Source organism: Ursus americanus, chromosome 8 (genome assembly GCF_024610735.1).
Source record: "Ursus americanus isolate L20-20 chromosome 8, mUrsAme1.1.p, whole genome shotgun sequence".
Classification (NCBI taxonomy): Eukaryota; Metazoa; Chordata; class Mammalia; order Carnivora; family Ursidae; genus Ursus; species Ursus americanus.
The window spans coordinates 70,639,459-70,783,100 of record NC_142134.1 but is presented as its reverse complement, the minus strand read 5'-3'; the positions used below and the strand labels follow the sequence as shown (position 1 = coordinate 70,783,100).

At 44.5% G+C, this 143,642-nt stretch overlaps 4 protein-coding genes and 1 long non-coding RNA gene across 5 annotated transcripts; 3 read left to right on the top strand and 2 right to left on the bottom strand.

Moving 5' to 3' along the window:
- Positions 1 to 46,364: 46,364 nt before the first annotated feature.
- On the bottom strand, positions 46,365 to 63,303 carry QDPR (quinoid dihydropteridine reductase). The gene is made up of 7 exons (XM_045771407.2): positions 63,144 to 63,303; positions 60,942 to 61,034; positions 56,556 to 56,652; positions 54,115 to 54,255; positions 50,430 to 50,538; positions 49,247 to 49,330; positions 46,365 to 46,701 (listed from the first exon to the last, which is right to left on the bottom strand). Exons 1-7 carry the CDS (start codon positions 63,240 to 63,242, stop codon positions 46,596 to 46,598), a joined length of 729 nt encoding a protein of 242 aa, XP_045627363.2. The 5' UTR covers positions 63,243 to 63,303; the 3' UTR covers positions 46,365 to 46,595.
- A 2,971-nt stretch (positions 63,304 to 66,274) lies between these two features.
- On the top strand, positions 66,275 to 75,614 carry CLRN2 (clarin 2). The gene is made up of 3 exons (XM_045771341.2): positions 66,275 to 66,527; positions 71,805 to 71,984; positions 75,130 to 75,614. The coding sequence occupies exons 1-3, from the start codon at positions 66,275 to 66,277 to the stop codon at positions 75,393 to 75,395; spliced, it is 699 nt and encodes a 232-aa protein (XP_045627297.2). The 3' UTR covers positions 75,396 to 75,614.
- Positions 75,615 to 77,868: 2,254 nt separating this feature from the next.
- Positions 77,869 to 101,130, bottom strand: LOC148109604 (uncharacterized). Its single transcript, XR_015725582.1, has 3 exons — positions 100,693 to 101,130; positions 89,768 to 89,828; positions 77,869 to 79,575 (listed from the first exon to the last, which is right to left on the bottom strand). It is a non-coding gene; the product is annotated as an uncharacterized LOC148109604 (long non-coding RNA).
- A 5,523-nt stretch (positions 101,131 to 106,653) lies between these two features.
- LAP3 (leucine aminopeptidase 3) lies at positions 106,654 to 131,330 on the top strand. Its single transcript, XM_045771387.2, has 13 exons — positions 106,654 to 106,810; positions 109,152 to 109,267; positions 110,578 to 110,632; positions 111,089 to 111,194; positions 112,300 to 112,459; positions 113,769 to 113,933; positions 116,778 to 116,936; positions 120,410 to 120,534; positions 121,763 to 121,851; positions 122,814 to 122,916; positions 127,812 to 127,891; positions 129,970 to 130,079; positions 130,764 to 131,330. The coding sequence occupies exons 1-13, from the start codon at positions 106,709 to 106,711 to the stop codon at positions 130,951 to 130,953; spliced, it is 1,560 nt and encodes a 519-aa protein (XP_045627343.2). The 5' UTR covers positions 106,654 to 106,708; the 3' UTR covers positions 130,954 to 131,330.
- A 3,710-nt stretch (positions 131,331 to 135,040) lies between these two features.
- Positions 135,041 to 143,151, top strand: MED28 (mediator complex subunit 28). Its single transcript, XM_045771317.2, has 4 exons — positions 135,041 to 135,223; positions 138,746 to 138,812; positions 139,495 to 139,607; positions 140,877 to 143,151. Exons 1-4 carry the CDS (start codon positions 135,074 to 135,076, stop codon positions 141,072 to 141,074), a joined length of 528 nt encoding a protein of 175 aa, XP_045627273.1. The 5' UTR covers positions 135,041 to 135,073; the 3' UTR covers positions 141,075 to 143,151.
- Positions 143,152 to 143,642: the final 491 nt, after the last annotated feature.

Here is a 143,642-nt window from a genome sequence, read left to right as displayed (position 1 = left end):
AATGGTGCAGCCACTTCGGAAGACAGCTTGGCATACTCTTACCTATGATCCAGCAGTCACACTCCATGATATTTACCCAAGCGTGTTGAAAACATGTCTACACAAAAACCTGCACACAAATGTTCATAGAAGTTTTATTCATAATTGCCAAAGCTTGGAAATAACCAAGATATCCTTCAACAGGTGAATGGATAGATACACTGCAGGACATCCAGACAATGGGATATTATCCAGCACTTAAAAGAAATAAGCTATTTAGCCATGACAAGACATGGAGGATCTTAAATGCATATTATTAAGCAAAAGAAGCCGATCTGAGAGGGCTGCATCCTGTTTGGATCCAACTATATGACATGCTGGGCAAGGCTCAACTATGGAAACAATAAAAAAGATCAGTGGTTGCTGGGGGCCGAAGGAGATAAACAGGCCGAGCACAGAGGATTTTCAGGGCAGTGAAAATACTCTTTACGATATTGTAATCATGCATACATATCATTATACATTTGTCCAGACCCATAGAATATAGAAAATAAGGCGTGAACTCTACGCTAAACCATGGACTTCCCCATAGACTACCATACTCTATGCCATCAAATGCATTGATGATATAGCAGTTGTTTTTTAAGAGTGCTGTGCTTTTGTCTCTGGGGGTATTCTTCCAAACCACTAGCACCCATTCTGCAAGCTTTGGTGTTTAGTCTTTTACCAAAAAGTTGATGGAAGATTTTCAAATAGCAACCAGAACTTCTGTTGAACTCTTTGAATGCTCCTAGAGTAACAACCAAGTCCACAGCTTTATGGGCAATGACAACTACATCTCAGCATCCGTAAGGCTGAGATCCACTGTGATATTCCATTGACTGTGGGACGTGTCCTAACTTTGAAAAAGTTAAAATATGAAAAAGTGTTCTCAGAGCCAGTAAAATATAATATGTTTCAAGCACTTTTATTCCTCAATCAATATTTATTAAACTCCTGTGAGGTAAGAGACACTAGGTTAGGTGCTGAATTACAGCAAAAATTAAATTATAGAACATCCCCGGAGTCAAGAAGCTACAGTCTCTATTAACTCCCACAACAACCCTGCAAAGTTGGCATGGATCTACTTATGTTACTGGTAAGGAAACTAGTGGTGGAGTTTCAATAACAAGCGAGGTCTTTCTTACTCCTAAATCTATATGCATTCCACTAAAAAATTAAAATAACATAATCTAAAACTGACCTGAGCAGAGATTTAGGCATTTCTGCATAAAGGTTTTACCAATTCTTTTAAAAAGAGACTGAAATAAATATCAAAGCTCACTGTATCATACTTTGAAAGCATATAAATTTATGCCTACACTGGCTGTATTCAGTTCTTGTTCTAGAGCGTGGAAATAGACATTCTGAACTAAACCATTTTACAGTCACTAAAGGACATCTTAGATGCTACTATAGATAGAAAAGATATTTGTAATAGCTACAGCAAGGCATAAAAATTAAGAGTGCAGATTCTAATGCTAGCTTGCCTGGGTCCAAATTATCACTATACCACTTACCAGGTGTGTGACCTTCGGCAGGTTTTTATCTTCATACCTCAGTTTTTTCTTCCATAAAGCGGAGTGATGATGATTTTCCCCCCACCAAGTTGTAGTGAAAGTTAAATGAGTTAATATGTATAAAGCATTCAGAACAATATATTGCATATAGTCAGCATTGTATAAGCATTAGCCAAAATTATTCTACTTAGGGTAGTGCATTATTATACCTAGGTTGGTATATCATACCTGGATCGGTATAATGTTACACCTAAATTGGTACTACCCAAATCCTGGTGTTCAGAAAGAGTGATTGGATAAATCAGTAAGTGAATGAAGGGATGTGGCTTTCCCCAGGGGCAGCACATCACCCCAGCCCCTGTTAGACATAGACTCCGTCCACCCCCGAGCATGCACATCAGAAGGCGAGTTCTTGAACCATCCCTGAGCTCTAAAGAGAATTCAGAAATCATCCTGTCCCACACATAAGATCCAGTTCAGACTTTAAGGTAGTGTTTATAGAAGTTCACCTCTGAGCTCACCTAACCTTGAGTGAATATTTTAAACATTATTTTCTATCGTGCTTCAGAAGATTTCTTTAAATAGTATCAGAGGAATAACTTTCAATTAATACTGAACAAGTAGAATGGAATTGCTTCAGATCAATACCCATTTTTTTCCTCCTTACTTCATAATTAATGGAGTGACGACTTTGCTTTGGCCACTATAGCTTACTATGGCAGGGGGTGGGGGGCCCCTGGGGGTGGGAGTGGGAGAAGCTGGTGAAATCTACTACTTGTATAGTAAGTACTTTAGTCTCTTCTCCTCTTTCCTGAGGGCTTGTTTGCAAGCTTCTGCCTCTGCTCCAATTTTTACTCATGCTGCTGAGAACAATGATTTAAGCATTTTGAGGTTGTTTTACAGTGAACTGACATGTGTGCTTTTTGCAGCTTTTAGAAATGTTGAAAGAAGAAACCTCTTGGCTACTGTCAGGGACCTCAAGGAAACTATGCTCGTTGGCACTGCCCTGAGCAGCTGGCAAACAGGGGGCCACGAGGATGGAATGTTATGCCTTGAAAGAGGAGAGGAGAATGGAAAATGAACGTCAGTACTGGCGCATGAGAAATACAGCCAGAAAGCCTGAGTCCTGATCTGGTACTTGGGTATAGAGTAGTCCCCACTTTATCCCCCGGGGGATGCCCGAAACTTCATGTAGTATCAACCCCTACATAGATTCTGTTGTTTTCCTGTACATACAGGCTTATGATAAAGTTGTATTTATAAATTAGGCACAGTTAGAGATTAACAATAATAATAAAATAAAAACAATTTTAACAACATAAGAAAAGTCATGTGAATGTTGCCCCTCTCTCTCAAAATATTGTATTGTACTGAACTCACCCATCTTCTCGTGATGATGTGAGATGACAAAATGCCCAAGTGATGAGATGAGGTGAATGACGTAGGCATGTGACATACCATTAGGCTACTATTGACCTTCTGACAAGATGTCAGGAGGGTCATCTACTTCTGGACTGTGGTTGAAACAGAAACCAGGGAAAGTAAAACCTCAGATAAGGGGAGGCTATGGACACAGTCAGACTGGTCTACTACCATTCATTCCCTGTTTATTCCCTTTGGAGAATCCCTCATCTCTGACACTCAGCTTGGAGATTTCCACTGGGGCTGACCACTCCCATCCCTAGAATGACCACATAATTTATCCTTCAAACTGTGGCACTTCTTAAAGTAAAAGGGTTTTTTTTAATTGCAATTATATAATTTTGGAAATATGTATTTACTGACCTACAAGTTGGTTTTATTAGATTGGTGGACACCTATAAAATAATTCTATTCAAAAATGTTTTCAAAAGAAAATTCTTTTGCGTACTTAGGTGGCTCAGTCATTTAAGCACCTGCCTTCAGCTCTGGTTATGATCCCAGGGTCCCGGGATCAAGTCCTGCGTGGGACTGAGCAGGGAGCCTGCTTCTCCCTCTGCCTGACACTCCCCCTGCTTGTACTCGTGCATGCACCCTCTCTCTCTCTCTGTCAAATAAATAAATAAACTCTTTAAAAAACAGTAAATTTTTTCTTAAAAAAAAATTCCTGACCATTACAGCAAAATGGAAGAAAATTTCTTTATATTGATTTCTGAACATTAAAAATAACAAGCAGAATAATTTTTCTTCATACATCAAGTACTTCAATTTCTTAACCATACCTGTCTCTAGTACAATGTCAAAGGTATTTTCTAAAGAACTAATGGTCTTACAATTTAAATGTTCTCATAAAGTTCTGCTGTTTTTCCAAATTGCATTTTATATTCAATAAATTTGAAATTGTTGAAAGCTTCTATCAACTCTTATCTATAGGTTCAAACATTTCTAATATCTGATTATTAGTAGGCAGCTAAAAAAAAGCAAGCAGGATTTTTTTTTAAATCCAACTTAACTTAATCACAAGAAATGTTTAGAAAATGTGTTCGTATAAAAATTGTATAAAATTTGACAGGAAAAGCTCTACTTTATTTTTTTAAAGATTTTTTTATTTATTTAACAGAGAGAGAGAGCACAAGCAGGAGGAGAGGCAGGCAGAGGGAGAGGGAGAAGCAGGTTCCCCTCGGAGCAGGGGGCCCCATGCCGGTGGAGGGGTGCTCCAGCCCAGGAGTCTGGGATCATGTCTTGAGCTGAATGCAGATGCTTAACCAACTGAGCCATCCAGGTGCCCCAAATTAATTAGTAGAATAGCACAGCTTATTTGGATGCAACCAATTCTAAGCACAATTTAGCTCCATACATTTCACAGTTCAGTAAAACTTTTGTTTTACTTTGACATTGTGTTGCACCAAAAATTGTATTTGTATTATGTTAAAAGCAATTTCATCTTCAATAGTAAACTTTTTAACTCAATTTACAGCAATATTCATAATACTATATTATTATTATTATTATTATTATTATTATTATTATTATTATTATTACAATGTTTCACCTTCAATAGAATGAATTTCCAGATTTATTTTGTTTCAATAGTTCGGTGAAGAATTCAAACCATTACAGAAATTAACTCATTTTCTTTCTTTTTTTTTTTTAAAGATATATTTATTGGAGCGCCTGCTTAGCTCAGTCAGTTAAGCCACCGACTCTTGATTTCCGCTCGGGTGGTGATCTCCTGGTCGTTGGATTAAGCCTGGGTCGGACTGGTGCTCGGTGAGGAGTCTGCTCAAGATTCTCTTTCCCTCTCCCTCTCTCTCCCCCTCTGCCCCTCCCCCTGCGTGCACTCTCTCTTTCTAAAATAAATACACAGAATCTAAGATTCTAAAATAAATGTAAGGTATAAAAAGCAGGTCTTTTCTAAAAATTTCAGCAAAATATCTGGAGTTGACTCTCATTGGTTCAGCAAAGGTCTTGGATTCAACTTTGAACCAATCACTGTTGCCAGGAGGTTGCTCTGCTCTGATAGGCAGGCTGGAAGATCTGCCCACTGCTATGGTAACCATATGTTCTGAATTGTATGAGGCAGCCCAAGTTTGTGCCTGCTGTCTTTGCTAAGTGGCTTAGCATTTACCCTGGTTTCTTCATTTTTAATAAAATATTATTAATAATGAATTAAAATAAACAGAAATGGGTTTTGTAGACCTGCACTTTGTACTCCAATTTTTACCATGGACTCATATGGTTACCATAGCAGTGGGCAGATCTTCTAGCCTGCCTATCAGAGCAGAGCAACCTCCTGGCAACAGTGATTGGTTCAAAGTTGAATCCAAGACCTTTGCTGAACCAATGAGAGTCAACACCAGATATTTTGCTGAAATTTTTAGAAAAGACCTGCTTGCTTTCCACTAGGGGTTGCTAAGTCAGACCTGTTAGTAGTCATCTTGTCACCACATAGGAAGAACCTGAGAATGAAACCAACATGGAGAGAGGCAGAGCCGATTGATTCCTAGGACATCAGTTGAGCATCAGGATCTAGCTATGCCCTAAATGGATCATACTTGGACCCTGCTTTCATAAAGATCATTATATACTTAGGGAAAAAGTCAAACCAAGAAGCCATTCACAATTTGAGTAAGTTGATAATTTTGAACTAAAGGTAATCAGCTATTTTATTATAAACTACTAATGCAGAGGCACCTAGGTGACTCAGTTAAGTGTCCAACTCTTGATTTTGGCTCAGGTCTTGATCACAGTGTTGTGAGATGGAGCCCCATGTCGGGCTTCTCACTGGGAGGTGGAGCCTGCTTAAGATTCTCTTTTTTCCGGGGCGCCTGGGTGGCACAGCGGTTAAGCGTCTGCCTTCGGCTCAGGGCGTGATCCCGGCGTTATGGGATCGAGCCCCACATCAGGCTCCTCTGCTATGAGCCTGCTTCCTCTCCCACTCCCCCTGCTTGTGTTCCCTCTCTCACTGGCTGTCTCTATCTCTGTCGAATAAATAAATAAAATCTTTAAAAAAAAAAAAAAAAGATTCTCTTTCTTCCTCTCCCTCTGACCTCCCCCCTCTAAAAAAAAAAAAAATACTAATGCAGATAATGTGTTTAGCAGCATGAGAGATCACCATGGATGGCAGCAATCAGAAAAGGCTGCATGGAGAAGATAAAACCTGAACCAGACTTTGAAAAGTGAGAAACCAGAGGAGGGAAGAGGAGAGAGCAGCATGAGCAAGGTTCAAGGCAAGAATGAAAACAGCATTTGGTAAGTCACCTGACAATTCACACGGTGCCTTTCATAGAGCAGTTACAACTCAAGGCCCATCTTAAAAGCTTGAACAGTTCAAAGGGCCAAAGAGATCAGTTGGTCAACAAATATCAAATATTTATCTAGCACCAAGTAAGCTCAGGCAACTATCCTGGATGCTGTGCAGAAAAGCAAAACAGAATGAGACAGTATCCTTAGATTTCAAGGCAGTTAAAGGATAATCAGTAGGATTTGTAGATGTGAAAAATTCATACAAGATCACATAATGCCTTTCTACATCCAAACATAAACAGGGCACTTCTGTAAGGAGTGCAGCTTACTCATTCTGCCCACTTGAAATCTTGAATACAAATGACAGGTCAACACAATTCCCATCCTTTTCTTTAAACGTCCTGGCATGGCTCTTTTTCAATATATACATTTTGAAGAACAGTGGAGTAGTTGAGCAAAATTAAACTCAACTATGAAATTTTAACTACATGTAACCTACTATATAGTTTTCTTGAGTTTATTTCATGGAGAGCCAAATGACCAAAATACAAAGATTTAACTATGGTACAATTCTGATTTTAACTACAATTCTCATTAGGGAACTACTAAATCTAAAAGAAAGAAATGTTCCTGTCCTGGTCCAACTCTTTGTGTTTCTTGTTCAACATTTTTCAAGAACCCTCCTTTAATCCCCATGTTTATTCATATGTAAGGCTACATTGGAAGGATGGCTTCCATGTACTACATTTTCACTGGCTAATTGAGAGGAGTTTTCTGCTTCCCCATCTGCCATTGCTCACAGGTTTTATCATCTATATTTCTAGGCTGGAGCTATTCTTACCCCTACTTTATACCAGGTAGATTCATACAGTGGTGAAACTAAAGGAAGTTCATATTTGTCCAATTATACTCTGCAAAATTTCCTGATGCAGCAGCCTCTTTCTCCGAGATGTGATATCAAAGAGTTGGTCAATAATGGGTTTTGGTTTAAAAAACTTGTTTTCTAAACTGTTATCAAAAGTCTTCCACCATTTTGGAGGTAAAAAAACAAATCTATTATTGCTTACTGGGTTATGCTATCAAACATTCCCCACCATCTTCAAGTGTGAGAGTTTTGCTTTCTAGCAATTTATTTTTCACTTATCAAGGTGATATTGGCACTTCCAATAATAAGCACTACTTAAATAGTACAAACAATAAATGACATGGAAGTCTACCCAAAAGAATCTTATTTCCAAGATAGCCTGCCATTTATTTACTCATTTATCCACTCAGAGAATATTTATTGATAATCCATCACATGCCACACATCAAGTTAGGCAGGGTGATGAGCAAGATAGACACAATTTCTACCATCATAGAGCTTGTAGTTTAGGTGAAAACACATATAGGAAATACACAAACAGAGAGGTCATTACAAAGTGCGGTAAGTTCTGTGCAGAAAAGGTACAAAGTGCTATGAAAAAGAACGACTGGCATAGGGACTAGGATTTAATGTAGATTTAGAGGGAAGGGAGGATTTGAGGGCTATAGGCAATAATCAAGATTTATCATGATCAAAGGAGTCTGAACTAAAATAATGGGTTATCTGAATATTGGGGCCTTACAAGAGGGACACAAATAACCAAAGATAATTATGATGACTTTTGGCGCCAGCAGGTGGTGACCTTTAGCAAGTCATGAAACTATGGTGTCATGGATAGAGCCCTCCCAGAACCTAACGGCTCATCCAACTTTCTGACACAAGTTTGTTATTCACCTCCTGTTCAGATTCACTCTACCAGTGGAGTACTCCAAACTGTGGTGGTGGCAAATCTCATTTGTTGTTTCAGTAACTGCCTTTGGCTAAACAAATAGTCCCATCCAGGGTCCCTGTCAACTAGCACAGTTGTGAACGATAATAAGGGAAGTCTTACAACACAAAGAAATGGAAAGACATTTCATGATCATCTATTGGAAGAACAAATATTGTTAAATGTCTATACTACCTGAAGCAATCTACACATTTAATGCAATCCCTCCAAAAATACCAACAGCGTTTTTCACAGAGCAAAAACAAACAATCCTAAAATGTGTATGTAACCACAAAGACCCCGAATATCCAAAGCAGTCTTGAAAAAGAAATACAAAGCTGGAGGTATCACAAGTCTAGATTTCAAATCATATTACAAAGCTGTAGTAATCAAAACAGTATGACACTGGCCCAAAAATTGACACATAGGTCAATGGAACAGAATAGAAAGCCCAGAAATAAACCCACAATTATATGGCCAATTAACCTCCAACACAGGAGGAAAAAATATACAGTGGGAAAAAGACAATCTCTTCAATAAATGGTGTTGGGAAAACTGGACAGCTACATGCAAAAGAATGAAACTGGACCACTTTCTTACACTATACACAAAAATAAACTTGAAATAGATTAAGACCTCAGTGTGAGAAATGAAACCATTAAAATCCTAGAAGAGAGCACAGGCAGTAGTTTCTCTGACATTGGCCACAGCAACATTTTTCTAGATATGTCCCCTGAGGCAAGGGAAATAAAAGCAAACATAAACTATTGGGACTACATCAAAATAAAAAGCCTCTTCACAGCAAAGGAAACAATCAACAAAACTAAAAGACAACCTATAGAACAGGAGAAGATACTTGCAGATGACATATCTGATAAAGGGTTAGTATCAAAATATATTAAAAAAACTTATACACCTCAATATCCAAAAAGCAAATAATCCAATTAAAAATGGGCAGAAGACATGAAAAAACATTTCTCCAAAGAAGACACACAGATGGCCAACAGACACATGAAAAGATGCTCAAGATTACTCATCATCTCAGGGTGACACAAATCAAAACTATAACCTCACATCTGTCAGAATGGCTAAAATCAAAAAACACAAGAAAAAAACAAGTGTTGGCAAGGATATGGAGAAAAAGGAACCCTCATGCACTGTTGCTGGGGATGCAAACTAGTACAGCCACTGTGGAAAACAGTATGGAGTTTCCCCAAAAAGTTAAAAATAAACCACCCTATGATCCAGTAATCTCACTACTGGTATTTCTCCAAAAAACACAAAAACAGTAATTCAAAGGGATACATGTACCCCCTATATTTATTGAAGCATTATTTACAACAGCCACATTATGGAAGCAGCCCAAGTGTCTATCAATACATGAATGGATAAAGAAGATATATATATAATATTCCATTATAATATATAATATAATTATAATTCCATTGTAATATAATATTCCATTATATAATATAATTATAATTCCATTGTAATATAATATTCCATTATATAATATAATTGTAATTCCATTATAATATTCCATTGTATATATATAATTTCATTATATATAATATATATTATATATTGTTTTTATTATCCATATATGCAATGGAATATTACTCAGCCATAAAAGAATGAAATCTTGCCATTTGCAACAATAGGGATGGAGCTACAGAGTATAATGCTAAGTGGAATAAGCCAGTCAGAGAAAGAGAAATACCACATGATTTCACTCATATGTGAAATTTAAGAAACAAAACAAACAAAGGGAAAAAAGAGAGAGAGAGAGAGAGACAAACCAAGAAACAGACTCTTAACTACAGAGAACAGACTGATGGTGACCACAGGGGAGGTGGGTGGGTGGGGTGGGGTGAAATAGATGAAGGGGATTAACAGTACATTTTTCATGTTGAGCACTGAGTAATGTATACAATTGTTGAGTCACTATATTGTACACCTGAAACTAATGGAACACTGTATGTTAGCTATACCAGAATTAAAATTAAAAACTTAATGAAAAGAAAAAAATCAGGGAAGTCTTAGAGTGAGCCTCAGTTGGTCAGTTACTGAATAATGACCCCAGTATTCTTTCACCTGTTGTTGAGCCTGGGGGAAAGAACTGGTCCCAGCTGGCATTTTCTCAGCCCAGGACCAGCAAAATGTGAAGCAGTGAGGGGGAAATGAGCAACCAAGCCATAATTCTAAAATATCCTCTCTGTAGCCTGACTCTCAATTACACCAAATGCAGTATTTCTTCACTGCAGAATTTCTCCATGTCTTTATTATGCCTTTATTTATTGTGAATCTCCAGGAAAGGAGCATATTATGAAATATCTTCTACTTTTCTATGACTACTGTGATAAATTGTACAACTGTTTGCCACAGAGCCAGGTCCCCTAGCTGAAGGAAGAATATACGTCTCCATGCTGATGAACTCAAGTGTGGCCATATGGCTTGCCATGGCCAATGAAATGAGGGTGGAAGTGATACGTATCACTTCCTGTAGCCACGTCTGGATGAATTCCTTAACAGCCAGCTCATGGCTCCTCCTGTGTCTTCCCTCTACCATAATAATCATCAATATTCCAGAAGCAGGCTGCTCCCATCCTGGGTCCTGGAGTGAAGATGACATAAAACAAACCTTTAATCATTCTATCTGGACATGAAATATGAGCAAGAAATAATAAGCCCTTATGGTTTATCTTCCCGAAGATCTGTAGTCATTTGTTATCACAGTATAACTATCCTAGTGGTCCTCGAAGTGTGGTCTTCCATTCCTGTAGATCCTCAGAGCCTTTCAGGGCATCCAGGAAGTCAAAATTATCTTCATAATGATACTAATTGCTTGCCTTTTCAGCATGCTGACATTTACATTAATGCTGGAAAAGTAATGGTGGGTAAAACTGCTGGTCCTTACCACAATTCGAAGCAGTAACACCAAACTGTATTAGAAGTCATTATATTCTTCAACCCATGCACTAGTCATTTTTTAAAAATGCAAGTTTCATTTCATCACCTAATAGAAGAGAAACAAAGGACTAATTTCATTAAATCTCCGCCTTGAACACATCTTTTTTTTTAAGATTCTTATTTATTTATTTGAGAGAGAGAGAGAGCACAAGCAGACAGAGGGTCAGAGGAAGAGGGAAAAACAGACTCACTGCTGAGCGGAGAGCCCGACATGAGGCTCCATCCCAGGACCCTGGAATCATGACCTGAGCTGAAAGCAGATGCTTAACCAACTGAGCCACCCAGGCACACCGAACACACATCTTAATATTCTTTGTAACGAAATGGAAAGTAGGCACTAATGCAGCATCCCCAAATACTGTGGTTTGTCTCTAGGAAACACACTTGTAATTGTCTGAGTTGCAAGCTGAATTCGCCCCTTTTTCATTTAAAAAAAAATTTTAATTGGAAAGGATGACTGACAAACAAATTATGGTTATTTAGACTTTGTTATTTGGCAAACATCTTCTTGCTGATGATCAACTTTGGTTTTCAGTCGAATATTAGAATTGTATTAAACTTTACCTATCACTATGAGCCTGGCAGATTCTAATACTTAGAGATATTTTTCTGATGACATCACTGGTGATATTGATGAATATGGTTTTTTGATATTGTATAGACTCTTAGATCAATGGATTTTAGTCTATAGCCATACCACCCTGAACGTGCCCAATCTCATCTGATCTCGGAAGCTAAGCAGGGTCGGGCCTGGTTAGTACTTGGATGGGAGATCAATGGATTTTAATTTCAGATTCTACATTGCAACTAACCTCTTGAAAACTACCATTTGTTGGGTTCAGGTGTGGCATCAAAGAAGACCGTCCACGATCATCTATAAAGGCTGCTTAACTACTCCTCCCTTTCCAACTCTATACCTGTGAGAAGCCAGGTTTTCTTCATAAATTTCAAGCTAAACAATAAATCACAACAGATTGCAGAAGCAGATATAACAATCCAGCTGTCTTCATTAAGGCAGACATGAAAGACTTTGCAGAAATGGAAAACAACACTACTCCTCTCACCAATACTTTTCTTTTCAGAGAGAGGTTTTTTTTCAATGTGATTTAACAATTAATGGGTTTATCATTCTAAAGGAATTAATAAATAAATGTGTTTAAATTTTGTCAGATTTATTTGTAATATGGTGATATCATTAGATATAACCTACATGAACAGAAGCTCTTTTTTTTTTTTCTTAAAGATTTTATTTACTTATTCGACAGAGATAGAGACAGCCAGTGAGAGGGGGAACACAAGCAGGGGGAGTGGGAGAGGAAGAAGCAGGCTCATAGCAGAGGAGCCTGATGTGGGGCTCGATCCCAGAACGCTGGGATCACGCCCTGAGCCGAAGGCAGACGCTTAACCGCTGTGCCACCCAGGCGCCCCTGAACAGAAGCTCTTTGGGGTCTTCAATAATGTTAAGAATATAAAGGGGTCCTGAAAATATGTGTTTGAGGACCAATGCTATCCTGTCACAGCCATGAACACAGAAGCCACGCGGAAACTTGAACAGGGCTAACGCTCTAACTGTAAAGAATGTGTCAGTGTAACAACAGAATAACTATAAAGATGTAATAAAGAGAATTCGAAACAACGCCCTAGAGCCAAGGAATAGTTTCCAGGGAAGGATAAAATCCTGCAAGAGAGGGCCCTACTCCGTCCCCAAGGTTGGAATTCAGAGGAAAAGTTTGGCTGCAGCCCACTGGATGGCCAAGAAGTCTGTTGAGCTAGAGGTGGTCTGCAGTCTGCAGGTAAGCAGGAAACATCTGTCCAGAACACAGAGGGCTGGGCAGCAAAGTTGACCAGGCAGCACAAAGCCTGAGGGCACAGTGTCCACATCAGGGGGGCTGCGTGAGGTGGTCACCAGGCTGGGCAGGGCCTGTGAGCTTGCTGAGGAACTGTGCACTCTGGGCATGTAGCTAGAGCTGACTGCAGTTGACAAAGATGCTTTTAGAAGCAAAAAGAGGGGCGCCTGGATGGCTCGGTTGGTTAAGCATCTGCCTTCAGCTCAGGTCATGATCCCAGGGTCCTGGGATAGAGCCCCACACTGGGCTCCCTGCAGGGAGCCTTTTCCCTCTGCCTCTGCCTCTCCCCCTGCTTGTGCTTACTCTCTCCTTCTCGCTCTCTCTATTTATTTATAAATAAATAAAATCTTAAAAAAAAAGAAGAAGAAGAAGAAGAAGCAAGAGAGGAACACAGGAGTCTGGAACCTGAAGAGCTCCCCCTTCTTCCTGCAGGGTCTCTCCAGTGCCCTCTACTGACAAAGTTCAATACCATGTTCTCTATAAAGAAGAAATGCTTAGCGCTCCAGGACGGAGCTGGTAATGAAAGGTGAATTTGGGGCTGGGAGGTAATAAATTGGTAGCTAGCACACTGACTGAAAACACACCACATATGCCTTTTTAAAAAAAATATGACTTCTATTTAAATTTCAAAAATGATGTTCTGTAAACCACAGGTTAAGAAACACTGGTCTTTTTATATGATGGAAGATTTGTTCTGAGTCTCCTACCCTCCTCTTCTGTATTCTTTGTTGTCACATTCCAAAATCTGCATGTCAACAACCACATCTGGAATACAGGCTCTGCTTAGGAAGGTTGCCAAGGCCCAAGAACTGGGTGTATGTATGTGTGGGTTAATTTCTGTAACAAGATTTTTTTAGAGCAGGAAGCAAAAAAGATTTGATGAATCATTAATAAGGGCAATTTAGCAAAATATATCAACAAGTTCTTGCATTCAGTGACAATATTATGACTATTTTCCCATTAGCCCAGATCTCTGGTTGTCTGGGCTTTGAAAATGCCCAAGTTACACATCTCCTGAACTACAGTTTCCACAGTTTTAGAAATAAAATCCTGAAGGGTAGAGATACGACCACTGGCTGTTTTTCACAAGAAACCGTTTCACAGGAAACCGTCAAGGTCTTTCTTATCCTTCAGATACAAGCTCAAACACATAGTCTTCCCAGGCTCCCCAAGTCAGAGCGAACCTCTCTGAAGCCTGCCTTTTGTTGTTCTGTTTATGCCTCTACTGAAACACTTCCCCAGGCTAACTTTTTCTGGACTGAGTTATGTCTGCCTCTTTCTCTCCCACTAGACTGGGAGCTCCTAGAGGGGAGGGAGAATGTCTCATCATCTTTGCATCCCAGAGCCAAACACACGGTTTGATGTGTAAGCCCCCTATCCCTACATGTTGACCCAAATTTGTTCACTACAAGTGAAGGAAGAATGAGAGCTTGTAGTCTCACGATTTCCATCCCCAGCTTGCAAAGGAGCTCAACCACAGACAGGCACTTAGCTGCTCTCTGCTGCGAGCAATCTTCAAGGCATTTTGAAAACAACTAGTCTTCAGAGGGATTCTTTTGAGATAGGCAGAGAATATGGAATTTATTTGAGAATTTCAGAATGCAGAAAGTTTACAGGCTATTTCAACCCCCCCCCAAAAAATAATCAGGTGTTGTTTTATACAGTAATTCTGTTGCAACTTATCTTGATTCATCACTTCCCTTCCTCTCACCTCCCACCTCAAGCCTTGTTCCTCCATCATGTAAGACAGGAGTATTTTTCTGGTGGAATCTTAAGATATTTTGTTGGTAGCATGGAATGCTCCCCATTTCAAAGCTCCTTAAAGAGACTCTATTGGTCAGAATCAACTAGATTATGAGACAGTGACAAATAGTCCGTGAATTTCGGTGTCTTAATGCCATAATAGTTTATTTCCCACTTTTGCAAAGCTCACTGTGGGGCAGTGGACTCCAGGGCAACTGTGACCAGTGCAGTAACTCAGTGATGTAGGTGCGAGACGCCTCACTTGGTGCCTCTGACATCTCAAGACAAAGTGAAGAAGAGAGCATGTGGAGATCTCATATCTGCATGCCCTATGCTTTGGCTCAGAAGTGACCCATATTGCATTAGCCACAACCCTCTGGCTAAAGCCAGACATGCAGGCCCCGCAACAGGCAAGGGGGCTGGGAAGTGTAGTCTTCTGTGGACCCAGGAAGAAGAGGAAAACCAGATATCAGGGAGCTTTGGTGATGTCTACTTCCAAGGTCTTCCTAAGGACTTTGTAAGTTAAAAATAGGCAAATGTCCTTCCCATCAAGCCCATTCCCCTCATAAAGCAGTACCGAGACCCTCTGCGTGCGTCTGACAGAGGGAAGGCAGATGAGAAGAGGCAGCTCGCTTCTCCCGCCCCTGCTTCCTGTCCTAAAAAGACTCACCAAGGAAGACTAAGCCAGGAAAGGTCTTCTCGGCATCCCATGAAGCAGAACATTCACCTGCAGAGAGTGGAAGGAAGAAATACATACTCCCTACTTTCTCATCTACAATCTTATTTGCCTGAGGGCATGTTTATGTCATAGGGCTGTTCTGCCAGGGTTAACTAGGAAAGAAACAAAACAGTTAAGCAAATCATTGGCCATTCCATGGCATCCAGCCTTAAAGAGTTCCATATGAGGAAAGTAAGCATGAGTAAAGTTTGAAAGGTTTTAACCTTCTTTCCAACTTCAACAACTAATTTTATTTTAATGTTATACCCCATTTTGATTATTAATAACATACCTCAACACCTCCAACAAATATTCATTGAATACTTACAATATACCCGACTGCAGAAAATGGGGACCCAAGTATTTTTTGGACAATTATGATCCAAGTTTCAAGCTATATGCACTTTACAAATAAATTATTTTATCCTTTTCATTACCTTTTGAGGTTATCATGATGGCCCCCATTTACAGCCAAATAAACTGAAGTTCAAAGAGTTAGGTACAATGTCCAAGGTCATGGCTAGTAATAGGGAGAAAGTGGGGATCACAACCCACATCCATCTGGTTCATGATAAGAAAGTCCCACACGTTGACTCCAAACCAATTAGAACTTAGAAGTTATTGACTTACAGCCTTTCTTAGACTTTGTATTGCTTGAAAAGTATAATCAAGAGATCACTCATTCATTGAAGTAACTACAGCTCTATTTGAGTAAGTTGAAATTTGAAAGAATGCTAATCATCTCTTTTGTGTACTATTCATTATGCCATGATGATCTTTCTAATGCATCAGTTTCTCTTTCTTTCTAATAAATCATTGAGCAGAATGCAGTTCTATAACATAGTCCACAGATGCACTCCTATCCCAGGATTAAAGAAGATAATGCTCATTTATCACAGTGCCCACAGCAGTTTAGAGAGATCAGCTGTTATCTTGTCTGGTGAAGTTGGAGAACATTGGATCCTCATCTCATACAATAAGTGAAAAACTGAAAAAAACTAAAACGTTAATTTTCCGATAGAAGTGTGAATGTCATAAACCTAATAGAAATGAGGTGGAGATAAAGATCATTATATGTGTCCAAAGTACATATATAATGATCTTTAGCTTCAAACAGGTATCATGAGGCTTAACACGATCAAGTGTGTGTTTAATTATGAAAGAACAAAAACAAAAACAAATTTAGAAGCATCCTGACATGTTGGAAATGTATTGGCAAAATTGCAACTAAAAGGCAAGATGTGAATAGAGGTTTTATATTTTTTAGCTCTTTGAGAACACTCCACTTTATACTAAATGAGCCTGTTTACACTTTCTTACGTTTGATTTTACACACATTTTCAGGAGCCATTATACCCAAAATTAGGTTAATGCCAGTGTGTATTTTTTTTTATGTCATGTTAGTCCTCATACAGTACATCATTAGTTTTTGATGTAGTGTTCCATGATTCACTGTTTGCATGTAACACCCAGTGCTCCATGTAATATGTGCCCTGCTTAATATCCGTCACCGGGCTAGCCCATCCCCCACCCCCCTCCCCTCTGAAACCCTCACTTTGTTTCCCGGAGTCGATAGTCTCTCACGGTTCTTCTCCCCCTCTGATTTCCCCCCTTTCATTTTTCCCTTCCTTCTCCTCCTGTCCTCTGTGCTATTCCTTATGTTCCACATATGAGTGAAATCATATGATAGTTGTCTTTCTCTGCTTGACGTATTTCACTTAGCATAATCCCCTCCAGTCCCATCCATGTCGATGCAAATGGTGGGTATTCATCCTTTCTGATGGCTGAGTAATATTCCATTGCATAGATGGACCACATCTTCTTTATCCATTCATCTGTTGAAGGGCATCTCAGCTCCTTCCACAGTTTGGCTATTGTGGACATTGCTGCTATGAGCATTGGGGTGCACGTGCCCCTACTTTTCACTACATCTGTATATTTGGGGTAAATACCAGTAGTGCAATTGCTGGATCATAGGATAGCTCTGTTCAACATCATTAGCCATCAGGGAAATCCAAATCAAAACCACATTGAGATACCACCTTACACCAGTTAGAATGGCAAAAATTGACAAGACAGGAAATAACAAATGTTGGAGAGGACATGGAGAAAGGGAAACCCTCTTACACTGTTGGTGGGAATGCAAGCTGGTACAGCCACTTTGGAAAACAGTGTGGAGATTCCTCAAAAAGTTAAAAATAGAGCCAGTGTGTGTTGTTGTTGTTTTACACAATGGGTCTACTTTGTTCATTGTAGCTTCAGCATCCAAAGCAGTGCGTGGCACATAGTAGGTTCTCGGGAGGTATTTAATGAACAAAAAATGACATGATCCACATAGGAGAATATGTGGCAGTGGGGAAAAATATTTCAAAAGCTGGAGCTGAATGAGAGCTGCCTTTTCTTGGATAAACATTGATGAGACTTTTATTTCTGGCAGGATGGCAGAGCAGGTATTTTAGACACATGTCCAGTGAAAAACCATCAAAATACTAAATGAAATTTTTTAAAACAAAATCTTTTAAATGCATCACTAAGTAAGCCAGTACAGATGTCAGGAACATGCAGGGGCAAAAACAAACAAGACAAAAGCAGGAGCTAACTGCTTTCAGACTTTCACCCTGAAGTTTTCTGCTCTACCTTGAAGGCCTTAAGCTTGCTGAGTGGTGGACAGAGGGTGAGGGAGGAAGGAATCAGAGTCAAAACCAAGAATCTGCTGAGGCCGCCAACTCTTATTTTGACCTCCTTCTAAGGTTGACTTCCAATTCTGTTGGTTCTACCTACATACACTCCAAAGGGCTATAACCCACTTATAAAAGGGAACTGGAAATTAATTTGTTGTTTAGAAGGGGAGTATGTGGAAAGGGATGGGAAAAGGTGAGTAGACGGATTTGGAATGGCAAGCAGGCTCTCTGATCCATCTTTCCATTGGGCAAGGAAGCCTCCCTGCTTTCAGACATTTCATCCAGAACACCTCCGAAGTCCCAGTTCACGTAAGGCTGTTCCCCATTCAGTCCTTTATTTAGTTCAAGGAGGAGAAAGCTCAGCAGTGCCTTCATTTTAAATCAACAGCTAAGCTTTCTTTACCATATTAACATTTCTGTTACTTAACCATAAATATGGAAAATGGCTCCCTGCTCAGGATTCTCTCTGCTTTACGGAAATCTGCTGCCCTTGATTTGGGTGTGAATGGCACACTGCTTGGAGGGGCCACTAACATGGCGGTGAGCGGTCATGAGGACACCACACGTGGGTTTGTCACATGTTCAGGGCATGTTTGACAGCTCAGCCCCAAGCCTGGCAGACAGTTAATCATAGAATTGAGGCAATTACATCTCTTTATCATCAAACTTAGTATGTCATTGATGCCTCCCAGGGACAAGGGGTGCAATTAAAGTTTCTGCCCAAATCATCAACTTGCTATAAACAACAGAGGAAGAAATTGATATGAGAATGGGTTTTAGGAAGGAAAAACAAAGGAGAGGAAATATATTTTCAAGAGGCACCAGGAAAAAGCAGAGCATTCAGTTCAATTAGATTCTACAGATGCTGAGCATCTCCTATGTGTAGGGCACAGGGTGAGGCCTGGGTAAATACATACGTACATATATACATACATATGTACGTACGTACATACCGCATAACATCTGGATGCACATACTCCATTCTAGTGCTATAATCAGTGTTTCTGAAAACCTACCTCATTTTTTTCGTAACTTTTCTTATTGAACCATAGCCTACCTACAGAAAAGCTCGTAAGAGTGCCACTCAATCAATCTGCACAAGGTGAATATATCTAAGTAACCACTACCCGGATGAAGAAATAAGGGGTTACGAAAATTCATTGCCACCTTGATTGTTCTCTGATGTCTTCAACTGGCTGTCTTTGTTATTTTTCCAACCTGTAAATTCCTGTCCTTGGAAGGGTTAGTCTGTTACCCGCTAGCTTGTCTCTTATCCTTAAGCAGAGAGTCATAGAGACTACTGAGTTCTCACAGCACCCTGTGAGGTGGCAATATTATCCTGTCAAGTTTAGGATATTGAGGTTCAGAGACACATACTTTGTCCAAGAAGACCTGCTGGTACATAGCAGAGCTAAGGTTTAGACTCCAGGATTGATTCCAGAGCTCATGCACTTAACGATGATACTACTAACATGATACTACATTGCTTTTCTAATACGACACAACACGGCAAGTGAGGAACTTATGGTCTTTAAAACTTACTAGTATATGTAAATTTTGGTACCAGCCCATTTATATATTGAAAATGTATTTTATATAGATGAATTATATCACATATTATCTCGTTTAACCATTATAGTAGTATATTCTCATTTAAGCATTGTGACAACCCTGTGAGGTAGAAATTAGTCTCCATATGTTGCAGATGTTAAACAACTTTCCTAAGCACGTAGCTGCTAAGTAACCTGACTCCAGAGCAATGGCTCTTCCCATTCATCTGTCAAGACCACCTAACACTCACCCACACGACCCACGTCATTGGTGGACGTTTGCGGGATAAACGAGCAAATGCTGTCAACACTCACTTATGAGTTAAAGCTGAAAGTAAAAGAAGATAATACTGTTGTCCTGAGATCATTCCCAAACACGGAATGACGTTTAACCAGATGTGCTCAGAGTCAACCCCAGTGAGAAAAGAAAAAGGGACCTTGATCAAGTTGCTCTCTCACTCATTATCGTTGTCTAGGATGGGTGTGAACTATTTCTCTTTACATAACCCTCTTTATGCTAGTCCAATTGAAGTTATTCTACAATCCAAGAAGGGAGGCATTAGGAGAAAGGAAACCAGCAGGTTGCCGAGGGCTAGTTATGTGTATGCAGGGAACTATCTAGAACTAAGTAGACCTTTTCATATAGTCCATCATTTCATCCTCATATGAACGAGTGGGGTACGTGTCAATGCTCCCATTTCACAGATGAGGAAATGGAGACTCACAGGGGTGAGGTAATGTGTCCAAATTCACATGGATAGAAACTCAAAGATCTGGCACTTGGATTCTGCCACCCACCCTACAGTCGCATTCAATTGTAAGTCTTCTCACTCTTCTAAAATCTAAGAGCCTCAGAGGCAGTAGCTGTCCTGTATTACCAGGGCACTACACACACTGCTGACAGGAGGACTGAGCCAGTAATTAGTAAGTAAATCTCTGATGTCCAATGCTGCCATTATGTCGCCTCCCTAAGATCTGTATCTACGCGAAACTCTGACTCGTGTTTCCTCCCTATCCTAAGACAACACTTAATTAGTTTGTCCTCTTGATAAGTACATGTTCTCTTAAAACTCAGAGTTCTCTTTCATATTTTATCCTTCTGCCCCTGGGGAAAGGCACTCCTATCCCTGCTCAGATAGCCAGTTTAGGGAAATTGTCAACAGGAAGAGAGAACAGCTTGTCCATTGAACTGTCAACCAGGAACACGAGTTATATTTGGAGTTTACTGCACAGGAAAACGTCCAGCCCATTTACAAAGCATCAGTAGAAGCTCAAAGAAAACCAGATACAACATAATCCTTTCCTTGTGCTAAATGACACCCTCATTTACACCCTTACTATATTCATTCTCTTTGTTTCAACCTTAACTAAAGTCAAGGAAGGCTTCTCGGGCAGTGTCATTCACATGTATTAGACAGCCCTCGAATGACAAAATGCTTTCATTCCATCTGCTGATAAAAGTCCATTTGACACCAACGCTAAGCTGTTATTTTTCAAATAACAATGGCAACATTTAATTAGAATTTAACCTATCTGCTTGCTTTCACTTAACAATGTACAGTACAAGGGTGGTACCCTGACTAAGGGAAAGATTGGCATCCAGTGTAAAGGCTGCATTTTAAAAAAAAGCTGCACACTAGTGGTGTCTAATTATGCATAACACTCTGCCATTAATTGCTAGTATTTCAAGTAGCTTAAAGGGTCAGCTGGTCTTTACTCCGTCCTATTATGATGGCAGGTTAGGTTAAGTCTTTGTCGGACTATCACAATTGCTTTGTAAAGATTACTTCTGTAGAGACAACAAAAGCCTTCCCAAATTATTGGACATACCTCTTAATCCCATTTTAACTAAAAAGATAATATAGGAAAGCATCATCATGCTAGCACATAGTAGGTATTTAGGAAATAGTAGCTATTAGCATAATAAATATTTCATAAATATTTTCCATTGGACCATAGTCCTGAGCTGTATAGTGATCTGGGAAGTATTCTTTCCCTGCATAGAACTCCTGTGATGCATCACCTATAACGTTCATGCCACACACATTCACAGAGAACCTTCTTTGTGCCAGGAGCACATTCCCTTAAATAATGATTCCCAAGGAAATGCTGTGTACTGTATCTCCTTGGAGATTCCCACCGTACACATTAGAGGCTCTGAGACTTTCGGCAAGGAATACATAAATGACAGACAAAAGGAAGATGATAGATGATAGATAGATGGATAGATAGATAGATAGATAGATAGATAGATAGATAGATAGATGATAGATGATAGATAGATAGATGATAGATGATAGATAGATAGATAGATAGATGATAGATAGATAGATAGATAGATAGATAGATAGATGATAGATAGATGATAGATGATAGATGATAGATAGATAGATAGATAGATAGATAGATAGATAGATAGATGATAGATAGATGATAGATAGATGATAGATGATAGATAGATAGATGATAGATAGATAGATAGATGATAGATAGATGATAGATGATAGATAGATAGATAGATAGATAGATGATAGATAGATGATAGATAGATGATAGATGATAGATAGATAGATGATAGATAGATAGATAGATGATAGATAGATGATAGATGATAGATAGATAGATAGATAGATAGATGATAGATAGATAGATAGATAGATAGATAGATAGATAGATAGATAGATGATAGATAGATGATAGATGATAGATGATAGATAGATAGATAGATAGATAGATAGATAGATAGATAGATGATAGATAGATGATAGATAGATGATAGATGATAGATAGATAGATGATAGATAGATAGATAGATGATAGATAGATGATAGATGATAATAGACAGACAGATATTCAATATTTTCCTTACTTGTGGAACCCTTTTTTTCACGGACACTTATTACCATCCTGAGACAACGGTGTTCTAAGGAACATATTTTGGGAGAGTACAGATCCACGTCCAGGACATTGCAGCATACCCCACCTATGGGGTAGCATAGCTCGCCACACATTTTAAGTTTGGGGGAATGAATACTCTTTAAAGCTGATACTGGAGGATCTATTGATATGACATTGAGTTCAAGGTGAAATGGGATCTCTAGCATTAAGACCAGTCTGTCTCCCACGCCCATGCCCACAGATTTCAGAAACTGCTTGTGGAGTGACACAGAAATGACCAGACTCCTGGCTGGCCCCCCTGAGGGGGCTGCATAGCCTCCCTGGAGCTCAGAGCCTCCCCTGAGAGCTAACTGAGATGGCGGGCGAGGCCAGAGTCCGCCAGCGTTTCACTCTCACGGCCGCCTTGGCCAGGCCCCAGCCCCCTCGCCTGTCCCGGTGCACCGTCCGCTCACAACCCGTCCCTCAAGACCAAGCCGTGACAATCAGCCTTTCTCTAACTGGGTGAGGGGGGCTGAGGATAAAAATTCTGGCCAGTGGGAACTAAAATGTTTTTCAAGTGCTACATGTGTATACACGCACAGTGTTTTTACACTCCCCAAGCAGGACGCGAGTCGAAGAAGTTACATGGCAAGCATGAAAACAAACTCACATTAAGTATCAGCATCCTGGTGGCTCAGTCAGTTAAGTGTCTGCCTTCAGCTCAGGTCATGATCCCGGGGTCCTGGGATGGAGCCTGCATGGGGCTCCCTGCTCAGCGGGGAGTCTGCTTCTCCCTCTCCTCCCTGCTTATGCTCTCTGTTGCTATCTCTGTCTCCTTCTCTCTCAAATAAATAAAATCTTTAAAATATGTATATCAGGGGTGCCTGGGTGGCACAGCGGTTAAGCGTCTGCCTTCGGCTCAGGGCGTGATCCCGGCGTTCTGGGATCGAGCCCCACATCAGGCTCCTCCACTGGGAGCCTGCTTCTTCCTCTCCCACTCCCCCTGCTTGTGTTCCCTCTCTCGCTGGCTGTCTCTCTCTCTCTGTCAAATAAATAAATAAATAAAATCTTTTTTAAAATAAATAAATAAATAAATAAATAAATAAATAAATAAATAAAATAAAAATATGTATATCAGCATCGTGTTCTTTAGGCGTCCCTCAGCCCCATGCCTCCTCACCAAGGCCAAGCATCACCTTTCCCTCAGATTCTTCTCTTGCTCTTATGTGGAACAAATCAGCTCTGCCCAGACCCGACTCCCAGATTTCACTCCAGGTCTACCTGCTCTCTGAGGCCTTTCTGGTGACACACTTGTCCTCATTAACAGGAAATTAACATTTCCTCTACCTAGCCCTCCAACTACACAAATCCCTAAGGAAGCTGGTGTCACATCCAGAAACATCCTGTAAGGAGGCAGCTGGGGTGTAAGACAGTATTTCCCAATTTTCAATCATTTAAACAAGACCTTCATGATTTTCACCATATATTCAGACCAGGTCTACTACCTGATAGTAAACCCCTCTCCCCCCAGAGATGTTCATGTCCTAATCTCCAGAACTTATGAGTATGTTACTTTACTTGGCAAAGCGGATTTTGCAGATGTGATTAAATTAAGGATCTTGAAATGGGGAAATTGTCCTACAGCATCCAGGCGGGCCCCGTGTAATGGTAGGAGGGAGGCAAGAGGGTCTGAGTCAGAAGAAGGAGGTGTGAAGATAGAAGCGGAAGAAGGAGAAGGCCTTGAGCCAAGGAAGGCACCTCTAGAATCCGGAAAAGGCAAGGAAACAAATCACACTCGTCACAAAAACCAGTTTGAAATGGATCACAGACCTAAATGTAAAATGTAAAACGATAGATCTCTGGAAGATAACACAAGACCACAGAGGAGGACCTCGTGCCTGTTTAGATGCATCAGGACAGATCCTTGCAAGTAACAACTGATAACGCGGACTCCAGAGCAGGCTTTTCCCTACAGCCTCCTGCTGACACCGTGACTTTAGGACTTCTGACCTCCACAACTATAAGATAATAAATGTGGGTTATTTTAAGCCACTGTCTTTGTGGAAATGTGTTACAGCAACAACAGGAAACTAATACTTTATGTAATGCTTTCTTTATGTATTTTTTAAAGACTTTATTTTTTAGAGCAGTTTTACGTATACAATATAATTGAGAGGAAGATACAGAGATTTGCTATATGCCCCCTGCCCCCACACATGCTTAATCTTCCCCATTATTGACATCACTCACCAGAATGGTACATTTCTCACCAAGGATGAGCCTCCAGTGACACATCGTAATTCAATGACACATCATAATCACCCAAAGTTTACCTTAGGGTTCACTCTTGCTGTTCTAGATTCTATGGGTTTGGACAAATGTCTAATGACATATATCCATGATCATAATATCAGAGTATTTTCACTGCCCTAAAAATTCTCTGGCTTTGCCTGTTCATCTCTTCTCTCCCCCTCCCTCCAGCAACCACTGATCTTTTTACTGTCTCCATAGTTTTGTCATTTTTAGAATGTCACATAGTTGGAATCATACAGTGTGGAGCCCTCTCAGATTGGCTTCTTTTACTTTGTGATGTGGATTTAAGACCCTCCATGCCTTCCGATGACATGATAACTCATTACTTTTTAATGCTGAATCGTATTCCACTGTCTGGATGGACCACAGTTTATCCATTCCCCTGCAGAAGGACCTCTTGGTTACTTCATGATCTGGCAATTATGAACAAAGATGCTATGAACATCCATGTGCAGGTTTTTGTGTAGGCATAAGTTTTCAAGTTTTCGGTAAATACCAAGATATATGAATGCTGGGTTATATGGTAAGAGTATATTTAGTTCTGTTGAAACTGCCAAACTGTCTTCCAAAGTGGCTGCACCATTTTGCATTTCCACCAGCAATGAATGAGCGTTCCTGTTGCTCCACAGCCTCACCAGCATTTAGTGTTGTCAGAGCTCCAGTTTGGGGCCATTCTAAGAGGTATACAGGGTATCTCATTATTGTTTTAGTTTGCAATTCCCTGATGACCTGTGATACGGAGCATCTTTTCATATGCTTATTTGCCATTTGTATATATTCTTTGATTACATGTCTGTTGAAATCTTTGGCCCATTTTTTAATTGAGTTGTTTGTTCTCTTACTGTTGAGTTTTAAGAGTTCTTTGTATATTTTGGATAACAGTTCTTTATCAAATGCATCTTTTGCCAATATTTTCTCCCATTCTGCTGCTTTTCTTCCAATTCACTTGATATTGTTATTCCCAGAGCAGAAGTTTTTTAATTTTCATGAAGTCCTAGCTTATCAATTATTTAAGGATCATGCCTTTGGTGTTATATCTAAAAAGGCATCACTGTACCCAAGGTTTTCTAGGTTTTCTCTTATGCTATATTCTAAAAATTTAAGTTTCGCATTTTACATTTTAGGTCTATGATCCATTTTGAGTTAATTTTGTGAAGGATGGAAGGCCTGTGTCAAAATGAGATTTTTTTTGCACGTGGATGTCTTGTTGTTCCAGCACCATTTGTTAAAAAGACTATCTTTGCTTCATTGTATTGCCTTTGCTCCTTTATCAAAGACCTGTTGACTATATTTATGTGGGTCTATTTTGGGCTCTCTACTCTGTTCCATTGGTCTATTTGTCTATTCTTTCACCAACACCACACTGTATGGATTACTTTAGCTTTATAGTAAGTCTTGAAGTCAGGTAGCATCAATCCTCCAACTTCATTGTTCTCTTTCAGTACTGTTGGCTATTCTGATATATTCTTTATGTCATGTTTAAATCTATCCATTTTTTACTTACTAATTTAGCCTCATTCTAACAATGGTGTCCATGGAATCAATGGCTTTGAAGGGCTTATTAGGGATCTTCTAATACACAGCAAAATAAATACATGATCATTAAGTGAAAAACACTTAACCTGTGTCTCATCCCACCCTCATCTCCCTTTACACCTACCCCAATGGAACAGCACATATGCAATTTGGAAAACAATATACGGAGCATATTGATAAAAAGAACAAGATAAAAAGATAAAAAGAACAGAATTCCACACTTGGCTCTCCCACTGATTGGCCTTAGACTGGTCACTTCAATACCCCTAGTCTTCAGTCTCCCCTCTGTACAAGGGGTGCAGTGGAACCTGAATGTTTTGGACCCTAGCCCTGTACGGGCCCCTAAGAGTATCAAGGACAGTCTCTGGCTGAACAAGGGATCACAGACCACTTGGATTAGTGAAAGACTCCCATTCCGCGATCCCTACCTCAGCTCCTCTTCCCTGAGCCCTCCAGCCTCTGCAGAGTCAGAAAGCTGAAGTTTAGAACAACTACCACCCCTGTTCCCCATTTCCCTTCTTTGCTTGGAGCATCTATGCACCAAGCTTAGTTGACATCAAAGAGAAAAGCTAGTTAACATCTCCCCCATCCCCACAATGGTCACTCTGAATCAGACTCACACAGAGATGGTGATAAAACAACCAGTCCAGTGTGGTTTAATGGCAGGATTGGTGGAGCGGAAGTCCAAAATCTGGTTTAGATTATGGCCCTAGGACCTGCCAGGGGTATGATCATCACCTCTCTGAGATTCAAGTGATCGTTTGTAAATACGGGAAATCCTATCGACCTCAAAGTATTCGTATGAAGATTCAACGAAATAGCATATGCTTGATCTGTCAGCACCAAGCCTGACACACACGTTCAGTAAATGTTAGGGGTGAATCGGAATCAATAGCCATTTCCTATGTAGAGGTGATGGAACCTTTACAGGGACTCCGGACAAACTTGTTGGTGTGTGTGTGTGCGCGCTATTATCTGTTTGTATATGGACTGGGCTTCAAGATGTTGCAAGTGTGGTGTTGTAAGAAGACTCTACCACTTTTTCAACCTGACTCTCCACTTCAGTGAAGAGGGTAAACAAAAGGAGTGCAGGGGAGAGAGTGGGAGGGAAGGAGAGAGGAAGGCCGGGAGAAAAAAGCAGAAGGAACAGCAGCAAGTCTCCGGTGCTGGAGGTTACTTATCGATTTTAGATCTACTCCAAGAGCTGAGCAGAGGCCCCACGAGGAAAAGAAAATTGAACCAGTTTCACGCGAAGGTTTTCTCGCTTTCTCATCTGTGACTAACGCCTGCCCCCTCGTGGATGGTTTCCGAACTGCTTGTATTTTCTAAATGGCAAAGAAACCTGGAAAGGCTCACAATGAGAAAATGTTTCTAAGCCTTTGGAGGTTCTCCGTTGTCCGCAAGATAAAAAAAAAAAAAACCACCAGGCGAAGATCCCTAATGATCCAGACCTAACAACCAAGATAACCTCCACTCCGCGGAGTCCTCGCCGCCACTTTATGCTCCAAGAACAAGCTTCCGCAGTTCCCCAGTAATAGTGATGGTAAGAAGCCAATGTGGGAATCAGACCAGAGTTCAAATCCTAACTTCTTTTCTCCCTAGCTGTGTGTCTGCGCAAGTCACCTGACCTCTCTACACTTGTTCCTCATCTGTAAAATCAGGGTAATAATCGCACCTGCCTCCTAGAATTACTGTAGAGTTAAATGAACTAAAGCATGGAGGGTATCTTACAAATGTAATTCACCCCAATACCCTTTAGCTGCTATTTGCAAACTTATCATATTCTTTCTACCTCTGAGCCATTCATTGAACAAGCATTTATTATGAACTACATGGGTCACAAAATAAGGCAGTCTTTAGAGATCTTATAGTCACCTGGAAGAGAAAAATTGACAAATAATTATCTTACTTTTAATTTGGCAAAGGCAGTGGTAGACTTAAAGATAGTTTGAGTTCCCCCAAAAAGCAAACCTAAGATAAGGGATTGTAGGCATTCATTTATTTGGGGAAGTGGTCCTAGGGAACAGGGATGGAGGTCTGGGGGCTTGGGAAGAGAGAGCCAGGCAGAAAAGAAAGCCAGTATACGATGCTTTATCAAGCTGGATTGTGTGGGGCAATTGGGGCTTGATCCTACTGGTACTCTCGAAAGAGCCGCAAGGAATGTGCCTCATGTTGACAGCCTGAAGGACAGAAGAGAAGACATTTGTCCACCAGCTCCTGTGCCCTGGTGCTCAGAGTTACCCCTTAGGGTGTGAACTCCGCCCTCCTGGGGTTGTACACATGCAAATGCCTGGCACAGTTCTGCAGGCAGCCTGAGCCTCACGGTCAGGTAAACCCCGGGGGCAGAAAGCGAAATAGCAGGATACGTGAGGGAAGCACGGTCAGCTTGAACCTGCTCAAAGCTGGCGGCCCCAGCAAGAGCTGGAATAAAATGCAGCAGACAAGTTGCAAGGCTGGGCATAAGAGGAGTCCAGCGATGGCACAGAGAACCACAGGAGGGGAAGAGGGGCACCTAACACAGCACCAAGCCCTCGTGAAGGGGATTAGTGCTCTTATAAAAGAGATTCCAGAGAGCTCCCAGCCCCTCCCGGGGGTGGGGGGGGGGGTACAATGAGAAGTCTTTCATTCAGAAATGGGCTCTCCCCCAGTCCTGCTGGCTCCCTGATCTTGGACTTCCAGCCTCCAGAACAAATTTCTGTTGTTTATAAGCTGCCCAGGTTGTGGCACTTTATTAAAGCAGCCCAAGCGAAGACAGGGATGGATACTGAGCTCTGATGTGCCACGTTCAAGTCACCACGTTCAAGTGCAGAGGATCAAGACGTTCCCTGGAACCGGAGTCTGGTTGGTGAGGCTTGAACATTGGAGTGTGGAGATAGAGCAGACTGTTGAAAGGACATGGTGTGTCAGTGTTTCTGGTGATGCCCATGGGCGAAGAACAGGATAGGTACCAAGTTCCCAAGCAGAGTGTTAGATCATTCGTGCAGGGCCCATCAGGATACTGGGAAGCCGTTACCAGGGTCCTTGAACACCCACCTCCAGCCTGTGACGGAGGGAAGATGTAAAAGGAGAGACAATGTCTTGGAGGAGCTTTGGAGAGCTGTGATGTTTCTCCTTTCCTTTCACTCACAGAGAAAAGAGAGAGGAGGCGAAAGCTCATGTTTTTCTGCAAGCCAGATGTGGGCGATGTGGGAAGGAACCAATCTCAAGCCATCTTGAAAGGGTCACTGCCCACGAGAATGGCCTGGAAGGACAAAGTGACCAGTATAGAAGGGAAACCTGGAAGCCTAGGGGCCAAAGATTACACCTGCCAGAGGAGAAAACTATGATCAGGTCTGCTGGTCAGAGGTTGTAATCAGAGGACCCCAGCAGGGATGCACCCAACAAAAGAACCAGTATTGAAAACTCTGCCATTCCCACACAGCACCTGTGGCTGAATATACCTGAGCCAGTCGAGCACACCTTTCCTGTCCCGTACTCTTCCTGGAAGCAACATCCCAGCACCCTTGGAAGTGGATGCACCAGCCCGATCAAGCCTTCAGATAAATGTAGCCCCCGGTGACATCTGACAGTAATCTCATGGGACACCCTGAGCCAGAGCCCCCAATTAGCCAGCCCCAAATTCCTGACCCACAGAAACTGTGCAAGATAATAAGTACTGTTCTTTTAAGGCACTAAGTTTGAGGGTGATTTGTTATACAATAGACAAGTAAGACATGGCCCCATCCCACAACTACTGATTCAGAACTGGGGAGGGTTTCAGGAATCCATGTTTAATAAGCTCCCTAGATGATCCTTTTGCTGACTGACCGAAGTTAGAGAAGGAAGAGAACTAAGCAGCATCTCTGGGAGCACTGACGTTCATCCACGAATTGTACAGTCCTGAAGGCCACACAGGCAAATAAACACACCAAATGGCTGTTTTTCTTTTTTGGTTCTTATTTTTACTGAGATACAATTGACAAATAACATTGTGTTACTTTAAAGCGGACATATTGACCTGATACATTTATATGTTGTAATAGGATTACCGCCATCTTTACTAACATCTCTATCACATCACATAATTAGTGTGTGTGTGTGTGTGTGTGGTGTGAGAACATTGATGATCGACTCTTAGCAATGTTGAAGTACATAATATAGCATTGTTGACTATAATCATTATTACTGTGCATTAGATCTTCAGAACTTATTCATCTAGTTGCAAGTTGTTCAGTCGTAATTGTGGGATCTGCGTTTGTGGAAAGTGGTCTGGGGCATCAATTTTTAACAGTCACTGAAATGTGCCAGAATAGCTTGTAGCTAAATGAGCCGACAGCACCGCCAAGTGGACATTTTTAAAACTCCTCTCATCTGTGTTTTCTTTTTCTGCACCTGCAGTCACAGATCACGGTGGGCTGAAATGCTGATTCAGATTACGTTTATTTCTCTGCTGTGTCCCAGCCATTGACTCACTACCTAAACCACATGCCCTTTCATGGGCCTCCCGAGAAGTCTGATTTGGAAGATCAGATAGAAAAATCATGAAGACAGAATAAATACTACAAAAAACTGATGTGGCAAAAGTATTTTCAAAATGTTGGGTCTGCTGCTGCTCATGGAAATAAATTAGTTCAAAAAAAGAAAGAAAAGCATTTTCCATGAAATTTTTATTAACCAGAAACCTCTTTCTCCACAACAGTTATTTTTCATATCCATTCAAAGAAGTGTCAAACTATTAGCCCTGTTGGTGGCCCACACATCCCGGCGACATTTGTCTGAGCCTTTTGGAGGAAGAAAAGAACGGTTAGACCACTGTAGGAACAGGTGAAAGAAAGTGTGTTAGACTGGAGCACGAGCGAGGGGTAAAAAGAATCCAAGATCAAGTTTACAGATTCCGATGTCCATCCTGTTTCCTGAAAACCGGAGGCACAGAGCCCACCCCTAAGTGTTGCCTCTCATGAAACGAAAGAGACCACAGCAGAGCTGAGAGCCTGCAGCCCAGTCATCCTTCCTTGGCCCAAAGCACCTGCCTTCCTGCGTTGTTCTGGCTGCCATTTTGTACCTTGTGACAAGACTAGGGAAGAGAAGAGCCAGAGGAGCTTGGCAGGTAAGGATTCTGACACCAGTTACATATGGGTGCTTTCCCCCCACCCGTCAACTCTCTGACACCAACTGGGTGTCCTACGATTCAACTCAATTCTGACAGTCTCTACTGCGAGATAGCATCCATCCCACAAGGTAAGGGCTCAGTTCCACAACGCTACCCACTGCCACTGCCAGTAACAAGTCCAAGTTGTCCGCTGTGCTTCTTGACCAACCAGCTATAGATTGGGAGCTCCCAAGACTTTCTTTTTAGGTTCAATTAATTTGCTAGAGGGGCTCACAGAACTCAAAGGAACATTTTACTTACTGGTTTACTCTAAAAGAATATAACTCAGGACCAGCATAAGGCAAGGTCTGGGGGAAGGGGAGCAGAGCTTCCAGGACCTCTTGGAGGACACCACCCTCCCCCCACCTCCACATGTCCTCTGACCCAGAAGCTCTCCAAACCCCATCCTTTTGAGTTTCATGGCGGATTCAACACATAGGTACGATTGATTAAATCATTGGTCACCTGCCGTTGATTCAACCTCCAGACCCCTCCCTGCTCCGGAGTTAGGGAGGTGGGGCTAAAATTCCAACCCTCCAATCACCCCGTGGGTTCTCCTGGCAACCGCTCCCAACGTCAGATGTGGTCCAAAAGTCACTTCAAACAAAACACACCTCTCTGGCTCTTATCACTTTAAAAATTCCAAGGGTTTTAGGAGCTCTGTGCCAGAAAAGGGGACCAAGACCAAATATGGATTTCTACAATAAGTCGTGATATCACAGCAGGGAATCAAAGCTCCCAAGCCATTAAGGCAGACACCCACAGGGGGTCTCAGTCTAGGGAGGGCTGTGATTGCCTCCCCTGTTCCAGGGCACTCTTCACATTCAACAAATATATGGCCCTTCCAGACACCGTGCTATGTGCTGGAGACATGAAGGTGAGTTCAAACAACAAACAAGAAGGGCGCCTGGGGGACTCAGTCGGTTAAGAGCCCAACTGTTGATTTTGGCTCAGGTCACAATCTCAGGGTCGTGAGATCGAGCGGACAGTCTGCTTGAGATTCTCTCTCTCTTCCTCTACCCCTCCCCCTGCTCACATGTGCTCTCTCTCCTCCTCCCTCTAAAATAAATAAATCAATCTTTAAAAATAAAAGAAAAAAGAAGGAAAAGAAAACCCAAGCAAACACTGCTGTTCTTGTCTCATGGAGTTTAAAGGCTGATAGGGGACAGACATTCATCACAATCACACAAACAAGGGTAAAACCGCAATTCTGGAAAGGACTATGAAAACTGGTAATGTGGAATTCGACCCAGTAGGGGTGCCAGGAAAGGCTCTCTTGGTAGGGATGCTGTGGAATGAGGAGGAAATAACAGGCCCTTGGGGCCGTGGGAAGATTCATGCAAAGACCCTAAGGAGCAGGAAGCCTGGGGCGCCTGGGTGGCTCAGTCGGTTACGAGGCTGCCTTCAGCTCTGGTCGTGATTTCAGGGTCCTGGGAATGAGTCCCTCGTTGGGCTCCCTGCTCAGTGGGGAATCTGCTTCTCCCTCTCCTTCTGCCCCTCCCCACCCCGCTCTTGCTCTCTCTCTCTCATATAAATAAAGAAAATCTAAAAAAAAAAAAAAAAAAAAAAGAGCAGGCAGCCCTCTGAAACCACGTTTCTTCTTTAGCTAAGAATTAGCTGGAACTCAGTGAAGAGTTTAAGATGAGCTTTACTTTTTATATATAGAATTTAACTCTCTATCTTTTTGTAGGGCAAATAATGCTGTATAAAATCTCGTCACTGGGGCACCTGGCTGGTTCTGTCAGTAGAACATATGACTCTTGATCTGGGGGTCGTGAGTTCAAGCCCCACAATGGGTGTAGAGCTTACTTTAAAAATCGTATCACTTTTCAGGGGTGCCTGGGTGCCTCCGTCGTTAAGCGTCTGCCTTCGGCTCAGGACGTGATCCTGGCGTTCTGGGATCGGCCCCACGTCAGGCTCCTCTGCTGGGAGTCTGCTTCTCCCTCTCCCACTCCCCTGCTTCTGTTCCTTCTCTCGCTGGCTGTCTCTCTCTCTCTGTCAAATAAATAAAAATCTTTAAAAAAAAATCTTATCACTTTTCAGGAAGTGAGGACCACAAAGACAAGGCAAAGGGGGGGGGGGGAGAAAAGGGAAGCGGGGAGAAAGCCAGGGATCCTGGGGGGGGGGGGACGGAGTACATCATGCTCCATCCACTCCCAGCCTTTTTCCATCACCCGGGCTTTGGATGAGCTTCTTTGTTTACCTGGATCAGTGATTAGTGGTGACCTTTTAGGTCAGTGATTAAACCTCCTGGAGCAACCCCCCCCCCCCCCCCCCCCGGCCCAAGTGATACCATGGAGGGCAAAACTCCTGAAAGGCTGGTGGAGAGCTCAGAGTGTGGAGCCGCCCTCCCAAGTGGGAACCCCAGCTCGACTACTCAGAGCTGTGTGTGGGGCAAGCAGCTGTTTCTCTCCGTGCCTCAGTTTTCTCATCTGTAAAATGGAAAAATGATAATGACTACTAGGGTTATTCTGAGGCTGAAACAGATGAAGTGACGAATTGGCGTGGTGCCCGGCATGTAGTAGGCGCCCTCTGTTGTCAGCATCCCCGCAGGTGCAGGAGGAAAGAGGAGAGGCTGGCAGTCCAGGAACCAGCACTCACAGCTGCTGCTGTGTGACCCGTACTCGGCGAGATCGCTCGCTCGCCTAACTGAACAGTGTGGGACGCAGTGTTTACCGAGTAAACAGTCTGCCTTTTGTCATCGCCCGGCAGGCAAGATGGACAGCAAACAAATGAGGACAAATTATTAACTAACTGATAACAAGAGGGAACAGCCACCCTCCCCTGGCAGAGGCAGAGTCCAGGCACCGAGATTCATCTCCTTTGTATAAACTTAAGGCACCACCCACAACCCAGAGACCCTCCCTGCTGCTCTTCTGCTGTCTTTCCTTCCAGTTTTTCCCACCTCCTTGTATACAGTATTTTACCGAATCTAAAACACTGTTGGTTTGAAGTGACACCATTACTTTATGGGCACTAAGAACACCACCAATTAAGCTATGACACCTCTTCAGTTGTCAGACGCCACTGGTTTCAGCCCCAGTGAAATATACAAACATACAAAGTGTCTTCACATCAACAAAATACAGCACAATGTGTTTAACTGGGGTCACATGATACTATATAACAACAGACACCATGCATTCTGCCTTCTGCTTGGTATTATACCATAAAAAATTTCTCATATCACTAAGCATTGTCTTATTAATAAGAGCAATAATAATAAATTACATCTGTTATTAGCACAACTAACTGATGCTAATTCTCTGGCTTGTTTGTGGGCTGGTGTAGCACGGTGGCCGCGGGCACACATTGTTGTTTTTTTTGTTTTGTTTTGTTTTTTGTTTTTGTTTTTTTTTTTTTTTTAAAGATTTTATTTATTTATTCAACAGTGATAGAGACAGCCAGCGAGAGAGGGAACACAAGCAGGGGGAGTAGGAGAGGAAGAAGCAGGCTCATGGAGGAGGAGCCTGATGTGGGGCTCGATCCCATAATGCCAGGATCACGCCCTGAGCCGGAGGCAGACGCTTAACCGCTGTGCCACCCAGGCGCCCCCGCGGGCACACATTGTAGTGTGAGTCCCTGTTCAAATCCTGGCTCTCACTCCTTCCTCTGTGACTGTGGGCAATGGTCCTCCCTCTGCTCACACTTCTAACTGTAAAAGGGGCATCAAAGCAGGAGTTTTTCATTGGAGTCGTAAAGATTGGTGAATGCTTGTTAAGCAGTGCCTACACAGTATAGAAAGTGCTCGATAAATGCTAGCGGGGGTGATTATTTGACAACACTCTGTTGTCGGTCTTTTGAGTTGTTTCGGAGATATCAGTAATTAATACTGCAGGAATTAACAGGTTTGTTATAATTTTTGTCCTTGTTTCTGATTATTTCACAGCACTTAAAATATGAGATTACTAGGTCAAATGGTATAAAGTTTTAAGAGTAATGATAGAGATCATCAAATTATTCTCCAAAAAGTTCTCTTTGGCTCTCCTACTAGCAGGGTCCAACAAGACACATGTCACCACGTGCATTAAAAGTCATTGCATGTCTGTTAACTACTATTACTGCTATCCCATTGTTTCAGTTTGCATTTCTTAGATAACCAGTGAGGTGGAATATTTTAATTTTTCGCATATCCAGATTTCCAGTCCAAATTACTTTATCCAAAGATAAAATAATTTGCAAAAATTTAATATGAAATTTGATCTGAAAATAGAACAAACATGTATCTGGGAAACTGAGACAGAGGCCAATCCCTAGGATTGGAGTAATTCCTAGGATACAGAGAGGCTCTCTCACTGTTAAGAACATTCTATGGGGCGCCTGGGTGGCTCAGTCGTTAAGCATCTGCCTTCGGCTCAGGGAGTGATCCTGGGGTCCTGGGATCAGCCCCACATCGGGCTCCCTGCTGGGAGCCTGCTTCTTCCTCTCCCACTCCCCCTGCTTGTGTTCCCTCTCTCGCTGGCTGTCTCTCTCTCTGTCAAATAAATAAATAAATAAGCTCTTTTAAAAAAAAAAAAAAAGAAAAGAAAAAAGAAAGAAAGAAAGCCACGAAGGTAATTAAAAAAAAAAAAGAACATTCTAGAAGCACATCAGGTTTCTACCCACAATTCCCTGCATGCAGACTGGTCCAAAGCCCCAAGATAGCAGAAGCCTCTGGCTGATGGGATTCTCTTACTATTCATATGCTTCCTTTGGCCTCCATGGAGGTTTTCCCCCTTTCTTTCCCCCAAAATTGCCAAATGATATTTATTTCAAATCCAAGTGATACAATGTCAGGGTGAAAATTGACCTATGGGAAAAAATCTGGACTCCACTCCAATTTTCTCCCGTGGGCTGAGACCCAAAAGCAGAACCTTCTGAACCCTGTTTCCAGACCTCCTAGAGGCTCAGAGCGGCGCTTTGGATGGCAGTGCGTGCCTTCAGTGTCCCTGGTCACGTGGTTTCAACCTTTACCTGTTCTAGGGTTTTTCAACGGCCGTGGCTTCAGAATCCTCGTAGTCGCAACACCATGCTGTCCAGGTCCTGCACTGAGCAGGGACATGCCACAGAACGTGGTCGCACTGGGAGGGCCTCTCCCAGACTGGCCCAGCCCCCACATGTCCAGAAGGGTCAGGGTGACATTGCTACCACCTTCCCAGAGAAGTGGAAATTGTGAACTCGAGAACCAGTGGCTTTGGGGGCAAATTAAAGATGCTCAAGTCAAAATGTACTCTTTCCCAGGGCAGGCCCACCGTTTTCCCCTGAAGTACGATAATCCAGAAAATAATAATCATGTATTATCTCATTGACTATCCACAGCTGCTCCTTAAGGCAGATCTCATCATTCCCATTTACAGATGAAGAAACTGCATCAATGAGAACCAGCCAGCAAACAGAAACTACTCAAACAGGGCGGACTTAATAAAGGGAATGGATACAGGAGATAGAAAAATCAAGTCCAAATAGAGGATGGTGAGGTACCCCAAGAATGAGCAACAGGGGAAAGTCACTGCCATGGGGCACCTGGTGGCTCAGTCGGTTAAGCATCTGCCTTCGGCTTAGGTCCTGATCCCAGGGTCCTGGGATCCAGCCCCCAAGTGGGGCTCTCTGCTCAGCGGGGAGTCTGCCTCTCCCTCTTCCTCTCCATCTGCCTTTCCCTGCTGCTCATGTTCTCTCTTGCTCTCTCTCACTCTCAAATAAACACATAAAATCTTCAAAGAAAAAGAGAAAGCAGAAGGAGGAGGAGGAGGAGGGAAAGCCACTGCCACCCCCAAGGCTGAGAATCAAAGAAAGAGCCCCCAGTGGGCTGGCCTGCCAGGAGCCGGCTCCACAGAGGGAAGGGCTGGGGCGATGAAGGAGACACAGCCATGGCCAAAGATGCCATTGCTCCCCCCGCCCCCCCAAAGATGCCACCTGACACAGGGAAGAGAGCAACAGGGATACTGTGGTTTCTCCCCTCCTCTGCCCTCCAGCTGCCACCAGGGCCCCCCACTCCTCCCCACTGCCAAAACCTACAGGAGACTGGCTAGCAAGGGAGTCTGGGAAATGTAGCTCTCTGCAGTACAGAGCAGGACAAAGAAAGGCAAGGACTGGATCTTAGAAAAGAGGCCAGTGGACCCCCCCTCCCTCAGTTGCTCCTGGTCCCACCACTACTACGTGGCAGGGCCACGTATGAAAACAAGGTGCACTAGAGTCCACCACCCTGCAAGCCTGAGAGAAGCAAAGGGGAGATGAGAGATGGACGGACTGACAGATGGCAGAAATAAGGTGGTTTAAGAACTTTAGCTTTCTGGCCTGGCTCAGTGGGTTGAATATCTGACTCTTGATCTCAGCTCAGGTCATGAGATCAGGGTCATGAGATCGAGCCCCGAGTTGGGCTCCTCACTCAGTGGGGAGTCTGCTTGAAGATTCTCTCCCTCTCCCTCTGCCCCTTTCCCCCACTCATGCTCTCTCTCTCTCAAATAAATAAATAAATCTTTAAAAAGGAAAGAAAGAAAGAAAGAAAGAAAGAAAGAAAGAAAGAAAGAAAGAAAGAAAGAAAGAAAGGGAGAGAGAGAGAAAGGGAAAGAACAAACGTTGGCTTCAAGAGGGAGAAATTACAGTCTGACTTCCCCACCCAGAGTGTCATATAAGCAACTAGGTAGAGAGCTGTGGGTACAAGGCTCCATCACTTACAAGGAGCGTGCAGATGCGTGAATTTCTCCAAGCCTGTCTTTCGTTCACTCTTTCAACATTCCCTGAACAGTGAGGATGCAAAATGGAAAATGATGCTTTAAGGGTTAAGGAGAACTGAACCTTCATTCCTCCTCTCCTCTAAGTTCCTCACCAATCAAGAACAGACGAAAGGAGACCAAGGGCAGAGGGTGTTATAAATCAGTTCTCAGGGCTGAAGGAACGAGGGCAGGTCATGCCCAAAGCCCATGCAGTGGCCCAGCCACTGCTCATACGGTCCAGTGTCTTGATGCCACTCTCCCTCATCCTCCTCCTGTGACAAGGAGCAAACGAGAACCTCAAGAGAAGAACGGATGTGTTCCCACAGAAATTACTCCTGTCTTGGAGGATGAAGGTGGGGACCCTTTAAGGCTACCTGAGGAAGAGGAGCCAAGAAGGTGTGTGAAGCACCAGGCACAGAGCAGATGGTCCATGTGTGGCACTTGCTTTCAGCAGCACGGGCTGGGCGCATGACGTCCATGCGCAAACTCAATCAACAGTTAGTATGTCCCACCCTGTCCATATACCGAGCAATCCCATAGGCTTTGGTGCAAATCCTGGCTCCCCTCTACATGCTTTCTCTCTATGTGGTTGGGGAAATTACTCTCTCGTGACCGTCAGATTCCTTACAAGTAAAATGGCACTCTCACCTACCTCACTGGGGGGTCTTAGCTGAGATTCCCAAAATGTGGTGCCCAGAAGCAGAAGCTTATGTGCTGACTGGACAGCACTACAGTTAAAAAGTGTGTGTTTCACAGGATACCCCCGATGAAGTGAAAAACCACCCACAGAATGGGAGGAAATGTTCACAGATCATGTATCTGATAAGGGACTTGTACTAGAATATGTAAAGAACTATCAGAACTCAATAATAAAAACGAAAACACAATATAAGAGCAGGCAAAGGATCTGAGCAGACATTTCACCAAAGATATGCAAATGGCTAAATGGAATCAGCCTACCCTGCTGGTGGGAATGTCAGTGGTGCAGCTGCTTTGGAAAACAAGCAATTCCTAAGACAGGTAACTATAGAGTCACCATATGATACCCAGCAATTTTATACGTAGGCATGTACCAGAGAGAAGCAAAAACATGTATTCACACAAAGAGTTGTACACAAATATTCATAGCAGCATAATTCCCAAAAGCTAAAAAGTGGAAACAACTCAAATGTCTATCAGCCGATGAATGGATAAATAAAACGTGGCGCATCCATACAACGGGAAATTATTTGGTAATAGGCAATGAAGTCCCGACGCATGCTCCAACGTGGATCAACGCTGCCAACGTGCTAGGTGAACGGAAGACCACGTACCGTACGACTTCATTTATATGAAATGTCCAGAAAAAAATAATCGATAGGGGCAGAGAGTATATTAGTGGTGATCTAAGCCCGTGGGAGATGGAGGGTTTGCGGGTGACAGCTAAGGGGTGTGGATTTTCTTTTTGGCATAATAAAAATGTTCTGGAGTTGATCGTGGTGATGTTGTGCAACTGGATGAATATACTAAAATCCATTCAGTTGTAGACTTTAAATGGGTGAATTGTAGGGTATGTGAATGATATCTCAGTAAATCTGTAGATAGATAGATAGATAGATAGATAGATAGATAGATAGATAGATAGATAGATAGATAGATGATAGATAAAAAATCCCATAATAATGGGAGCTCTCAAAAGAAAAAAGTTTATGTGCTAACACTGTTTTGGGGGGTCAATGCAATCTCAGGAATGAAGAGGAAAAGGAGCAAGGCAGGAAAAGAAAAAGAACAAGGGTGCCTGGGTGGCTCAGTTGGTTAAGCATCTGCCTTTGGCTCTAGGTCATGATCCTGGGGTCCTGGGATCGAGTCTGCATCAGGCTCCCTGTTCAGTGAGGAATCTGTTTCTCCCTCTCCCTCTGTTCCTCCCCCCTGCTCGTGATCTCTCTCTTGCACTCTCTCACTCTCTCTCTCAAATAAATAAATAAAATATTTTTAAAAAAGAAAAAGAACAAATTCTAGGCAGTGCATTCGTGGACTGATCGCAGCTGGTTGCTTGGTCCTGCAAGATGATTTCGGAGAGCCTGAATGAATTACTGCATCTCAGAAAAGTCCATCTGAGGGAGCAAGAGGCTCCCTCCAGGCTCCTCCCCACTCCAACGGGATGGCAACTTGTCCCCTTCAGAGTAACCACCGGGAACCCCAGCCCCTGTCAGTTAACCATACTATACAGCTTCTGGGTGTAGGTCACATTCTAGCTGAAAGTTCCCAAGAAAAAGCCACATCTATGTATTGGAACAGACTGCAATGGGCTCCTTCCCAGTGCTCCAGCTCTGACTACTACCAGAAGCTGTGTACACCTTGGGAATATACCAGCTGCCCTCCAAGCTGCTGAGAGCCCATCTGGAGACAGCAGAAGCTTTAGTCAGGAGCACGGCAGGAAATGAACACACAGGATGAGCGCTCCTCGGCAAGCTCAGGTTAAGGAAACCTGAAAATTCAGGAAGCCAGGCTGCAAATTTTATATATCAGATATCAGATATATCAGCTCCCTGGGAAAGGATGTCAGCAATAGAGTGGATCTCTGAGAACAAAGCAGACCCAAATCCTGCTAGATTTTTCCAGATTCTGTTCAGGAACAAAGTTGAGAAGACTCCAACAAAATATGTACACGGAGTTACAGCTGCCTGCACCCCAATTCCTCTCCTCCCTGCTCTCTTGTCCCCGCAGCTCTCCTGAAACTGCCCAGCAACATTATCAGTGGCTGTCTGCAGTGGAGTCCTTCCTCCTACCTGACTTCTCAGTGGTGCTTGACAGCACAATTCATTCCCTCCTTCTCAATATGCTTTCTTCACTTTATTCCCGGGGATGCCACATTCGTAATTTTCCTCCTACCTTGTTGGTTGTTCCTTCTCAGTGCGCCTGGTTGATTTCCTCTTCTTCCCAATCTCTCGGTTTTACAGTGCTCGGTCCTTGGTCGTCTTCTCTTCTCTGCACGCATTTAATCCATCACTAGCATCTGAGTTCAAACTAGCACACTGAGTGACTTATAAACAACAGCAATGTATTTCTCACAATTGTGGAGGCTGGAAGCCTGAGATCAGGCTGCCAGTGTGTTCAGGTTTTGGTGAGAGCCCACTTCTGAGTACAGAATGCTGCCTTCTCGTTGTCTCCTCACACTGCGGCAAGCAGAGCAGAGAAGCAACCTCTTTCACGATTCTCATAAGGGCACTAATGATGCAGGCTCCACTCTGATGACCTCGTCCCATCCTGTCTTCCAAAGGCCCCACCTCCTAACATCATCACATGGGGGGGGGGGTGAGTCTCAACATGAATTTGGGGGGGGACACAAATGTCCAGTCCATAACAGCCAGTTACCAGTGTATTGCCTCTCTATTCCAAAGTCACATCTCATTGCCTATTCTGCTAGAATGGAGATGCACCTTGCAAGCATTACTCCTGCACAGTTGACATGATGTTACGTTTGCCAGTAGAGAGTGCTGGAGGTACACTGCAAGAGGAAGGGGCTTCTCTTCCTGGCTCTGGTTCATTTCTGTATTGCTCCTGCCTCATGACTACCATGTGCCTGCAGGGGACCTCCAGCAACACTCCCACAGATGGCTTCTCATTGAGTTTCAGCAGCTCCCAATGGCAGAATCCCCAGTGAATCTCAAAGATGCCCCAGTGGGGGTGCTTCCCAGCCTCAGTCTCCTTATACCTTGGCAGGGCGTTTCCTGCTTCCCTACTGATCATAGGCCAGCACTGGCCCAGGACACGCACCAAACGTCTATGCCATTCAGTGAGCTGCAACCAAACCTTCTCCCAAGAGGTCCAGATGCCAGCCTTGGGGAGGGGTCTGCCTTTCAAATTCGTCCCCCCTTGAGAACTCCTCCCCTAGTCCAACGTTCAGTTTTCTTTAGCCCTTTATACTTCATCCTTTGGTCTTCAATCATCCTTTACCTTAAACTTGCCCTGTTCACATCACTATACGGTTCTTAGCTCCTAGATCGTGACCAACACATTCCCTTGGTCTCATCCATCTAATTTCACAGCTTCAAATGCCAAGTCTTTGCCCACAACCTCTGGATCTCCCTTTCTCTCTCTTGAACTCCAGACTCAAAATGCATCTGCCACTGACTATCCACACCGGGATATTAATAGAGCAAACCTGTTTGTCCAAACTACACTTCTGATGCCCCCAGCACAGCTTCTCCTACCCATAGCCTTCTGCAGCACCTTTATAAACTACCCGATCGTCCCTTCTGCTCATGTGAAAGACCTTGGGAGTCATCAGTGACTCCTCTCTCTCTCACCCTCACATTAAATCAGCCTATTGACTCAACCTTTAAGATACATGCTCTTATGTAACTTTCTTCTCACCACACCCATCGCTCCCTCCCTTGCTACTCTGTCATCTCCTGCCTGGATTCCTGCGATCAGCCTCAGGACCAGCCTCAACACAACCATCAAGGCAATCTTCAAATGTATCTTGTCACTCCTTCACTCAAAATCCCAGCAATGGCTGCCAAAGGTCAAAGGCAAAGTCTTAAAATGGAGCACCCTACATTTGCCATTTTCAAACTGTCCACCGAGGCACCCAGGACAGCTTCACAGGGCCAGCACAGGAGGGCTTCCTCTCCCGAGGTTAACACAGCAGTATCTGTCAGACTCGACTACTGAGCTGTGAGGATCTAACTACTTATAAATCCACTGTTCAGTATTTCCTTTGATGTAAGGCGTCATGAAAAATTACCAAGACACTAAGGGCACCACGAACCGAGAAGGTTTGGGAACCTGTGCTCCACACGATCATGTCTCCGTCTCATCTACAGCTGCCCCTCTCTCCCCCTACACTCCACTCCACCACCGAGGCCACCTCAGCCATGCCTGGCACACGCCTGCCTGGGGGCCTTTGCACCACCTAGTTCCTTCATCTAAGAAGTGAGAAACACACCTAAAGGAGTGGAGAACCTCTACACGTCCTTTAGGATCTGCTCAAATGTCACCTCCCAACATGAGGTCCTCGCTCACTGTCTGCCTTAGTCAGCTCTGATGGCCACAACAGAATACCGAGGGGGTGGCCTAACCAACAGTTTACCTTCTAAAGGCTTGAAGTCCAAGATCAAGGTGCCAGCCGATTAGGATTCCACTCAGGGACTCTTCCTGGCTTGCAGACGGCCGCCTTCTTGCTGTATCGACTGTAGGGGCGCAGGGCAGGCTGCCCCAAGATTGGCCACTTTGGCATAAAGATTATTTTGAGTTAAAAGTAATTAAAACCCAACGGATTCAGGAAAAGCTCTCTGCCCCCCCCCCACAATTGCCTAAATTTACTTTGGAAAGAAGAGCCTATAACAGACATTCCCCTTCACCTAAGGAACTTAACTGCATAAAAGGGCAACCTTGTTTTCCCAAACATCTCCTCTCATCTCCCTGTTAATGAGCTCCTCTTTGTATCCCCAGGCCCTACCCCTCCCCTTAGCTCATGTACACTCCCCGTTGCCTCGCTGTCTCTGGAATTTGCTGCCTGTGTGGATTCTCTGTATTTACGCCCCTTAAATTTGATTTTCTCCTGTTAAATCTGTCTCATCTCAATTTGATTGTAAGATCAGAAGGACCATAGGACAGGGGAAGGTCGTCATCCCCAGCACTTCAAATGGCCTTTCCTCAAAGCAGATGCAGCGAGACAGAGCTCTCTGGTGTCTCTCCTCATAAGGACACTGATCATACGGGATCTGGACTCCCCCACCTTATGATCTCATTCCACCTTAATAGAGGCCATCTCCAATTACAGCCGCTTGGGGGTTTGGGCTTCACACAGGAATTTTGGGGAGGACACACATTCAGTCCATACCACCACCACCACCCCGAAACTGCAAGCCCCTCCCATCCCAACACTCCTTTACCCCCCACCCCCACCTTGCTCTTTTTTCCCACAGGCTCTACCTTTTTCACATACTCTACACCTAGCCAGTTGCTGGTACAGTTTAATGCATAGAATGAAACTCTATGAGGGCTGAGGTCTTTGCCCTACTTCGGGCACCTGTGTGTCACAGATCAGAGCCTATGGCATAGGAGGCACTCAAAAATTACTTGTCGAATGATCGGCTAAAGCAGGAGAGAAAACATCCCCTCTTCCTCACCCCCTTGCTCCTATTCTCTTTGCACATCAACAAGGAAAGAAAAAGAAACGTGCCTAAATAATCAGTCATAAGGTCTGGTTGCCAAGTGGAATGAAATCAGCTCTCTGAAAGTATTATAGTGCTGGAGAGTCACTTCACTTATGGGACTGTTTCCCCGCCTGAAGAACGGAAGCTGCCCGTCTCAGGTTTCAGCAGAACGGACATGCATGCCGTGTGCACCACAACCAAACACCGAAGACTGGGTGACCTGTCAACAGAAATGGACTGCTCCCAGTTCTGGAGGCTGGAAATCTGAGACCAGGGTGCTGACATGGTCGGGTAAGGGCCCTCTTCAGGGTCACAGCCTCGGATCTCAGTGCTGGAAGGGCCAGGGATCTCACAGGAGCGGCTTTTATAAGGGTGCTTATCCTATACGTAACTGGGGCGGGGGGGGGCAAAGGCCCACCTCCTGATACCAACACACTGGGCATGAGGATTTCAACATGAGTTTGGGAGTGAGACGGGGAGGACACAAACATTCCGACCATAGCACTGGGGGACTTCAAACACATCAGTCCCACCTTCCTGAGCCCCCACCTTCTTTCCTGTACAACTTGGGTACCATCACCTTGAAGCTGTCAGGGAACAAGAAGGTCCTTCGAGATGGACTAAGAATCAAATGGACATGAGACAGATTAACAGAGTGTCAAGTTTAATAATACACGTATGGGGAACCCACACGGACATGGAAATTCCAGACAGGCCACATGAGGTACATAAATCACCCTGAACTAAGGAGCAGGGGTCGGGGTCTGGGCTTTTGGTGGGAAGGCGCGTAATTCACAGGCAACAGAAGACCAGGTGTTTGGTCATTAGATGTTTGCCCTGTCATACCGATGGGTCATCCAGATGAAATTTATCCTTATTCTCGAAAGACGCCCCCCCCCCACTTTAGATTCTTCTATGTGTTAAGGGAGGGGCAAAAGTTTTCTAGAGGATTCTCGGGGTGGCCTGCCCTTGGCCCCTACAAATACAGTGTCAAAGATCAGAGAAGTCGCCTCAAAGAGTTAAATGCAGAATTGCCAAGTGGCCAAGCAACCCCACTCTATCCAAGAGGACTGAGAACAGGTACCACGTGACTGCTCACAGCAGCACTAGTCACAGCAGCCGAAAGGCAGAAACCGTCCACGCATCTATGATCGCACGAGCGGATAAACGAACTACGGTGTACACAATGAAATACCGTTCAGCCACAAAAGGAACCAAGTCGGATCACCTGCTCCTTCGTGGGCGAGCCTGGAAAGCATGCCGAGTGAGAAGCCAGGCACGAAGGCTGCACGTTGCAGGTCCCACTCACACGAAATATCCAGGTCACGTCACAGAGATTGGAAGCAGACGCGCGGTTGCCGGGCCTGGAGCCATGGGGAACGAGGAGTGACTACTCAGTGGGGATGCGGTTTAATCTGGGGCGATGAGCGCATTTCGGAACTAGACAGCGGTGGTGGTTTAAGAATACTTAATTTTGTTATTTGAATTTTACCTCAATAATAACTGTCTTAAAGAATCAAAAAGGGGACGCCCGGGTGGCTCAGTCGGTGAAGCATCTGCCGTCAGCTCAGGCTGTAATCCCAGGGTCCTGGGATCGAGTCCCACGTTGGGCTCCCTGCTCAGTGGGGACCCTGCTTCTCCCTCTCCCTCTGCCTGCCGATCCCCCTGCTTGTGCTCTCTCTCTCTCTCTTTCTGTCAAATAAATAAATAAAAATCTTCGCCTCGGGCTTTGAGTCCGCCCCCTTCCCCTGACTGCAGTGCAATCATCTGTGAGGGTATTTAAGATGCGGCTGATTAAAGAAGACAACACAATAAGTGCAGTGCATTTATTAGGAAGATAAACTCCAAATGATCACAAGAAGTGCTGCTGCGCTTCTGGCAACTGCACATGAAAAAGGCGTCTTAACAGAGTCCACGGGATTTTGCTTACACCACAAAAGGAGTTTTAAGGCAGGTCAATTCGAGGCGGCAGAAACGACATCCGTGACATCAACATCCCATTCAATAATAACTCGGGCCCCCAACACACCCCCAGTATCAACAAATCTCTGAACGAGTCAGGTCAACAGCCACTGTCAGGGACCGAGAATCCGAGTCTCGGATACAATTCGAGATGTATCATTCGAGATGATACAAGAGGGGCCCATCCGATACCCCGTCCTAAACTTTCGTAGCTAACACAGACTGACGGTGCCATCTGCGGGCCTCTGCCCTCATACATCTCCGTTTCCCGTAAAGTTTTTACACCGTCCGAGGAGAACAAATGCACATGAAGAGAGAGGGAAAACAGGACTCACTATCTCGTACCACAAACAGGATTACAGAAAACACAGGGCCGGACACAGCCACACTGAGATAAAGGACTCTTCTGCCAGGTCCCGAACAGGCACTGAGATGAAGCTTAAAAATATGCCGGGGTAAGCTCCGTCTTTCCCTCCGTGGTTACTACCTGGATTAGGCTCCCTGAGCTCGGTCGGTTTTTCCCTGTGATCCAGTCATGGAAGGTTCTAGAACAAAGAAGATCAGCTTTACGCTTTCAAAGCAAAAATCTGGACACGTGCTTCTATTCACATCAGTGGCTTGGAGGAAGAGGACAGCAGCAGCAGCTATGAATAAGCCACAGGGACACACACCCAGGGCCCCAGTGAGCTCAGTACTCATTTGAATTTGCGAGGGGCAGGATTCGGCGAGATTTTAACTTTAGTGTTTGTATTTTTCTTCACTGTTGGAATCCTTTATAACATAGTGTGATTTTAAGTGACTAAAAAAAGACTTTAATTAGTTAATTCTAAGAGATAAACATGTGTACAATACTTTATACTTTGCTCTATTACTTTCCTAGAAATTAAAAAAAAAGGAAACTCATTTTTTTCTTTTGTTTTTTTAAGTAAACATAAATGGAACACCCAGAGCAATGGAAAAAGATACTATAAAACAGACCTTACAATAAAATATGTCAAATGCAGCAATGGGGAGCATTAATTACACTGTGTGTGGAGGGAGGGAACCCTGCTTGGGGGACTTGGGAAGACCTCCTTTAAGAAGATAGAAATTAAAAAGGACACAGCAAACTCACGAGGTATAACAAGTGGCTGATAATTTTTCAAACAAAACATTTACATTTGAGTACATGGTCCCCCCAGACACTCCACCAGCTAGGACTCTGTGCCTTCTTTAATGGGGAAGCACGCAGGAGATCCTGGGATACTCTTCAGGGCCAATCGGGAACCTGCTAGACCAGAGCTGATGTTTTAACTATCAAGTCATTTGAGGGCCTACTCTTGACAGCTGAACAAGCCGAGGGCAGTTATTACATGGGTCCAAAGACCAAAGCACTGCTGAAACCCCCCGACTACCATCCACGACCCCTCTCTGGGGCCGGGCAGGGCTTGGGGAAGGCTCTGAAGGAGACCGGTGGAGGTTGGAGCTATCGGGGCGCCTGTGTTACTTAGGCATGTTTCAAACTGTCTTACTTCATCTTCCTCAGCGGTCTGCAGATGAGAGAGAACACCAAACTCCAGGCATTCGAAGCACATTTTATGCCAATTTGCCATGTGAGTTTTCAAATCCCACAAATGGTGTCATGATTTCTAGAACAAAGGATGGCTATCCCAGCCACCCTCTGTGATCTATGGCTTGGCCCTAATGCAGACACGTGACCCCAGATGTTCCATCTAGAACCTAGGTCATAGATGTTGTTGGGAAGTATTGGCTTTTAAAAAGGAACTTAAGGGGCACCTGGGTGGCTCAGTCATTAAGCGTCTGCCTTCGGCTCAGGGCGTGATCCCAGAGTCCTGGGATCAAGGCCCACATCAGGCTCCTCTGCTGGGAGCCTGCTCCTTCCTCTCCCACTCCCCCTGCTTGTGTTCCCTCTCTCACTGGCTGTCTCTCTCTCTGTCAAATAAATAAATAAAATCTGTAAAAAATATGTATAAATAAATAAATAAATAATAAAAAGGAACTTAAATGCAAAACCCAATTCAAACCATGGGAGGCAGAAAGATCTGCGGGCCTCATTGAGACCACGGGCTCTGCAGCCATAGTCCCTGGCTCCAATCTCGGCTCTGCTACGTGATCTCAGGCACGTTCCTTAGCACCCCTGCCTTCATGCCTCCAAGTCCCCAAACCTTAAATAAAGATGACAGGACCTCCCCCACTGACTCGCTATGAACATTAATTAATAGTAAGTATTTAAAATGGTGCCTGGCACATAACGAGGGCTACCTAAAACTAGTTCCAAACATCAAATAAAAGTCCCTAGTATCTCTCGATTTAATTAAGATGAGATGTAACCTCAGGCCAGAAGCACATCCCAAACTTGGCACACGCTGGTGCTGGGGCAAACGATCAGCCCCAGCTTGGTGAGGGCAGGGACTGCACCTTATTCATGTCCCTGTCCCAGGGCCCAGCACAGCTCCTGGCCCACAGTGGGTGCTCGGGGAGTATGTGCTTACCACACAGAAAGCTCTGGGACTTGAGATCTAGCCACACGCAACAGAGTGAGAAAGCTCACTCTCCCTGGGTGATCTTCAAATGCCACCCATATTCTCAAACAGGTGAGTGGGATTTCGGAAACAAAGGACACTTTCTGTAGGTCTGTGGCTCGGTGCTATTTCAGACACGGGGCCCAAGATGTGCCCCTAGATCAGCATTTACCCCCACACTGCTGCTCCTTCTTAGCAGAGACGACGACGTTAACAGGAGCGGAGGTTTACTGAGCACTTCCTGCAAGGGTCAGACGTTGTGCCAAGCCAAGCACGTCCACATGTAATCCCCCTAACAATGATTAAGGACCCCGTTATACAGATAGGGAAACCAAGGCCTGGAGCAGTCAGACAACACGCTCAGGCTGGTCAGCTGCAGATTCAGACATCAGCACTATCAAGCCCTCCTAAGATTCACACTGATGTGCGACATCCCCTCGGGGGCCTGGTGACCTCACAGAGCCACCGTCCTGGTGAGCTGCGAGAACACGGCTTGTCCCCTGGTCTGTAAAAGGTGGACAACTGAGGCAGGCAGCTGCCAATATTATGACATCATGTCAATACTCACTCGACCAGGAACTCCAAGGGCGTCCAAGAACTGAAGTCGGCCTCGGGCATGGATTTCCTGTTCATCGGAGTATCCAGGGTCACCCTGCGGGACACAGACACAGGCTTGTCATGGGTATCTGCCCGCTCTCAGAATTACAGCCGCCCCGTCCTCCTTGGCTGGGAAAATGCACCAAGAGCCTCGGGCGCCAGGGGTGGCCGCGCTAACACGGGAAGCTCCCATGAGGACAATCAGAGGGAAGCCGGGGAGCCCTCCGCACTTACAGACATCACGTCTGAGCCTAACTCAGGGAGGAGCTTTGTGACCCACCCGTCAGCAGACAGGAACAAAATGAAAGAGCCTTTTTAAAAACACAGTCCTGCCTTTACTTAAATTCAGTCTTTATCAAGTAAACTGCTTTGCTGTTTACATCTTTATTCACTCCCTGAAATGAAGCAGACTCATCTCTCAGGATTTTCTAAGGGTAATAATAATACTCCTTTAAATATGGGGGAGTCTCATCCTTCGTTTTTGCGGCTGTTTTCTATAAAACCTCATGATTTTCGGCAAGAGAATATGGAATTCAGATAGGTATGATTCTCCCAAGAACATTCAGGCCTCGGGAATCATTCAAAACAGCTCAGGGAGCAGGTCACAGGCTCATAGAAGCTCACAAACGACAGGGAACCGGAAACCCCAGGACCCTCGCAGTCCCGACGTCCACTTTATAGAGCTGCAGGCAAGAGGCAAGCCAGCTGACCTTCCTCCTGGTCACAAACAGGAACATCTCCCAGTTTCCCATATTCTCCCTCAGACCCCGTCCCCCCACCACACACAAATACACCCACACAAACACTAAATACAGTCTCTCTTCCACTGGCTTTATAATGACTTGAAAGAACTACACATATTAAAATAAAATGTGTAGGCTACATTTAATTTGGAGGGGCAGAGGGACACATAGAGGTCAGGAAAAAAAACCAGAAAGAGGCAAGACAGACAGACCCACCCATCAGCCAATCAACAATTCTGGACAGCCCGGGGATACTCCCGACAGCTGAAGAAGCACCCTCAGGGCCTCGGGAGAATTCTAGAAGCCAAGATGACAGCACACACAAGTCCCTGCTGGAAAGCTACTCAAATGTTCACGGTAGGCCGTGGGGCAGACGAGGTGGGTAGGGAACGGGAAGCCCCCACCACTTACGGGAGCACGGCGATGGCTGCAGAGCCGGACGGCATGCCGCTGTTCTTCTTGGCGAGGCTCTGGCAGAGCTGATGAACGGCGCCCTTGGCCATGCCATAGCCGATCATCCCTGGGGAAGGGGGAGAGACAGTTCAGTGCCCAGTGGCCGCCACGGCAGCCTGGGAGGAAGAGAAGGATGGACACCTGGAGAAAGAGAGGGAAAGGGACCTGATATTCAGGTGCACCTGTTATTCACCCCGCGGTTCACATTTACCATGAAAACCATGAGGTCGATCTTACTTCTACCACTGAGCAAACCAAGGTGCAGATGCGTAACGTGCCCAGGCTCACACACAGACTTGCGCCAAGGTTAAAGGCCAGGCGAGAGCTGCGCCTAAACCCTCAGATCAATAAATGCGTGCGGGCGAGATGGCGCAGTCATCTGGAGGGCAGGCTGCCCAAGTTCAAATCTCAGCTCTTCCGCTCACCACTAAAGAAATCCCAGCCAAGTTTTCAAAACCTTTCTAATCCTGTTACCCCAGCTGGAAAACGGGGAGGGAGTACTTAACTGTGGGTTCAGCACAGGATAGGCGCTCAATAAATGTTTCCCACTGAATTAACAGAAGTAATGTGCCCCACTCGTTGTTTATAAAGTATGGCAGCTGAACAATTTTCACGTAAGGATACACACCACCTATTAATCTTCCTTTCCTCCTGCCAGTCTGTGAATGTTTGCTGACTGAAGCAAGGCATGCTGTTTACTAGGACAGGTTTCCATTTGTCCCACGGACAGGTGGCAGAACCCAGTCTCTCTCCCCCACAGCACCCAGCTGTGTATCCTCCCTAACCAACAACAAAGAAGCAAGGTTAGCTGCTGTAAACACCTCTCGTCTGGCAGAAAACCACCGTTTCTTCTGGAGATCAGCAGCCTCCTTAGAAAACCCCAGCACGCATGCTGTTCATGGCGTAACAACTGAGAAGGCATCGAAGGCCCAGGGGAGGTGGGATCGCTGCCCAGTGAGGAACCAATCACTAAACTCTCCAACAGCTTTAGAAGCACAAGACTTCACTATCTCTGGCTTCTCTGTCTCGTCGGGGGAAGGAAGCCAACACTGATATGAAGATCTAACAAACTCTGCGTGATTAAAATTAAGCAGCACACGAATCTTATGCACGCAGCCCCAGGCCCCAGCAGACATCCGGGGCCCCCGCCTCATTCCACTCAAACAACACGATGAAGAAAGAAACAAGCAACCAGCAACAAGCTACCAGGAACCCTAATGGCTTAATTCTACAGGATTCTACACAATGTGGGGAAGGGGATCATTTGCAAGATGCAAAAAAATGCATTCATGGAGAAGATAAATACTTTCCTCCCAATTATTAAAATGACCAGTGTGGTCCCTAAAGACTGATTTCCACGGATGCCTCACTGGTTAACAAGTGATCACCTTCCTTCCAATATTTTATCCACCAGGAGATGGTCTACAAATACAAACGTGGACACAGGAGAGTGGGGTTTTCTGAGTACTTTTCCAAGAGAAAACTTTCCAGTTCTGAACAACCTCTCTTGTGCTTGAAGGACCACTAAGCCTGTTCGTCATTTACTTTGTATTATACACAGATTTCCCCGGATTACTCTGGGATCTGAACCACAGTTAAAAGACTTCATGACTCAAATAAATTTAACAACATCTAATTAAAAACTTAAAGATGAACAAGCTTATTAATATAAGAAGCCAAAATAGCTGGGCTTTTAAAGTCTATCTGGAATAAATAATAATAAAAGTTCACACTGACTACTGACTCTATAATATCTTTCTAAGCCATTTACATCCATTATGATATTTCCAAGTCAAAACCACCATATGGAAAAGGTGCTGTTATTTATCCCCATTTCATAGATCACGAAACTGAGGCTCAGAGAGGTTAAGTAACTTACCAAACATCACACAGTAAGGGGCCAAACCACAACAGAAAACCAACCAATGTAGTTCCAGAACCTGCAGTTTCGACCAGTATCCAAAACTATAAATAAAAAAGATATTTAAAAACCAAAGTAAAGAGTCTGTTTTGTCCTTCAGAAAAATCAGTCTTTCAGTCGCAGGGTTTTCTTTTTTAAATGTCAAGCTATTTACTCATTTCTCTACTCACTTTCTAGTGCTTCTGCTCTATGTCACCTTTAATAAAAATCAGATCTCAACCGAACGAACATCTAACATTTACACAGCGGTAATTACTGCAAGAGCCATGGACTTATCAGATCATATGCTCTGAGACATCTAATAAGAAAACGAGGGGCAAGAAAGTGTTAATTTGTGAGGGCCTCACACTTCAGTGACTTACATTAAAATTGAAAAAGGTGCTCGAGGTCTCTACCACTTAGTAAAAAGCCCCCACCCACCCCCCCAAAAAAAACCCTCCCTTCCTTTTTTTTAAGAGAAGAGCTTACTTAGGTAGCAGAGGTAGACACTTTCTGCCTCCCTGTGCTGTCCCCCAACCCCACTTAAATTTCATCAGCCTTATCCCAAAGGGAGTGTGACGGGTTGAACTGTACCCCAAAACTCATGTGTTGGGGCCCTAACCTGCGGTACGTCAGAATGTGATGGTATTTGGAGACAAGGTCTTTAAAGGGGTCATTTAGTTAAAATGAGGTCTTTGGGCCCTAATGCAATCTGACTGGCGTCCTTACAAGAAGAGGGGATCAGGACACAGACACACAAAGGGAAGACCACGAGAGGACACAGAGCAGACGCCATCGCGAGCCAAGGAGAGAGGCCTCAGAAGACGCCAACCCTGCCTGCACCTCCGTCTCAGACCTCCCGGCCCCCAGGAACTGTGAGAAAATAAGTGTCTGTGCTTAAGCCCCCGAGGCCACGGTCCGTTGTCATGGCAGCCCCAGGAAACAGAGAGGGAGCAAAACTGCCAAGGAAAACACGCATCTGTGCGATGCAGGAGAACAAACACGCCGTTTAGAAATGATCAGGGTTTTGGTTCAAAGTAAATTTGCAGCTCACGGATGACATCACGACCAGTTACTTCACCTAAGTTCCAGTCTGCGTCCCTGTAAATGAAAAAGGTGAGAACCACCCACCGCAGGATTAAATGAGAAAATACGCGAAAGGGGAAGAGTGGCTCTAAGAGGGCTCGGCAGGCGCTGTATACACGTCCGTGAAAGAAACTACAGCGGAACTGGCCAAAGATATCAAATAATCTGTTCAAAGCCCCTCGGCTCCCGTGAAGAATCCAGAACAATCTTTCTCTTACCCTACAGCCCCCACTGTTTCCAGAGGCTGAGCTGCTTCTCAGGGACACACGGCCACCGTGCGGTGACGGCAAAACTTGTTTATTAACTGATTAACACCTAGCTCAGCACCACTCATTCCCTGGGCGGATCCCAGATGAAGGAAGCGCGTGGGAGCGCCAGACGACAGGACGGCCAGACGACAGGACGGCCAGACGACAGGACGGCCAGACGACAGGACGGCCAGATTACACCACCAGCGCGAAGACAATGCACACAGAAGGGTCCAGAGTCCTGCCCCTACAAAGATCCAGGCCTCAAGGACGCAAACTCCACCCAGCTGTAAAGCATCTCGGAGGCTAAAGGGCTCCCAGGACTCCCCTGCCCGTCAGGGACGCGCCCGGCAGCCCAGGGGGCCAGGATGAGCGCTCCCATTTTACAGACTGGGAAATGAAGGCTTACCCGGAGTCCCCTCCAGGGCGGCCTTGGCACCAGCCAAGGTCAGGAGGCCTCCGTCCTTGAGGTGCTTGGTGGCCAGGTGGCTGGAGATGGTCGATGTCCACATGCTTTGCTTCCACATCAGGTCACAGTTTTTAAAGAGAGCTGAGCGGAGAAAGAACAACGCGTGAGCTCAGCGTTCGCAGGGAAGACCCTGAAAGGCGAGCTCCACTCATGGCGTCCGGTGAGGAAGCCCTGACGGCCATTCCTGCCTTCCCAGTCTCCTGGCGACAAGGTCCAGTCCAAACAGCCCCGGACCCGTGGGCAGAGAGACTCGGGGTCGAATCCAGACCACGTGCTTACCCGAGTCTCCGCTTCCTCACCTGGGAACACACAGGTCGGACTGGCTCTGACTCAAAAATTGTTCTACTTACGAAGGGCCTGAGGCTTGGAATAAGAACCAGTATGTCTAAGTCAGGTTTTACCTGGGATAAAAATCTGAGGGACTAGTCCTGCACGGGCATAAAGAGGGATTCTAGAGAGCTCCATTTTCTATGCCGGAAAGCTTAACGTCAGCTTTAAAGACTCTTGAAAAGAAAGCTGATACAACCACCATCTCATGCTTATTTTCACCCTCTGGCCTTGCCTGAGACGTGGTGAGGCGTAAGTGCTAACGTCTATCACATCACCGGCTGGGCAAGACGCCCACAATCCAGACAGAAAGCCTTCCTGACACAGGAGGACAGGCCTTCAGGAGGTGACAGCCGAGGTACGGTGTTTCCCGGCTACAAAGGACTAGATTCCAAAAAAAAAAAAAAGTATCAATTCTTGTTCCCAAAACACACAAAAGGCCATCGGGGTGTTTTGCCAAACTGAACACCCCACAAAATACCAATTTTACGTGTAACTGATTTCACAGAAAATCAATTCCTTCTTACATACCTTTGACTGATCAACATCGAAGGAATGACAGCATTTAAAAACCATGGACTCAGGCAGAGATTATCAGTGGAGGTTTAAAACCATTAGGTTTGGGGAATCTGAGACCCTCAAGGTGCTTAGAAATAGGACAATCACACACAACGCCCACGTAGCATCCCACAGATCACTTACTAACTGCGAACAGAAAAATGTTACCTTCACAATGGAAGTCTGTCACCGCCACCTGACCCGAGCACCCAGCTGGGCATCACCGTGGATGGGCACGGTGATCTGACACCGTAAGTATCCCGTGATGTCACATGAGGCACACAACACTCAGGAAGAACACTCACCTCAAAATATTTAACCTGAATCTAAGGGAGTCTCTCGATCTGAATTCTAGCTCGCAGGAAACACCACAGACAAGGGAACAAGGTACATGGCACCATAAAGAAATGGACAAATTCAGTATGTAGGACATTCTACGGGAAAAGTGCCCTGAACTCACCAAGTCCACCACAGGAAAAAAAAAAAAAAAATTAGAATAAGAGACTAAAAATAGCAACAAAACGCAATGCACAAACCCTGACTGGAATATTTAGGTGGAAAAAAAAGAAAAACGATGATACAAGATTTGGAATAAATTGGGGAATCTGAATACAGCCTATTATTAATCTTATAGAATTATTATTAATTTTCTTAGGAATGGTAATAGTATTATGAGAATGTGGGAGAATGAGTTTACTCCCTGAAGATACATGCCCAAGGACAGCAAAACGTCAACCTACTTTCAAAGGGTTAACAAAAAAAAAACACACGCAGAATACACACCCACCGGAAAGCAAGAGAGCACAAGTCCGGCAAATGTTAATGACTAAATCTAGACAGAGGGCACGGGGTATTCAAGGAACTGTTCTTTCAACTTCTCTGTACGCTTGAAAATTTTCATAAGAAGCTGAAAAACATACTCAGCTTTATTTTTTTTTTAAGTCACCACTTTTTTTTTAAAAAGATTTTATTTATGTATTTATTTGAGAGCGAGAGAAATCAAAAAAGAGCGTGTGTGGAAGGGGAGGGGCAGAGGGAGAGGGAGAAGCAGACTCCCTGCTGAACAGGGACCCTGAGATCATGACCTGAGCCTAAGGCAGGCAGGCACCCAACCAACTGAGCCACTGAGGTGCCCCCGTACTCAGCTTTAATACACACTCAGTGTTGAGCCCTTCTGACTTTCGGAAGGATATCTCCATTTCTCACACATCTCCCAGTTCCCAGTAAGAGGCCCTGAAAGATCAGGTGGAAACAACGCTGATTTCATTCTGCTTCTATTCCAAACTTCAAACGCAACGTCCCTCTCCCCTAACCCCCGTCAGGGAAGTGTTTCCTTCATCTGTCACATGGGAGGTCAATCCCTACCTCACAGAGCTACTGCAAAGATTCTGGGAGAAATACAGAAACCATCTGGCCTGGGACATAGGATGGACCCAATCCGTCCCGCTGGACAAAGAGCAGAGTGCAATGAATGATTAACCCAGAAAAGGACTCACACTTGGATTTGGCATTGCCCCCAGCCCAGCCTCCAGCCACACAGAGGATCGCGTCCACCTTCTCTTCACCCAAGAGCTTTCCGACCTCAGCAGTCACCTTAAACAAAAGGGACAAAAAAGTGCATCAACAGTCAGATAAACCCAAACAGGTCAATGTCTTTACAGTCACCTCTGTTTATTTTTCACTTCGTTTTGAAGTCAGTTAACAGCACCTGGCAATTAACCCTTTGAAAAATTAGATACAGGACCAATCTACAATAAGCATTTTGGATATTGAGGCCCAACTACATTTCAATGTGATTTTTATAAAGCAATCTAGAGTCTTCTTTGAAACATCCTGAAGGGTTGGGACATAAGCATGCCTGGAATAAAACAATTAGTAAAGAAAAGCAGGAGAAGGCTTTAAAAAATTCACCAAGAGCTTCAATGCCCACAGCTAACTTCCTAGTGTATTTCTTTCTAGACTTTCTTCATGCATCACGGAATCATAATCTGAGATAATCAATTATTTTCTCCCCTTAATACAAAAACCCCTTTAACTGCAACTCCAAATCAAAATGCCAGTGAGAAATTATATCTTTAAAAAGAGCAATAAAGGGGCGCCTGGGTGGCACAGCGGTTAAGCGTCTGCCTTTGGCTCAGGGCGTGATCCCGGCGTTGTGGGATCGAGCCCCACATCAGGCTCCTCTGCTATGAGCCTGCTTCTTCCTCTCCCACTCCCACACTGTGTTCCCTCTCTCGCTGGCTGACTCTGTCTCTGTCAAATAAATAAATAAATAATCTTTAAAAAAATAAAAAATAAAAAAAAATAAAAAGAGCAATAAAAAAACCATCAACTATTCTTCAATTAAAAAAATATATAGTCAATGGCGAAATGTCGGTAAATACCAAGTACATGGTGTTCATTTATCTCTTCTGTTTGAAATGTTTAAAGTATTGAAAATATATACATGTCTTTTTGTTACAATTTATTAAAACAAAAATCTGACAAGAAGGCAATTCTGGCCATCAACCACTGCCCTTTCACACTTTTCCAAAGTGACCGAGATGACTTAACCCAAGACCGTCTATCTTTGACAGCAGCAACATTCCGGTCCCCCACCTCTTTCCGCAACAATTTCCGAGGCCTCCAATCACTCCCTCCAAGAGAACACTTGGGCAATGGAAACCAATCTTTCCTCTCCCTATGCCCCATACCTACATTTTCCTCTTTAAGAAATTCCTGAATTTCCCTTGACCTCTACTCATGAGTATCTCACCTAATCCTGCCTACGTTTGTCGACCTTCCACCTGTTACCCTGGTCGCCAGCCTGCCCCCACCCCTCATTCTTAAACCAAGCCCTGTTACCAAGAGCCCAGATCCCAGCTGCCGGAAGCTGGATATCTCCCAATGTCCATGTGTTTGCACAGCCCTGTCTGTGTTCTACTCTTCAGGGAAGCACGGAGCCCAAGGAAACGATGCACCTGTTTGACTTGTTTTTACAACATCTGTGCATTTTTAAATTCTACCCCCTTCAATTTTGCTCTCTGCCCAATAGTTTTCTACAGACTTAATGCTTTTCAAGGCACCTGGTGGCTCAGTCGGTTAAGCCTCCGACTCTTGATTTTGGCTCAAATCATGATTTCAGGGTCATAAGATCAAGTCCCATGTAAGATTCTCTCTCTCCCGCTCCCTTTGTCCCATCTCCCCACCGCAAACATGCTCTCTCTCCCCCCCAAAAAATAAAAATAAAAAATAAAAAAGATTTCATGTCTTTCTCACATCTTATCTCCTCACTGTCTCTAGTGAAGTTCCTGCCTTGGGGTCAATTTTACACAAATTAGGATTGAATTTTTTCTTCTGAAGCCTTAAAAACAAAAATTGGATGTCATGCTGTTTGTCCAGAAATTCTTAATTGGGTGAGTGGGTGGGTTAGGGAGGGTTAAAGGTTTTAAAGTCTGAGCTTGAAATAACTAAGGCATCTCTCCATCTTTGTCTTAAAATGCACTGTTGAGTCTCGGGTGGGGATAATTTCAAAAATGCACATGATATCAGAAACCTGCAATTAACAGGAATAGACAAGACAGTGAACACAGACAGAAACACTGATTACAGAGAACCACAGCAGAAGAGCTGCCGATACCCAAGCCCACGTGCTTCCTTGCATTTAGTTTACCTACTATTACTTTGTTCACACGGAGCTATGGTGCTGAGGCAACTTAGCACGTAGTCAAGAATGCAGAAATCAAACCCTCACTGCCCAGGTTCAAATCCCAACTATGCCACCTCCTGCTGGTTTGACCTAGAGCAAATACCAGAGCCTTTCTCTGCTTCAAATTCCCCATTTCTAAAAGAGATCAATCAGAAACTTTGTTTTGGGAGAGTTACAGAGATAAGCAAGTTAAAGAGAATAAAGCACTTAGACCAGTGCCTGACAACATAACAATACCTAGTTGGGTTTTATTATTAACCCTATTAAGGCCAATAGGTAACCATCAGGTACAGGAAATGTTAGGATCCTGTCAAGAAAAGTAAGAACCACAACAATCTATATTCTGGAATAAGTCAGCTGGCTTTTTATAGTCTAACTTCTGTCAAACTGATGCCTTAGAAAGAGCAAATAAGCAGCTCAGTTTGGGTTTGTTTTGGTGTTTTTTTTTTTAATTTTTAGACTTATTCAGGTATACATTTAGAGAAATGGACTGGAAGGAAATACTACAAAACATTACATTGTGGGACTAAAAATGATTTCCCCCTTCTTTTTGCTTTACTTAATTTTCTACATCATACATGTATCACTTTTTTTTTAAGATTTTATTTACTTATTTGACAGAGAGAGAGAGAATACAAGCAGAGGGGGCAGAACGCAGAGGGAGAGTGAGAAGCAGGCTCCCCGCTGAGCAGGGGCTTGAGCCCAGGACCCAAGACCTGAGCCGTAGGCAGACACTTAACTGACTGAGCCACCCAGGCGCCCCCATGTTTCACTTTTTAAAATTTAAAATATTTGTTATAAAATACAGCTAAGGACCATCAAACATCAGACCCCCAACAGCATTCAGATTACCAGGGAAAGCATAACCAAACAAAGAACAGACCTTGAGCTTATTAATAAGTCTCTTCTGGTTTTTTTTTTCTTTTAAAGATTTTTTTTTTATTTTAGAGAGAAAGGGAATCCTCAAGTAGACTCCCTGCTGAACACGGAGCCTGATGTGGGCTTGATCCCAGGACCCTGAGATCATGACCTGAGCCGAAATTAAGAGTCTGACGCTCAACCAACGAAGACACCCAGGAGCCCCAGTAAGTCTCTTATTAGAAAATCCATGCTCCCTAATCCATCACCAACTAGCCTGTCGGCCATGTCACTTAAGTGTCTGAAACTCAGTCTTCCAAGCTACAAAATGGATCTATCCGCACCTGCCCGCCTGCCTCATTGAGCGCTTGGAAAAATATGGCACACCACACGAAGAACGGATGTGGAGATCTCCTTGGGAATGTGGCCTGCACTGCCAGCATGAGAACCACAGACAGCACAGTCCCCCAAGCAGCTTGTGGGGACGGCTCTTCCAGAAAGATCGGCCCACTTAGGAGCATCTCTGATATTTACACCAAGACGGCCATCAGCTTGCTGACAGTGCTTCCTTCCGGGCAGCGACACGATCATGGGGAGAAACAGGTATTTCACAGTTTACTTACCCATTTGTTTGACTTCTGGCTTTACATAAGCATATCATTTTATAATTACAAATAACCTGTTTTGTTAGTATTCATGCTTTGAACTGGAGAGCCCCACTTGTTAGAATGTATCCTAAATAATCAGAGATGGAGATAAAGATGGTCACCAGAGGATTCTCGATAATGGTAAAAAAGAAAAACTGCCAAACACTTACGTGGCCAGGAAGTGGAAACTAAGGAAATTAAAAATCACACGCTGACAGAGAAGAGTTTTTTTTAAGTGGTCTGAGAAGTATTTAAATGAAGTGTTAAGTTAAAAAAAAACTGACCATGTCCCTAGGGGGCGCGGACTCTCCTCTGCTCTTTTCAATAAACAGCATTCAGGCTAAAAAAAAAAAAAAAAAAAAAAAAAAAAAAAAAAAAAACTGACCAACATAAAATACAAGATTATCTCAACTTATAAAACTAAGAACATATCGTCTGCATAGGAAAGACAAGAAAATGGGCCAAAACGTGAACAGTGAGCTAACTACAAATGGATTACGAGTAATTTATCCTCTTTGCATTTTTTGTTTTGTTTTTACGTTTTCCAAATTTCCCTCAATGAGCACAAATGGCTTTCATAAATAGAGAATACTAGTTGAAACACATAACCTGTGGAAACCCCCCCCCCACCTACCCAGGGTCTCCCTACCACAGTGCTTGGGGAGGTGGGGGGCCTTTTCTGGAATTACCTGCTCAGCCTGCTCCGTAAACGAGTTTGTCATTTTAACCACGACACTGGCACTGGCCTCTTCATTCTCCACCACATCGATGCTGGCAACCCACTGGCATGAAGAGAAAACAGCTTTGGTCAAGAGACAGTAAATTGTAATTCCATTAAAGATCCACACCCAGAAATGGGGGCAGTGGAGACAGATAAGAGGCTTAAAAAAAAAACCCGCTAGAGAAAAGATCTCACTCCTTACAGGGACATCTGGCTTCGTTCAGCCTACCCGTTATTAACGAGCCCCAGTCCAGCCCATCTGCCTCCAAACACCTCACCTTCCTCCTCCATCTCACCTCTGAAGCCAAACCCTGCACTACCAGAGACTCCTACACCAGGGGTCTGCAAAAGTCTTGATCTGTCAAAGGCCAAATATTTGGCTGGCCATGTGGTCTCTGTTGCAAGACTCAGATCTGCTATTTTGACCCCAGGGCAGCCACCGACAAAACAGATAAATGAATAGGCATGGCTATGTTCCAATAAAACTTCAGGCACTAGAACTCCAGAAATGTGAATTTCATGTAATTTTCACATGTCACAAAATAGTATTCTTCTTTTGATTTTTTTCCCAACCATTTAAAACCAGGAAACCATTCTTAGATCTTGGCCTGTACAAAAGCAGATGGCCGGCCAGATTCCGCCTTTGGAGGGCTAGAGTTTTCAGACCCCTGCCCTCGAGCACAGAGGGATGGCTTTGGGTCCTCCTGCCGCAAAATAGAGCCTTTCTCATGCGAGTTAACAATTAACAGGGTTAGTGTGAAAATTAACTGCAAAAGCTCCTAGCACGGTGACACGCAGTTCTGTTCTTTCTCATAAAGTTCCGGGGCCCCAAGGTCTGCAGGCCCCAGAGATAAATATCTCCACCACAAACTTTGAAGAACACAGCATCCATTCAAGAACGCTCACTACTTCTATGTCGCGAGCCCGGGGGATACAGACACAAAGAAAAGGTTGTATCCCAGCCCCTCCCAGAGCTCCTAGAAATGAAGAGGTAGGGCGGGGGTGCCAAGGGCTCCGCCCCCGAGGGGAACCCACAGGGCTCACCTCTGGAACCCATGCATACCAACAGAATCCACTATATTCAAGTTTGGAAAAGCACTCCCTACATGTTCCCACTCTCAGGCCCGCAGACCCTGGACGATGACTCAAAACACAGTCTTCCCAAGTTCAGAGTAGGAAGACGGTGGTGTGTGCAGAATCCCTTATTAGTCCTATAGCAGGTTCTGAACCAGAAGGAAACCCTGCGACCCTCTCTCCCTGGTTCCCGGGCACCCTGACCCAGGCTGCTGCAGCTACTAACTAAACCCCCAGGCGAAGCTCCCCCGAGCTACGAGCTACCTCACATTATGTGCAAGTGACAGCTGCAGCTGAGAAGACACAGAGCGGAGTCTCCACCAGGAATGCGCTGAGCCCTGCCTGGTGGCTGGGATCAGGGTCTCTGGCCATAGGTCAGCTCCACTCCTACTTGTCCCCTACAGGGAGCAATACCTGATTATGCAAAGTAGTGGAAATAGTCTTTGCAAAACGAAGAACCCACCAACATTTGCGGGACTGAGTCTTCAAAATACCAGGTCCAAGGCTGGCTATAGGAACGGGGTAATTATAGTAATACTAGTAGCTAACTCTTAAACAGCTTTTACCACGAGTCAGGTACGTTACAACCACACCAATGATCTCATTCAATCCGCACAATCCCCTAAGAGGTAAATACTAATATAATCCCCATTTTACAGATGAGGAAACTGAGGTTCGAGGGTGTTAAGCAATAAGTTCACGATTATAGAACTAGTAACCCGCGCCAGGCAGTCAAATTCCGGAGCCTCCTTCTCATTGTCTCTCGCTGTACCCTCAAGCCCGCTCCTCTTCATTCCCCTCTGGAATTCTCTCCGGAGCCATACTCGACTTTCTGGGCCTGGCGGAGACCGAGCAAGGAGCCCCATCCCCCACCTCCTTGCAGAGCAAAGGCCCGACACCTAGGGCGCGGTGTGAGCACGCAGTCGTAGCCAGAACAGTAGACCTGTGAATGCACGTGCAAGCGCTCATGTCTGGGGGTGCACAGGGGGCCCGGCTTTATCGCGTCTGCCCTCCTGGGCTGCACCCGTAGGGCCCCTCTGCTCCCCAATCACCAGCGTACCCGCCCGCCCCAGCCGGCGAGACCCGGGCCAATTACCCAGTTGCGGGCCCGGAACGCCTGCACGCATCGGGAGCCCAGCGCGCCCCTGCCGCCGTACACCAGCACCCGGCGCGCCTCGCCCGCTGCCGCCGCCATCCCGCTGCTCCCGCCCGGCTCCCGAAGCCCCGAATGACCGGAGCCCGAACGCGGCGCCCCGGATCGCCCGGCCCCGCCCCGGCCGGCCCACCCACCCGGCCAAGAGGGACCGCGCGGCCGCTGATCCCGCGCGGGGCCCGCTGCTGCCGCCTAGCGCACGGCCGCTCTGGGCGACACCGACACCCTGCACGCGCACCAGCAGAGCCCAGCGGCCCGCCGGCCTGTAGGAGCGCGGCGCCTGGGGCGTGCAGGGCGCGGGGCTAAGGGTGCGGAGGGTGGAGAGCGGGTGCGCGCTCACGACGCTGAATCCATTGCGGAGACAGCGCAAATTACGTATATATTGTACCTTTAAATACGCGTGCAGGCTCTAAAGCTCGACTGCCTGGCTTCCCTGTGTATTAGCTGTGTGGCACTAAGCAGCTTGCTGAACTGCTCTATGTCTCAGCCTCCTCTCAGTAAAATGGGAATACTAATGGTCTGTCCTCCTAGGGTTTTGGAAAGGATTTTAAAAAATAATACTAGAGTACTTAGGGCAGTGTGTGGGTAGGAGTAGGAGCTCAATAAATGCCGATTGAGCATTGCTAATATTAGTACTTTTGCCGCTACTTCTATTAGGATCATTGCACTTCTTAGAGATTATGAGTTTACAAGAAAGAAAATGCCAGGCTTTGTTAGTGGGGGCAGTTGGTACCATTTGGTGGGGCTCAACTGTGGACCTTTAACATTCTGGACAAATGGGGTCTTACGCACAGTCACTGAGGTCCAAAAACAGTGTGATAGGACTTACATCTTAAACTGTGTCTCCACCAGACCGAAGGCCTGTTGGGCCATATGTAGTCATATTTTTTAGAACTCTTGTAATAATTTTCCTGGATTTTTGTTTGTTTGTTTGTTTTAAAAGCATTAATTTGTGAAGTGTTAAACACCTAAAACATGGTATACTACAATTTTTGTGTCACTGTGTTGGCAATATTATACATGTCTGTGTCACCGTCCACCCATATGCCGTGCGTCCTACATACAGCAGACACACAGATGTTTGCTCAATACACTTGTGCCAGATAAGGCACACAAAAATAGGTTGTTAGAGAACACAATGCCACCCACAACACAATTTATTATCAGAGGCGTCATTACCAGGACCAGAACTGCTAGAAGACTAGATGAGGAAGTTAACACCATTTATTTGGGGCCCTCTCTATGTTTTAATCTGCATGTGCTATTTCATTTTACTTTGTACAACAATCCCATAACAGATTAGGAAACTGAGGCACGAGAGTCTCAAGCCCTTGCCCGGAGGAGTAGGAATTTGAACACAGGTCTTCAGTAGAGTTCTACTTAACCACACTTCCATTCAGCATTGCAAGAACTTGTTGGGAATCACTTGTTTCCCATATTTTTCTAAAATAATCGTTCTAAAAATAATTGCTTAATCCCTCAAACACCAGTATTTGACATAGGTCCATCATCTGAGGCATAAATACAATGCAAAGGTATTGCACAGGTCCAAAGCATGCTTAACATTACTATAAGAATAAATAACATTACTGGTCATTTATTAACATGCCAACCCCTCTTCTTAGCCTTTTGTATGTATTCATTACCAGAAAAACATTTGCTGTTTCAGGGTCACTGTGAAGAAGATAAGCTGTTGTCATTCAAAGACCTGAACTCCAGCCCCAGCCCTGATATCCAGTTTTCTCATGAGAGGGGTCATTAGGCTAGAACATCTTCGCCTCCCACAACGGCTTGCGGCAGCATCGGGGGGAGCAAGCATACGGTCAAAGCCTTTTGTACGAGGGAAAGCTCTACACAAGCTTCAGAAACCCTCTTGCTTATTTTCATTGTGGAGACACCACAGAAGTGACTCCCGCGGTAGGGAAGGAAACTGACAATCCCATGTCCCTCTGGCCCCTCGCTGCTCTCCAAGTGAGGTTTCTGGAACTCCTGTCATTTAACAATGCAAACTCTTGAACCCCCCTCCAGACCTCTGTGACCAAATAAACATTTTACTAGCCAAATGTGACTCCCCAAAACTATTGAGAGTGGCTGTTGCCAGTCTCACATGACGTCACGTTGGCATTCAGTAATAGACTAAAAATCAAAATTGAAAAGCCACGGTATAAGATAGAAAGTAGGGAATATTTCATTCCTAGTGTCTACAGATTAAAAGAAAAAAAAAAGACAGATTTTCAGTATTCGGAGAAGTAAAGCCCCTGAGAAGCTGTATTTGCTAACACTTTAGAAAAACACTCTTCTTTCTCACTTCAGATGACACAAGGTTGGGGGTGAGGGGGAGGGTGCTGTTGGAGGACAGGAGTGTGAGTGTTGGGGTCCAGGCTGCCCCGGTCCAGCCACAAACTGACTGCCCAGGGCAGATTCACCCAGTGATAAATCCAAACATCATATAGCCTTGTTTACACATTTCAGTTAAAAGCCTTGAGAACAGAGGTCATCCCAAGGTATTAATAACAGTTCTGGAGATTCTGACAGCAGTGACATTTTACAGAAAGAAATGCCCAGGCACGCAGCCAGGAGCTCGACATTTGACGCCATGCACTGTGGATGGCATTCAAGGGCTAATCATTGCATGCTCAGTTTCCTTCTATTGCACGCATTTTTTGAGAATTGTTAGTGTCTCTTTATAGTCAGGTCTACCTAGTTTTACCTGCTAATAACTTCCTGGCCATCAAGAGGTCCAGGCCAGGGTTATTTAAATACCTGAAAGGAACAATTAAACCCTCTGCTGAAACAGTAGTCTAGGGGGAGATATAGGGTTACTCTCTTCAGTAACACACTCCCCTACACTTGAGTCAGGTGAAGGCGATCTCTGTAGAAACTTCCGGACATACTTGTAGTAAACACAGGCTTTGGAGACAGGCACTGAGGGAGGACCAGGAGATGCACTGGAAACCCTGAAATGCTGTGTTTGCAAGAGCTGACCCTAGAGCAGGGGATTGCTGAGTGTCCAGAGAATGTCAGCGACCCTCGCTGCTGCTGGGACACCTGCGGGATGACCTGCACCCACTAGAATGCCTGGATGGTTCAAAAAGGCGTGGTATGGGCTGGCGTCTTTACTCAGCTTCTCCTCCTTTATCCTGATCGTCGTTGCCATGGCAGCGCCCCACTGGCTGAGTGGGAAAATCCTTTGTCAGACTGGAGTGGACCTGGTCAACGCCACGGATCCAGAGCTGGTCAAGTTCATTGGGGATATTTACTACGGGCTCTTCCAAGGATGTAAAGTGCGACAGTGTGGGCTCGGGGGCCGCCAGTCCCAATTCAAGAGTGAGTATATTCGGGGCATGCAAGTTGCCATAGAACACTTTTTTTTTTTAATTTATAAAGATGCTTATGTCTAACTGGAATTTGACTTCTGCCTCAATCTAAGGCATGACGACATTCTTGTTCAGCACCAAGAACTTTTTTTTTCCTGCAGAGGCTTATAGAAACATTAAAAAACAGGGATTTGTATACTTCCGTAGTTTACCTCTATTAGAAATAACTATTAAAATATTGAGTGCTTTCAGGTATCAGATATTCTGCTAAATGCTTTACATGGCTTCTCTCTTTTAAGCCTTATAAAAAATTTATGGAGAAGGAATTCTTTTTTTTAAAGATTTTATTCATTCATTTGATAGAGAGACAGCGAGAGAGGGAACAGAAGCAAGGGGAGTGTGAGAGGGAGAAGCAGGATTCCCGCCGAGCAGGGAGCCCCATACAGCTCGATGCTGGGCTCGATTCCAGAACCCTGGGATCATGACCTGAGCCGAAGGCAGACGCTTAACAGCTGAGCCACCCAGGCGCCCCTATGGAGAAGGAATTCTTAACGTTCCCGTTTTGCAGAGGACTACACTGAGACTTGGAGAGTTCTATAACTTGCCTGAGGTTCCCCAGCCAGGAAATAGCAGAGCCAGACTTCAAACCCATGGCACGTGACTGGGACATTCCCAGCCAGCCCAGCATGCTTCCAATTCGGCTTATATAAAAGCTCCATCATCTGAGAACAGGCAAAGGGGCTGTGTGCCTGGGCTCTGGAATCAGACTACTTGGGTTGAAAGCCCAAGATGGTCTATCCCTGGAGGGGAGCCCCGGGGCAAGGCATTGGCCGCTCTCCATGAATGTGAGCAGGCATGGCTGACATCCAGTCTCACACCAGAGCTGCTCTGGGTGTAAACAGACCAGAAATCCAAGGCCAGCTTTATGAAGGGTCTTCTGGGAATTAAAAACAAAGCAAAGAAGTCAATATTCTGCAAGCCTTTAGAATCAACTAGATCACTCATGAGAACAGTGTCCTGCGCAACCATACTTCATCAACAAAATGCAATGCAAAGGGATAAGGAATTTTACTCATTTCAGTTCTATATTTCAGAGTTGCAGTTTTTAGAATCCTGCCCAGGGTTAAGTATCTTATTAAATGCATAAAGACAGAAAGCTAAACCCATTGACAAATATATAATATGAACTGGCATCACTTATATATATAAAAGAAATACATATTTGTTATGGATATTCAGGGGGAAAAAATCTCTGGGAATATTTATATTTACCCAGCAATTAAATTAGACCAGAGATATTGGAAAAATCGCTCTATTAAGAATATTACACACACATAAACACACACACACACACACACAACCAGAAAACACACATACATAAAGAACTACAGCAACTATACACACTAGGAGATTATGAATTGGGTCTGTTTGCTATAAAAGACGTCACTTGGTGAGACAATTGGTGGAACTTGAATGGGGTGTCAGGATTAACTGGCAGTCATGTACCAGCATGAACTCAATGATTTTGATACTGTGCTCTGTAAGGCAATCTCTTTTTGAATGAACCAGACCCTAAAGTACTCAAGGATGCAGGGATAATTTACCTGCAAATGGTTCAGGAGAAAAAAACAAATGCGTTTGAAGGCCCGATTTTTAAGTAGTCATCATTAATTGAAATGAAAGAACCTCGTGAAGGAAGTTCCAAAGCTTGAACAAGAGAGTGACGATTAAGAGCAGCACGGTTCCAGAGACTTTAATGAGTAAGACAGTGCTCAGGAAACACAATAAAAATAGCCCCTGGTAATTATATAGCATGATGTGTCATGTTACTATGGTAACTGCCTTCTTCCATATAGATAATTTATCTGTTATGTTTATTATTTATTATCTGTCTCCACCCCTTTAGGATGTAGTGCCATGAGGGCAAGGATCTTGTTTTATTCGTTGATGATCTCAAGCCCCCAGAAGAGTGCTTCAAAAAACTGGCACTCAGTAACAATGAAGTACTTTTGAATTCATTTGCTCTGAATGTTCCCATGCAAGACACCAAACTTGGGACCTATGCTACACTAGTCCTCCCCAACCCTGCCGGTTAGGACAAAACTAAGATGCAGACAGGTTAAGCAACTTGCTGAAGGTCGCAGAGCCCTGAATGCTGGAAACAGACCCCAACCCAAGTCAGCCTGACCCCAAAGTTCCTACTTTCCGCCATGTTGCTCCTTCTGGAATTTGTGACTGGCAACTTTCCCAAAGCCAGGAATCCCCCTAGTGGTCCTTACTGTTCTCCTGGAGTTCAGCAAAAGGTAACGGGTAGGTGGTGGATGAACGCAGGGATTCTCAGGAGTGGGAGGACCCAGGATGGATAGATCCCACTAGAAATGAGTGGTTACCCCAACAAACAGAGGGTGTGTTAGTTCCCTGGAGCTGCCGTAACAAAGTGCTACCACTTTGTGGTAAAACCGGGTGATGAAACCGGGTGATTAAATTCGGTGATTTAAACAATGGGAATGTATTCTCATAGTTCTGGAGGCTAGAACTCAGAAACCAGCTTGTTGACAGAGCCACACTCCCTCTGGAAGCTATGGGAGAAGGAGCCCTCCTAGCCTCTTCCAGTCCCCGGTAGACCTGGTAGTTCTTGGCTTGTGGCCGTGTCATCCAGTCTCCACAGAGCATCCTCCCCGTGTCTCTTCATGTAGTCTTTCCTCTGCATGTTTCTTTGTCCAGATTTCCCCTTTTATCAGGACACCAATCACATTGGATTAGGGCCCATCTTAACAACGTCATAACTTGATTAGCTCTTAAAGACCCTATTTCCAAGTACCGAATGCTGGAGATTGGGACTTCAACCCCTCTTTTCTTGTGGGGGATGGCAGAGAGGGCACAGTTCAACTGATAATAGAGGGTGTAAGGTGGCAGTTGGTAGGTCTAGCGTAATTTAGGACTCCCCAAGCACAAACACTGGTTCTGGAAAGGGAGCTGAAGCAGACAGCAGCTTTGCAGTAGAAGGACTCCTGAGGAGAACAGACAAAGACTGAGCCCTTCCACAGCAGGGCCAATTAAGCCCCTGCCATCCCAGCTCACAGAAATGTAAACCCGCCAGAAGCCAGAGCAAAGGAGCACTTTCTCTTTGCCCACTGGAGGAACTCTACAGATGTCCCTTTCCCTTTTCTTCTGTCCGGGAGGGATGCCCCACAGCCCCCAGGGGCCTCATCTAACTGGGGCTGCTCTCTGAAGCATCAGAACCATATGAGAATCATAAAGGGTGTTTTAACATCAGCTCTGGGTAGGGCAATGTTCAAGAGGGTTTAGTTCCCCGCTGCCCTGGGGTGTCCCAGGGGAGGGTATATAAACTTCCATATTCCAAGCTTCCACAGTGAATTGGGTGTGATTCACTCTGAAAACTTTCACTGGAGCTGAGCCAGGCTGTGTCGGCTGGTTTTGCAACCGCTGCAGGTCAGGGACAGACTTGCGTCTATCACAATGTTCTCTCACCCAGGGCTAAAAGTTTGAAAAAAAAAAAAAAAAACCTAAGGGACACTAAGAAAGGAGAGAAGCAATAGTTAAAGAGAAGCCTTGCAAAGAAAAATCCCTTGGAAGAAGCTCAGGGTAAAGTTTCTGATGCCGACCAGATAACCACATGGAGATAAATACAAATGGAAATACAGAACTGGAAAGAAAGTTAGGTTAGAACTAGGATGTAAATGTGGTGTGTCAGGAAGCTTCTCAATGGAAAGGATTTTGAAGGGAGAAGGACCAAAGTTCAAGTTCTCAAGCTTGGGGGCCACCAACCTTCTGTGACCACAGGGAGGCACGTGAGCCAGCAAAGAGCCTGAGGGGAAAGGGGTTCAGGGGACCGAGGGGAACCAGGAAAGCTTTGAGTCCTGGCTCCCCAGGGGGAACAAGGAGGGGCTGATCATGACATCAAAGGATGAAGCAGGGAGTTCGAACTCACTAAGTGGACCCTGATTTGACCAGGAGGTGCTCAGTAGAAACCCTGGAGTAGCTGCAGAAGAAGGGGTACGCTTGGGCATTCTTTAGCTTCCGTCATTTTTAATTCTTCAGAGTAATTACTGAAAACAGTCATCAAAACTCCATATATCATATAGTATCTAGGACTATAATCTTATAGAGAATTCAGTCACCTTGCCCAAAGTTAAGGGACTTAATGTCCAAGCCTATGCAGAAATGGGTTTAAGAAAATTTATTGTATATTCTTGTCACAAGTATTAAACGAAATGGTGATGTAAAGGGTTTGGCTCTTGACATGACTGTGCTCAGTATACGTTGGTTACCCTCAGTTCATATGCAGCTATTGCTACCCCATTATACTGATAAAAAAACTAAGGCTCTGCGGAGTCACGTGACTTCTCCTAAGTCAGAAAGTAACAACAGAACAGCAACAGCCACCATTTTGAGAAGTCAGTCTTTCCCAGGCAATATCTGCCATACCATATCATTTACTCTTCATGGCTGCTGTGTGGTGGCCAATATAGAGAAAACAGATACAAATTAATATCTCACTAAATTATCCTGCCACATTAATATGGAAAATCAATATTCTAATAGAGTACGGTGTACATGAGAAGTAAGTGTCCATCATACATGGGAAAAAATGACTACCTTGCCAAGTCACTATGAGGGCTCCAAGGTGATGCTCCTAGCTTCCTGTCAGTGCTTATTAAGTGTTATTATTATTCCCATGCACTTCCCTTGATCCACTCAAAAATCTGGTAAGATGGGTCGGGGAGGCAGGGTGTAGAGGATCCTATTTTATACTTGTGGCAAATGAGCAAAACTGGGATTTGAACCCAGATCTTTGGATGCCAGGTCTAGGCTTCACTCTGCTATGTGCTTCTACACTCTTCACAGATGTACCTGAAACTTCTACCTCTCTGATTTAATGAAGGCAACTCTCTGACCAGATTAAAGCTTTTCAATCGGCCTCTCTGGCTGACTCTCTTGCCAACCTCCTCTGCTAAAGAGACACCGTCTGGGGCTTGTGTGCAACTAGCTCACACCAGATCCCAGGCCTTCGAAGTCAGTGCAACTGAAGTCGCAGCTGGGGCACATTCCGATTTTGCTTCCACGGCAAGAAAGAGAGGATTATTGGCCAACTGAGAAATGGCAAATCTGGGGTCCATGAATTCACCTCAAGAAGTCTCCTGCTTTTTGAAAACCTGCCTAGCCCTCTCTGCTCAATTAAAGCCTCTGGGGTAAGCAGGCCTGGACTCTATGAATTTGAGCCCAGCTCTGATACTGAAATATTGGCTGTGTCTTCTCTTCCCAGTCTTCCCACACCTGGTGAAGGAACTCAATGCAGGCCTCCACGTGACAATTCTGCTGCTCCTCTTCTTGGCCTTGGCCCTGGCTCTGGTCAGCATGGGCTTTGCCATTCTCAACATGATCCAGGTTCCATATAGGGCAGTCAACGGCCCTGGGGGCATCTGCCTATGGAATGTCCTAGCAGGTAAGGAAGGCCCCCAGGGAGAGAAATTCGTGTCCACTGCCACCACCAGACTGAGCTCCAAGTAGGTAGGTAGAAGCCGGGTGGGAATTAAAATGTCCACCTCAGCCTTCACTTCCCTAATCGATAACCTTCCTCATGGGCATGAATGTCCTCTTTACTGAAAGTTGCAGAATCTCTGTCTCCGTAAAGAGCCAAATTGGTGGCGTGCGCGAGTGGCCGAGGACTTAGAGCAAAGAGGAGAGGTGGGGGTAAGAGGAGAAGGGAGAAGAGAGCTGGGGGTAGAGGGGGGCACTGTGGGAGGAGGGGGAAGAGGTAGAACGACACCCATGAGTGTGGGAGGGAGCCTTCCAAATGACAGGAGACGACCTGGCCTCTTTTACAGCCTCTTTTCATTTAAATCTCAACACCTCCTTATGAGGCAGTATCATTAGACCCTATTTACAGTTGAAGATCCTGAAGCTCAGAGAAGTTGAAAGCCTTACCCAAGGTCACACAGCAAAAAGGAGCAGAGGTGGAATTCCAACCAACGTACAACTGAGTCTAAGCCCTTTGTCTTTTCTTTAATCATGGTATCATGTATCATCATCGTGACCTATTTTCCAAGACAAAAACCAAAAGTGTGTGTTGACTGGGAGTATACTGATACACAAAAATTAATTCATATTTAGTTATGCACTTAAAAAGCCTTATGTAACAAAAATAGCAAAATTCCCAGAAACGAGGCTGTTTCAGAAAACCTCGGCCACATGGTCAAGGATCATGATGGCCGTAACCCACCACCACCTTTGCCTCATACAGGGTGACCATGAAATATAAAGCAGTGTTGTTTTCGCACGTACTGTGATGTAATGCCGGTAAAGCACTTACTATGCATTTGCCTGCGTTTGCAGACCGTGACCGTCCTATAGAATTACTTGTATAAATGGCTCACCCCATCGGTACTGCAGGGTCTGGTTTCCATGCACATGAATCCTCACAGTGGCTGGAATGTAAAAAGGGCTCAGTCCTACGATTAAATAAACACTCCGTCAAGTTACTACCTTAGAGAGAGGCCGCTCTGAAGCGCTACTGATAAGAATATTTTTAAAAGGGGTGCCTGGGTGGCACAGCGGTTAAGCGTCTGCCTTCGGCTCAGGGCGTGATCCCGGTGATCCGGGATCGAGCCCCACATCAGGCTCTTCTGCTATGAGCCTGCTTCTTCCTCTCCCACTCCCCCTGCTTGTGTTCCCTCTCTCGCTGGCTGTCTCTATCTCTGTTGAATAAATAAATAAAATCTTAAAAAAAAAAAAAAGAATATTTTTAAAAGGCAGGTCAACAAAACTTAAGTGTTAAAAGGCATAAAAATATGAATATTTTTTAAAGATTTATTTATTTTAGGGGCGCCTGGGTGGCGCAGTCCTTAAGCGTCTGCCTTCGGCTCGGGGCATGATCCCGGCGTTAAGGGATCGAGCCCCACATCAGGCTCCTCCGCTAGGAGCCTGCTTCTTCCTCTCCCACTCCCCCTGCTTGTGTTCCCTTTCTCGCTGGCTGTCTCTCTCTCTGTCGAATAAATAAATAAAATCTTTAAAAAAAAAAAGTTTTATTTATTTTAGAGAGAGAGAGAGAGCGTGAGCAGTGGGAGGGGCAGAGAGAGATAGAGGGAGTGAGAGAGAGGGAGAGAAGCAGACCTCCCTCTGAGCGTGCAGTTTGAGGTGGGTCTTGATCCCATGACCTGGAGATCACCACCTGAGCCAACTGAGCCACACTTGCGCCCCCAAAATATGAATATTTTTTAATTAAACAAATCCAAATAGGGATTTATGCTAAGGAAATAACTGGAAAAGAGGACAAAGATGTATATAAAAAGCTGTTCACGGTAGCACTTTATAATAGAAATATTTAAATGCAACCTAGATATCCAGAAATAAAGTCATACTCAATTAAATTTAATTAAATTAGTTAGGTGTGTTGCTTGAAGAACATATTATGCACCAGTTTAAAGTGGTGCTATAGGGGCGCCTGGGTGGCGCAGTGGTTAAGCAACTGCCTTCGGCTCAGGGTGTGATCCCAGCGTTCTGGGTTCGAGCCCCACATCAGGCTCCTCCACTAAGAGTCTGCTTCTTCCCCTCCCACTCCCCCTGCTTGTGTTCCCTCTCTCGCTGGCTGTCTCTCTCTGTCAAATAAATAAATAAATAAAAATCTTAAAAAATAAAAAAATAAAATAAAGTGGTGCTATAACAGAATATTTAACAATGCAGAAAAATATTCAAGTAAAGGGAAAAAAAACAAGCATAAAACAGTAAGAGCTTCAGAATACAGTTTTGTTAAAAAGAAAGAAATGTAAAGAAATACATTAAAATGTTCAAAGTATTTATATCCAGCTTTTAGGATATAAGTGAATTTGTATTTTCATCTTTGTGACTTTCTCTGGTGTCCAAATTTTCTTTAACAAAGACATAATAATCTAAGCAAAAAGCATGATAAATGTGGGATTTTTTTAATATTAATTAAAACCAAGCAGTAGAAAAGTAGAAAGGAAGAGAGAGAATCCCCCAGAACGTGAGGGCTGGAAGCAACAGGTAGGGAAGTGTGTGAAGTTTGGAACCCTTCCAGGTTCCCCTGTCTACTTCCTCTCCTCCTTCTCTCACCTCCCCTTCTTACCCTTAGTGTGGAAAGGGGATAATTAAAGAAGAGAGAACAGTCCAGCCCTGGGTTGGACCCCAGTCTGCACAGCGAGTTCTTAATCTTCCCACAGAGCCTGCCGGGGCTCCATCCAAACCCTGAGATATGTAGAGACTGAACGGGGTACCCCGTGTTGGGTAAGGGAACGCAGTTGATCTGAGATGAAGCCTACTCTCTCTGCCCCACACCTCTCCCCCTTCACGGTGTGGGTTATCCGGGGGTTTTAAAAGCACATTAAAAGGTGTGTCACCCCGGGGCGCCTGGCTGGCTCCGTCGGTAGAGCGCATGACTCTTAACCTTGGAGTCTTGAGGGAGAGCCCCACCTTGGGGGTGGAGTTAACTTAAGAAAAAAAAAATTGTGTCACCCTAAGAATTTTTCAACCCAAAGCAAGTTTGTCGCCTGTGTCACAGAAGTGCCAGCTCACAGACGGCCAGTACACCTGTACCAAGGAGCGCTGAATGAGGGTGACGTTTTGGGTTGCAGGTGGAGTCGTGGCATTGGCCATCACCAGCTTCATGGCTGCGGTCAAGTTTCACAACCTCACCGAGCGCATCGCCAACTTCCAGGAGAGGCTCTTCCGCTTCGTGGTGGTGGAGGAACGGTACGAAGAGTCCTTTTGGATCTGTGTGGCCAGTGCCTCGGCCCACGCTGCGAACTTGGTCGTCGTGGCAATCAGTCAAATTCCGCTCCCGGAGATTAAGACCAAAATCGAGGAGGCCACGGTCACGGCTGAGGATATCCTGTATTGATGGCCCTCTGTGGCTCACACCCTCTCCTGAGTCAGTTCTGCAGTGTGAACGGAGACCTCATTTCGTCGAGGCTTTGCAGTCCAGAGCGCCTGTGTTCTGGAAGGTAAGAAGAAGGGCAGGGAGGAAGGGCAGTGCCTGGACCAGAAAAGAAAGCTTTCCTGAACTCCTGGCATCTCTGCCCTTCTTCTCACTGACCTTGAAGTTAGAGACTCTGCTACTTGCCAGCTATGTGGACACTGGACAATTCACTTAATGTCTGCCTCTCACTTTCCTCATCTGTAAAATGGGGGTAATAAGAGCTCGCAAGCTTGTAATGAGGTTTAAATTGGCAATATTGTCGCCAACCTTTGAATCAATATATATATATCTGTGATTAGAACGTTCTCCAAATATAAGGTAATGAACACTCCAATGAATGCCTATTGACCCCTGCTCTGTTCCACACAATATTGGGGGGGGGAGTAAAGACGCATATGGTAACGCCCCTGTCCTCCAGAAACACTTAATCCTCCCACATGACAGGCATCAGATAGCAACAATAACACTAACAATGAAAATAACTGCCTTTCTTTTTTCTTTAGTGGTTACTACATACTGGACACTGTTCTAGGAGTCCTACATATATTGGGTCCTCACTATAAATTCAGATTGTGGGTACTACTTTATTTCCATTTTATAGATGAAGAAACTAACATATCCAGAGATTGGGTAACTTGCTGAGGTCAAGAATTCAGTTGAGGAAGTCTGGAACCAAAGTTTATGCTTGTAACCCCTTTGCTAATCTGCTGTTTGATGGTCAAGCAGTTGGAATGCGATGTGATAAATGCTGTGACAGTACATGCGTGAAGGGCTGAGGGAAGGAATTAAGTCTCCTGCATGGGATGTGGTATTAAAGAAAGTATCACAGACTTGACATTTGATCAGAACTGCGAAAGTTGAGTAGACTTTTTCCAGTGGGGAAGGAAGCAGGTTTGGAAAAGGGCATTTCAGGATGAGTCAGCAATGAGGAGGAGACACAAGGTATGGAATTACAAAGAGGGTCTGGAAGCATGTGAATACCCAGGGGGATTAGAACGTTGTTCTAATTCACCAGTTAGATAAACCCAGTTGCTTTGTGTTGGGTTTCCCGTAAGCGGTACTATGATGGTTAATTACATGTGCTAACCTGGCTAGGCCACTGTACCCAGATATTTCGTCAAACGCTATTCTAGAAGTTTTTGTGAAGGTATTTTTTTAATGGGATTAACATTTCAATCAGTAGACTTTGAGTAAGAGAGATTGCCCTCCTTGGGGTGCCTGGGTGGCACAGCGGTTAAGCGTCTGCCTTCGGCTCAGGGTGTGATCCCGGCGTTATGGGATCAAGCCCCACATCAGGCTCTTCCACTGTGAGCCTGCTTCTTCCTCTCCCACTCCCCCTGCTGTGTTCCCTCTCTCGCTGGCTGTCTCTATCTCTGTCAAATAAATAAATAAAATCTTTAAAAAAAAAAGAGAGAGAGATTGCCCTCCAGCATGTGGGTGGGCCTCACCCAATCAGTTGAAAGACTTAGGAAAAAGACTGACCTCCCTCAAGGGATTGGGAATTCTGCCAGCAAGCTGCCACTGGACTCAAACTGCAACTCTTCCTTGGATCTCCAGCCTGCTAGCCCAGCCTGCAGATTTTGGACTTGTCAGCCTGCACAGTCATGTGAGCCAGTTAAAAAAAAAAAATTATCTTTCCTTCTGCCTGTCTCTCTCTCTCTTTGCACACACATGCGCGCGCACACACACACACACACACACACGCACACACACACGTCCTATTGATTCTTTGTCTGGAGAATACTTACTCATATAGGTACAAAACTCCATAAATTCACTTACCTACAATGCCAGCTGGGGTGAACCCTTTCTTAAGTCTCCTGTCTTTGTGCCAAGTAAAAAAGTGGTCTCATCTCTTAAATTAGGTCCATCTAAAATGACACCCAATTTGGACTTACTCTACCTTTGCTTATGGCTGAGCTCCTGGAAGTTTCCATGGCATCTTTTCTGTTCTAATTATTTGTGATTCCCTGCCTGGGCCCATCTATCTCTTCCAGCCCTCTATCCCCATCCCACACATAGCCTCAGGACTGTTGAGAAGACTGATGTGACTCATCAAATATGCAGATGGCACAGGGCTGGAAGGGAGAGTTAAACTGAAAAGAGATGGATCCAAGAGATAGTGACAGAGTGCAGTGCTGCGTTGGACACGAGTAGAAATGTCAATGCCCTACCAAGCTTACCATCAAGTCCTGCTGAGAGTTGGAAAGTCAATCATATGGAAGACTGGCAACAGTTTACTATATGATAAATGTCTATTTATTCACTCCATGAGTATTGAAATAGATCCAGGGGCTGGGAGTAGAGCAGAGAACAGACAGACAAAAGTCCCTGCCCTCCAGGGATTTCCTTCTCTGAGCGCCTGGGGCTGATTGACACTGGACAGCGTGTGACGTGCCTGCTAACAATGTCAGCCCGGCCGCAGCCTTCAACTTGATCACTGTGTCAGGAGTGTGCAGACTGCCTCACAGGGGCCGAGCAAATTCACTTTTGCCGCTGCTAGTGGAATGACCTCATCAAGATGCCAACCTTGACCGAGATGGGTGTGTTCCGAGGAGTCCAAGCGCAGGCTTTTGTGAATTTTCCCAGCAACTGAGTCCAGAGCTTTCAAAGGTTTCAGAAGCATCTGTAGCACCTTAAAAGTTTCAAACTGTGACCCATCAGGTAGTAGCTATAATATTATCAGAGATAATCAGGTTCAGTCTGAAAAGCATCTCTCAGGGCTATTGCCAAAGAGATTCCTATATGGAATTTAGCAAGTTTGGCTGAGGGAAAGAAGGGGAAGTATATCTGGGTTACACAGTTTGCACGCATGACCACTCAAACGTATAGAGAAAATGGAGCTCCTTTATTTGGACAACAGTTCATCTGGTCATTTTATGAGTAAAGAGAAAATAATAATAAATGCCCAGTCCTGTTTAAATTTAACCCAACCTGATCATTTATGCCATCACTCCAGGTAATAATATTCCTGATGTCTCAGTCCGCTTGGGCTGTGAAAACAAATTCCCATTGACTGGCTTAAACGACAGACATGTATTTCTCACAGTTCTGGAGGCTGGAATCGGTTCCGGAGGCTGGAATCGACGATCGAGGTGCGGGCAGATTGAGTGGCTGGAGAGAACCAGCCTGGCTTGCAGACGGCCAGCTTCTCGTCGCAGCCTCACGTGGCAGAGACAGCCAGAGCGTGCTCTCCTGTCCCTTCGTACAAAGGCACTAATCTCATTCACCAGGGCTCCACCATCATGGCCTAAACCACCCAAAGTCCCCACCTCTTAATTGCATCATCTTGAGGGATAGGATTTCAACTTATGGATTTGGGGAGAACACAAACACTCAGGCCATAAAACAGGATTTTCATCAATGACAACATACCAATAGAGTATACGATTAATCAAAGACTTTTGGATGGCGAGAACGCTTCCATGTCAACTCAGAACAGGGTTATATTACAAATACTCTTCTCTCTCTTTCAAGAAAAATATAACAGTCTCTGAAAATTGAATTAAACAATTCTTTACACTTCCAAAGAATGTGACGAAAATGCTTGCTCTTCCACTGAAAAAAAGAAACTTTTCTAAATCGTAAGGTTGCTGTGCAGTGTTGATGACCGGTGAGAACGAATGCATGGTTTAGGGAACGTTTCCAACGTAATCCAATATGACAATGGTATTAGTCTCCCACTGCTGCTGAAGCAACTTGCCACGAACTTGGTGGTTGAAAACAACACGCATTTGCTATCTTAAGAGTTTCGGAGGCCAGGAGTCCACAGTGGGCCTTCCTCGGGGAAGTAAAGTTGTCTGCAAGGCAGTGTTCCTTCTGGAGGCTCTACGGGAGAGTGTGTTTTCCTGCTTTCCCACCTTCTAGATGCTGCCTGCATTCCTTGGTTCGTGGCTCTTTCCAGCAATGATGTTCCTCCAACCTCTGCTTTCATCACACAGGTGACAATTCTGATGACTGTGACCCTCATATCTCCCTCTTAGAAGGATCCTTGCGACTCCATTGGGCCCACCCAGCTAACCCAGGACATCTTTGGGGGACATTTTTCTGCCTACCAGAGCAATGTTACCCGAATCCAGAGTTTCTTGGTCTAACAATATTCCTGAAAAAATAAATAAATAAGACTTAGATATAAAACAAATGAGCAAAATGTTGTGTTATTATCAGTCAACACCACTAGATTGGCATCATAATTTAGAAAATCCTTGCTGAAAGTGGAGACCTCACCTACATCACCCACATGGAGTTCAAATACTTATACAATATGTGGGGTACATCTTTGGAAATCATAGAGAGGCAGAAGGAGACTAGGTAAGGCACAGGGAATCTCAAAAGTGAACCATGATCTCAGGATATGATGCTGGAGAAGGACACAGCCCCTCAGAGAAGTTCCTGTGCCCATTTTATTTTTTTTTTAAGGTTTTATTTATTTATTTGAGAGAGAGAGAGAGAGATCATAAGCAGGGGGACGGGCAGAGGGGGAGGGAGAAGCAAATTCCCCACTGAGCAGGGAGCTTGGTCCCAGGACTCTGGGATCATGACCTGAGCTGAAGGCAGAAGCTTAACCTTAACCGACTGAGCCACCCAGGCGCCCTCCTGTGCCCATTTTAGATCAATTTCTATGTGTGAAACATTTCTTCTCCTCCTTCCTCCCTTCTCCCTCCTCCTCCTGCTGCTCCTCCTCCTCCCGCCCCCCATCCTAAACCTCCTTCTCCTTTTCGTTTTGATTGTTAAACCAAATGGAGCTTCATAAGAAGCCCATGTAATTAGGACACATGTAAAATTCTTGCCAAATAAATTAGGTTTCATGCTCTCCTTTGCTCCTATAATCGCATTTTCTTTTCTACCACAATGTCAACAATTAGTCAGCAAATAAGAGTCCGCACTTGACATAATACCGTTTGATCCCTACTGAGCATTTGGCCCGTGCCAGGCTTTGTGCTGAGTACTGAACGTGCATTATCTCATTTTATCCTCACCAGAACCCTGAGAAGTACTCTAATTACCAGTTTTGAAAGTGGAAATCTAGTTTTCTCATTTGTAAAACAACCAGCTTGCATAAGATAATCTCTAATTTTCCTTCCCTCTCTAAAATGTGGTTTTTAAAGCGAAATAATATGTTCAAATTTATCGCAAATGGAGCACCTACTACGTATCAGGCCCTAAGCTCAGCATTTTCATTTGGGCTATTTGGTAATGTGCGAGGGAGAGGCCACATGTATACACTAAAAATTCAACATTTGCAGGATTCCAACCACCAGTTCAACTACATTTTGAATATATACGCATTTCTGTGATTTTCGTAGGTCAAGTTCTCAGCTAAATAAAACAAACATATAGAGGGCATATGATTATTTGTTTTATTGTTTTTTGTTTTGGAAAAAATAATAAGCAACAATGACAACCAACTTTGCAACAACAGTGACTTTTCTTTTACCACTTGGGGAAGAATCGATAGGATGTCATGCATTTTCTTTTTCTTTTGTAGCAATTCCCTGAACCCTACAGATGTTGAAAGGCAGGACAGAAAGCATCCATTCTATGGAAAAGGAGATGCTGATGTGAGGCCAGTGGACGTTCTTGGTACTGCTCAAGAGAACAGTGAGCCAGTCCGCAGGGAAACCCTGTTGTCCTGCTGACGGTCACCCTGGGCGGCCCCAGCTGGAGCAGCCCACATGAGAGGCAGCTCGCTATACACCCACTATTCAGTAGTTATGTTGCCAGGGTGATTTCTGTCTCCAGAGCGAATTATTCAAAGTTTTACCTTGGTTTTGAAAAGCATGTCCCTTGTGATGAGCGGCCAGTAGAGACATTTTAAAAGCCCAACTTTAGGAGCACCTGGTTGGCTCAGTCAGGAGAGCCTGGGACTCTTGATCGCCTGTTGTGAGTTTGAGCCCCACGTTGGGTATAGAAATTACTAAAATAAATAAAGAAATATCCAACTTTAGGGGTTCTACTGGAATAGATTCTTACAGTGGAAAAAAATCCTGGAAAATTCATGAGTTGATCACTTTTTCGTGTTTTGTAAAGGTGCCTTTTTTTCTTTAAGACTCTCATCTAGAAGGCTTTATCCCTGTCAGTCAACACTATAGCAAATATTAACAAGTTACTTAGAACTTATAAAATTATGCCCAAAACACTATTTTGTAGCTGAGAAAGCAGAGTGGGAATGCATTACTTTTTCAAGTTTTCTTTATGTATCAAGTTTCATACCAGTCAGTGTAAGTTACAATACTACCATGTTAAGTTATACATTCAGAGAATCAGTTCTTTTTTTTTATTTATTTGAGAGACAGGGAAAGAAAGAGGGAGAAAACAGAGGGAGAGTGAGAGAGAGAAGCAGACGCCCCACTGAGAAGAGAGCCCAACGTGGGGCTTGATCCCAAGACCCTGAGATCATGACCTGAGCCAAAGGCAAATACTTAACCAACTGAGCCACCCCGACACCACTCAGTTCTTTAAATTGAAGTTTGGCTTACAGATCTTATTATTCTATTTATAAGGCTAGCAAATCTTAATGGTCACTTTCAAAGGGCTTTCGATTCCTTGGTCCCGTTTACAAGTGTAGTTAAACAAACATCTTGAAACAACCTGTATACATTTATCCAGTTGCTTTTCTAAGTGCTCTAATTAACTGACGAAATTTAATAATTCTCCTAATGAATTAAATTTAAAATACTGTAAACCTTAGTTCTTGCAAATGTTCTAACACTGCATATAAATGGAATATGATTCCAAATCAACTGGAATTGCCAGGCTGACCTGTTTCGTGTAGACCACCTCCCCTTGCATGATTATCACCAATACCTAAAATAGCAAATACACACAGATTTTAAACTGAAAACTACCAATACTTCCATTTTTGTTTCTTTTAGTTATTTTTACACTTAATTTGAAATCTTATCAGAGCAGGATGCTTACTCACTGAGGAAATAATTATACCATCTCTCAAATTTTCAGGAATTGCTCTCCCATATATTTCGGGAATTAATCAGAAGGCTTGAGGTCACATTATGATCTTCAGTCTTGCCTCAAATACCACCTCCTAAATGATTTACCCAATTCAATACAGCAAGCTGTCTCCCACCTCCCCAGTATTGCTCATCTTCCCTACCCTGCTCTAAGTGTTTTTTTACTTAATTTTAACATCCTACATAATTGGTCTGTGTACTATGTTTGTGTTTATTGTCTGTCTTCTCCCTTGAGAATGTCATCTCCATTAGGACAGAGATCTTTCTCAGTTTTTTGCTTATTGGTTTATCTCAAGCACCCAGAACTGTTCCTAAATTATATAGAAAACAAAGCTTTTATATACACACAAAAAACTTAAAACACACAAATAAAAAATTTAAAGTGTCCTCTTTCCTCCCCCAACCCCACTTCCAAAGGTAACCATTTCTACATCTCTGTACCTTCTCCTATACTCTTTCATAAGTCTACGTCCACTTTTTTTCTTACACAATGGATTATTGGTAAACATATTGTTTTGTAATTTGGAACACATAGTTCTAATCAAGTCACCTTCTTCTGGAAAAAAATGTTGGACAATATAACTCTTCTTTTTATAAAGAGAAAAATCATATATGACAAAAAAGAACAAAGAAGTCGCTTACTTTTTAGATCAATCATTTGGTCCGCAGGAATTCGGGAAGGGGAGAGGTACACATAAGTAGTACTCAATAAAGTTTCTTGGGAAAGTGACTGGAGCCGAGGTAAATGTGTTTCACCCTGGCTGAGAGGATGGATGCAAAGAGAGACACGAGCGAGCAGGGCATCCAGGACAGACGGACTGGGTGTGTTCTGTGGACAGTGAGCAGACGGGCCAGACAGAGCAGAAAGACTGTATATTGGCAGATAAGTTTATGATATTTGCCATCTTGCAGAAAATATATCCTACATGCCAGGTACTGTGCTAAGCATTTGATGAGGTTTTCTGTGTTATCACATTTAGTTCCCAAGACAATTTTTTAGCATTTAATTTTGACATGATTTTAGACTTACAGAAATTTGCAAGTGTAGTACAAGGAATCCCTCCATATCCTTTACCTGGATTCTCTACGTGTTAACATTTTACCCCATTTGCTTTATCATATTCTCTCTCTCTCCTCTCTTCATCTCTTTCTTGTGTGTGTGTGCATGCATGGGCAAGTGTATGCATGTGTGCACACGTGGGTGTGTGCAGATGCGTGCATACTGTGTGCGCACACGTGTGTGTGCATATGTGTGCAGGTGCGTGCATGTGGGTGTGCACTGTGTGTGTGCATTCTGTGTGTGCATGTGTGTAGGTGCGTGCCTATGTGTGTGTACTATGTGTGCACATACGTGTATGCATGTGTGTGCAGGCGTGTGTATGCATAAACTTCGCTGAAGCATTTGAGAGCAAGTTGCAGACATCTTACCACTTACCTCTAAATACTTTAGTGTGTATTTCCTTTAAAAATATTTTTTAAAAGAATTGTCTTATATAACCACAGTACAGTGATCAAAATCAGGAAATTAACACTGACAGAGTTCTGTTATCTCACCTATAGATCTTATTACAATTTTGCTAACAGTCCCCCTTATGTCCTTTGTAGTTTGTTTTTTGCTTTTTGTGTGTTTTTTTAAGATTTATTTATTTATTTGAGAGAGAGAGAGTGCGCAGAGGGAGGGGGAGAGGGAGAGAGAGAATCCTCAAGCAGACTCCCCACTGAGCACAGAGCCTGACATGGGGCTTGATCCCAGGTCTCTGAGATCAAGACCTGAGCTGAAATCAAGAGGCAGATGCTTAACCGACAGAACCACTCAGGCAGCCCCACAGTTTTGTTTTCTTTTTAAGACGATGCAGGGTCCAAGTTGCATTTAGTATCACATCTCTTTAGTCTCCTTTAAACTGGAACAATCCCTCAGTCCTTTTTGTCTTTTATGACCTTGACTTATTTTGAACACAGGACATTTGTTTCATAGATTCTCCCTCGGTTTGGGTCTCCTTAGATTTACCTGTGCATTCTCAGCAGGAATGACCTCTGACATGATGTGGGACCATTGTCACTACATCCTACAGGAGGCACTTGATATTTTTTGTCCTATTACTGGTGGCATTAACTTTGATCACTTGGAGAGTGGTATTATCAGATTTCTCCACTGTGGTTACTCTCTTTCCCATTCAAATTAGTCAGTATTTTCTTGAGAGATATTTCAAGACTATGGAAACAGCTTATTTCCCATTAAATTCTCACCCACTAGTTTCAGCATCTGTTGATGTTTCCTGCCTAAATCAATTGTTAGTATGATAGTTACCAAATGGTTCTTTTCCTAATTCCATTATTCTTTCTACATGTATTAGTTGGCATTTTACTGTAAGAAAGAATCTATATTTTCATTCATATATTTTATCAGTATGGACTCACAGATTCCTATTTTACTCTATGGTTTATTATCCATTCCTATTTCATTATTTATTTTGATGCTCAAATCGTTCCAAATGTGACCAGTGAGAGTGCCTTCTAGTAGCTCCTTTTTGACATGTCCACACTTCTCTGAGTACTTCTTTACCTCTGGCACAGCAAGTCTCATTTGGGATTAGGGACCACTGCTCACCCATGCTGGAGGACCAACTAGTATGAGAACTGTCCTTGCCCAACTCCTCCTTGACAAAGCAACAGAGGAAAGAGAGGAGACGGTATCCACAGACCGTATGGCATCCGCTAGAAAACCGAACACCACGTCATTGTCATTAGGTGCTTAATTGTCAAGTACTCGGTGAACAACTCATTGAACTTAACTTTGGTTTTGAAGTTTATCAGAAACATCTTCTCTGGGATTTTCTTTTAATAAAAATTATCATTGGTGAATGGGAAGCATCCTTGCCAGATTTTCACTGTGAGTGACCATAAATTGTGCAGTTTGTGGAAAAGCTAATGTAATGAATTACATCATGCTGTAATAAGACAATTTAAAAAAGAAATCTTTCATCCCAAAACCCCAACATTTTTAACACTTTCATTGAGGATTAATTTATACATCATGAACTGGGGTCATATAAAGATACAACTCAAAAAAATTAATAAATAAAGTATATGACTCAATGGTTTTCAGAATGTTTGCAGAATTGTGCAAACATCACCACAACTTTAGAACATTTTTGTGGCCCCAAAAGGAGACCGTGTACCCCAGCATTCTTCTCCCTCTCTTCCAAGCCCACTGTCGGCAACCACTAAGGTACTTCCTGTCTTACGGGTTTGCTTATTCTGGACATTTCTTATAAATGGATTTACACAACATGGGGTTTTTGTGACTGGGCTTTTCCACTTAGTCTGTTTTCAAGGTTCATTCCCGTCGTCGCGTCATGTCCCAACACGAACTTTTGTACGCCATCATTGTGTCTCTCGTCCCAAATAGAGTACAGCATGTACTTATTGTCCTTCCCCTTTCTTCACAGAAAAATATCAAGCCTATTTTTTTATTTCCACATAGTTTTGTTCTTTATAAGTTTAATGGCTCTGTCAGTATCGAATCTCATGACATCCCACTGCAGTGGAAATTTCCAGGTCTGAGATTTCAGGCAATCCCATCAGATCCCATATCCCTTACTCATACCGTCATTAAAGATGAATCTGTTTACGAAATTTGAGCCAAAGGATAGCATGTAACAATGACCATTCTAATACTCAATTGTTCCCTCTGCAGCTAAATGGAGGTTTTATCCTAGGGAACCTGTGACACCATCTCAAGGGCTGACTAGCCACACCAGTGACATCCTCTTCTGAGCTTCTCCCCAGCAGACGTGGAAGTCACTGCCATTGTTCCTCAACTAAGGGCCATTGTGACAAAATGCAAAAAATAAGCTTTCCGGAACATCTTCATTATAACATTAACACTTCTTTCTCATGCCTGTTTATAAACAAATGGACTTCTGGGTTTTTTTTTTTTTTTTTACTTTTTATTAGGGAAATTTTTGAATCTATTTTAAAGCAGAGAGACTACTATAATGCAGTCCCCTTTCCCAGCTTCAACAATGTCAACCCATGGCTAATCTTGTTTCATCTGTACCTTCACCTCCAGTCTCCCATCTCCAACGACAAAAGCTTCGCACTAAAAATATTTTCCAATATTTACTTGGAATGCCCCTGCGCTGTCCTCCCATTGATATGATTATTTTAACTTAATTTTCAATAGGTATTTTGGGATAATTGCTACGTGTCCAGCACTGGGTCCTGAGGATACAAAGATGAATGGGACATTGTTTGGGCAGTTTACAGACCAGGAAGGAAAAACACAAACATCCCATTTGATTATGACATGGGGTTGGGGGCTGGACAAAGTTGGTTCCTGACACAGCTTCCCACAGGCAGTGGTAGGATTTGGAAGTAAAATCATTGATAGTAATCACATGCTGGCACGAGGGTAAAGTTTCCAATAGAGCTGCTGGTATGGAAGATACCACATGATATTATTTTGGACAGGGTTGACCTTTGTGATGAGCTTGGGGTTGTGCAAATGTGAAAACAGGGCCACCTCTCTGACTGAACCCTTGAACAGATGTGTTGGCACAATTCACAACCTAGAAAACCCAGAGCACTGGAAGTCAGTGTGATTGCCCTTCTGTTTCTCCATTGCCACAAATCTCCCAAAGCAAAGAGACATGGGGCCCACGATCAGCTGGAATGGGGATAGCGACAGGGTAGGTAAAAGGAAATGTAAATGAATGTCTCCATAAATTACCAGCCTCACAGGTATGAGCCGAAGTTCAAATGTATATAATACAAAAATAACTAGACAGCCAGCCATAAATGGGAAGAAAATTGTTTGTCTGCGGAAGACCATGAAGCAGCTTCCCTTCCCGTGGGCTCACACTGGCCGCCTCGTCTGGGGCAGGTGACATCTTCCAAAGTGCAGGGGACAGCTTGTTTCTAATGTCAGAGCCGGATCATCATTTCCTTGACAAATTGTTCCAACAGTGAGTGATCTTGTTCTTCCCGTGTTCAGTCCCTCATAACGCCCCAAGATGCACTCCAACACACAGGTCGTTCTGGGAGCCAGAGCTGTGGCTGCCCGTAGGAACTAGAAAAGGTTCCCATTTGCTTGCTATCAGTTTTGAAGAATGGGAAAAGGTAGGCTGGTGAAAAAAAGGTCGTGGAATGAGGGTGTAGATATAAACACAGGCACCGAGGCATGAAACAGCATGGCCCTGTCACATGGCATCGGTGGGGGTCAAGTGCAGGACAAGAACCATGAAGAGAAGGATGCAGGTGCAAAAGGTGGGGCTGGTGCCCAGAGCTCTTCCTACAGCCTGTGAAAGGACATGGGCTTGATTAGAGGATTAGAAGCAGGGGAGAGGCACGATCAGACACCATCAGACTCGTGTATTAGAAAGATCCCTGTAGATAGTAAATTGGAGCAGAATATACAGGTGGAAACAGATTGCAAAGTGAAGGGCAGAAGGAGGCAGCCATCAACCAGTTCAGAAAGATAAAAGAGTGGTTATGAACTAAATTGCAGCACCCCCAAATTTCTTATATTGAAAGTCCTGATCCCCAGGACCTCAGAATATAACTGTATATGAAGATTGACCTTTAAAGCGGTAATTAAGTTAAAATGAGGTCATTAGGGTGGGCCCTAATCCAATATGCCTGGTGTATCTCCTTATAAGAAGAGGAGATTAGGACATATATTAGGATCCTGTGAAGACTCAGGGAGAAGACAGCCAAGCCAAGGGGAGAGGCCTCAGAAAGAAATCAACTCTATGACACCTTGACCTCAGAACTTCTAGAACCTTGAGAAACAAACTTCCGATGTTTGAGCCCCCCCAGGCTGTGGTACTTTGTTATGGTAGCTGTAGGGGAGTAACACTGGGGAGTAACAGGATGTGAAGGAGGGTTAGGAAAACCAACAGGACTTGTTGGTTGCAAGTGGGGACAGAGGAAGGAGGAGGATTCTGGAGGCCTCCCAGATTTCTCATTTGATGGGGTTGCTGATGGCGATAGCATTAACTGTCACAGGAATCCAGGAGAAGGGGCGGTTTGGGATGAGTTACATCTTAGGATGTCCCTGTGGGTGGGACATCCAGATAACACACAACCAAAAACTGAACATTGAATCTGGAGCATTTCACAAACACCAGGACAGCTATGATTCTTGTCCCATTTCTGGAACTGTTTTTGCTGTGTGTTCTTCCCTCAACCAGAAAAAAAAAAAAAAAAAAAGACAAGATAATAATACCTTCCCTGTCTACCTTGCAGAGTTTCTGAGGGATCAGATAAAAGTAATATACTATATGCAAACACCCCTTGGGAATGGTTTAAAAGCAGTTTTTTAAAGAAAAATTTATAATTACATCTACTTTCTCCAGGACACTAAAGGATGATTTTAAAACTGGACTGAGCTCATTGAGATTCTTTTTTTTTTTTTTTTTTAATTTGTGAGAGAGAGCACAAGCAGGGGGAGCCACAGAGGGAGAAGCAGACTCCCTGCTGAGCAGGGAACCCTATGTGGGGCTCCATCCCAGGACCCTGAGATCGTGACCTGAGCCGAAGGCAGATGCTTAACTGACTGAGCCACCCAGGCACCCCTCGTTGAGGTCCTTTAGAGGAATCTGACTCGAAATGACAGACTGTTTTCTAGGCATGAACCCTTTACCAAATCCTGGATCTGGTAGTAAGCTGTGTCCAGATCCCTTTGGTTTGGTTTGTTTTGTTCTGTAACTGACGCCTATAACCAGAGGGTGGCACTTTGCGTTATTACATGCATTTCTGTACGATTTCTTTGCAGTGGGAGTATTGTAAATCAGAGATAAGTTGTTTCACTTGAAACAGTGAGTCAAAAGAAGTTAGAGAAGCAATGAGCTTCGCCTGCCTGTAGATATTGTTGTTTTGTTAAAATCCTGGGCTGTTTTAGCCTTGATATTATGTGATATTGTCACAAAAGCATAGGTTGTCATAATCATAGAGCAACTGACGATGTGCAAAAACGTATAAACTGTGATTCTGAAGTTAAACTAATTTTAAAAACTGAAATGGCATGACCACCTTTCACCACCAGGGGGAAGCAATCCACAGGCAATAAACATTGTGTTCTGGGGTGTGGTTGTGAGGGGGACAGGGGATGTTGACTGGGTCTTCCAACTCAGATTCATTCTATGATTCTAGTAGGCTACATTTCAATTTCAAGTTACAATCAAAGAAGGAAAGCCCTTTTTATATTTTACATATACCACTGCTGGCTAAGTAGAATGGGCATCATTTCTGAGGGGGTGGGGGTGTTGTGTGACAGAAGGGGACAGAAACTGTTAGAACTTTAGAGGTCTATCATCTTACCAGTAATCTGTAGTCGTAGCCATAAAAGTATGCTTCTTTAGTCTTCTGAGGGAACAGGGCCCTAAAAATAAAAATATTTGGTTAACTGATAACTCACCAAAGATAAAAGAGTAGATAGGGCAACCATGACAAGTCACTGGATCAATTTTTTATTCATAAAGATTTACTCTTTAAAAGTTATTATCATTGTAATAATACGTGGGAAGAAAATTTGGAAAACCCCAAATTAGGGGAAAGAAGGTAAAAATTAAACCACTATTGATATTTTTATTTATTTTCTTAAGTGGCTATTTTCCTAAGATAATGTATTTAATCAAGTCGATATCTTAAATCTTTTCTGGAATAAAGAAAGCAGGATAAATTAGATAGATAGATGATAGATAGATAGATAGATAGATGATTGATAGATAGAAACCATCTCAATAGTTTCCAAACCTGGATGATGGTCAAAATTACCTGGTGAGCTTTTAAAAACTGGTTCAGAATCTATTGTGGGAGAGGGAAGAGAGGAGGGAAGGTAGATTCCGGAGTGAGTGTGTGTGCACGTGTGTGTGTGTGTGTGTGTGTGTGTGTGTGTGTGTCCTTTGAGTTCCCCAGCTGATAGGTGAGAGTTGACATTTGAGAATTACTGATACACTCAAGTTTGTGGGTGGGGCCACAGAAAATATACAGTGTCTGAATGATTAAGGACTTAAATTTAGTTAGCCCAAATTGTGGAGACCAAATTGGAATTAAACAACTTTTTTTTAAAGATTTTATTTATTCGTTTGACACATAGAGAGAGAGATAGTGAGAGAGAGAGCACAAGCAGGGGGAGCTGCAGGCAGAGGGAGAAGAAGGCTCTCCGCTGAGCAAAGTGCCCAATGCGGGGCTCGATCCCAGGACCCCAAGATCATGCCAAGAGCTGAAGGCAGATGCTTAACTGCTTAACCGACTGAGCCACCCAGGCACTCCTGGAATTAAACAACTTAAAAAAAAATGAAACCTTTGAAATATGAAGACTATGGAAGACATATACCTGACATATTGACAACTCCAATAATACATTTTTTAAAAGTCATTGCTATTTTATTAGAGAAAGGAGTTTATTTAAAATTTCAACTACTGAGAATGGTTTGTCTCTGGAAAGTATATAGAGATGGTCCAACTGCTGGAGAAGGGCACGAGAGTTACCATCCACTAAAGACCTTCATGGTAAAAAAACAAATCAAGCACCCTACAACATTCCTCAGGACCGTTGCTCACATTATAAGGGAGATTATTCTCCAAGAAGAAAAAGTTCAGGGAATTTTTTTTAAAAGATTTTATTTTTTTAAGTAATCTCTGTACCCAACATGGGACTTGAACGTACAACCCCAAGATCAAGAGTCACATGCTCTATGGACTGAGCCAGGCAGGTGCCCCGATTCAGGGAATTATTGGAGGAAAATCCCAGACCTGACCAAGATGAGATTAAGAGATAACAATTAGTCTTCTCTACTCTTAGCTTATGGATGTAGATGGATGCAAGGAAGTTCTTTAAAAGGCACATGATTGAGGGTAGATGCTTGTAGACCCAGCTCTTAGAAACTAGCAGGACTGGACCCCTCGCTAGGCAGGCTGGATGACTGGGGAGGTGCAGGAAGGCCAGTTGCCTCAGGTGAGACTCCTACCCAAAAGGGGTGATTAGGACCAGGAACCAGAATGTGTCTGAGGAACGGAAAGCTCAATGGGTCTGAATGCTGAGGCAAAACTGGAAAATAAAGAGAACAACCACCATGGGATCCAGACACCACCGAGCCATTGAAGGCTTGGGAGATGTTCAACAGCAGTCACCATCATTGTCAACAGTTCAGGATGTGGCTGGGGGCAGGCAGGACAGAAGTTCAAATTTGTTTTTCCAGAGAAAGAACTAGCTGGTTTACAAGACCAGAATCAGGCATGAAAGGGAGGGGAGCTTCATGATGCATCAGCCACCAACACACATTCGTGTCAGGAGCTGGGGGAGCAAAGTCCGGTCTGCGTTGCTTGGGATGATGGGTCTTGACCTGCCTCCACCAGCTGTCCAGTTCCGGTGAACTGGGACCACAGAGTCTCAGCAACAGCTCTCTGCAGACCAGAAATAAGACGGTGCGTCTTAACCCAGCGAGGCTGCTACTCAATGTGGTCCGTGGACCTGCCTCAGCAGCTTCACCAGAGAATTTGTTAGAAACGCAGCATCTCAGGTCTCACCCCGGAACCACTGAATCACAAACTGCATTTTTTTACAGGACCCCAAGGCAATTCTATGTACTTGAGGTTAGGTCTTCTGGTAGTGGTCCGTGAACAGCCTCAAGAATGACCAAAGCAGGCTTGTTAGTTCGTGAGCTCAGAAGAAACTTCTGCCTGAGGGTTCACACGTAAGTGCAGAATTACCCCAATCTAGAGGCTGATCCGAACACTCCCTAGATGTAAGAAGAGTGTCCATCTCTCTCTCTGTTCTTAAGATTTTTTGTTTATTTATTTTTGAGAGAGAGAGAGAGCACACAAGCGGGGGGAGGGGCAGAGGGAGAATCAGACTCCCTGATGAGCAGACAGCCAGACGTGGGACTCAATCCCAGGACCCTGGGACCCTGACCTGAGCCGAAGGCGGTCGCTTAACCAACTGAGCCACCCAGGTGCCCAAGAGTATCCATCTCTTAAACAGAAAGCTCAAGATACAGGAAATTAGTTATACGTTTATTCATTGGTAGAATTGATAAGGATGAAATAAACCTATTTTCCTGAGTAATTCACTTCTCAGAGGCAGAGCAGAACTTCCTCTTAGCTCTAGGGAATGGTTGATTGCAACATGTGGCGTGTTCACCCTCTCCAGACGCCCGTCCACACACTTCACATAGTCATCCTGCCCGAATGTAATCTGTAGATTCAACTGGCCCCCACTTTTCACAAACTGTATTCTACCACCATTGCTGGGCATGGATTTTCTAATTCTAGAAGCAGATTCTGTGGCACTCAGAAGTATACCTTTCTGCAGTTCTTAAATTTCAGACTCACCTAGAAAGATTATTTTAAATGCAAACTTTCCAACTCACCGTCCCAGAGATTTGATTCAGAGGGTCTAGGGTGAGATCTAGAACTCTGCATTCTTAACAAGCAGCTCTGGGGAGACTTACCCACATGGGCCACCACCACACTTTGATAAACGTGGGTCTGCTTGTTAACGATCGCTTCTGGCTTACACAGGCCACTTCCCAGGGAGTGAAGAGGGATTAATGAGAACAGCAGAGAGGTGCTGGCTTTACAAGCGTTTCTGTTACACCAGTGATGCCAGTGAAATCCTGCTGACCTATGGCAGAACTTGGAGAAAATTGCTTGGTGAATCACTGCCAAGGAAAATGCTTCCCTGGCAGGGGTGCCTTGAACTTGAGTCCCCGCCCCCGGAAAGAACAGTGGCTCACAAGACCACCTGTATTAAATAGGGAAAGGATGAGACTTCAGGTAGGGAAACAATAGGGACCCCAACTAGGTTCTGAGGTATTTCAGGTATGCCGCCACTGAGAACAAAGACGAAGATCAGGAAGGAAAATCAGAATACTCTGTCCCAACTGCCAGGGTTACAGTGTTTTTCAAATAATTACATTGTGACCACAGAAAATAAAAAATGATCACAGAAAATGACCAGGCCTCAAAGGAGAAGTTAACCATTAAAAATGTTATCATAAATCCTTGCTCAACCAAAGATGTCCTAAGAGTTGTAAGGCCACAAGTTTCTTGCTCTATTCTAAATAAAAGAACGCCAATGAAAAGCCCTCACTGGCAACCCTGGTGGGACCCTTCTCTCTCTTGAGAGCTTTTTCCGTATCCCTGCTTAATAAAAACTCTATCGCTTTACTCGCTCTCCTTTGCCCGGGAGATTCATTCTTGGATTCTGTGAGACAAAAACCTTGCTCTCCTGCTTCCATATGGAAATGATGAAGTTGAGAAAAGCATTTCCTTTCAGATAAACACCTATACAAGTGCAAACTCCTAACAAGATTAAGGGCAAGCCTAAAATGTTCTCCAGGAATTCTGTATATATCTGTAAAACTGTTGAATATAATACTAGTAAAAGAAGTGAATTGCACGATTATGCAACTGACGCTGTGACCTTGTTTAAGGGTATCATAAAGGTGTCAAAATTATAGGGTGAAGGAGAATACAGGCAAGATCATTGCAGGTATTTGGTGGTGAGGCCAGAATGCCTCTCAGTTACTATGGAAGGGGTGGGTCAACTTTGCTGGCGTCACCTCCCACGGGGTGTGCACACACGGTTGCTGTGTAAGATGAAATGTGATGTACAGCGAGTCCCTCGCATTACCAACGCGTGCTCTGATGAGGGGCGTACACGAAATACCAAATCCTCTGCGTCAAGCTTTCACCTCTTTGAAAACGTAGAGAACCCATAATTGTTAACTTTCATCGTGCTCTTTTAATGTGCAAAACTCTACTCAAAGTGCTTTATCTGTGTCAGTTAATTCTCCCGGCGAGCCCAGGAGGTGGGCATACTATTATTCACCCTTACAATAAGGAAAGGGAGACAGGGAAGCACGCTGTGAGGAGCTACAGACAGTCTGACTCCAGAGTCCAGTTTTACTGCATCGCCTGTCAGTAATTGATGGGTGGTATTTATTTATTCTGGTTACTAATCCTTTGCTGATTACATGGATCACAAATCACTTTTCCCAAGCTATGGTTTGCCTTTTCACTGTCTTAATGTCTTTTGTTGGACAGAAGTTCTTCGTTTTCATGTAACTGAATTTATCAAACTTCCTTTATTGTTAGTGCTTTTTGTACCCTGTATGAGAAATCTTTGCCTACCCCAAGCTCATCTAAATAGTCTCCTATGTTATCTTACGCAGATTTTATTGTTTGACCTTTCACATTTGCTTGGAAATTATTTTTGTGTTTGTTGTGCCTTAAGGGTCAAAACTCCCTTTTTCCCCAGACACATACCCACTAGGCCATGCTTCATTCATTGAGTTCAAAGGGCTTCTTCATTTATGTAAAAGACTGTTGTTTCTCCACTGCTCTGTATTACCACTTTTAGAACAAATCCAGTGTTCATATAAGAATGCTAATTCATTTTTAAATATCAGTTTGGCATAACTCGTGCATAAGCCAAATTATATTGGGATACTTTTTATTTTATTTTATTTTTTCCTTAAGTAGCCACCACACCCAACATGGAGCCCAACCAGGGCTCAAACTTATGACCCCAGTCAAGACCTGAGCTGAGATCAAGAGTCAGACACTTAACCAACTGAGCTACCCAGGCACCCGATTGGGATACTTTTTAAAATATTAGGAAATTTTACAAGAAATCTGATCATAATACTCTGATCCCACACATAACTGGACTTCTGCCCCGGGTGGTGAGGGTGAAAGCCCACGCATGTCCCGTGGCAGCTGTCTTCTATTCCAGAGCCTCCCAAAGGGGTGTGCGAAGAACACTGTTCTCTGGACAGGTGAGGGGAGGGCTTAGAAATACATGTGGAGGGCAAAACATTAAATCCTTCACCACATAAATTCATTTGTTCAAGCCACAGAGTGTGGCCAGTTTTCTTTTTCACCCTAGGATTTTTTCTAAACTTTTAAGGAGCTCATACCTGGGATGTAGCATTAAGAAGAAGCATCTCCCAACTGTATGTGACCTCAAAACCCTTTGATCTCAGAGCACTTGGCTCTCAGCGTGGCCTTCATTCTCTATTTACTAGTGAGAAGAGAAGACATTAAGCCATTAAGTTCTTGCCATCAAACCTATGAAGCCACCTATGTCTGACCTCACTCTTTCCTTCCTCCTCCAGTTACTAGCACGTGCTCTTCAGTCAAGGGATGTCCCTTTCTTCCAGACCAGGGCTGCCCCTTTTGCTTCCTTAGGACTCTGCTCCCCACGCCCCCCTTGCATTATCCCTCTTTCTGGTGATTGGCTCCTCCCCTACAACACATAAACATGCTTGACATCACCCACCTTAAAAAAAACAAAAACAAAACAAAACCATGAGGGTGCTTGAATGGAAATAGGTGATTTAAATAGAGTGTCAGATAAGGCCTCACTGAGAAGCAATATTTGAGCAAAGACCTTAAGGAAGCAAAGGGGTGAGTTTGGCAGAAATCTGGAAGCATCACCTCTGACATATCAAACAGCAATTGCAAAGGCCCTGTGGCAGGAGCCTCCCTGGCTTTTTCAAGAAACAGTGAGGAGGTTAAGTGTGATGGGAATAGAGGGAGTCATAGGAGACAAGGCCCAGGAGATAACTGGTTGGAGGTGAAGGAGACCAGATCGCTTGTCGGATACTGTTAAGTCTGAAAGTGAGTGATTGGGAAGACCTCGCTGAGTTTTGAGCACAGGAGTGACATGAGCTAACCTACATTTTTACAGAATCTACTGAGGATAGAATATACCTTTGCAATTGCTCTTGCCAAGGTAAACTGTAACCTCCACATTACATAATCTGTTGGACTCTTCGCAGTCCTTATTCCTGCTGACTCACCTTTCCCCAGTATTTGAGCTTGTTGACCACTCTTGTCCTCTAATCAGTATCTTTACCTGCTACCTCTGGGGCCACTCCTTCTCTGTCGCTTCCTTTTCCAGTTTCCTAAATATTGGACTTCCTTAAGATTATGCATATGGACCTCATATTATCTAAGTACAAATACTCTGCTTGGGCATTCTTATCCTCTCCCCTGGTTTCAGCTATATGTCGATGTTTGCAAAATTGGTATCATTAGCCAGGATGACTCACCCGAGCTCCAGACCCGGGCATCCACTGCCTAGTGCATATTTCCACTTGGATGTCTCCAACTTCACACTCAACTTGGGTAAAATGGAACTGTTTTTCCTACTGCCTCTTTGCTTAACCCCGTCCCCCAGGCCTGTTTCTCCTCCTGAGTCCTCTTTCTCAGTTGAAAGCAGGATATCCATCTTGCTGCCTAAGCTAGAAATCTGAGTCACCTTTATATCTTCACAGTCCCTCACTCTTCAAATCCAGTCCCTCACCACGTCATCTTGATTCTACCTTAAGTGTGTGATAATTCTCTAGGTCTCTCCTTTGCTCCAGCCACCGTGCAGTACAAGCCACATCAGCTCTCTCCGGTGTACGATTCTTCAACCACTGAACCCTGCTTACCTGTACAGCTCCATTTTCCCTCGCTGTCTACACTGCAGCCACACCGACCTCTCAATTCTTTGGAAGACCACCCACACACTCATGCCTATTCACAAGCCCTTCACCCACCTCCTCTCTCTTCACCTCTATCAGTCCTACCCATTGTACAGGTCTCAGCTTTAATGTTAATTTTTCTGGGAGAACTTTCCTGACCTACAAATCAGGTGAGAGCCTCTTACTCTTTCCTCTTGTATTTTCCCTATCACAGCCCTCACTCATCACATACCCTTGGCATCACATACCCTTGTTTAGTGGTCTTTCTTCCTTCCTGCACGACGTGCTGAGTGAAGGCAGATTGTGTCTTTTATTTATGCTACCTCATTACCTGCCATACTGTAAGCTCTGAAAATGATTGTTAAGAGAATGAATGAAGTAAATAGGTAGATGCTGGGGTTTGTGTAACTCAGGACACTCTTGACTCTCTTATTCACTGCTGTACTTCCCAGCACCTAGAACAGTGCCTCGCACAAACTAGGCATTCAATAAATATTTGCTGAATAAATGAATGAACACACACAGCAAAATTCCATTCCAGTGGTCTGAGGAGTAGTAAATTATGCAGTCTGTGTTATGGCTCTATTAAGAACTATCCTCTTGGGGTGCCTGGGTGGCAAAGCGGTTAAGCGTCTGCCTTCGGCTCAGGGCGTGATTCCAGCATTGTGGGATCAAGCCCCGCATCAGGCTCCTCTGCTGTGACCCTGTTTCTTCCTCTCCCACTCCCCCTGCTTGTGTTACCTCTCTCACTGGCTGTCTCTATCTCTGTCAAATAAATAAATAAAATCTTAAAAAAAAAAAAAAAAAAGAACTATCCTCTTAATCCTTAAATGACAGAGACATCACAAGACCAAATTACACAGCCATGAAGAAAATGCACACAGAAACATGAAATGGTATCTCAATAAATCTTTATGCATTATATTCATGCTCCCCCACATAAATGCCTCTTCCCCAACTTCATAGAAGGCTAGGCTTTCTCTGTAAAGGGATTGAATCAGAGGTGCTCCAGATTTGGGGGCCCCAGATCCAGCAGGGGGATGCATGTAGTTGAAAATAGGGAAATTAAGTGAAAATCTATAGACTGAATTATGTAAGTCAAGACACGTTCCTCCTGGCATGCTCCAAAAATCTAGCCATCAGGCTATTGAAGGACAGACAGGAAATTGAAGGGTCCTTTTTGAGGAAAAGGAGCAACCCAAGAGAAAAGGCTTGTCGATTTTGACATTCATGGATGTCCCAATGAAATGACTGGGTCTTACCTAATCACCCTTGAGTGACAGCTGCTAATTATCAAAGAGGTTCCACTTAGCCTTTCGGTGCCTCACTTTTATATATTATTAGACAGCCAAAGATCACCAGGCATTTGAGGAAACCTACCTGCATCAAAGAGATTAAAACAAGTAAGATAGTTCTCAGAGGAAACAGACAATTCACAGTAGAAGAAACTTCAGAGAAAGCATCATTAATGGCTATAGAAAAATAGTAGTAAATATTGCGTCAATGAGAAAAGAAAGAGCTCTTGGAAATTAAAATTTCTGATAGCAGAAATAAGAAATTTAAGAGCAAAATCCAAAGAGATGGGAAATAAGATCAATGTTAAAAAATCCATGTTAAGTTAATGTTCAGCCTCTATTTGTTCTTAATATAATTGATTCTTAATATGTAGTAGCTATCATCACTTCATTCAAAAGGTAAATTTGTCAGGGGCACCTGGGTGGCTCAGGCAGTTAAGCATCTGACTTCAGCTCAGATCATGGTCTCAGGGTCCTGGGATTGAGGCCCACGACAGGATCCCCTCTCAGTGGGAAGTCTGCTTGTCCTTCTCCCTCTTCCTCTGCCCCTCCTCCTGCTCGTGCTCTCTCTCTCTCTCTCAAATAAATAAATAAAATCTTTTTTAAGAAAAGGGGGGGTGGGGAGGGGGGTGCCTGGGTGGCTCAGTTGGTTAAGCCTCCAACTCTTGGTTTCGGCTCAGGTCATGATCTCATGGGTTGTGGGATTGAGCCCCAGGTCAGGCTCCTCACTCGGTGGAGAGTCTGTGTGAAAGATTCTCCCTCTCTGCCCCTCCCCCTGCTCTCTCTCTCAAAATAAATAAATAAATCTTTTTCAAAAAAGATAAATTTGTCAGTTACCTTTGCACATGAGATTCCTTCGAACTGGAATGTGTCTTCCAGGAGTATTTCATTAAAATGTAAATTTCAAAGTCTCACATGTATTATTTTAGAACATTAATCTTAGGTGTGTACACAACAATGAAATTGCTCAGCATTTACAATATGCTTTGTTCGAGTTGCATTGATTCAAACAACATTAACAACCTAGTGTACAAGCTTGCAGCCCGAAATGCTTCTCTGGGTCTCTGTTTTTCTTGTGAAGGCTCCCATGTCAACATTAATAAATGAAATTTGTATGCTTTTCTCCTGTTAATCTGCTATGTCAGTTTAATTTTCAGTTCCAGCCGGATACCCTAAAAGGGTAAAGGAGAAATTTTACCTCTTCTACAATGTTGAAGAACATAGACAAAGAGCAGCTGATGTAACAAGGGCATCAAGAAAGATTTCCTATGGGAAACGGGCAGACACTGTTGCCTAAACAACATCCAGTTTCCCTTTCATTGTTGAGTTTTAGAGCCCAGATTTTCACCCTGGGTAGCAGCCCTTCTTACAGATAGGGATGGCCAGTGGGTTGTAAGGAGAAGTGCTTGAGCAGAGCTTTCAAAGCATTTTGGAAAGGAAATGACTCAGCTGTGGGGCAGGGGCAGGGTTGGGGGCTTTGTCTTTACCCTTCCTCCTGTCTGGAAGGCAGAGATAATGGCTGACTTTCCTGCAGCCAGATGACCTTGAGGATACAGACTCTCCATTAACGAGTGGGAGAGGACCTCTCTGGTGTAGTCTTTCACCCCCACTTGACCACGTAAGAATGGGGCTTGCACCTGGAACACTTTCTTTATCTTAGAGATAAAGAACCCACACAGCCTGGCCTGGACTCATCACCTTGTATGGGGATTATCTTTCCCTGTTTCAGGCTCAGTGTATGTTCCTTTGTCCTTCTGAAGCATGTGTGTCAATCCATGGCCCATAGGCCTGCCCCCAGCTTCAGTATTCCAGACTCCACGGAGGAAGGGGAGGGGTCCTGGTCCTGAGGCAACAGAGGGGTGCTAGTAGGCCAGTTGCCCTGCATTGGCTCTCAGGGAAACCCAGGGGCCATGGGGGATGGACCCCCACTACTGCAGCTGACCTTGCTGTTTCTTCTCTATGTGAGTAAAGCTTTGCTCCCTCCAGCGCTTGACTGCATTGCATTTTTCTTTGACAACCCTGAGACCAAGATGGGGTGGGCAGAAGAAGTGCTTGGACTCCTCCGGGTATTAGGCAACACATGTCATTTGCTTAACACTAAATATGGTAGAGCAGAAAGACAGAAGAAATTTGAGCCTCTGGTAATTTTAGGCAGCCGCTGTACCAGCCTTTGTCTTCACTCACATGAGAAGGTAAGTCTCTAATATGTTTAAGCCTCTGTTTAAGAATTTCTTTAAAACTGCACGCAAAGCTACGTAATAGTGAGGATTATGGGTGCCCGAAACCACAGATAGTCCTGAACTCTATAGACCTACCCCCTATGATGAAGTTTAATTTATAAAAAATCATCCACAGTAAGAGATGAACAACAGTAAGTCCTAATAAAATAGGACAGTGATAACAATATACTGTAATAAAAGTTATGTGACTGCGGTCTCTCTCTCACAGTATCTTCTCGTGCTGTACTCACCCTTCTTTTTCTGGTGATGATGTGAGGTGATAACGTGCTTGCAGGACAAGATGAAGTGCAGGGAATGACGTAGGCGTCGTGACAGAGTGTTAGGTGAGACGTTCCGTCAGAGGATCCAGTCACGATCACCTACTTCCAGGCCGTCTTTTGTCAGAGGGAAACTGAAACCACAGAAAGCGAAACTGCAGAGAAGGGGGACCACTGTACAGGGCTGTGTGGGCCTCTCAGGTTTGCTGGCTTCCCAGCACCTCTGACACCCTCCTCCTCTGGTTAGGGAATGTCCCCTCTTGGGAGTCCCACCTCCTTAGGGAGCAGCCAGAAGCTTCACTTTCCCAGCAGGTGGGGGCAGGCAGGTGGCCTGACTGTGCGGTGGTGCCCTCAGCAGATTTCAATTCAGAGGAGAGCAACCTGAGCTGGGAGGCCGCTGTGGGATCAGAATTCCTGGGAGGTTTGAAACAAAGGGAAGACGGATGTAGCTCGTGCCACGTCTTCCTGCTTCCTGCTACCTTGAGCCGGGAGAGGACGCCTATCCGCCCAAGCAACCGGGAAGGAAGGGTAAGCAGAGAGCAAGAACACCGAGGCACCACGAAGCAGCTGAACTAACATTGGGAAAACCTATCACTGGACTTGCTATTATATGAGAAAAACAAACTGCTGTTTGTTTAGGCCTCTGAAGTCAAATATTCCGCTGCTTGCCAATGAAATTGTTCCTAACTTAGGGCAAAATTACAAACCAGCCGTGCTAGGTGTTGTCATGGAGATGTGAATGCAGGGCCTCTTCCTTGACAACTATGACGGAAACGTTCTCTGTCCTTGTGCTCCTTAATCTCGGGAGCATTTGAAGCTCTTGAGCTCTCTGTCAGTAGGCAACCTCCCCCCTTCCTTGGCTTTGGTGCCATTGTACCATTAATGTTACGAAGCTGAGCATGGTGCCCAACGCCGGAGCCACATACAGGGGTTACAGCCAGGAGGCTCTCAGCACACAAATCTCTAATATAAGGGATTTTACCAACTTGATGGGTGTGTGATCTGTGTGGTCGCATAGGTCCCCACACTTACTAGGGCCCAACACTTGGCTTAATGACCTGCTCTCACCATCCTGTAATTCTTGATCATTTTGAAGAAGGGGCCCCACATTTTCATGCCAGGCTGGGCTCTGAAAATTATGTAGCCAGGCCTGGTAAAAGACGCTAACATACTAATGAACCAAATCAGAAATATGGTGCCAACATCCTCAAATTCCTCCCACTTTGATTCTCATACATTTAGTGCAATATAAATTGATGACTTCCTGCTTTCGTGCATAATACTTCAAATGAAAATCAAACACTCCTCACAATGCTACTCTTCTCTGTGAATTTATTTTTTGTAATACAAATGTGTAAGGTTTAAAAAATGTTTTTATTGAAGGACAATTAACATACAATGTTATATTAGTTTAGATGTGTATGGTTTTTTTTTTAAAGATTTTGTTTTTGTAAAGTAATCTCTACACCCAGTGTGGGGGTAGAACCCACAACCCTGAAATCAAGAGTCACATACTCTACTTACTGAGCTGGCCAGGCACCCCTAAATGTGCATTTTAAGGAGCAGTGGCAGACCACGTCCCCCTCCTTCAGACAAGCCCATTTGATGTTTTCTCTGTCTACAGTCACCCTCAAAGGAAACCAGATAATGCTGTGGCATCATGATTTGTGTTATTATCTAAATTCTGAACTTCCAGCAAGCCCCCACAAGAATTTGTCCAGTCTGGAAAAGAAAAAAGAAAAACCAAAGTAAGCATGAGAACCAATAAGAAGTGGGAAACATTTCAGCTTACCGGGATGGCAGAACTGAAATACCTACAGCAAGGCTTTGTAATGTTATCTGTGTGTATTGGTTAGAATTCAATCACAGCTGTTGTAAGAAAGGACAAAATCACAGTAGTCTAAACAAAGTAACAGCCAGAATATTAGCAGTCCAGGAATGATTCACTGGCGTCATTGTTGGTGACCAGCTTCCTGTGTCTTGTGGTTTACGCTCCGCCCACTAAGGCTGGGTTCCAGGGACAGAGAAGGGGAGAGGAGGAGGAAGGCTCTCTTCCCTTTTACAGAAATCTTAAGGCTTTTTTCAAGGAGCTACTCTCTATTTTCCTCCTGCCCCATTGTTTGCTACATTTTATTCTCTGGGCTGGTTCTTCTTTGTTCCAACATCTTTGTGTTGAAGGCCCTTAGAGCTCAGTCCTTGACACTTTGCTTCCCGCCGCACCCACCCCCCTTTCCTGGACTGATGGCTTCAGGTACCATCTTCATGCAAATGACTCTCAAATGTATATCTCCAACCCAGAACTTTCTTCTGAACTCCAGACTCATATATCAAGCTACTTCCCCCACATCTCCATTTGGATGTCTAGTGGACGTCTTACACCCCTGACCACCTCCTGCAACCCTGCTGCACCTACAGCCTTCCTAGTTGTTGGCATCCCAGTTCCCATCCTCACTGATGGCAACTTCTTCCTTACAGTTGCTCAGACCAAAAACTGGAGTCATCTTTGACTCCTTTTTCTCACACCCAACCTCTAGTTCATGAAGAAGTTCTGATGGTCCCATTTTATTTATCTATTTTTTCAAAAGATTTTATTTATTTATTTGTCAGGGAGAGAGAGAGCACAAGCAGGGGGAGCAGCAGGCAGAGGGAGAAGCAGGGAGCCCCACATGGGACTCGATTCTGGGACTCTGGGATCATGACCTGAGCTGAAGGCAGACGCTTAACAGACTGAGCCACCCAGGCGTCTCTCCACTTTAAAAATATACCCAGAACCTGACAATTTCTCAACACCTCCACTCCAGCACCCTAGCCTGAGCCACCATCAACTCTGATTTACATTTTTTAAAAGTGGCTTAAAACTAAAATATTTATTATGCTCACAGATCCCGTGAGGTAATAATGTGGACAGGGTCAAGGGGGGATGGTTCGCCTCTGCTCCTTGATGTCTTAGCAAGAAGACTCAAAGGCTGTGGCTGGAGTCGTGTGAACCCCAGTTCTCACACATCTGGAGCTTGATTCTGGCCGCTGCCCCCGGGACTGAAGTTCCTCTCCTCTTGGCTATTCCTCATGGGCTACGGGCTATGTTGGACTTCTCAGCAGGGAAGCAGTATTCGAGCAGCCAACAATCAGTTCTTTCCACTCCCTAGATGTTTAGCCTTCACAGATTATTCACTGGACATCTCTCTTCTCCGTGTTTCATCATTAATGTTTATAGTATTGAGTATTTATGGTTTATAGAACACAGTTTTCATCTTGCAAGGATTTCAGCTTTGGAGTATCCTTCACCCAAGTTTCAAATGTCTGGCTGACTTCATCCTGAGGAGGAGTGAGGAGAAGGAGCACTCTCTCCTGAGAAGTGAATCAATGGCATATGTCATCTAGAAGCTAGATTGCAGGCTTGTTATAAAAGGACAAATCTCAGGAACAGCCAGGTGAAAGAGATGCATGGGGCAAGGTATGTGGGAAGGGGTATGGAGCTCCCAGACCCTCTCATAGTAAGCACGTCACTCTCCCACGTGTTCACCAACCCAGTGCTCCGACCCTGACCTACATTATCATGTCTATAAACAGGATTTGCTTTGCTCAAGGATTTACAGAGTTGTGAAAGGAGTTCCTTGGGATCTGAATCAGATACCCTCAGGCGCCTCCTCACAGTCTCTCTGGACCATGCTTAGGTTTCTAGGGAAGCAGAACTTCCCCTACCTACGTTGCTCCATCTTTTTGTACCCTTCATGCCAATCTCTATCAATCGTACTAAAGAAGAGCTTTTACTTCTCCCAGTTCCTTCAAAGTACTTAACGAGTCCATGTGAACTCCCACATCAATTATAAACGCTTCCAGCCTTTCAAGATCCTCTTTAATCCAGCATCACTCTCTTTTATAACCACCTTTTATTCCAGGCAGGCCTGATCCCCATACGCCAAGCCAAGCCAAGCCAACACCCTACCTCACACTCCTCCATGTTTTCATGTCCTCCTCAATCATATACATCCTTCTCATTCCACTGGCTCATTTCAACCTTCCTCTTTGGGTTTTGCATTTACAATCTAAAGACCACAAGTGAGACCTATCCTGTTCTTCAATTATCAAAGCTATATCCACTAGACCTTGATCATGCTTTCATTCAAACATTATATGAACACCTTATGTATGTGCCAGCCACCATCTACACTCTGGATCTAGGCATTGAAAATCAAGAGACAAAAGCCTTGGGGGAAACATACAACGAACCTACAGGTAATTAGTCCTTCGAGACAAGCTGCTATGGGAGCAAAGGAAGTGCACCTAACCCCCACCTGGAATGTTAACGAAGTTTCCTGGATGTCATGCCATCAGACAAAGCTTTAGTCAAGCCAAGAAGGGGGCAGAAGGAACTGGAGCATAGGCACATATCACTCAATGAACTACTGTCTATTTTTATTTCTTACAATCATGATGTATCTTGCTTCTACTACATAATAAAGTCCTTGAGGCCAGGGACACTTAAAACCTGTGGTACCGCAGTTTCTAACAAAGAATTTAGTGAACACCTTGTAAACTTAAGGTTTGATTGATGGCTAAGTCTCACATCCCAAAGTGGTCAATAATACTATTTGGTAAGGACAAAAGAGTTACTTGGGTGCTATGAAATTTATTTCTCCCTTACCCCACTAAGTATATGAAAATGTAAATGTTGTGGTCCTTGAAACACACCGCAGTTGGTGTATCCCCACCACCACCCTGTGCCCTAAGCTAAAATCAAAGATTCAGCTAAAATTAGGATCAGACACTGACGAAACATTAAGGATAGCTTCCCTCACGCCTTCCTCCTTGTGCTTCTCAATGTTCTCAGAGTTACTTTCAACCATGTATTTTTTTAAAAAGATTTTATTTATTCATTTTTAGAGACAGAGAGCCTGAGAAATGGAAGAGGCAGAGAGGGAGGAAGAAGGACAATGCAGAACCAAGGTGGTGGGGCCAACCCCTTCACCCAAAATCAAGACCAGAGCTGCAATCCAGAGTAGGATACTTAACCGACTGAGCCACCCAGGCGCCCCCAACCACGCATTTTTTTTTACGATAAAAACTTTTTAACATTTTTTAAAAAGATTTTATTTATTTATTTGACAGAGATAGACAGCCAGCAAGAGAGGGAACATAAGCAGGGGGAGTGGGAGAGGAAGAAGCAGGCTCACAGCAGAGGAGCCTGATGAGGGGCTCGATCCCATAACCCGGGATCACGCCCTGAGCCGAAGGCAGACGCTTAACAACTGTGCCACCCAGGCACCCTTAAACATTTTTTTAAAAAGCAAAATTGTGTTAAAATATTGAGCACTATTCACAAAGCTCCTATTTTTCCAAAACAATAATTGGGCTGTCTTACTTTATTACACCCCTGGACCAGATGAAAGTTCAAAAAAGTTCCAAAAAAGGATATGAATAAAAATAACTCGATAGGAGAGTCTTTACTACTTGGTTAGGCCTTTACAGGAAAACCCCACGTGCCCTACTTCCCCTGGGGTCCCCGAGTCCCACCTCCATCTCCGCCCCTCGTAGTAGACGTAACCGAGACTCCGCCCCTCCTAGCGCGCCTTTCTGAGAGCCCGCCTCTTCGCTCCAGCACGCACAGGCACACGCACGCTGGCACGCCTCTGCACCTCCTCCATGTCCTCACGACCATCCCAGCACCGCCCAGTGTGCGGGCTCGTGCCTTCCCGCTCTGCCCCTGACTTCTGCCCCGCCCCCTGGCGTACGCACGCTCGGTCCCGCCCAAGCTTGTCCGCGGGCAAGCAGGTCCGCACCCAAAAGCCACGCCCCTGTTGGCCTCCCGCCACGCCCCTGGCGGCCTCCCGCCACGCCCCCGATGCCCGCTCGGCACTCTCCCTGGACCTTTGCCCCGCCCCCTGAGCGCGCGCACGCTGTCCCCGAAAGCCCCACCCCGGGGCAGGCGCCCGTCCCCCCGAAACGCCACGTGCTCTCTGGAGGGCGGCGCAGGGGCCGAGCCGGGAAGATGTTCTTGCTGCCCCTTCCGGCTGCCGGGCGAGTCGTCGTCCGACGTCTGGGCGTGAAGCGTTTCTGGGCACGGGGTCTCGCCGCCGCAGACATGACGAAGGTGAGATGCCGTCACGGGAGTCCCGCTCTGGGCGACCAGAGCTTCGGGGCGGGTCGAGACCGCGGTGTCCCAGCTTCTGCACCAAGTTGCAAAACCCGGCTCAAAAGTTCCCTGGCTTTGCCGAGCTGGGCTTTGGCAGGGGCAGGTGGCGTTGGGCTCCCCATCCCCCGAGCTGTTTGCCGAAGGTGTCCATTCTTCCATCTTTTGCTTGGCGAGTGCTAGGTTCCGAACTCCGGCAGAGAGGGTGATAGCTGTGGCCTGAGCTCGCACTCTGTGCCGTGTCCCGAGCCCTTGTTTTGTTAGTCCGCGCTGTGCCCCAGGAAAGGACAGTGCCGATGGTGTTGCCATCGTAGCTAGGACAGAGCCCGCGTTTGGTGAGGTGCAGCGTCCTCTAACGTCCCAGAGGCGGCGGATCTCGGGCTCCACTCCCCCACCCATCCCCCCCTGAAGTGGAAGGCCAGGACAACAGGTCCTCCGGGACTAAATTAATTGCCTGAAAGAGTTTCTAGAGGAAAAATAGCGTCTCTCTGGGGAAAAGGGCTTTGCATGGGGACCCACATCGTCGTGAAATTAAAAGGAGAGCGTCTTGCAGGAGAAAAGCCTTTTCCATCTAATTGAGCTCAAAAAAATTACGAAGGTCACTATTGGGATGTGGAGGATCTGGAAAGGGCACTGGTTCGGTGGAAGGAGCACAAGCTTGGGAATCATACTTAAGGACCAGAAAAAAATGGCCCTGGCAAGGAATATTCTAGATAGGGCTTGAGCTCAGGCCTCCAGTTGTAACACGGGTGGCAGAGGAACCAGATGCCTTGTCCTGTGTTCTTTCCAGTACTGTACAACATCCTTCCCAGGTGACAGCTGGTCCTGTGTCCTCAGTTCCCCACTTGGTTCCACCGAATTCTGGGCAGTGGGCAGTCTCAGGAAAATTAGAATCTGGAAAAATTACAAGGAAGCGTATTTTTTAAAATTTTTTTGATGAAGAAGATAAAGGACGCTCCAAGTACCAGTATGATTTTGTGGGAAAGATGTAGGATTGTCAGAGGTGGTAATCGGCATTCTTGCTCAGTTCTGTTGCACATGGGCTGGTAGGTCAGACCAGGTTTCTGTCTCTTGGTCTGTGGGAATGAGAGTACATGTTCTTTCCAACTCACAGAGTTGCTGTAAGGCAGAAATCATTTTAAAGTCAAAAATTGCCATGCAAAGACAAATAGTGATTCCCAGGTTTACTTCCTTCCTTCAGTTGTTTGAGGCGTGACAGGGTAAGCTGCTAGGTGCTGGGCACAGGGCTCGGCTCCTGCCCCTGCTGCCTCTCTGTGAGGATGCATCCTTCTTCTTTCAGCCTATGTCTTGCCAGAGTGTGTCTTTATATTGCCAAGTGCAGCCATTGGCTTTACTGTGGTAGCGTCCCACATTACCTGAAGATTGTGGGGAAGGTAAAACTTCCCTCTACTCTGCTGGATTCTGTGGCTGGACCTGGGAATTAAACGGATATATGACAGGTTAGCAGGGAAAAGTGTACAAAATTTATTTGGTATTTTTACATGTACATGAGAATCTTCGAGAGGAGAATGAAGACCCGTAAACCTTGAGGCCTAACAGCTCATGTACCTTTTTAAACAGAGAACGAGCAATTGTGGGGATGTGAACAAGACAGAAGGGGTTGGGCTGGGGCAGGAAATTGTGTGACAGTGACTGGGAAGTATATGGGGGGGGGAATCAGTGGAAGATAAGGGTTATTTTACTAGGTTTGTTTGTGTGGGTCCATTTTGGTGCTGACTCCCAGTCTCTGGGGATAAGAATGTTCTCTTCTTAGTACAGGGAGAACACCTTTCTTACAGGAAATTTTTTGCCCTGCTTTTAGGTAGAAAGTGGGATGTCAGCCCTTCTGCACTTGCTGTTTCTCATGTGCCTTTAGCTCAAAATAATCAATGTGTCCGAGTGGCATATTTTGGGGTGGCATGTTCTGAATCCCTTTGAGGTCTAATTTGGTTAAAAACGGATTTGTTTTCTTAAAACATCTTTCTGCCCTTCTTTATTTGGAAGTAAAGGAAACCCTTTATGTTATGAAAGCCCTTTCTTGGGAGGGACCATGAAGACACAGGGCAGGTCGTACGTACCTGCAGTCTTGCTTTGGCAGGAATTTGAAACATTTAGGCAGGATGTGAGTGTAGGTGACTGCCCAGCACCTGCTTTTTTTTTTTTTTTTTTTTTTGGTTTTGTCCTTGAGGGGAACACAGTTTGGGTGGAATTGTTTGCTTCTTCTGGAACGTGGGGAACTCTGAGTCCCCCAGGGGATCTATTCTAATTATTCTCATTTTTCTTTTCACTTGTTCTTTCTCAGGGTCTTGTTTTAGGAATCTATACCAAAGACAAAGAAGATGATGTGCCACAGTTCACGAGTGCAGGAGAGAATTTCGATAAATTGGTATCTGGAAAATTGAGAGAAATTTTGAACATGTAAGTATTCACCTATGGGTTCCAGTTTTTAAAATGCCCTGAAACTGAAAGAGAATTTCTTTTTATGCTTTACTGTTGGTAGATAAAAATGAATGGAAGTAAGTTGGCCAGTGTCTTCTCAGTGGAAGTGAAAGTATTTGCCCCTGGAATGCACTTTGGCACTTTTCCTTTCGGTAGGGGTGAGTCTACAATTCTGGGAAGTCAGGCCACTTCAAATCAGAAACATATTGTGAGAGACTGACCCAGAAAGATCTGGAAAGTACCAGATTTCCTCAGCCTACCCTCATCCTGCCCGCCTGCCTTCCCACCAGCCTGTCTGCCTCCTCTAATGTCCCTTCATTTATGGGGGACAGCCTGTCCCTGGACTAGTTCAAAACAGCTTATGGGTGCAGCTCCTTTCTTGGTGTGCCTTGAGTTTCAAAGTCTCAAAATCACCTGAGGGTATAGTTAGACTGCAGATTCTAATTCAACAGATCTGGGTGGGGCCTGCGCTTGGGAGCCCTCAGATTAGCTATGATTTAGAGGTGGTGCAGAAACGTGGGAGTTTCCATCTCCTTCTGAGCTGCAGGCCATGTTTGGCAGAAAGAGATGTGTCAGCATAAAGCCACTGCAAGTACATATTATTTGAATTATAGATAACCTGTTGGAACGTAGTATAATAATTATGTAATTGTCTAATCCCAGGGTAATAGAATTTGCATCCCTTCTCAATTCCCAGTCCTTCACCTAGACTGCCTTCTCAAGTGCTGTGATTAATTCATTAATCCGAAATCCACTGTTAGAGTACAGGACAGCCTGGCCTTCCTGACAGATAACTATCAGCTGCGGCACCAGGCCATCCAGTCCTCTGGCTATAATTATTCTTTGCCACCTGCTTTGTTTGGAACTTGCCCAATATCCCATCTGTACAGAACCCCACCTCCCCACGCACCCCCAACAGCCTCCGGGCTGAACGCTGCAGTCAGGTCGGCCCTTACGGAAGATGGGAGAGTCGAGGCAGCCTTCATCCAGTGCTCAGCACCCCGTCTGTAGCCACACATCACCCAGCCAAGGCGTTGCTCTCTGTAGTTGTTTTCAAATAAATATGTACTAAATCCAGTGTGGGAGTTTGCTAAATGATTTTTGAGTTAGACTTAGAAGTGCTGCATCTGAAAAATTGGGCGTGAGAGAATTCTGTATCTTGATAAACGCAGCAAATTCACAGAAGCAGCAAAGTATTGTAATAATGCGAAAGGTATGTATATGTCACTTGCCAAAGGAGCGGAGACAACTAATTTAGTTTTTAAAACAAATACTTCCTCTCGTTTTAGATCTGGACCTCCTCTGAAGGCAGGCAAAACCCGAACCTTTTATGGTCTACATGAGGTATGAGATGAAGCTGAGCTTTATTTGCAGAGCCTTAGTGAGCCCCCCTCCTGAGTGCCAAGTACTATGGCCGCACAGTGGGGCAGAAAATTTTGTATCTGATTGTATGTATGCTTCTATCCCTGTGTTAAGCCACACATACTACTTATGGTTGTAAAGAGGTAATTCACTGGTAAGAAGCACTGTATCGCAGGCTGTAGGCTTTCTTTGTTCAGTTTCCAGAGTTGTGGCACAGGCTTCCATAGAATTATTTGCAAGATTATCTTCACTCTACCTTTTAAACACACAAGTGATACAATTTTACTAAGATACAGGGTAAAACAAAACAACCAAATTTCACGGTGAGGTTCCTGTGCGGAGGTGAAGGTAATTGTGTGGGAACTCACGAACCCTTCCCCTCTGCAAATGGATGTTTCAAAGACCTGAAGTGGTCGATTTTGTGCGTGTGCTGAACAGGACTTCCCCAGCGTGGTGGTGGTTGGCCTCGGCAGAAAGGCAGCTGGAGTCGATGACCAGGAGAACTGGCACGAAGGCAAAGAAAACATCAGAGCCGCTATTGCAGGTGATTGGACTTCTGAAATTTAAGGTTGATGGGGAGTCTTGAGGATGTCCTGTTTAAGACTGTCTCTTTCCGATCGCTTGGTCCTCGTAACCATCACCACGCCCCACCACGTTCACAGAGAAAAGACTCATCTGAGCAAATGCTCAGTTTCCGTTACACGGTATGCCTGGCCATACGTGGGTACAGAAGGCTAGCTTCTGGAATTTTAGTTTTGATATTGCCATAGCTTGTGTTTGGGGGTTTCACGACCATTTACTTGTTCCCTCATGCAGTGTTGACCTTAGAGCTTTATTTTACCAGAAAGTTATGGTGGGTTTTTTCCTTTTTGTAAGACAAACCGGGTGTGGCCTGGCTTTTAAATGATGTGGGATCCTCTTACTTACAATTAGAGGAAATGGATGCAAAGTGTGGGGTGCTTGTTTCATAATAGTTACCGAAGGTAGGAGTCTGTCCCCTTTTGTCACGTGCGTGGTTTGCAAGTTGAGGTAGGTGCTACTGAGTCCCTGCTGAGCGGCAGAGTGAGGCCTTTACCACAGAGACTGCGGTCAAAGATGCTCTGAGAGACCTTGCTGAGGCGGTGATAATTAGCTTGCTTGATCTTCGGCCCTGTGGATATCGTCTCTGCTTGTTAAATCCACTTTCAAAGGTCATGTTGAGTGTTTCGTTCGTAGCTTTTATTTGGGACTTTTTGCTGACCTGATCTTCATAAAACGCTGTGTTACCAATGGACTTTACTCAGTTCTTTGGATGTAATTTCAGTGTCATCATTCCTCTGCCATTTTTAATCTTGCAAGCTCTTGGTGACTGGAAAGCTTCGTCAGGAAATTCTCGAGTTTCAGAAGTCATAGAGTAAAGCCGTGACTTCTGAGGGCTCACTCCACCAGGAGCTGGGCCAGCCCTTTTATCTGTGAGTCTGTCCTCCCACTACCTGTCGGGCGTGGACACATCCTCACTTTGCAGAAGGAGGCTCAGAAAGGTCAAGTGTCAGCTGGGATTTGGACCCCAGACCTCTTGTTTTCTCAGCCCACAGCCATGCCTCTGCCTTCCAGTACTGGGTTGCCTCTGACTGACTCCATTTTTTTGGTTTTTCTCTGTCCTTTTGAAGCGGGGTGCAGGCAGGTTCAAGACCTGGAAATCTCTTCCGTGGAGGTGGACCCCTGTGGAGATGCGCAGGCGGCTGCGGAAGGAGCGGTGCTCGGTCTCTATGAGTATGATGACCTAAAGCAGAAGAAGAAGGTCATTGTATCGGCGAAGCTCCATGGAAGGTGATGGAACAAAACCAAGATCGGAGTTGCGTTTCCTGACGTTCAGATAGTGGGGCCTCTGGATATGAGCTGCCCGCTTCTCAGTGTGGGCATGCCACACTGTCTGGGACCTCCCCCATCACCTCAGCCGTTTTACAAGTGTGGTAACTGTCCCCACGTCTTGCTCCTGGCTTTCACCAGGTGCATGTTTCAGCCCATGGCTTCCTAGGCCCCTTCGTGCTTGCTGGTTTCTAGGAAGCCAAACCACGTTGGATCTCTGAAGAAGAGGGAATGAGGTGACAGACAGGTCCCAGCAAGTGTTGATACAAATAATATCCATTTAGCCAGTATGTGCTGGCAGTGTTAAATGCCGGGATACACAGATAAAGGGCTGTGGTCCTTGCCCTCGGTCTAGTGGGGACAGTCATTTTTCAGCCAGCTTACTGAGTACCTACTCCATGGCACCCTATCTCTCCTGGGTTCTAGGAGATGAAGCCGCCGCCGTCAGGGGTAGACCAAGGTGAGACCTTCAGGAGATGGTGCTGTGAGGACAACCCCGGGCTTGGCAGCTGTGAGGGAGTGGTTTGGAATGAGAGCTCAGTGACCAGTCAGCCTGGCTTTGAGTCCTGGCTGCCTCACTTGCTGGCTGAGTACCCTCAGCGAAGTGACCAGAATCTCTGTTTCACTTTCTTCATTTGTTCAGTAGAGCTGTCATGCCAATGTCCTAGGGCTTTTATGGTGATCAACAGACACCGTCAAGTACGCGGCACATGGCACATCCCCCATCTCTGTGCCACGTGTATTAGTTCCTGTTGTGCATAAGAAGAGCCGAGATCATGACACACGTGCCAGTATCTTTTCTTTTAAAGCTGCTCCTTGCCCTTTGGTGCACTTGGCGTTCAGAGCTCTGACCCGGGCCAAAAGAAGGCAGAAAGGCCTTCACTTTCATATCAGGACTGTTGCAGTGTGCCCGCTCCATGGCGAGCACCTGGGGCTGCATCATTCCTGCTGCACACGGGCCTTTGGAAAGATGGAAACCTCTTCCATCGGTTTGTGTGTGAGAGTTAGGGCTTCAGAGACCCATCAGCCCACCTCTTTTTCATGCACGTGAAATGTGAAGTGCTTCCCTCCTCTAACTCGGCTCAGCCAGGGCCTTGTTTTCTAGCTCTTTGTGCCTGCTGCCCTGGGTCAGGGCAGAGAATGATCCAGGTCCCATGTGTCCATTTTGCACTTGGGGTCTTCCCCCTTTTTATAGGGTAAGAGCCCTTCTAGCTGCAACACAGTATCTTGAGAGGTTGTCTGACAGTGACCTTGTGTTTTCTTTCACCAGTGGGGACCAGGAGGCCTGGCAGAAGGGCGTCCTCTTTGCTTCTGGGCAGAACTTGGCACGCCACTTGATGGAGACTCCAGCCAATGAGATGACGCCAACCAAATTTGCCAGAATTATTGAGAAGAATCTCCGAAGTGCTAGTGGTAAAACAGAAGTCCACATCAGGTAATGCAGGCTCGTGTCACAGACTCAGGGTTTTACGGGCAGGAGCCTTGGAGATCCTAAACGTCCAGCGCCCTCAGGAGACAAGATGACGCACTGGCAGCCGCAGACAAGCTGGGACAAGGGCTCAATTTGAGGTTCTTGTCATGCCTTTGAGCAGCACCCTGACTTTACGCTACATAACTGTGTGTGTGTTCATAACAGTTTTCTTGAAATACAATTCACATAGCATACAATGTAAATACCATGTAAAGTGGGTCGTTTTTAGATTTTTACTATATTCCAGAGTTGTGCTACCATTACCTTAATCAATTTTAGAACATTTTCATTACCCCAAAGAGAACCTTGTCCCCATTAGCAGGCACTCTTCATTTCTGTCTCGTCACCTCCGCCCCCCCCCCCCCCCCCCCCCAGCCATCAGTTGGTGGACATTGGGTTGTTTCTCCCTTTTGGATACCATGAGTAATGAGGCTGTGAGTGTTAGTGTGTATGTTTTGGGTCTGTACCTAGGAGTCGAATTGTTGGATCAAATGGTAACTTTGTTTTATTTGTTGAAGAATTTGTATATTATGTTTCCTTTGGGTGAGCTCTGTCTTTTCTTTTTTTGACAAAAGTAAAGAGCACAGCATCCCTAAGTTGGTATGAAATGAGAATCTGTGCCTTGTGGATTCCCAGATTCGGTACCAGAGCTGGTGTTCCCGGGCAGGCCTGAGTGCTCGTCAGCAGCTGGGCTGCGAGACGTAAATGCCCGCCCCTCGAGTTCCTTTATCTTCCTACAATCTCCCCATAACCCTTTAAGCAAACCAGGTCTGAGCATTGGGGGATTTAGGACTAAAATGAATCAACAGGTATTTGCTTTACTTAAGTAATTCTTTACTTCCAATGTCGTATCTCAAGGGAGCTTGCACTTAAAAGACTTCTTCAGTGCTTAATTGTGACTACAGTTCACATTTCTCAGGAAAATCCCTGTGGTCTAGACAGAGTGAATAAAAAGGTGTAACCTATAGAAAACATAGGGCTTAGAGCTTGATGACATTTTTGGAATGGCTGGCATGTATTTAATCTGCGGTAAGCTTTAGTATCTATAAAGGTATCTTGGCAAAGACTATTTCTTGTTTTATTTGAGGAGACACCAGAGCTACGTTGTGTCAACAAAGAGTGGCTGTGGGGTCACACACCCATGAGGGTGCCTTCTGTGCGTGCCTGGGAATTTGGCATACAAAGGTCCAGGGTGGTGGTCTTTGCCCTCAAAGAAGCGAGGAGCTTATAGGCAGGAATAGGCAGGGAGAAGGCGTACGCAGAGGAGCCTAGTCGAGGAGGGTTCTGGAAGAGCCAGAAAGGCTTGCCAATGAAAATGGTGCCTAAGCAGAGTCTAGAAGATGGCATAGAAGTTAGCAGATGGAGAGAGAGTGGGCAGGGCATTTCAGGTGCAGAAGCGCATGTGCGGTGGCTCCTTGGGAAACTTCCAGGGCTTGTGAGCCAGCCACGGGAAGGTTCAGCCAGAGATGAGGCGGGTCAGGCAGGCAGGGTTTAACCCATTAAACTGAGACAGCCGCACCAAACCTGCTGTAGTGTAGATGGCTAGAAGTCAGAGAACTACAGACGGGACTTCGAGAAGGCCAGGGTTTTCATAAAGCATCAAGTACTGAGTTTGTGGTTAAAAATATCCACATTATACAGTCTTGCTGCTTTTGAAGTGGTGTTTTCATTGTCATCCCTTCTGTTTTTATGTTCTTTTTTCTGAAGTCTGGTGGCCATCTCCCCATGGCAAAACCTGAGTTTAATAGTTACAACGAACGGATAGACAAGTGTAGGAGGAGCACTCCTTGGATGAGGTTTTTTCTGCTTTCCCTCTTGGAATGTAGGATTTCTCTCCTGGCCTAGTTGCTGTGGCCAGAATTCAAGACAAAGACCTTTGTAACCCTCACCTGCCAGGAATAGCGATATGGCGTCTGTTTTCTGGTTGGCATTACAGACTGTTCCCATTGGATCACCCCCTGGCGATGCCGTGTTTGTTCAGTAATTACTGGTTTTCCCGCTTCAGGCAGACATCTCAGACTGCAGCTGAAACTGTGAGAAATTGTGTGACAACATTGAAAAGGTCAAATTCCAGCAATTCTAAAAAAGCAAAGAATTGTGATACTTTAGTCCAGTCATTGGAGAGTAGCTTTGTCGGGGTTTTTGTTTTCTTTGTTTTTTGTTTTTATTGGTTGGTTTTTGGGTCATTTTTAGAAATACAAAACATAAAGCACTGCACCCCATAACTGCTTTTAAGCATTCTTTATGGTCTCTTTATCTTACGTGAAAACTTCAGGTAGAGATCAGTAGATTAGGGGGAACAAGTCAAGTAATAAGTACTTCCTGACTCTGTCCTGTTCCCTGATGTTGTGTTGTGCACTGTGGGTGAATTCTCTTAGTAATTCTGGAGCTCGTCTTTTCACAGACGTATCATCATTGACCTTTTTTTTTTTTTTTAAGATTTTATTTATTTATTAGAGGGATTTAGCAAGAGATAGCTCGAGCAGGGGGAAACAGGAGAAGCAGGCTCCCCACTGAGCTGGGAGCGAGATGCGGGGTTGATCCCAGGACCCTGGGATCATGACCTGAGCTGAAGGCAGACGCTTAACCGACTGAGCCACCCAGGCACCCTGACCTCGTTTTATAGATGAGGAAACAGGCTCAGAATCAAGTGGCCTAAGAATATACAGAGAGCAAGTAGGATGTGATAATTGAAGCATTAACACATGTACACGTTTTAAGGGTTTGACACACGGGTAAGTATTTTCTAAGTTATTTTGAAATAGAGATAACCAGCCATATTGACTTTTCTCCTTTTCTGCTCTGTAGACCCAAATCTTGGATTGAGGAACAGGAAATGGGATCATTCCTAAGTGTGGCCAAAGGATCTGAGGAGCCTCCAGTCTTCTTGGAAATTCACTACAGAGGCAGCCCCAATGCAAGCGAGGCACCCCTGGTGTTCGTTGGGAAGGGAATTACCTTTGACAGGTACCTCTTCACACCTGTGCTTTGTAGTTTGGTGAATGCTTTGTGTGTACTCGTATCGTTTCTGTAAAGTTTGCTTCAGAAGCGTGGTGTTTGGTCCAATCTTATATGATAACTTTAAGTGTATTAAGCTGCCATTATAAGCTGCTCATTGTGTGTCAGAGACTCCACTAGGCGTCTGACATGTGTTGTCCTTGATCTTACTCCTAGGAGTTAGGCAGACCTTCTACAGGTCAGGAAAGCATGGCTTGGAGAGGTGAAGTAATTTGCTTAGAGCCCCGTAACTCACACGCAGTGTTGGAAGTCAAACTCAGGTTCTGTCTTTAAAATGACCTGAGATCTTCCCACTTACACTTTGATTTTCCTGGGTGGGTATTAAGGCTCCCTCGTGAGGATAACGGGGATGCAGCTGCTTGGATCATGCCATCGCCCCTTTGCTTGCTTCCAATTACTTTCTTTAGCTGACCAGCCCAGCTCGCGTTAATCTTATTAAACCGTAAGTATTCCTTAGACTTGGGAACTGTCTGGCTATTTCACGCAAGGAGAAGCTGAGGTGGAGGAGATGGTGTAGGTTCATATTTCCCGTGGGAGGCATTGGCTGCTAATTAAGCATGTGGGTTAAGAAGGATTACTTGGCCAAAAACTAGGGTAGATAAAACACATGAGATTTTTGTTCTGTTTTTTTTTTTTTTTTTTAACTACAGGACTTCTCAGGGCATGGAACATAGCATTTTCTAGGCTTCCTTTTGGAGGGAATTTATTTCTCATGGGACTCATGGAAACTACTTCAGAAAATGGTCCTATAGAGCCTTAAAATCTGGGTGTCTCCAGTACCTGTGCGCACCCATTCAGATGCTGTCTGAAATGTGAATGAGTGCAGCCCCCACAGGAATGCTTCCAGGTGCCGTGAGAGGGCAGAGCTGGCCGCCAGGGGGGTCTTTCTTATGTTAGCCTCCTCTCTCTTCCGCCCAGAGGTCCACCTTCTCTCCTTTGAAGCCTTGGTCTCCAAACAGTCATTCTGTAGCCCATCACTAAAAGGTTCAAACTCACATTATCCACAATATGCATATTGATTTTTAAGTTACATCCGTATGGTATCATAGACATAAGACTTTAGTGTCTATCGTAAAGCACGACAGCAAATAAAAATTAGAGAGTGAAAGTTATGCTGTTTTTAAATGTCTTGCTAATTGTGATGATTTTATACCGTCTTGGGCTAAAATCTCAATGCAGCATTAATGCTCAGTGTGAAGTTTATGGTTAATTTAAATCCGTACTTGAATTTGTGCTATGAGAATATTTTATCAAGGAAGCCTGACTTTGTCTTTGGGTTTAGAGAAAGCTTCCTCAAAGGAGTGACAGGTTCAGCTAAAAATGGGAATGGTATGGTACGCAGAGCAGGGAGTAGGGCAGGGAAGAGCTTGGTAGAGGCTGCAAGGTGGGAAGGACGAGGGAACTCCTGGCGCTGACAGACGGGAGAGGCTGCCGCAGAGCGTGGCAGGGAAGGAAGCCCTTAGCGGCTGGGGAGGTGGGTGGTTCTGGGCCCAGTTGCATTTTGGACTTTACTCTAAGAATAATTTGAAGTAGCTGAAGGGTGTCTAGCCAAGGAAAGTCTCTGTTTTCTTCTCTGAGTATTACAGTTTTAGCATTTAAGGCTGTGATCCATTTTGAATTTTGGTGCATGCTGTGGAAAGCATTTTTTTTCTTTCCATATAGATGTGTATTTGTTGCAAAACTGTTTGTTTAAAAGACTGTCCTTTCTCCACTGAACTACCTTGCACCATTGTTAATCAGTTGGCCACATTATTGTGGGTCTAAGTCTGGCCTCTTTGTCCTTCCCCCAGGGCCTTGCGACCAAGTGTCTAACAAGTACAGCCTTGTCTTGACGTGTAGTGATGAGTCCTCCCGCTTTGCTCTTCTTTTTCACAATTACTTTAACTGTGTTCTTTGCATTTACGTATCAATTTTAGAATCCACTTATGATTTTTTACACACACACACAAAGCCTACCATCATGTTTGTTGAGGTAGATATTTTTTATTTTGGTAAAAACGGTAGTTGTGTGAGGACTGAAATGAAGGGGGTAAGACTGATACAGGGGGACCTGAGTTTGTAGGAGCCGTGGCAGGCACCCCATGACTTGGTGGTGGCCTCACCAGGATGGATGCAGTAGAAAAGAAATGGGTGGATTTGAGAAAGATCTAAAAGGTGAGCAGTGCTTGTCGGTTACTTTGAACTGTAGTCCTCACTGGAGAGTGAGGAAGATGTGAGCAAACAGAATGACCTCATGTACTGGTGTCTTCCCCGCCCCCCACCCCTCCATGGGGTTCTCTCTGGACTTCTTGAACCTGGAGTGTGTTTCTTTTCTTATTCTGAGCCAGTAGATCGTCTTTAATTCTGGGTGTAATTGACAGCCATCTAATTATCAGGTGCTTCCGAGGCGAGTGCGAATTAGGACTTAATCTCTAAGGACAGCAGAGCTCTGCAGGGAATAGTCTCCGGAGTCGCTGGGGCAGGTCAGCAGCGGGTCTCAAGAGAGAACTCACAGTCAGAGCCCCGCAGCCCAGCCGGTGAAGCAAGTGGCTGCTGGATTGTTGCAGACGGGAAGCAGAAAAGTCACTAGGTAGTTACAGAAGTCTGTTCAGGAGAAGTAGTTTGGGTTTTTGCTAACTGAAACCCTTCTTAGCACTCATGTTTGAGTGCTGTCTTTAAGGCTTTGGGTGATCGTCTTTTGTTCTTTCATTTTTTTAAAGAGGTTATTTGAGAGTGTTAGAGCACAAGCTGGGGGCGGGGTGGGGCAGGGTGTGGGAGAGGGAGAAGCAGGCTCCCCGTCCAGCAGGGAGTCCGAAGTGGGGCTCGATCCCAGGACCCTGAGATCATGACCTGAGCCAAAGGCAGACGCTAAACCAACTGAGCCACCCAGGCGCCCCTGCGCGAGCATCTTTCTTGTGCCTCTCTGCCTGATTCAGGTTGTATTTTGCCATCAGCAAGATGAATCACACCTTAGGGATGTCGGAGAGAATTGTTGTCTGTCCGTCCCTTCACTTTAGAGGCATCCTCCTAGTCTTCTGAGCTTGTTGGCTTTCCTTCCTCAACAGTTTGTGACTCTCAGGTTTAATAAGTTGATCGATTCATAAAATTTGCTGAAAAGACAAATCTATGTGGGTGTCAGGAGTTAATGAGCAAATACAGAGATGGGATTTGAGCAGCACAGATTGCATGATGTAATAACGTTTCCACTGACACCGCTTATGTTTAATTCGAAAAGAAATAAAATGAGCTAAGACACCCATTTGTATTTTTATAAAGTTTGCAGTATCATCTTAAAATGTTGAAATCACTCAGATTCTCAATTCAGAAATCTGAATTTAATTTGCCAGGTACACAGTGCCTCCGTGTGTATGTTCTTTCTTAAGAAAGTGATGTGGGCCCTCTTTGCTGCCGCTGATGTTGCACGCTGTCCTTTTCTCCCACAGCGGTGGCATCTCCATCAAGCCCTCTGCAAATATGGACCTCATGAGGGCTGACATGGGAGGAGCAGCCACGATCTGTTCGGCCATCGTGTCTGCTGCCAAGCTGAACCTGCCCATTAACATCATAGGTGAGGGGGCAGAGGGGGGTGTCCCGGAGAGTGCTGGAATCCAGTCAGGCGGCAGAACAGACAGCAGACATGGTTTCCTCTAACCTGAAAAGGTCAAGAAATGGTTTTCATCAGGTAGAAGCTCTTTAGCTAAGTGTTGTCTTGTCTGAACTGATTGAGTTAAATGTGTTTTGCAGTCACGGGCTGTAGCTAGAATTGATTTTTTGTACTTCTGCAAAAAGCATTTAGCAGTCAGGGGCACATAATGCCAAGTTTGTGATTTACTCCAGTGACAAATGCTCAGTAAAAAGGGCCCTGCCGGCACAGTTAGTGATTGTCTCACAGGGGTTGTGGCTGATTACGTGGCAGGATATACAGAAAATGCGTGAGACAGAAAAAGGGTTCAGTCCACAGCAGCTCTCTGTGGAGTTCCAGATGCCAGACACAATGCTGGGAGTTTGCCATGTTTCAGAGGCGTGTGGGGATGGGGGGAGGCTTCAGTTAATGACTTCCCCAGTGTCACGTCCGTTGTGGTCTACCAAGGGAAGGCGTACTTGGACTCCAGGTCTGTCTCACATGCACCCTCCCCCGTCCCCGCCAATATCCTAGTCCTGTTTTGCGGAACTTTAAAAAGTAAGTTGCAGACATGACGTGTCACTCCCTAATGCTTCAGCATGTGTCTGTCTCGTAAGAACAAGGACATCCTGTGTAATGACCATACCAGTATCACTCCCAGGGATGATACAGTCACCTAATTCACATTTCCCAGTTGTCTACAAAAATGTTCATTTTTTATATGCACACACACACACACACACACACACACTTACTTGTTTTTATTTTTGAGACCTAAGAGCCAGTTAAGGATCACACATTGCATGTGGTTGCCACGTCTCTAATTTTTTTTAATCCAGAACCTTTTTCCTGCCCTTTTTTTTTTCCTTTCATGATATTGGCCGTTTTGAAGAGTTCAGGCTTGTCTTGTGATGGTCCACAGTTTGGATTTATTTGGTTGTTTCTTCATGATAGAATCAGGTTAGACTCCTTGGTTAGAACACTGCCTGAGTGATTGCACTTCCTGTGGCTGGTGCACACGATGCCAGCTGGGTCCTTGGTGATGCTAAATTTGGTCACTTGGTTAAGATGGTGTCTGGGGTATACTTCTGATGGCCCACCAGTGGCCTTGGTCGTGGGTGGTGAATGTGGACTCAGCACATTCCACGTTCCTTCATATATGCTTTTCCAATAGGTTTGGCCCCTCTTTGTGAAAATATGCCCAGCGGTAGGGCCAACAAGCCTGGGGATGTCGTCAAAGCCAAGAACGGGAAGACCATACAGGTGTGTGAATGCCACACATAGCCCTGCCCATTCTGGTGATTCTAGAGGAACCCCCAGTGGCCACAGAAGCATGCCTTGAATGGAAGCAGAGCCTGGGCTCCATTCAGGGGAGGGCGGTGTCTTCATTGCAAGTAGTTTTCCATATAAAATCGGAAGTATTTCTTTATGGGAATTGTAGAAGTATTTCCCCTATCTTACTGTTCCTCCTGTAAGCCATACACACACAGGTGACCACAGATCTGCCACAGGCCCTGCAGAGCACGGCGAAACAGAAGAGCGTGTGCTGTTTTCTAGAGATAGACCCTGGGCCGTGGTTAACGTCTTCCATTTCGTGCTGAGGTGGAGCACACCGTCCTGAGTCGTGGGCTCTGCCCTCCTGGGGATGTGGCTGCAGGTCCCCCGCTGGGGCACCCGCACGCGTGCACACACTGCGCGTTATGCCTGGCCACTGTTGCCGCTGTTTAAAAGAAGGGACTCTTGATCTCAGCCCAGGTCTTGATCTCAGGGTCGTGAGTTTAAGCCCCACAGTGGGCTCCATGCTGGGTGTGGAGCCTACTTTAAAAAACCTTATAAAGTTGTTGAAGTTGCAAGAGTTCTCCTGTCTGGAGAGCCAGCCTGCCACTTCACTGCAGCCTTCCGGAGCTCTTCAGCTTCTTTGTTCTCAGAAATCTTGAAATTTTCCTTTTTCCTGTTAGATACTTGGTACAGTGGGCCAGACAATTTCTATTTGTTTCTGCTTCCAAAGTCATGAGCATGTGGTCATCAGCTCTGGTACAGGGATTATTAAGTTATATTTGCTCTTCCGATTAAATACGTTCCTATTTGAAGTATAAGTATGTTTGTGGTGCTCTGACAAATGTTGCACTAGCTTTTCTCACTTTTACGTTGAACAGTGCTGTAGCTCCTTTTGATAATCTTGACTTGTGTTCTTACTGCAGCTTTTTGGACCCTTCTCTTTGCAGGTTGATAACACCGATGCCGAGGGGAGGCTCATACTGGCTGATGCACTTTGTTACGCCCACACCTTTAACCCAAAGGTCATCATCAACGCGGCCACCCTCACAGGTCACACAGCCCGCTTTTCCTGTCTTTGTTTGAAGGAAGCCGTATTTGTTGGCGTAGGGTACGCACATTAACTCCAGGCATGATTTTGCTGAAAGTTGGCTCCCTGCACTGCATTCAAATATCTTTCACCAGGGGAATTTTTCTTCAGCTGTATACTGTTTTAAACATTAGGTTTGTTGTTTTAAAACATTCCAGGCTGTAACTCTAAAAAAAGAAATAACAAGCAATTACATCAGCCCCTCCAGAGTCACCCCTGCAAATGACACTAAGAGGTGTTTTGTGGTATGATTGCTGTTTGAATCAGATCTGAAAATCTTAGTGATAGATCCCCAAATCAGGAGCTGTTTGTATTAATCACAACGTATCTGATGCTAGTTGAGTTTTCTGAACTCTTTGTACTTAATGTTATAAAGAAACAAAAACATTGTGAGGGGTGGGAAGGTCCTCATTTAAGAGGCGGTGCGGCGCAGGGTCCAGGCTGACTCACTGTCTCCCACTGAGCCACTTACAGCCCTTCAGCCTTGGGCAAGTTATCTGACCCCCCCGGGGCATCAGTACCTGGGACATGTGTGTTACCCTGGCAGAGTGGTGGAGTTTGGGAGGAGTTTTTAGGAGGCCTCTTTAACTCAGCCCTGCGTATGGCAGTCGTTGGCTGAAGGAAGGCTAGAAGCCCACTGGTTTGTAGAGTCATGGACTCATTCCCAGAGGGATGACAACAGGCATTGCTTTGCTGCAAAAGGCAAACATTAGTAGTCTTTTGTCCCAATAGTTCTCTTCCAGGGATTCATTCTGTTTCTGTCTCTGCCTCTTTTAAGATTAAAATTTGGGTTTTTTTTTTTTATCCTTTGGTTTTAATTCCTCCTCTGTTCCTGTGAGCCTTTATTTTGGCAGAAATCAGTTCATGTTTTCCTTTTTATGTGGCTCTGACAAGAGTGCGTAGATTTGCTAGGAGTCCTTTTTTAAGCCAGCGTTACAGTACTTTTGTGCTCGTCTACCTCCCTGTTGGATTTAGCAAACGTGAGTGGAGGCTGGGGGTGCTGAGGCCGGTGTTCGGGGGGCAGTGGTGAGGTGGGTGGTAAATGAGGAATCCTAGCCCTGGCCCTCCTGTTTTTGTTTCTGTTTTTTCCCTCCTGTCTGAGGGTGGGAGAGTTGGCCCCCGGAAACGAAGAGCAAGCTGCTGGGTGAGCCTTTACACTGCCCAGCTGTTGGCCTGGCTGAAGTTCCCCACACACTCACTGAGTCCCTTCTGAGCTCTAATCGCTGTGATCAGAAGGGAGGATAAGAAACCCTTTCCAGCCCCGGGTTCATGGTGGGAGGAAGTCCACAGATAGAGGACCTGTTTCTAAAACTTGTCTTGCATCTTGGTAGCATGTGACTTTGGACAAGGCCAAAGGGTCTCGTCTGTAAAAAGGGTATGGTAGCGTCTCACTTACAGGAGGGGTTTCTGTGCAGATGAAATGAGATGATAAAGGTTGATGTCCCGGGCCTGGCAGACAGTAAACCAGTGTTACTATCCTTGAAAAGGCAGGCCTGTAACAGACTGTAGGAGCCGTGGTGTGTTCAGGGGATGGCCATTCAGTCGTGCTGCCTGTTTTCATTTTCTTCGTGCGTGGTTGTGATTTAGGATGGAACAAGAGTGGTGACGTCAGCACCTTCCTTGGAGCTTTGGTGTTTCCGTGAGACTATGACAGTCAGGTAACTTGATCAGTTAGGACCTTTGGCTCCCAATGGGCCTTGGAAAAGAATGCGGAAAGTAGGCCTCTGCTATTGGTAATTCTGAAATTGGTGATGGTAGCAGTTCTGTCACTGTATGTAGAAAGTAGAGCATTTTCTCAAGAATGTAATGAAATCAGCTGTAGAGCCTTGATCTCCATTGGGATCTTACGAAATAGTTACATCTGTCATTTCTTATTGCTTTAGTAGAGGAGATCACATTCTTACTTGAGGATCGGGCATCTCGCTGAGAACTGCTGCTTGAGCTGGGATCTGAAGGAGGAAGCAGCACTGGGTGGAGGAGGGAAGGAAGAGCATCCCAGCGGAGGGCACCCTTCACTTTGGGGCATGTGGGGGTAACGGTGAATGGGACTGGGAAGAGCACGGTGCGGCTGGGGTGGGCGCACAAGGCCAACATTCTAGGAGGCACCAGACCCCCAGCTTGGCCTTGATGTGTTACTGGGGTTTGTCCCGATCCAAGTGCAGCAGGAAGCTACGGGGACGATAAGATCATGTTTGTGCCATGAAAGGGCCCATGCTGGCAGTGTGCGGAATGCCTTGGAGAAGGGCCCGAGGTGACTGGCAGGCCAGCGAGGCCAGTGAGCAGTGTGCTTGTTGACTCTTGGAGATGCGTAAGTGTGTGTGTTACGGATGAATGTTACAGTGTCTGCAGGTGGCTTCAAAATGCTCTGTTGGGCAGGGGGTGTGGATGAAACAGGTTTGCCCAGGAGTGGGTAATTGTTGATTCGGTTAACAGGTATCTATGCATTTATCTTGCTGTTCTCTTCGTGTATATTTGGAAATTCCCAGAAGTTTATGTTGTTGCTGTTGTTGTTGTTGTTTTTAAAGATTTTATTTATTTATTCGACAGAGAGACAGCCAGCGAGAGAGGGAACACAAGCAGGGGGAGTGGGAGAGGAAGAAGCAGGCTCATAGTGGAGGAGCCTGATGTGGGGCTCGATCCTATAACGCTGGGATCACGTCCTGAGCCGAAGCCAGACGCATAACTGCTGTGCCACCCAGGCGCCCCTGTTGTTGTTTTTTAAGACAACATTACTGCAGTCCAGTTTGAGGGTGATGATGGTAGTGGTGGGGAGACGTGGGTAGGCTCGAGAGAGAATTGGGAGGTAGAGAGTAACAAAACTTGAGGAACAAATGAGCAAACGGACCCGAGGTGTCCCGATGTCACGCAGAATCCCAGGGTTTTACAGATGGGTCACTACTTGTTATTTTAAATTGTCAACTGTTCGAAATCCTTTATGATTAACTATTATTGTAATTTCCTCGTGATGTTTTGGGGAAAATGTACAGTCCGGTGCCCTCATGACACAGAGGAATGGGTTTCTGAAGTGCTACTCCCTTCCCTGGAGAGTCCACGTAATTGTGGCATGTGCGTGGCCTCTGGGTTAACCAAGATAAACCAAAATGAAACGACAGCTCTAAGCTGTATTTCTTAAATCAGAGATGTGTGCAAATATTTACCCACAAACATAACAAGTCTAGGGGTCACTCATTGGGTGTCCTACAACCAGTAATCCCAACTGCGAAGAAATGGAAGGACGTGGGAAGTTTTGTTTATTATAAAAAAAAAGAAGTCTGAAAAACAGTGTATATAATTGTATTTTCAAGGATTCATTTTCTTGGGGAAGATGCTAACAAGCAGTCCATGCAAAGCCACCACGCAAAGGCACAGGTAGGGATTAAGGAGCAACCTGGACATGCCTTGTATCATAGGGAGCACGTCCCACCTTGTGAAAACTATCAAATTTCCCTCATCTCCTGTGGCGTCTCCTCTGACGTTCCAGGAGTGTCCCAGTACTGGATGCTAGCGGGGTTTGCGTTTCCCTTTGGCTGAATACTGAGCTCCTGTGTGCCAGGCAGTGTGCTAGGCCCTAAGCACATACTTAGGAATCAGACATGATCCCTGCCCGAGCTTGCAGCCAGGGCCAGGCGAGTAACACATGAAACTGGTGGGAGCTGGTATTAGAACCAGAGAAGGTGGCACTGAGCTGTAGCACCTAATTGTGGTTGGTGCTTAGGAACGTGTGCCCACAAAGAACCTGGAAATCTGGATTTTTAACTTGATTTTTAAAAATATATTAGTATATTAGTGTAGGGGCACCTGGGTGACTCAGTTGGTTAGGTATCTACCTTTGGCTCAGGGTCCTGAGATCGAGCCCCGCCTCGGGCTCCCTGCTCAGCGGAGAGTCTGCTTCTCCCTCTCCCCCTCCCCCCTGCTTGTGCTCTCTCTCATGTGCGCGCAAACGTGCTCTCTCTCTCTCTCTCAAATAAATAAATAAAATATTTAAAAAATATGTATTACTATAAAAAGAGAAGTCAACCAATGGATGCACCTTTGTTGGAGAAGGAAATGCAGATGAAACAAATATGTATGATAAAATAATAATACTTTTTTCCAAAAAAAAGAAAAAAGGGGCAGAGAATCTTAATAGCAGATACTTAGAGATGTGATTAAAAATATTGAGGAATTAGAGGGGCGCCTGGGTAGCGCAGTCGTTAAGCGTCTGCCTTCGGCTCAGGCATGATCCCAGAGTCCTGGGATCGAGCCCCACATCAGGCTCCTCTGCTGGGAGCCTGCTCCTTACTCTCCCACTCCCCCTGCTTGTGTTCCCTCTCTCGCTGGCTGTCTCTCTGTCAAATAAATAAATAAAATCTGTAAAAAAAAAATATTGAGGAATTAGAGATGCCTAATGTCCCACAGAAAGTAAATTATGATCTATTGTACCCAGTGGACTTTTAAAATCATTAAAACTACTTTCTGATGTTTGTTTCTAAAAGAGGAATAAATGTTTAAAGCATAAGAGGAAGAACACATACTTGGACATGAACAGTATGGTCTTAATTATGTTTTTTAAAAGTTTAGAAAAAATTTCGAAGGTGATATATTAAAAACATGTAATGGTTATGCCGATGATGAGATCGTTCATGATATTTGGTATTGTTTCCTTTTTTACATTTTCCTTAATAATTGAAGTTGAATTCTAGTTGAGAAACTAGGAAGATACTAAATATATACAGTAAGGATTTCCGAAGCTTCTCTAGTTTTGAAAATGAAGCAGATATTAAACTCAAATTACAGGCTGAAGTTTTGGTTTGAGCAGCAGAGAAACCCATCGTGCCTGGATAGACTGAACGCTGACCTGAGGGCTTGTGTCTTACAGGTGCCATGGACATAGCCTTGGGGTCCGGTGCCACTGGAGTCTTCACCAATTCATCCTGGCTGTGGAACAAACTATTTGAGGTAGGAATAACAGGTAGAGAGTAAAATGACATGATTAAATTTTTCTAGCTAGAATAGCATTTTTTACTGTTTTATTATCCCTGTGTTAAAGTGATTTTTATGTTGTAGATTTGCCTTTGGTTTGAAAATACAGTACACTCTATTCCATGTGCTTTGGGTTCTCTGTAAATGTTCCAAAATGATAGCTATGATACCATATTTCTCCTCTCTTCCTGTGGCCTCAGAATGATGTGAAAGTGCCTCACAAAACCATGGCCATCGTGCAGACTCCCTGAGGTAGAAAACGTTATGAGAACAGCTTTGACAAGGAAGGGATGACCTTTAGTGAATGCTTGTTGTGAGTAAGTAGGGCTTGTCCTGAGCCATTCGTGGGCGGTGATAAGGACGTCCTCCGACTGCTGTGCTCTGTGCCTCCTGCACACCCGTGTTCGTAGCCAGCCTGCTTCTTGCAAACAGCAGTCTCTCATCACTCCCTCCCCCATGCCTTCGCCCACTGCCTGCGCTCTCCTTAGCCCACCCCACTCAGCCTTACCTAGCCTGGCTGGAGGCAGCCTGCAACCCCAGCCTCTTGGAGACACCCCACTCTTGGCAGCTGTGATCATCTCTCTAGTTCCCTTCTTCACTGACTTCTGTTTTGGCCTCCTTTGCCAGTTTATTCCTTCGTCTGCCCCTTTGGTGGGTGTTCAGTCCTAGACCACATTCTCTTCTTTTCCCCTGTCTTCACGGGGAAGCCCAGTGGCTTCAGCTAGCACCTCTCTGCCATGTGCTCCTGTCTCTCTCCTGAGCTCCGGACCCCGTGTATCTGCTTGGTAATGAGACAGCTCCCTCTGGTACCTCCCTCTTTCAACAAGTAGTGAATAGGAACCTACTATGTGCCAGTGGGAGACAAATCCAAAATGTCCTTGAATACATCCTTGATGTTGGTTTACGGTCCTAAATTTACCCTTGCTGCCCAGCCCTTGTAGGAGTCAGCTCAGTCATCACTGTGCAGGCTGGGCAGGGGGGACTCTGGCCTGTCATGAACTCAGTATCCCTCTTTACTAAGCACCCACAGTGCTGTTGTTTTGATTGTTTTAAATTTAAGCTTTTTTTTAAAAAAAAATCAAAGTTCTGTGTGCATAAACATTTAAATACCAGTCAGCAGTCTACAACAGTCTACAGTCTTGTTTTCCTAGAGGCAACTGCTTTCAACCCTGGAGCTGATTCAGCTGCTGTTTACCCATGTCTCCAAATAACAGCTTCTGTTGCTGCTTCCTGACTTTTCACTTTGGGGTCTTCTCTCTGACCACAGTGGTGGTGTTTTTTTTTTTTTTTTTAAGATTTTATTTATTTGACAGAGACACAGCGAGAGAGGGAACACAAGCAGGGGGAGTGGGAGAGGGATAAGCAGTCTATCCGCTGAGCGAGGAGCCCGATGCGGGGCTCAATCCCAGGACCGTGGGATCATGACCTGAGCCAAAGGCAGACGCTTAACGACTGAGCCACCCAGGCGCCCCTGACCACAGCGTATTCAAACAGTCTGTGTATCTGTTTCTCCTACCAGCCTCTGGGCCTTCTGATGGCTCGGATAATAAATTTCTTTATAGCCCCAACACCTGGTGGTGCTCTGTCGAGATTCAGGAAATGATGAATGTGAATGAGTGTGTATATGATTATGTGAGTGAATAAGGTCACCTTGTGTTGGGCTCTGGTCTTCGGTGGTGCAGTTTCAGACATGTATGCCTTAGTACACCGAGGTGACAAGCATCACAAAGGCTGTTTCCCCATAATCAGTCCCATAAAGTCGATGTACTGCCAGATACCAGCTTATTGTAAATTGAGATCTGTAAGAATTGATGATTTTGGCAAATGCCCTACACATTTGTAGGATATTTTATAACATTCCTCGTTTCTTTTATCATTCTTAAGTAAATCTTTTCATTAACTGAAATGATTCTGGACCTGGTTGAATAGTTTTCTGTTTTAGAGGAGCAGGTCAAAACAGGTCTTTCTTTCCAGTATTGAATACATCAGTGCTCTGAATTTAACCAGACCTACTTCATGCAGTCTTCCAACTATTGTACCTGTTTCTTCTTTAGGCCAGCATTGAAACCGGGGACCGTGTCTGGAGGATGCCTCTCTTTGAACATTATACAAGACAAGTTGTAGATTGCCAACTTGCTGATGTTAATAACATTGGAAAATATAGGTATGTAAAAGGAGCTATAAAAGTACATTTTTACGGGGCGCCTGGGTGGCACAGCGGTTAAGCGTCTGCCTTCGGCTCAGGGCGTGATCCCGGCGTGATGGGATCGAGCCCCACATCAGGCTCCTCCGCTATGAGCCTGCTTCTTCCTCTCCCACTCCCCCTGCTTGTGTTCCCTCTCTCGCTGGCTGTCTCTATCTCTGTTGAATAAATAAATAAAATCTTAAAAAAAAAAAAAAGTACATTTTTACAATCACTGGTTACCAAAATGACCACTTTAAATCTTATGCCCTTTCACAGGAAGTGTAGCCAATTTCCTTTTGATACTGTGCTCATAGGCACTAATTTTGAACGTCTTTAATTTTCAAGGTATTTTACATCTCGTGCTCAAAATTTTGCATGTTTTCACAGCTAAAAGTCATATTAAACCAATTGTAGGGGAAAGAGATGAAAAAATAGGTGAATTCATTACCATGGGGAAGAAGAATCTAGAATTTATCCTTTATTGCTTAAAGCTATGTCTGAAAATAAATATTCTGAAAGTGGTTTTTGGGTTACATTCTTAATCTCATAAACTTGACTTTTGCTCTCTGGTCACGGAAGCTGCTTAGCGAGAAGAGGGTCTTAATGAAATGTTGAGTGCACGTTTACATGGGGTTAAAAAGTGATTTTTGTCGTCCTCTTCAGGTCTGCAGGAGCGTGCACAGCTGCAGCGTTCCTGAAAGAATTTGTGACTCATCCTAAGTGGGCACATCTAGATATAGCAGGTGTGATGACCAACAAAGATGAGATTCCCTATCTGCGGAAGGGCATGACTGGGAGGCCCACAAGGACCCTGATAGAGTTCTTGCTTCAGTTCAGTCAAAACAATGCTTAGTTCAGATCCTCTAAAAATCTCACATTCTATCTTAAATGGGCAGTTGAGCCTCAAAATATTTTTGAATGAATGGATGAAAATCTTTCAAAGGAAACAAAGAGTGGTGTTTAAAAATGTAGAACAAAAGAAAATTTGGTTGCCTTGATTGGGTCATTTTATGTAGAGATTTGTAAAGGTAAAGCTAATCTCTTGCTTGGCAAAGATTTTTAAGATATTCTATAAATGAGTAAATGTTTAAAAACTACCTAATTAATTTTCAGAGTATATGTTTTTAATTGAGGAACAAAGTTGTCTTTTAGATTTGTGATGCGAGGAATAAATTAAAGGCTACTATGCAATTGTCAGAAATAATAAATCAACTTTTTGTGCTTCCTGGAGTGGCTCTGGTGTTCTGTATTACTGCATACTCAGTGACCGTTACAGCAGCTTGTCTCTTCTGGCTGTGTTACGTGAACTAAGTAAGATGGTACAGTATTTTCTCAGTGTTAATCATTTTAGGGCACTCAGTGATGAGTTTATCAGTTGGTGAGGTAGGTGCTATTATCCCCATGTTACAGATGAAGAAAATAGGTACCAGAGAGAGGATTCAGAACATGTTAACAATGTCACCAAGCTTCTAAATGGAAGAGCAGAGATTTAAACAGGAGGGGGCCTGCCTGCAGAGCTGGCTTCTTAATTTTTTTTTTTTTTTAAAGATTTTATTTATTTATTCGACAGAGAATGAGACAGCCAGCAAGAGAGGGAACACAGTCAGGGGGAGTGGGAGAGGAAGAAGAAGGCTTATAGCGGAGGAGCCTGATGTGGGGCTCGATCCCATAACGCCGGGATCACGCCCTGAGCCGAAGGCAGACGCCCAACCGCTGTGCCACCTGGGCGCGTCTGGCTTCTTAATTGTTAACACTGTAATGCTATCTGTCCGTTCAGTGACTTGAATGGATGTGGAATATATTGAGTTAAGAAACAAGACCAATAAGAGACTGTTCATGGGTCAAGTATTTGCTTACCACCTGGGACTACAACCAATCAACAAAATTCTACTTATGCAGATTTAGGACAAAGCTCCCCTCTTTTTTTCTTTTGTATCTAGGTGAACAAATTACCCATGAATTGGATCTATACTTTTTTTCTTTTTTTAGGACTGAACATTTGACAAGAAACCTGCTTATTGGAGTTATTTTTAATATTTTATTAAAATGTTTATTTTAGCGAGTGTGCAGGGGGGAGGGGCAGAGAGATGGAGAGAGAATCTCAATCTCAAGCAGACGCCTTTGCTGAGCACGGACCGACACAGGGCTCGATCTCCCAACCCTGAGATCACGACCTGAGATGAAATCAAGAGTTGCACATGTAACTGACGAAGCCACCCAGGCGCCCCTATTTTTAATATTTTAAAAATTTGACATGTAAGAGGATGTTATGTGTCTCAAGTGGTTTATAGAGAGGGAATGGGTATGGGCATGCACATTTGTGTTATTTGTTGGAATTAAAGAAAATTAGGCAGGAATAGTGAGTAAACAGGTTCTTCTGGGTATCCATGTCCAGAAGCTCCTTTGTCAGGGAAAATGAAGAGGTGGAACCACTGGCCTGTGAAGGGAAACTAGAATTAGATTTCTTCCCAGTGACTCAGAAGGCAAAGCAGGGATTTGACAGAAAGCTTTCTATCAAAGGCTTTTTATAAATAGAGGAACAACAGAACTCTGTGTTTACCAGAGTGTGGGATCCAAAAGGCATAACCTAGCCCTGGATTCATGTGCTTATCTAATCTGAGATGAAATTTAGTTGTCATTGCAGGTACATTTGGCTGCCAGGTATTACACAAACCTTTGACTCATCCCAACCATGCTCAGAGGCAGGGAACATTACCATATCTATCCGTGAGGATGGTCCTGGCATGGCTATGGTCCAAAGCACCATATCCAAAACAGTAGTGGTTTAGAATACGATAGTGTTAAGAGGTAGCTGAAGTAGAGAATCCAAAACTGAAGCAGCCCCATGGTCATCGGAAATCCAGGCCAGGAATTGTGTACCACCACCCAGCCTCAAGGTTCTCTTGCAATTCCAGATGGCCATTGGGGTTGAAGACTACAGGAGGGTGAGAAGCGTTAGTCTTCTACTTTCAGAAACAAGTAAAATGATTCCAACTCTTCTTTTTTTTTTAATAAAATATATTAAAATATTGATGCTAACATTAACTGGCTTATTTTTAAATATATTTTTTAAATTCTCAGTTTTAATATGTAGATATTTTACCTATTCCAAGTTTTAATTGAATAAATACCGACACAACCCATACATGTTTGTAGTACAAAAATGTTTGTAGTACTCAATAATATTTTAGGAGTGTAAAGCGGTCCTAAGACCCAAAACAGTTTGAGAACTTGAGTCCACTAGTTCCCTTATGCCGTTATATTTCTGTTCAACAATTATGCCTGGCAGTTTTGGGTGTTAAGAATACAGGTGAACAGGGGCGCCTGGGTGGCACAGCGGTTGGGCGTCTGCCTTCAGCTCAGGGCGTGATCCCGGCGTTGTGGGATCGAGCCCCACATCAGGCTCCTCCCCTATGAGCCTGCTCCTTCCTCTCCCACTCCCCCTGCTTGTGTTCCCTCTCTCGCTGGCTGTCTCTATCTCTGTCGAATAAATAAATAAAACCTTAAAAAAAAAAAAAAAGAATACAGGTGAACAAGGCAGGCCCTGATCTCATGGAGCTTGCATTTCTGTTGGTGCATGTGTGTCAGGTGACTTTGTCAAAGACAAATGAACAAGGTAATTTCAGGTAATACTTAGGTGCTGTAAAGAAAATTAAACAAGGTGAGGTGGCTGGGAGTGTGGGGCTAATTTAATTTACATTCATGCGGCAAAGATGAGTTTTGATCTGAGACCTGATGAGCAAAGGGGAGCCTCTGCTTTTTCTGGCTACTTCTGCCTTGCCTCCCTCACTCCAGCCCTACTGGCCTTTCTGTGGTTCCTTAAATATGCCAGGCGGGTTCCTTCTTCAAAGGCCCCCTTGTCTCGAAAACTTCGTAATGGTTACGTTTTCATTCCAGTCACTTTAGTGCAGATCTCTTTGAGAGGACTTCAACTACCCATCTCAAATCCATCACTAGCCATCTCCTTATTGGCTTTCATTTTTCTTCTTAGCACTTATCTCTACATGATATTGCTATATATATTTGGGTTTGTCTCTCTCCCACAAAAACAACACGGAAGGCTCAGTAAATGTGCTGGATAACTGCAAAATTAAATATAATGGGAAAAGAAACCCTAGCTTCTGAAAAGATAAATAAATGCTAAAAGGAAGTTACTGAAAGGCAGTATAGCGGCTTTAATGCAACCATAAATATCTAAGGTGAACAGTTCCAGGCACACAGACACGGAGCTTTAACATTAGTGTTTTTGTTACCCGCCTCTCCGCACAGAGAACTTAGCGGTTACTCTGCCAGTTTGTTCCTGTTACATCCACAGTGACTAGATTAGTCACTGGTGCACAATAAGTGCTCAGTAACAGTGGAATGAATGGGTGCCTCCCTCCTTCTACCAACGGCCAACCGGAGCCTGAAGAGAGAAAGGTTTGGCTACCAGTAACTCCAAACCTCAAGGGCAAAGGCGGGAGTAACACAGGAGTATCCTGACTCCCGGGGAAGGGCTAGCGCTACCATAGTGACTGATTCTCCACTCCCCACAACAGCGTCAAATCCCGTCAAAGCCTTTAATTCTTTTTTTTTTTTTTAAGATTTTATTTATTGGACAGAGAGAGACACAGCAAGAGAGAGAAAACCAGCAGGAGGAGTGGGAGAGGGATAAGGAGGCTTCCCGCTGAGCAGGGAGCCCGAGGGGGGGCGATCCCAGGACCCTGGGATCATAACCTGAGCCGAAGGCAGACGCTTAACGACTGAGCCACCCAGGCGCCCCAAGCCTTTAATTCTTAAGTTAGGAAAATAAAAAGAAAAGCCTGGCCGCGGGGGCAGAAAAGGAAAAAGCAAGGATATCAAATCCCCAGTTTCCCCAAAGCCTAATGGACGCCTGCAGCGGCAGGCAATATCACATGACTAGGCGTGTCACGTGAGCCTCGTGCGCCAGCTTCTGCGCAGGCGCCAACGGAACCTTGCGCGCTAATCCAGAAATGGCGGCTCCGCTGGGAGGTATGTTCTCCGGGCAGCCTCCTGGACACCCTGGGGACTCCAGGGGCCAAGCTTCGCTTCTTCAGGCCGCGCCAGGCCCTCCGAGAACTTCTAACAGTACATTGGTGGACGAATTGGAGTCATCTTTTGAGGTAAGATGAGATTGGGGCGCCTGTGTTCCCAGCCTCCCTTCTTTCTTGAAAGGTAAATTGCGCCTGGGCGGTTGTCTCTTTCAGCGATGCCCGCATCAGGCTTACAAATAGGGGAAGAGGCTCAGAGAGCGTAAGTCACCTGCTTTAATCTCCACGTGGTCGCGGGAATTCTGCTCAGGTCTGCTGGCGGAGACGTGAACCTTATGTTTCCGGAAGCTGGTGGACTTGAAGTTTGCCCATCTCCAGCTTCGGAACCCTTCTAGGTTCCTAGTCGGTTGTTCCCGTCCCACCTTTTTTTTGGGCGCATCGCTGAGCTCTCTTCCCCGCATTCCTGCGTGTTTAATACTGGTTCATCTACGACGGGTAACGTCACACTGCTAAGTCCTGTATCCTTTCTGCTGGGCTCCACCCTTAGATGGCCCCAAACAAATGGACTCTTGGAGATGAGATGAAATGAACTTATGTGAAATTTGCTGTGTGAAACTTACTACTAGGAGAGGGGGAAGAAGGAAAACTGGGAGTTAGGGAGGGAGCGAGGGAGGCGGGAATGACCCCAGACTCTTGAGTTCTACCCAAGAAGTTAACCCCTCTCGCAAGGAAAATGGGGAGTGGTGGTAGACAAAGGAGAGGTGAAAATAGGTGCTTAAAAATTAAAAAAAAAAAAAAAAGTGCTTTCAGTGGTCTCTAGAGTGGAAGATGAGCCATTATTGTGTGGAAATAAAATAGCTTTTAATTGCAGCCACCTTTTCCACATTTTAAGTCCTGGTCGTGTGAGTTTTATACTGTGTGTAATAGCAGAGTAGAGCATGAATATAATTTGTAAATGAATGTGTTATTGGGGCTGCATGGGAAAAATGCTTTTACTGGGGGATGTACATTCAAAAACTTGGAGATAACTGATTTAAAGGACATCGAAATTTATCTGGGAGGAGGATGAGACGCCTTTGCAGTGGTGCAAAGCCATAAAGGAGAAGGTTTGGTAAGCTTTAGAGCAGCATTTAGCATTGAGGTGAGGTAGCTGTCAGTCATGAGTGCTTGCTGAAACTGGCTCTGTAGAAGTCTTGGCCAGAGCCAACACCAGCACCCTAATGGTTAAAACCCGTTAGTGGCTACCTGTCACTCTTGAGATAAAGCCAAAAGGTTTACTGTGGTGTTCCTGGCTCTGTATATTCAACTGTCTGCTCCATTACAATTTCCTCTTAATCTGCCTACAGAAGACTTTTTCTGCATGTGCTGTTTGTTTTCTCTCTGGGTTTCCAGGTCCCCCTCCCCCAACTTGTGCATCCTTTCCTCAGTGGATCCGCCCCTGGTGCCTTTTGTAGGACTTATCACTAAACCAGGCAGGCCCGTGAAGTCAGAGGCCATCTCTCCCTCATTCCCCCATCAGTGCTAATACAGTGGTAGCAGATAGCAAGTGCTTGATGAGTATTTGTCAAATAGTGAAGGAGCCTGTTGTGTGTCAGTCCCTGTCTTCAGTGCTAAGAGTACAGAGAAAACAGTCCTTGCCCTGAAGGAATTCATGACAGTGGGGGTAGAAGAAACAGATAAATAGCAGTCATTTGCTGTGTTTGTGGGATCACTGCTCTGGTAGAAAAAAACCCAGGGAACTCTGGCAGCACACATGGGCCTGGCTGCCAAAGGCACTTCCCAGAGAATGTGAAACCTGAAAGGGTGTTTGGATAAAATCAGGTGAAAAGGAGAGAGAGTTGCTACCTGGCCCTCCCTCTGCTGCTTCATGATCACCCATCTAGTCTTCTCAGGACTCAGCTCAAAGGCCACATTTTAATTTCCCTGTAGTCTGTGTGGGCCTCTATTCCAGAGCCTCCAGTGGCCCGTGGCACCTGCTTGCCCACTTTTCATTTCATATTCTGTTTCAAGGGTGCTGTCCCTTGAGGTCTCCAGCTTTCTCATTCTAGTTGTTCAGTAAATGCTCTTTAATGGAATGAGTTTATTGAGATCATGCCCTCTTTTTGTGGGAGGGAACCTTGGAGACCATCCTTTCCTTTTATGGATGGAGAAACTGGGGCTCAGAGGAGAAATTACCTGCCCAAAGCCAAACCCTTAGTTTGTGCAAATGAGAACTAGGACTTTTGGGCCTCCCTACTGCCCAGTCAAAGGTTCCATCCTGTGCATACTTCTAAAAAAGCATATTCTTTTTATAGGCCACCACACATTCTATTCTCCATACAACTGCCCAACTATCTATAAAGACCTGTGTGTATAATTTCCTTTTTTTTTTTTTAAGGGGTAAGAGGGAACTGAAATTCCTGAGCTCAGATTTCCTTTCACCAGGTCTGGTGGCCCTGCTGGCTGTGAGGGAGCAGCTCCACAGTTTGCCTGGTTGGTCTGGGTGGGATGTTTTCCAGTACCCACAAATTCCATAGAGCAGGTATGCCCTACTCGTATCCTAGATCCAGCAGGAGTCATTTTTCCAAGTAATACACAGAATGGGCAATTTGTTTTTCTGATTTTCTGATTTCTTGAGTTGTTACAAGGATTCCCCAGGAGGCGTCCTGTGATTTTTCGTTATAAATCAGATGGGGGGAAACTGCTGGCAGCAGGATTTGTTGCTTCCCAAAGGGCCCTCACATCTGGTTGATGGCCTAAATTTGGACCCGCATATGCCTACCTCACACCAAGTGTAGTTTGTTTATTGCTGGTGGGGCTCTGCTTTCCTGAGGTTTGAGGCTTTCTTTCTGACCACTGCTCCCCTCTCCAGCTCCCATCCTATTCTCTGGCTGACCCCACTGCCCTCTGATAGGCCTTCTTTGTGTGTTTCCTGGCAGTTTCCTGTGCGCAGAACTCCATGGCTGAATCACATATTCATCTAGATCGTGTCCCTTTAGAGAAATTGTCTCTTTGGGATTTGTTTATCCATGTGACAGCAAGCTCGTTCTCTTAGGTTGTCCTGTCAGTCATTAACGCGTAGTGAGCACCCAGTCAGTGCCAAGCAGTCTTCCTGCACTAGGAGTGTAGTGAACAAGACATGTAAAATTCCCGCCTGGTGGTAGGAAGCAACTAATAATGGACTAAAAGAATGGGACGATGTCAGGTAACTGTGTGAAAAACAGTAAAGCTGGGCTTGAGGATAGTGAGCAGGAGAGGCGCGTTTCAAGATTAGTGACAGATGGCCTCTCTGAGGAGGTGATGATTTACCTGAGTCCGGATACGGTGATAATGTAGTTCATGTAAGCATCGGAGGGGATGTAAGTGGGGCTGGAACAGGGCCGCAGGCTCTGGTGTGGAATGGGACCTTGGGGTAAGGGGTGAGTGGCAGGAGTGGGGACCAGGTGGCTGTGCTCGCAGATACCAGCAGCCTCATTTGCAGACTCTCCCTCCGAGGGTCTGATGGACTCAGTGTACCAAGTTTCTTCATTAGCAGGGGGATAACTTGTCAGCTGATGTGCAAACCCAGACTCTATCAACTCCTTGAATGACTTCACGAGAAGTTATTTCTTATTCTGAAGGAGGATTTTTGACATGTGAATGACATTTTTTTTCTTACATGTTTGGATCACACAGGCTTGCTTTGCTTCTCTTGTGAGTCAGGACTATGTCAATGGTACGGATCAGGAAGAGATTAGAACTGGTAAGAATTTACTCTTTGTAGACTATGTTCTTGCTTTCAGCAAGATTCCTAATTGCTGATTTTACACTCCATGTGTTTCAGGTCTATTTGTATCCTAAGAGAACTTTTCCTGGGAGTAAGATTTATGCAGTCATTTCTATATACTGCTGGTTCATTGTTCAGTTTATTAATTAACATGTCACTCGTAATGAGCCACTTAAAATGAGCTTTCCATTTTGGTATAGGACAGTGATAACCAACAATGCTGCTTTTTGCAAAAAAATAAGTTTTGATTATTTTTGAAGGTGTTACAGAGAAAAGTCTCTTGTACTTCCCCAGCTTCACCCAGGTTCTTTCTGCAGAGGCAACCAGTGTTTCTGATTTTTTTTTGTACTGTGTTTTACATGTTACATTTTAACTGGAAGTCATGATGCTAATTGCTAGATCTCTGGATTGTCTCTCTTCAGAAGAACTTTTGTGTTGAACTGAGGTATCATTCACCTCATAAAAGCACAAATTACATGGTATTTAATGTTGGTTAATACATGGGGGTTGGGAGTCAGTATCATTGCTGTGACCAAAATTAAAATTCCAGATTACATCTATGGGGAGGTGCTGTTTTGATATTTCGACTGTTCATTTATGAGGGAGGTAATATGTGTCTAGTGTTTTTCTTAATATTTTGGTCTTTTTTTTTTATAAGGTGTTGATCAGTGTATCCAGAAATTTCTGGATATTGCGAGACAGACGGAATGTTTTTTCCTACAAAAAAGATTGCAGTTATCTGTCCAGAAACCAGAGCAAGTTATCAAAGAGGTATGAACTCATATTTCTCCTCAACTTTTAAGAAGAGCACATGTTGTCATGATTCCATCTGTGCTTTAAATGAGATACATCCTTTTCCCATGAGTTACAGTAGGGCTTTATAGATTGAATACAAATGTTGCTAGTTGTCAGTGTTGATGACAAGCTTGGCAGGTAGTGGAGCCAGAGGGTGGAGGGGGGAAAGATGGGCTTCAAACAGAGCAGTTTCATTTGCTGGCTTTCATGGAAGACTTCTTACAGGAAACGTTCTGTTGCTTGAAAAAGGTGGAGAAGCCATTAATGTAGATGACAAACTCATTTTGGACAGAAAATGTGAGCTGTGTGTATCCCCGGCTGCTTTAGACACAGGAAGGGCTCAAGTTTTGTTCAAGGAATCAAAAATTAAATGTTCTGTCCAGGTTGCTTGAGACTCGGGATTTCATTTATCTCAGTTCTTTAAAAACGGGGGCATTTGGAAATGTGTTGAGGTTGCCACGATGACTGGGAAGCTTTACTGGTATTTCGTGTGTTGGGCCAAAGCCTGCCGCGTGCATTGTGGAAGGGAGAAGAATCCTCTTGCCCAAGAGGCCTGTGATGCCCCTAATGAGAAACACTAAATTGAAATGATTGTTTTTGGTACTTTTTTGAAGTAACTAGTCCCCATTAATTGAAAACATTCTTTTTATTCATTTATATCCGCTGTTGAGGACGTGAAGGGTAAGATGATAGCTTTACAGTTTATCCTGTCATCATTTCCTGATTTGAACACTTGAATAAGAACATAGGTGTGTTCAAGGCTGGGCCTTAATAAAGAATTATAATGCTGGTATTCATTTAAAAAGCACTTGACTATGAGATTGTAACACTTCATCCTGAACTGATAGAGCAGTGGTTTTGGACTCTTTTTAAAACAGTTATTAGCATATGTTTCAGATTCTCAGTGTTTTAGATTCTCAGCAGTAGACTTTGGACGGAGGTACTGGGTGCCTGGGCACCAGGATGGGAAAGAGACTGATTTTCTTCGGCTGCCCTTTGGTACTTGGGAATATTGGAACATCTGTATTACTTATTAAAAGAAAATGAAAAATAAAAACTCCCAGTGTTAGGCATCTTCCATTGGAGGAGCTGCTGTGGGTCGTTCGGATGGTGGAGCCAAGCCGGGTAATGGGCGTACGATGGTTTAATTGATTCTCCTGTTTTGAATTTACTTCTTAGAGTCTTACCAAGTCAGGAGCTCTTTCCCCTTTTCTTGAGCTTGCTCTTCGTTGTCTTTGTTTGTAGGATGTCTCAGAGCTGAGGAATGAATTACAGCGGAAAGACGCTCTGGTCCAGAAGCACTTGACAAAACTGAGGCATTGGCAGCAGGTGCTGGAGGACATCAACGTGCAGCACAAAAAGCCAGCGGACATCCCTCAGGGCTCCTTGGCCTACCTCGAGCAGGCCTCTGCTAACATCCCCGCACCAATGAAGCAGACCTGAGTCAGAGCTGGTCTGGAGGTGATCTGGTGTGTGCATCTGCCTAAACGCGGATTTGCCAGATATCACTTCTTGTGGACGTGACATTTTGGAAGAACTCTTTGCCAAAGAATGAGATGATTTTTGTTGATGATCTCACCTAAATTTTTCCCCTTATTTTTTATGTGTTATTTCTTGAGTACTTTATAAAATGCCTATATATTTTGGTAAATCAAGTAAGTTTTCCTGTCTTTAACAAAGTTTAGACTGGTGGTCTGATGCCACCTACAGATTTCCTTTTGAAAATCTGTTTCTTTTTTCTGTTTGTATTTTTTTGTTTATGACTTAATCTCTGTGTGTTTCCAGTTTTAGATTAGCTTGCATGATTTGATCTGAGAGGATGAGGATTTTGGTTGTAGGCTTTTTATGACAGTTATCCCTCAGTGGTAATGCAGAAAAATAGGTAAATTTGCATGTTTCAAGACTTTAAATTACCTCAAGAAGAGGAATCTAATACAGTGATGTTTGTGATGCATCCAGAGCTCTTAGAATGAGGATATTTTGTAAATAGGTTGAAAGGATTATAATATCCTAAGTTAGTGTGGTAATAGTATAGTGGTACGTTGATGTTGACTTTTATTTGGGCTAAGTTTATATTTCGTGTGGTGCTTTTTCACTTTTTGGAGTGGAGGTGTGTAGGAGGAGCAGTGATAGGCTCAATTTTGTTATGTTCTGCAGTGATGAATCTGTGAGGAAGGGCACAGACCTTGTTTTCCGCATGACACTTGAGGTGTGTGTGCAGGGTGAGGAGTTAAAGCTTGCTGTGATCGTCGCTTTTCATTTTGAGTTTTGTCTGCTTGTGTCGTTTTTGTTTCTGGTTTTTTGTAGCAGAATTTTCCACTAAGGATGGTTCTTGCTTATGAGTGACGTTGATTCCAAGGGACTGGTGCCTCTGGGTGGGGAGTGGGCTGCAGGATGACCCTCAGCGAACTCCCCGTCCTCAACAGTCACGGGAGCCTCAGCATTTGGGAAGGCATTTGACTCTTGTTGGTTACACGGGCCAACAAGATTCTCTGTTGAGCTGCCCTTGAGAAGTTCAGAAGGGCATTGCATGTGGTGCTCCCTAGGTGAGATTTTCCTTTCTCTGTTGTTTACAGTCTCTTACCAGATTACATCTCCTGACCCCAAACAAATGCTCGATTGTTTCCTGAACAGGCAGTACTTCTGCAACCAGTGTCCTGATGTATTGTCTCCTTCAGCCTTGAAGGCTCCTCCCTCCATAACACTGACACCCATCATTCATGGTTGTTTGACCTGGATGCCACCTGGCCCCCTGAAGCCTCTATACCCCCTCTCCATTGCACCCCAAGGACACAGGACTTCTTCTGTCTTTGCCAGCCTTGCTTCATTCTCCCTGGGGGGGTTAGTGATTTGTTTGTTTGTTTTGTTTTGTTTTAGAAGATTTTATTTATTTGAGAGTGAAAGCAGGAGAGATCACAGAGCTCTGGAGAGGGAGAAGCAGACTCGCCACTGAGCGGAGAGCCCGATGTGGGGCTTAATCCCATGACCCTGGGATCATGACTTGAGCCGAAAGCAGTCGCTTAACTGGCTGAGCCACCCAGGTGCCCCGGAGTTAGTGATTTGTATCTGTCTCTGTGCCCCTCGTGAGAAATAGACATTGTTCCCCTCTGAATGTACAGTGACCATTTACTATTTATCTTTTATGTATAATACTTATTACTCATTCTTGTTTGTGTGTATGTGTGTGGGGTACTCAGCCTGGGGCCAAGCCCTCAGTGTAGATTAAACAGAGCTTTTAAAAGTTGTTTTTACTTACATTATACGACTTCAAGGTTGTTAACTTGGCCACCTCATACCAAGTAGAAGCTCTGGTTGGCAGCTTTAGATTTCTTGATTAAAAACCTAGATAAACGAGTTACATTTTAGGCAGTCTTTCAGTAATAGAGGTTCTTACTGAAAAAATTGGGAACTATTCTACTTGGTGCTCAGTGAAAAGATTTTGAATTCATGTAAGTACCAATTATTGCCATTTCTTTATTCAAGAACTTCCTGTCAAATAAATAGCAGTTTTTCAATCTTACCTGTTTGTAATTATCTTTTTGCTTTTAATGACCTCTTAATTGTTGATGAACATAGAAAACCCTGTGAGCTGCTGTCTTCTTCAGTGAGAAAATAAGAAACCAATCAGTAAGGGATTTCCCTTACTTTTCCACTCCCAGAATGACACACCTACCCACCTCTTCAGGATATCCTTTTTTTCCTTGCTGTTCCATCTCCTGAAGTGCCTACCCTGTATAAGACCAGCTTTTCCACCACTGTCCGGGGTCCCAGGCTAGCAGTTGCCTTCTTTAGGGCTTAATGCCTGGGTGTTGTCCGTCCCCCGCATTGCCTGTCTGCTGGATCATTCTCCAGCTCACAGAGTTCTTCGTCTCCCATCTTCAGCATTTCCCTCGGCGCTTGAGCTGCTGCCCCATCTTCCTGTCCCTCGATCACAGTCTCCAGTGTGTCTCCTCCAGGCTGCCCCCCTACACTACCATCGCTGTGCCGTGATGCTTACTAGCCACTTTGCTG

Coding starts and splice junctions, on each gene's coding strand:
- LAP3 (XM_045771387.2), top strand. CDS start 106,709: ATGTTCTTGCTGCCCCTTCCGGCTGCCGGGCGAGTCGTCGTCCGACGT. Junction 116,937..120,409: donor AAGGGAATTACCTTTGACAG/GTACCTCTTCAC, acceptor TTTCTCCCACAG/CGGTGGCATCTCCATCAAGC. Junction 120,535..121,762: donor CCTGCCCATTAACATCATAG/GTGAGGGGGCAG, acceptor CTTTTCCAATAG/GTTTGGCCCCTCTTTGTGAA.
- MED28 (XM_045771317.2), top strand. CDS start 135,074: ATGGCGGCTCCGCTGGGAGGTATGTTCTCCGGGCAGCCTCCTGGACAC. Junction 135,224..138,745: donor AATTGGAGTCATCTTTTGAG/GTAAGATGAGAT, acceptor TGGATCACACAG/GCTTGCTTTGCTTCTCTTGT. Junction 139,608..140,876: donor CAGAGCAAGTTATCAAAGAG/GTATGAACTCAT, acceptor CTTTGTTTGTAG/GATGTCTCAGAGCTGAGGAA.
- CLRN2 (XM_045771341.2), top strand. CDS start 66,275: ATGCCTGGATGGTTCAAAAAGGCGTGGTATGGGCTGGCGTCTTTACTC. Junction 66,528..71,804: donor CCGCCAGTCCCAATTCAAGA/GTGAGTATATTC, acceptor TTCTCTTCCCAG/TCTTCCCACACCTGGTGAAG. Junction 71,985..75,129: donor CCTATGGAATGTCCTAGCAG/GTAAGGAAGGCC, acceptor TTTGGGTTGCAG/GTGGAGTCGTGGCATTGGCC.
- QDPR (XM_045771407.2), bottom strand. CDS start 63,242: ATGGCGGCGGCAGCGGGCGAGGCGCGCCGGGTGCTGGTGTACGGCGGC. Junction 49,331..50,429: donor GCAGCCATCGCCGTGCTCCC/GTAAGTGGTGGG, acceptor TGTGTCCCGCAG/GGTGACCCTGGATACTCCGA. Junction 46,702..49,246: donor CCCTTGGAGTTCCTGGTCGA/GTGAGTATTGAC, acceptor TCTTTGTTCTAG/AACCTTCCATGACTGGATCA.